Below are 109423 nucleotides of genomic sequence, written 5' to 3' on the forward strand. Positions count from 1 at the left end.
TAGATACATTACATGCAGGTTTAACCAAGTGCAACCAGAAATATAATCAATTAATAAAAGCAACCACAGTCTCCTTGGAACCATATACCTGCAGAAGCCAAGGGTCTCCTATATATAGTACATCATTGTTGTCCATATTCACCCTAGTGCACAGTAGCATGCCAGAGTTTCTTTTTTTTTTTTTTTTGGTATTCTTATTTTAACTTTATTATGCTTCAGATATTTCCCCAATCATTTCAAATTTATTTCAATTAACATCGCCCTATATCCTGTAAACTGTATTTTAAAAATCAGAAGTAATTTTACAGATTTCCATATATAATGGTGCCAAACAAAAAACAAAATATTCAAGCTTTATTATAATCCTAAGTAGAAAAGAACACAATTAAGGGCTGGCACAGCTAACATATGCATAAGAAAGGTAAATATCTCTTGAATAAAAAAATAAATATTTTAATGAAAAAAAAATCAAAAATTGAAGGAAGAAAAATTTCTACACAGCAGCCAGTACTTTGATCACAATTTGTATTATTTCTGCAAAGACATCATTGAAAGCTTATCAATTAAGTCACCAATAGTGTAAAGGAGAAGTTGAATGTCTGCTTTTTCCTTCATTCTATGATCACTGTTTTTCCGGAGGATGACATCCACATCTGTGCTAAGTACTTGATTGGCAAGTTGCATGGATGTATGCCAAGGCACTATGTCATCCTTCATGCCATGGAGCGATCTTATAGGACAGCTCACAGGAATAGGGCTATGTAACAAGCAGTGGTCTCTGCTTCCTTAATGAAACTGTACTGAATGTGGTAAAACCCTTCTTCGTGGTATTTTGATTGCATGGTCCACACACCTTTCATCTCTACTTCCTTTTTTACCTCAACAGGAAGCTGATGAAACTGTGACACAAGGCCATCTGTAGCTGTAGCTATACCGATAAGAGCCACGACCTTTTCTGGCCTGCAATTGCAGCATGAAGCATGAGCCATCCACCAAGGCTAGATCCAACTAGTGTCTGTGGTCCTACAGCTATGTCGTCAGTTATAGAAAGCACATCTTTTCTCCATTTCCCCACTGTACATTCTTTTAAGTTACCATATGAATTTCCAACTCCTGAGTAGTCAAATCTCATATAGGCATGACCTAGAGATTTGCAAAACTCCTCAATCGCCAATGCTTTTGTACCAGTCATAGTAGAAAGATAGCCAGGGACGAAGATAATTCCTAGACTTTTGCCTTTTAGACTCTTATAAGCCAGGTTTGGAAGGTCAGGTCGACTAAGGAAAGAGAGTGATGTCTTTTGTCTGCAAGCTGGGAGCCAAAAGGGCGCCCGCGGGGACTTCGGTGCAAGCAACGAGAGGAGGCTACGCTGCGGGCGAAAGGAGACGGCTGCCCAGCCCCAGCTCCGACAGGGTACCCAAGACGCCACAGTGACAACCCCTTGCCCGCCTTCTTCAGCGCCGCCCTTGCGTCCGCGCTCCAGAGTTTCTTATGTATCGTACACCCACTGATCCACTGCTTCCCCTCCCTCCCTCCCCCTACTCTTCCCAACACCATTCCACGCTCACCTTCTATGAGATCACCTTTTTACACCCACACACGAGTGAGATCATGCAGTATTTGTTTTTTTGAACATGGCTTATTTCACATATCGTAATCTCTAGCTCTACCCATGTTTTCACAAATGATAGGTCTTCATAAAAGTAGGTTTCTTTTAGACTTCTTGTAGATAGCATAGAATTTAAACAGTTTATATATAATGACATATACGTGCATATTAATAAATTCAATTTCTCTAACTTTTTACAATATATAAATGTCAAATTATGAAAGACCCTGTGCCTTTGGTTCCTCGTATTTGAGAAATTTTGCAAAGAACTTGTTTTCCTTATTTCATTCTTCGCTCTTTGAATCATTCTAAAAGGGATTATCATAACCAAGGTTCATTTTTAAAATAAATTTATGATCTAGGTTATCTTTACAAACCTTGAAAGAATTTCCCAGGAAGAGCTTGGTGAAGACTAGATAGTAGCAATATAATCATTAAATATTAAAAACTAATTAAGCACCACTAAATATTATTAAGCACTATTGAGGACCATGCCCTTTCAAATTTGCGTTTCCTGAAATATGATTGAGTATATAGACTGCTCTTGATAAGATCGAATTGGAGACAGGAAAATCTAACAAAAGGAGACACTGACACTGGATTTTGTTGATCTCTCTTCAGAAAGACCCTGGTTATCTTGACTTCTGACCCCAGAAGACTCTTACCGCTCTGCTCTAGTTCTAAAATCTTACCTTACCGTACATGCATTCCAGTCCCTTAGCCTTTAAATCTTGTCCGGAGTACTGTATGGAAGTGGGTCATAAGGAAGCCCGCTGTTTTGTATAATCAATATACACTAATAAAAAACTGCCCAAAAAAATAGATCCATGCTCCTAAGCCCTGAGCCATAGTGTGTTCCTAGGAGAGTTAATCAATGGAGTCCTTCTAAAACCCGGAACCCCTCTGCTTTTGTCTCCCTCACAGCCAGTGCTCTGTCAGTGTGCTGCATGGTCTCCGTGAGTTGCCCATATCCATCCCCTGCCCCCACACCTGCATAGGGCCTTCACCTTCCATCTGTAAGCCAGCTGGAGCCAAGGTGAGAAAGTACAGTCCTTTCCCAAAGTCATGAAAAATGGTCTTTGTTGTGTGACACTGCCTCCGACAGCAGTGCCTAGTTGAAAAGCATCCCTCTTCTGGAAGCTTCCTTTCACACTGTGCCACATGTCACCCATGCCCCCCCTTCACGTGGTGTTCTCACTCCTGCTCACATACGGGTCATCCTGCCAAGGCACACTACTACAGAAGGTCGCTGACTGCCTTTCCTGTTAGGGATAAGTCTTAATTCCTCTCTGACCATGTGGGAATTTCCCAAAAGCAAGCACCACCTTTTTTGCTTTAATCTTTTCAAATATTATCATGCTACATGTCTTCCAAAGGTCCATGAGTCAAAGGCTTGGTCCCCAGGTAGCCCTTCTGGGAGACGATGGGATCTGTAGGAGGAGGGGCTTAGTGGGAGGTGTTTAGGTCGTTGGCGCGTGCTCTCAAATGGAATTATAGCACCCATCCCCTTCCTCTTTTGTTTCCTGGCCATGAAGAAAGCAGTCAGCAGTGTTCCTTACCATTGTTACCTGGCAGTCCCACCAGGGTTCCAAACTGATGGGTCCACCTGATCTTGGACTGGAAACACCAAATCTCTGAGACAAAATAAACCATTTTTCTTTATAAGTGAATTATTTCAGGCATTTTGTTATAGTGACAGAAATCTAACGTGCTAGTATTAAAAACCGGTATAGAGTAGGGACATGGACAGCTTTTAGTTTTTGAATTTATTTATACTTTAACATACAAAGTTTTGTGTCAACACAGTGTTGTTGTCTTTTAAGCTTCTTTCTGTATCCTGGGGCTCTCCTCCTTTCCCCTGCAACATGTCTACCCACCTAGAATAAACAAGTGGAGTCCCTTGCTTACATGCTCTCAGGAGTCCACTGTTCCTGTGCAATCCCTGCATACACAAAAGCAAGCACATGAGGAGAGACATCACTCCATACAGACTTTTCTACCACATCAACGCTACCTGTGAAACCGCTTTAAAGAAAACAGATAGAGTTTTAAATTATACTTTGTGTGCGGCAGTGGGGATAGAAGCATGCTGGGTGAGTGCTCTACCAGTGAGCCACACCCCAGTCCCCAAATTGCTGTTGAATGGCTGTTTTATTCTTGTTGTACACCAGGATGTCTGCTGGGGGACCGTCCCATACACTGAGGATGTTTACCCACCTTGAGCCCACAGCTGCCAGATGACCCACCACTCTCAACTGAAAATGTCACCAGACCTTGCCACTGTACCCTCGAAGACAAAGTCACCAGTAGGAAAGAAGGATGTGGATGTGCTATAATCCATAATGGATTCACTCACTCCTTGCTAAAGGCAATCAACATTTTTGCTACCCTACAATTCAATGAAGCAATAAATAAGACTTGTACACATTTTGTGATAGATTCTTTTAACAAATATTTTAAATATACTTTTTGTGAACACCTTATATCTACAAATAAGCTCTCTAAACTGACAGAAAATTTTCATCATATTAACTAGTTACTAAAATTGATCCTCCTTGTCAAACCAGTTAGACAAATATGTCTTCCTTTAAAAAAAAAAAAAAGAAAGCCTCACAATTCAGGTAAACATGTTAATGTGCATTAGAGGAATATCTTAACGGAATAAGTGCAGGGTACCTACTGTAAGGTGACCTACTAAAACCAGTAAAGAGTAAAATCACTTTACTTCAACTTAATCTATACATTTTAAACATTTTTAATTTCTTTAAAATCAATTCTATAAAATCTTAGAATTAATTCTAAAATTAAATCTAAAGATTTTTTAATGAAAGTATAAATCAATAAGTTGTCTCAAGGACATAATTCTAATACAAAGTAATGTGTAATTAAGATAATAAATTACTTACAAAGGAAGCACTATGATTAAAAACTCATTTCAGCAAATGTAAATGTACACGGGTATGAACACAGGTGATTGGCCTTGGGAAAAATAAATAATAATGAATACAAATAAGGAAAAATTGATCCAATGCTTTAGATGTCTGATAAATCTGAGAGAGAGAGAAATACGCTGCAAACATTTAAGGGTCCAGCTGTCTGAACATTCCACATGACATATTCCAAAAATCAAAGAATGCAAAGAAAACACAGAGAGAACAGTCTTACACATGGCTTGGGAGGCAAGAAGGGCCAGATGGTGAATGACCTCTGACCCTTCAGCTGGGGTGAGGCCTCCACCATAGCCAAAAGGGAAGATATTAAAACCTTTAAGTTAAGGGATGAGATTATTTGCATATTTTAAAAGTTTCCTCTGACAGGGGGTGGAGAACTCATCAGAGGGTGGCATCAGTAAATATCAGAGACTAGGTCTGAGGTTACTTTAAAGAAGTGATGAAAACTTGGGCTAAGGTAGCAAAAGTGGGCCTGACAGGAATGAGCACTTGAATGTGTAGTGAGAGGAACATTCAGAATCTAACAGTGAGTGCAATCACACGTCAAGAGTTAAAGTCAGGGACAAAGTGAAGCCATTCAGAGTGTGTCTCAGGCAGCAGCCAATGACCAGCTTTGGGCACCACCAGTATTCAGAGGCTGTAGAGAACGAGCCAGGGAGAAGGCATGGAGGAGACCAAGGTGGGAAGCCAAGGGAGCATTTAACTTCTCCAGCTAAATAGTGAAAACACTCAAAGCTGCACATTTTCACTGGAGTTCTGTTTTTACTGGTTTCCTAAAAATTTTTGTATGCAATGTTATCACTTAATCTTCTAAATTACACATAACTCTAGTTATTCAAACATTATGTTAAGAATGGTATTTTAATTTTCAGATGACTATTCTTGCTTAAATTGTTGTACAGAGAGAGGAGTTTTAGAATTCCCTTCAAGTCCCTGATGAAGAGGTTAAGTTTTGTCTTTCTCATGAGGTTGGGAATTCAGTTGACTTTTCTTCCCCAGTGATCCCACTCAGGCCTTTGACGAAATCAACAAAATTCTAATGTGCACTGATCCTCTCCCTACTTTCCAGCAAAAACGAGAGTTTCCCCCTTATATTCAGGATTTTTCGTCATCTTGATGAGTCTGGAAATAATCATAGGCACACTCGGATCATCACTGTGCCCCGAGCAGTGGTCTGATGCTATAGCCCTCTTCTTCTCCAGTGTAAAATTTTCCTCTTCATTCTTTCCAGCACAATACATTTCCTGTAACCATGACAGTGTCTGGGGCATTTCAAATTCCTCTTGAAGGAAAAGTCACTATTTGCCTAGCATTGAACCTGAAAACCAACAGCAAGTCTCTTCTATTGGCCAGCCATGACTTTTCTCCTTATGCAATCACAGGGACCTCCAGCAGCAGTAACTCAGGAGGAACTTAAAGCTGTATCTGTTCATTACCTCACACCCAGAATCAACTAGACAATAACATCAATCAAGGGACCGGGAGGTCATTCAATGAGTACCAACCTCTTGGTATGGAGAAGAGGAAAATGAGTCACAGCTAAGAGTTTTCACACAGTTATGTAGTATGAAATTTATATTCATAATCACAGAAAGAACAATGCCTAACATGATTAAAAAAAAACCCTATGGATTCAATATAACTTATAGGAGCATGGTTTGTGAAAGAGCTACCCATAACCTCTAGTCTTTTAGAAACTATGAAGAATGGAAATGACCCTGCCCTTAAAAATAGCTCTTAATTTGCTGTTCTAAATATCATCATGTAAGCCGTTCCTCAGCATAAAGTATGAAAATCTCCCAAAGACAGGGTGAAGTTTCATACTTGAGTTTCTGTTGTTCAAACTATTGATTATAAAGATAAGTGGTACTTGTACAGCATCTCTTTGTAATTGCTCTATTTAAAATCATCTACTTGTATTTGAAAGACAAGTATATCCCGCCTCCTTGTGTCTGTTATTTATAAATTGAGAATCTCTAATCCAAAACTCCAAACTCCATAATGCTCCAAAATCTGAAACTCTTTGAGCAAAGACATGACACCACATGTAGAAAATCTCACACCTGATCACAGGTGATGGGCACATTCACAACACAAGCCATCTGAAAGATATTGTATAAAATTACCCTCAGACTATGTGCACAAAGGAATTTTGTCTTTAGAATTGGCTCTCATGCTCAATTACCTCACTGGGTATATACAAAGTTACATGTATTTTCAAAATCTAAAAACATCTAAAGCACCTATCTTTGTAGGCAGTAAGACTAAGGAAGCCTCAGCCATACTGTCTACATGAAGAATTGTCATCTTCTGTGCCCACCCAGCCCTATTGTCATTTCCATTCTCTCTATCCTTGCCTTCCTTCCCACACTGAGACAAGGGATTCACCAGTAAGCACTAAAGTCAGCCCAGTAATAGGCTAATACCAAACCTATGCTATTTTCATTCTAATTCTGATTTTAATTCTGATAACTATCAGTAGCTAATTTTTATTGGGTGCTTACTTCACATCAAGCTCTTTTCTCAAAGCTTTGTGCAGATTATCTTGTAACACAGATAACAACCCACTACTCTCAGTTCCATTTTACAGATTAAGACACTAAGGGGCAGAGGGGCAAGTAACACACCAAGACTGCCTGGTAGGAGGTGGCAGAAAGGCTGTCCACCCAAGCACCTGGGCCCAGAGCTTGGAGTATGGCTTGACTCACCATACCCTACTCCCCACCCCATAGGTCTTATGGGGATTCATGTCATGCCCATGTAAAAGGGAGACCCAGAGCCTCTCCAACACAAACCATAGGGCTGTACATGGTATCTATCTGAAAAGGGCAGGTTACTTGACAAACTTGACCACACTCACTGTGGAAACCCTGTGACCCACACACATGATTTCCATGAGCAAAGAAGGAGAGTGCATTAATTTTACCCTCCACTTGTTCATTTTGAGAAGGAAAAAATGCAGAGAAAAACAGACCTTATTCAGATGTTTTATAGACACTTGACCAGAACTCACAGCTCAGAGCTAAAGAAGGAAGGAGGTCCCACAGGCCACTCCTCGTTTCTCCAGATGGTTGTTTCTCATAGAAACACTTTCTTCTTGATATCATAACTTTTTGTCCATGGTATTTTGAATGGCTAGTCCATCAGTGTCAGATGAAGACTAAAAATGTCCAGTGAACTTAACAATCAGCAGGTGGTATGGGGAGAGCATCAGTGGATTAGTGGCTGGGACTGGAGAGTAGTGTAAGGAAAGAAGCGGTCTTTTTGACTCATTTAGGAAGAGATGGATCAAAATCCCTTTGAGCTATGTATACCTAATAGATGGGAGGCGAGGGGACAGATGTTCCAAGACTGTGGACAATAATTAAATACTACGATGTGAAAGCTACAAAGGCAAAGTTATCCACAGTGTTGCCCCTGTATGCTGACCAGAGTCCTGTCCCAGATTAGGGTTGGGGGAGAAACGGGCAGCAGACTGAGGTTTCTACTCACAGCTGTTATGTTCCCCATCAAGTTCACATAGTCATTGATTTTAATGGCATCCACTAGCAATTTGGATGTTATTTTTATTTGAAATGAAGTATTCTGAAATAAACACCAGGTTAGGTAGAACAAAATTTAGTTAAGATTTTACCCAGTGCAGGGAAGGAGAGAAAAGGTAGAAATGAGGTAGTCATACATGGTGCACTAAGGCCTTGAACTTTTTATATTTTAGGTTTCATTTAAAAAAACAACTTGACATTCTCAGGGCAAATTAGTAATTAGTCTCTGTCTAACTTCTGTGTGTATATTCTTTTTACTTTGATTAACTTGGATGTAAAAACATTTTTTCCATTTCAATGTCTACAGTCTGGTGATTCGCACCCAAAGTCATTCCTTAGGTAAGAGTGTGTAAAAATCTCCATAAAAATTAGACATTTTAAAGCAGTTCCTGATAGGATTAAGCACAGAAGATATCAATACTTTATGAGATGCTTCACTGTGGCTATTTAGACATCTTCTTGATAAATGAAACATAACATTCTTAATTTGCGGAGTGTATTATTTTCAGACATCAGAAGCAGGTTAGTTTAGTGGGGAAGCAGGAATTGATTGAGGGTTCACTTTCTACTTTCACACTCAGTCCACACCCAAAGCAGGGACAGCTGCTTTGACAAGAATATTTCCAAGAAGGTTGTGCCCGGAAATCGTAACCACAACTCTGGTACGTCCACTTCATGCTAGTGGCAATAAAACCCTTCTCAGTGAAAAGAAATATACAAGTCTTTGCTCCATGAATGATTATTCATAAGACACACTGTTTTGTTACTGAGTAACTTTCCAGATTGCAAGTTTGTTCTCACATATACAGAATCAACAAAACCTAACACATACCCTTAGTGGCCTGAAATGGATATTGATTTTTTTTACATCTCAATTAGTAGGTGTCAACTAACAGTAGATAAATACTAAGTATCTCTGCCAGTGTTTTTTGCAATTTATTTCTATTTTTAATTCTTACACTATTCCCAGAGTCTCTGAAATTGCAATGGTACCTATCAACTAGGTACACTTCAGTAAATCTGATTCCCTGTACATTTAATTTGCCTGGGCCATAAACACCAGTGCTCATGCCCATTCCTCAGTCCAGCCTGTGCTGAAGTGTGAATCACAAAGTTTCCTCCTCAGTGATGGTGAAGGTGAAGGTCATCTATCCACAAGACAGAAAAAACCACACAGCACTTATTGTATGCTTTCTGTGCTAGAAACTGAGCCAGTCATCACAATAACCATCAGCAGCATCACCATTTTATAGACTAGGAAAATGAGGCCCACATAAGTTACCTGCTTCCTAAAAGCTACTCATAAGCAGGTGTGTCCCCTCTTATATGTGAAAATCTCACCCCTCCTTCAATGAGAAAATGAAACCACCAACCAGAAATCCTTCCTTGTAGCACCCTATCAAAACCCAATCTCTCTCTCCCTTCTCCCTTTCTCAAAAAATACATGCAAGCTGGCTACCAGTGGTTCACATCTGTTATCCTAGCTACTTGGGAGGCTGAGATCAGGAGGATTGAGGTTTGAGGCCAGCTCAGGGAAATAGTTCGTGGGACCCTATCACCAAAGTAGCCAGAGCCACACTAGAAGTGATTCAAGTGCACCTGCTTTGTGAGTGCTAAGCCCTGAGTTCAAGCCCCAGTCCTGCAAGGAAGGAAGGAAGGAAAACTTAAGCAGTTGACTTCTCTCCTGCATCCATTTTTACTGGACCATTAATGGCAATCTAAACACCTTCCTCTTACCTCCCAGTTTTGAAGAAGACTTTTTAAATCTCTTGCTTTCCTCTAGCTACCACCCATCTTTCACTATTTCTTGTACTAAAGTCTCAAAACAGCTGTCTACAAATTCCCACCACTCATTCACTGTCTAACCCACTCTAAACTGGTTTCCACCTCTTGTGAAGGCCAAAATTTGGTGGATGTCTTTGTCTCATTTCACTTAACCTCCAGACCTGAATTAGAACTTAACCAACCCTAGGGTCATGGAGGGCCCTATGTCCCCATCAGAGGCCTCCTTAACATGTGTAGTTGCTCCGACATAAAACTGAAACCCTCCATGTAAGCATTTTAGTGTGAGGAGTGCTCCTGCAGGAGCACCTTGTATCATAAGGACTGAGATGAAGGTGTCTAAAAAGCTACCTTATATGCTGGTTGGGGGGACACTGAATCCTGATGTGAACATGGAGTTTAGCTGTAAAGGTTATAATACCACAGGAAAAGGATTTTTATAATAGGAAAAGTATCTAGAAACATAGAAAATATAAAAATAGAGTCACCCTGCTGGGGAAGCTAAACTAACTTACAGAACTCCAAATGGTGAATGCTCCTGTCCATACAAAGACATCGAAGTCATGACCTCGGTGTACAGCTCATGACCATCACCACCAGGGAAATGGATTCATCCTTGAGCAGCAAAAAACCTGAGACACTGCGAATGTCAACTGACAACTCATGATGTCTACAAACTATAGTCTACGAGAAGCATACACAAGAATACTTCGCGATTGCCTTGTAGAACCGATCTTTCTGCTGGAAAGTAACCTTTCATACATCCTGCAAAAGGGACGTGAAAAAGCTGTCTTTCTCTTAGTGTGGCAATGTAGAGTGACATGGGTAGTATCCTTCTAGAAGATACCTTTCCTAACACACGACACCAACGCAGGAAACTAAAGGAACAGGTGGAGACATAGGGAAAGTCCTGCCTGAAAGAGCTTCTAGAGAAGCTTCCCATGAGCCATAAAAATGAGGAAAGGTGAATCCGTAAGGTCTTGAGTGGTATGAGAAATAAAGAAGACATACAAAGCAGGCTGCAGGATAAGAGGAGATGGGTGGATGAGGCTGAAATACGCCAGCAGGACTCAGAAATCTTCACCCTGTGGAGGTGACATTGGAGGAAAGACGTTAGTTAGGTGAGAGGGGCAATATGTGGATATTAGGGAGACAGTTTTACAGGTACAAAGACCACAGCAGCCACAAAGGTCCTGAGGAGGGAGGAGGATGGTAGTGGCCCGTGAATGAGGTGTGATTACAACAGAGCAAATGTGAGGAAACAATGTAGGGTGAGAGGTGACACTGTACAGGCTCACACGGGGTCTTGGAGTTCTGTCAAAAGTGTGAAATTCTGTCATTTGCAGAAACATGGATGAACCTGGAGACCACCATGCTAAGCAAAATAAGGCAGACCCAGAAAGACAAATGCCACATGCCTTCCCCTATGTGCAGAATCTAGAGCTAAAGAAAAAAAGGCTATGAACAGAAAAAAGGTACATAAACATAAAAGAGGTCCAGCAGGTGGTAGGAGGGGGACAGAAAAGAGCAAGGGGAAGAATATGATTGATGCACATTTATTCACCACATTTATGTGAAAAGGTCATTATGAAACCCATTTTTAAAAATCTTCAAGAAAGTTTTAAAAGGGAGGGTGGGGAGGGGAGATAAGAAGGAGTACTAGATGGAGTAGACATGATCAAGGTACATTACAATGTGTGGGAAGTAGTACAAGGAGATCCCTCACTTTGTACAATTAGCATACCCTAATAAAACATTTTTTAATGTCACCTTTCTCTCTGAGTGTCATGGGAAGCACTGGCATGCTTTGAACACAGGAACAGATAGGTCTGAATGAAGATTTTAAAAGGTCACATGGTCTGTCATGTTGTGAACAGAACAGAGGGAGCAAGAGCAGAACAGAGTAGGGAGAAAGCAATTTGAATCCCAGTGAAGGGGGTCAAGGAGCTTGCTGATAGCAGGAGAGACCAAGAGAAGGGATAGAAGCTGGGGTGCACAGAGAAGGGAACAACAATAAGATTTGCTGAAAGAAAATCTTATTTTCTCACATGCCAAGACTGGGCATGACATGTGACAAAGTGTGATTCCAGGATTGTGTTGGTGGCACATGCATGTCTTTGTTTGTTTGTTTTAGTAGCTAGAAAAATTGAGTTGTCATTTATTGAGATGGTGACATTTTCAGAAAGAAAAATAAATTGCTAACTGTAGTCTTATACCAAACCATCTCAAGAACTCAATGGATAAAAACTTACTGATTGTCAATTTCACATTATCTCTGTGCTAGACATCAGAGGTACAGAAAGGAATGTGACACTCCCCTAACCCTCCAGGGATGCACGCGATCCCGTAGGCATCTTACTGTGAGATTAGATGTCAATCCTTAGAGGTGAGCAGAACACCAGAGTAAAGACTGACTGTCTGATCTGTAAAACTGGGGGATGCATTATTAATTCATGAGGCACATTGGCTGGGGTGGACCTGGGTAAGGAGACACTTCAAGTTGAGCTCACAGATTAATGCAGCTCAAGCCTCTCACTGAGTTGAAATGACACTCACAATTCCCTCATCTTCCTCTATCAAATCATTATCACAACCCACATCCCAAGGTTTCTTTGCCAAGAGGAAGGAGAAATGGGCTTTCTTTGTCTTGCTGAGGGGTCTCCTGTCCTGAACCAGAGGGCCCCCACATGGGCCATGGCACTTTAATCCATGAGAGTAGGATTACTTATCAGATTCTCACAGTACCTAAAATTGTGTGGAAGGTAGTGAGCCCCATTCCAGGTCTTTCTAGATTGCTTCTATTCTGAATGGAGACCAAATTGTCCTGACTCCAGAAAACTACTTGGCTAGGAATCTCAGATGCTATCAGACACCTCACCCCCAGCATTTCTGGGAGTCATCCAGATGGTGTCACCTCTCTTAGAACTGAGTACACAGAGAGCATCTTCTGGATCCACCCTAGGCATGGTGGCTGTGGTCACCATGACTGTGGTTGAAACCTGTTCCCCACAAGAGGTATCTTCCACAGTGGACACTACAGGCCACCATAGCTCTGTGACTCTGGATGCATATGGGACTAAAAGATGACCGGAAAGGCCTGCCCATCTCCAGCCCTCAGAATCCTGTGATTTTCCTCAGCTGAGATGCTGGTGAGACAGCAATACCCATGTTGAAAAAAATATCCATTGCTTAACATTAATTTGAACAGAGGGATGTCAACACAGAGATTGCCAAGTTTGGAGTCAGGCAGATCTGCTATTTATAGTGATATGATCTTGGAGACAAACAACTGCCTACCACAATCAGGTGTCAAACTCCAATTTTTTTTTTTTAAATTCCTTTAGGTGCTTGTAGCTTTTCTTTGATTCCAGGATCCTCTCTTTGTCTTTGATATGTTGATGGTTTGATGATAATATGCATTGTGGTAATGTTATTTGGATTTAATTTCACCTGTGTCCTTTGACCTTCTTGTGCCTGGATGTTTATAGCTATCTTGAGTTATGGTAATGTTTCTGGGATTATTTCTCTGAGTTTCACTCTCTTTAACCTTTATTCCTTCGTAAATGCCAAAGATGGAAATTTTTATCTTTTGATGCTATCTCATAAATCATGTAATTTTTCTTCATTCCCTATATTTTTATTTTATTATTCATATGTGCATACAAGGCTTGGGTCATTTCTCCCCCCTGCCCCCACCCCCTCCCTTACCACCAACTCCACCCCCTCCCTCTCCACCCCACCCCCTCAATACCCAGCAGAAACTATTTTGCCCTTATTTCTAATTTTGTTGTAGAGAGAGTATAAGCAATAACAGGAAGGGACAAGTGTTTTTGCTGGTTGAGATAAGGATAGCTATACAGGGAGTTGACTCGCATTAATTTCCTGTGCATGTGTGTTACCTTCTAGGTTAATTCTTTTTGATCTAACCTTTTCTCTAGTACCTGGTCCACTTCTCCTATTGGCCTCAGTTGCTTTAAGGTATCTGCTTTAGTTTCTCTGTGTTAAGGGCAACAAATGCTAGCTAGTTTTTTAGGTGTCTTACCTATCCTCACCCCTCCCTTGTGTGCTCGTTTTTATCATGTGCTCAAAGTCCAATCCCATTGTTGTGTTTGCCCTTGCTCTAATGTCCACATATGAGGGAGAACATACGATTTTTGGTCTTTTGGGCCAGGCTAACCTCACTCAGAATGATGTTCTCCAATTCCATCCATTTACCAGCACATGATAACATTTCGTTCTTCTTCATGGCTGCATAGAATTCCATTGTGTATAGATACCACATTTTCTTAATCCATTCGTCACTGGTGGGGCATCTTGGCTGTTTCCATAACTTGGCGATTGTGAATAGTGCTGCAATAAACATTGTTGTGCAGGTGCCTCTGGAGTAACCTGTGTCACAGTCTTTTGGGTATATCCCCAAGAGTGGTATTGCTGGATCAAATGGTAGATCAATGTTTAGCTTTTTGAGTAGCCTCCAAATTTTTTTCCAGAGTGGTTGTACTAGTCTACATTCCCACCAACAGTGTAAGAGGGTTCCTTTTTCCCCGCATCCTCGCCAACACCTGTTGTTGGTGGTGTTGCTAATGATGGCTATTCTAACAGGGGTGAGGTGGAATCTTAGTGTGGTTTTAATTTGCATTTCCTTTATTGCTAGAGATGGTGAACATTTTTTCATGTGTTTTTTGGCCATTTGAATTTCTTCTTTTGAGAAAGTTCTGTTTAGTTCACTTGCCCATTTCTTTATTGGTTCATTAGTTTTGGGAGAATTTAGTTTTTTAAGTTCCCTATATATTCTGGTTATCAGTCCTTTGTCTGATGTATAGCTGGCAAATATTTTCTCCCACTTTGTGGGTGTTCTCTTCAGTTTAGAGACCATTTCTTTTGATGAACAGAAGCTTTTTAGTTTTATGAGGTCCCATTTATCTATGCTATCTCTTAGTTGCTGTGCTGCTGGGGTTCCATTTTTCTTACCTATACCTACTAACTCCAGAGTATTTCCTACTCTTTCCTGTATCAACTTTAGAGTTTGTGGTCAGATATTTAGATCCTTGATCTATTTTGAGTTAATATTGGTATAGGGTGATATACATGGATCTAGTTTCACTTTTTTGCAGACTGCTAACCAGTTTTCCCAGCAGTTTTTGTTGAAGAGGCTGCTATTTCTCCATCGTACATTTTTAGCTCCTTTGTCAAAGACAAGTTGGTTATAGTTGTGTGGCTTCATATCTGGGTCCTCTCTTCTGTTCCACTGGTCTTCATGTCTGTTTTTGTGCCAGTACCATGCTGTTTTTATTGTTATTGCTTTGTAATATAGTTTGAAGTCAGGTATTGTGATACCTCCAGCATTGTTCTTTTGCTGAGTATTGCCTTGACTATTCGTGGCCTCTTGTGTTTCCATATAAATTTAACAGTAGATTTTTCAATCTCTTTAATGAATGTCATTGGAATTTTGATGGGAATTGCATTAAACATGTAGATTAATTTTGGGAGTATAGACATTTTTACTAAGTTGATTCTACCAATCCATGAGCATGGGAGATCTCTCCACTTTCTATAGTCTTCCTCAATCTCTTTCTGCAGAAGTTTATAGTTTTCTTTGTAGAGGTCATTCACATCTTTTGTTAGGTTTACACCTAGGTATTTGATTTTTTTTGAGGCTATTGTAAATGGAATTGTTTTCATACATTCTTTTTCAGTTTGCTCATTGTTAGTGTATAGAAATGCTAATGATTTTTCTATGTTGATTTCATATCCTGCTACCTTGCTATAGCTATTGATGATGTCCAGAAGCTTCTGAGTAGAGTTTTTTGGGTCTTTAAGGTATAGGATCATGTCGTCTGCAAATAGGGATATTTTGACAGTTTCTTTACCTATTTGTATTCCTTTTATTCCTTCTTCTTGCCTAATTGTTCTGGCTAGGAATTCCAGTACTATGTTGAATAGGAGTGGAGATGGTGGGCATCCTTGTCTGGTTCCTGATTTTAGAGGGAATGGTTTTAATTTTTCTCCGTTAAGTATAATGCTGGCTGTAGGTTTGTCATATATAGCTTTTATAATGTTGAGGAACTTTCCTTCTATTCCTAGTTTTCTTAGAGCTTTTATCATGAAATGGTGTTGGATCTTATCAAAGGCTTTTTCTGCATCTATTGAGATGACCAAGTGGTTTTTGTCTTTGCTTCTGTTAATGTGGTTTATTATGTTTATTGATTTTCATATGTTGAACCACCCCTGCATCCTTGGGATGAAACCTACTTGGTCGTGGTGAATAATCTTTTTGATGTGTTGTTGAATTCGGTTTGCCATTATTTTGTTGAGGATTTTTGCATCAATGTTCATTAAGGAGATTGGCCTATAGTTCTCCTTTTTGAAGGTGTCTTTGCCTGGTTTTGGGATAAGTGTAATACTGGCTTCGTAAAATGTGTTTGGCAGTTTTCCTTCCCTTTCTATTTTGTGGAACAGTTTAAGGAGGGTTGGTATCAGTTCTCCTTTAAAGGTCTGATAGAATTCAGCAGAGAATCCATCAGGTCCTGGACTTTTCTTTTTGGGGAGACTCTTGATTGCTGCTTCAATTTCATTTTGTGTTATAGGTCTATTCAGGTGATTAATTTCCTCTTGGTTCAGTTTTGGATGATCATATGTATCTAGAAATCTGTCTATTTCTTTAAAGTTTTCAAATTTATTTGAATATAGGTTCTCGAAGTAGTCTCTGATGATTTCCTGGATTTCCATGGTGTTTGTTGTTATCTCCCCTTTTACATTCCTGATTCTACTAATTTGGGTTTTTTCTCTCCTCATTTTAGTCAGGTTTGCCAGGGGTCTCTCGATCTTGTTTATTTTTTCAAAGAACCAACTTTTTGTTTCATTAATTCTTTGTATGGTTTTCTTGGTTTCTATTTCGTTGATTTCAGCTCTTATTTTTATTATTTCTCTCCTTCTCTTTGTTTTGGGATTTGCTTGTTCTTGTTTTTCTAGGAGTTTGAGATGTATCATTAGGTCATTGATTTGGGATCTTTCAGTCTTTTTAATATATGCACTCATGGCTATAAACTTTCCTCTCAGGACTGCCTTTGCTGTGTCCCATAGGTTCCGGTAGGTTGTGTTTTCATTTTCATTGACTTCCAGGAACTTTTTAATTTCTTCTTTTATTTCATCGATGATCCATTCTTCATCAAGTAATGAGTTATTTACTTTCCAGCTGTTTGCATGTTTTTTGTCTTTACTTTTGTTGTTGAGTTCTACTTTTACTGCATTGTGATCAGATAGTATGCACGGTATAATTTCTATTTTCTTATATTTGCTGAGGCTTGCTTTGTGTCCTAGGATATGATCTATTTTGGAGAAGGTTCCATGGACTGCTGAAAAGAATGTATATTGTGTAGAAGTTGGATGAAATGTTCTGTAGACATCAACTAGGTCCATTTGATCTATTGCATATTTTAGATCTTGGATTTCTTTATTGATTTTTTGTTTGGATGACCTATCTACTGATTATAATGGGGTGTTAAAGTCTCCCACAACCACTGTGTTGTGTTAATATATGCTTTTAGGTCTTTCAGGATATGTTTGATGAAATTGGGTTTGTTGACATTGGGTGCATACAGGTTGATGATTATTATTTCCTTTTGGTCTATTTCCCCTTTTATTAGTATGGAATGTCCTTCTTTATCTCGTTTGATCAATGTAGGTTTGAAGTCTACTTTGTCAGAGATAAGTATTGCTACTCCTGCCTGTTTTTGGGTGCCATTGGCTTGGTAAATCTTCTTCCAGCCTTTCATCCTAAGCCTATGCTTATTTCTGTCGGTGAGATGGGTCTCCTGTAAGCAACAAATTGTTGGATCTTCCCTTTTAATCCATTTCGTCAAACGGTGCCTTTTGATGGGTGAATTAAGTCCGTTAACATTAAATGTTAGTACTTATAGGTATATGGTGATTCCTGCCACTTAATTGTCTTAGTTGTTTGAAGGTTTGATTGTGTGTACCTAAGTTGAGGTTACTCTCTCCTTTCTTGCTTTTTCTTTTCCTGTGGTTTGGCATTGCCTGTCTTTTTATGGTTAAGTTGGGTTTCACTTTCTGTGTGCAGAATCCCTTGCAGAATCTTTTGTAGTGGTGGCTTTGTGGTCACATATTGTTTTAGTTTCTGCTTATCATGGAAGACTTTTATTGCTCCATCTATTTTGAATGATAGTTTTGCTGGGTAGAGTATCCTGGGGTTGAAGTTACTTTCATTCAGTGCCTGGAAGATCTCACCCCAAGCTCTTCTTGCTTTTAACGTTTCTGTTGAGAAGTCTGCTGTGATTTTGATGGGTTTACCTTTGTATGTTACTTGTTTTTTCTCTCTTACAGCCTTCAATATTCTTTCCCTAGTTTCTGAACTTGTTTTGATGATGATATGTCATGGGGTAGTTCTATTTTGATCTGGTCTGTTTGTTGTCCTGGAGGCCTCTTGCATCTGTATGGGAATATCTTTATCTAGATTTTGGAAATTTTCCGTTATTATTTTGTTGAATATATTACACATTCCATCGCTTGCACCTCTTCTCCTTCTTCGATGCCCATGATTCTCAAGTTTGTTCTTTTGATGGAGTTGGTGAGTTCTTGCATTTTCTTTTCACAGGTCTTGAGTTGTTTAATTAATAGTTCTTTGGTTTTTCCTTTAATTACCATTTCATCTTCAAGTTCTGAGATTCTGTCTTCTGTTTGTTCTATTCTGCTGGATTGGCCTTCTGTTTTGTTTTGCAGTTCTGTTTAGTTCTTTTTTCTGAGGTTTTCCATATGCTGAGTGGTTTCCTCTTTAATGTTGTCTGTTTTTGTCCTGAGTTCATTTATCCATTTATTCATCGTGTTCTCTCTTTCACTTTGGTGTTTATACAGTGCTTCTATGGTTTCCTTTATTTCTTCTTTTGCTTTTTCAAATTCTCTATTTTTGTTGTCTTGGAATTTCTTGAGTATCCCTGTACATTTTGGTTGACCCTATCCAGTTTCATCTCTATAAAATTCTCATTGAGTACTTGTAGTATGTCTTCTTTTAAATTATTCTTGTGGGCTTCATTGGGTCCTTTGGCATAATTTATCTTCATTTTGTTGGAGTCTGGATCTGAGTATCTGTTTTTTCATTCCCCTCTGGTTCCTGTACTAATTTTTTGCTGTGGGGAAACTGGTTTCCCTGTTTTTTCTATCTTCCCATCATTGTCTTTGGTGTTGTTACTGTCCCTGTACTGTGTGCAATTAAGTATTTTCTAGCTTGTAATAATAACAATGGTAATATTTAGAATGGAAGGGTGAGTGGAGATGGAAAGCAAGAAGTTAAAGGAAGGGGAAAAGCAAATAAACAGATAAGAAGGAGAAAACAGAACAAGGAATCAGACAAGGAAGTTTCAAAGGTATAAACAGGGAGCGTTAGTGTACTAATTGACAGTAATCTGAACAGGCATTAGAGAGACAGAGAGAGGATTGAAAATAAAAAATAAAAAAAAGATAAGAATAAAAATAAAAAATAGGTAAATGAAAGAAATATCTCTATAAAAATAAAATTAAAAAAATTGAAAAATAGAAATTTTTTTTTAAAAAACCAAAAAACCTCCAAGTTCAAATGCAATGAAGTTTCAGTCTTAATAATTTGGGTGACCATCTCCATCTCCAATCCTGGAGATGGTGCCTCAGATGTTGTTCTGTAGTTGTCTCATCAAAGGGGACACATAAAGTAGAACACAACTACACACACATTCAAAAATAAACCCCACCAAGCGTCCCAAGTTCAAATGCAATACAGTTTCAGTAAGTTTTTCAGCACGCAGGTGTAATTCGGTTGTTCTATCATCAAAGATGGAGATAAAAAGAGAAAAAAAGAAAAAAAAACCAAAAAAAAGAGTCTGGAGAGAGTTCTGAGAATGGTATCTGCAGCTGTGGCTTGCCTGCCTGCTGCTGTCAGCCTTCTGTGGCTTGCCTGCCTGCTGCTGTCAGCCTGCTGTTGCTGGAGAAGTTATTTATACAGATCTCTGGGGTGAGCTTAGCACTCACCTAGTCCTGCAGGTGTTGTTTACTCAGAGTTTTCCTGTGAGCCTCTGCTACAAGCTTTCCCCTTTCCAAGCACTGGGAAAGGTGACACTGCACCCACATTCTCAGGCCTGCGTGTTTATTTACAGTTCATGTGGGAAGCGCATCTTCCCCCCTCTCCTGTGCAGTTTTCCTCCCACTGCCACTTTTACAAGCTTTCCTGCTCCTGATTACTGGGTGGTGCTGCTGCTCCTGCCAGCCGCCATGTTTGTGTACAGCTCACGTGGGAAGTGGGTCTTCCCTCTTCTCCTATGGAGTTTTCCTCTCTCCACCACTCTCACAAGCTTTCCCGCTCCTGGTTGCTGGGCATGCACCCCCACTCCTGTAAAAGCCTCTCCAGCCTGCCCAGCTTATTTATTTACAGTCCCTGGAAGGATTCCCTTCCCCCAATCTTCAGCGCTTAGTGCTCCCCACCCTCTTTCCATGTGTCTTTATTGTTCTTATTGCTTATTACTCAGCTTCTCTTTTTTCCCCAGGTGGGGGTTGGTCTGTCCAAGGGCTATGCTGCTCTGGCCCAGGCTCGTCTGTGGGAGTACCACCATACCGTGAAGCTCACCTTGTCCGCGTCTTCCCAAGCCGTCTGGGCGCAGGCGACTGGTGGTCCGGGGGCCCTCCTTGTTTTTCCATTTAACATGAAGTGGAGATTCTCTGCGCTGGCTGGAGGTGTGGAGGGGTCAAAGTTTTGCCTTTTCTCGGTGATTATGCCTGCAAAGTTTGTCTCCAGCATCTCTCCAAGATTTCACTATAGGAGGCTCGCTTTCTGCTTCCTCCCTCTAGCCGCCATCTTGGAATCCCTAGGACCACCTTTTTTGAAAGCCAAGGAAGTTGCCCATGTTAGTCATCTCTCCATTACTGTAATGAAACACCTCAGACAAGCAACTTTAAGGAGGAAAGATGCAAAAGGCAAAAGATTTATATCATCTGAAGAGACAGCAGAGTACAGGAGGAAAGGTTTCATCCCACAGTCAGGTTGCTCATTGTTTTTGGGCCTATTTCAAGGCAGTATGTCAAGGTAGGGTGATGTAGCACAGGAAGCCCTCACCTTACAAAGAGAGAGGGGGAGGAGGGCGGCAGGGAGAGAGAGAGAGAGAGGGAGAGAGAGAGCAAAAAAATGGGTCAGGGTCTCAAAATCCCCTACAAGAGCATGCACACAGTGACCTAACTTCCTCCCACTAGGCCCCACCTCTTAAAGGTTCCAAAACCACCCAATAGTGCAGCAGGCTGACAACCAAGCCTTTAACACATGTGTCTTTGGGGACATTCTAGATCCAAACTATAGTGTGGACCAAGGACCAAATCAAATCTCCTCAAGATGATTTCTCTGCACATTTTCTAAGGCACGAAGGGGAAATGGAAACCCAAAAGTTACTGTTGTCTCTATGACTCCAATTGTTTTAATATTAAAACCACTTGCAACAGGCATAAGATAAAAGAATCATATTGTGTCTGGATTTTTACCTTTGGTAATGTTTTTAACATTTTACAAAAGTACATTGGTCATTCAGGTAGGTGGAATGCCAAATGAAAAACTTTGGGAAAGATCTTTATAAAAGACAGAGAAACAGCAATGCAAACTTACATTAAAATGTCCCTGGTGTTGGGATTATGACTTGTGTTAACTTTTCTTTATATTTTATTTTTCAAATTTCCTGCAGTGTAGAATGAGTGTCATAATCATAAACATTAAATAATGAGAAAGATAAAAAGAAAAGACATTACTACATTACAGGGTGAATGAAGACTGCCTTCAAAAAGTTACCAAATGTTAAGATGTAGAATTCTACACATAAAAGGGAGTATGAATTTATTGGCCAACGTATTTTAGCCATTTTCAAGGAAAGACATCACAAATTAATGAAGATGAATTGCTAGAGATAGACTTCAATGAAAGTGAACATACAGCAGCATTTTCATTACCGAGAATTGATGATTTAATATAGGCACATTTGCTAGCAGACTGCATATTGTTTAAACTACCTGAGCGCATCTGGTCTCATTAAACAAGTAATATAAATTGTAAAATTGGGGACCTTTTCATAGCCACTGGGATTATGACAGAAAACTATCCAAACAGCAAAACATAGGCAAGGGGACACGGGAACACCTACAGAAAATCACTATTAGTGTTCAAGTTAAATTACGTATTTTTTAGGCCCTGGATAAATCTGGAAAATGCTGAGCATAAAAGTACACTTTGCTTCAGAAATATTGAAAGTTTGACAACAAAGGAGAAAGCAAAAAACTTATAACTGCATAAACAAAGGTCCTACAGAATCATACCTTGATTCATACATGTCTCCATCCATCAACCAAATTTAGTAACACAGCTTGTGTGTGCCAGCGTCTGACTTGGCATTGGCAATGAAGTGGTGAGGGTGACCATCAAACAGTTTAGAATCAAAGGAAGAAAGATGCTCTGCTTTGAATATGGAGTGTCCCCAAATGCCCAGCATGATACCAATACAAAGTGGTGGAACCACTCTAGGGTACACAGTCGGTGTCCAAAATATCAGGACTGGCTGGTGTGTGTGTGTGTGTGTCTCACATATTTGGTGTCAGAAGAGCTAAGCATAAAAAACAGCTCAGAATAGTGCTATACAGTGAAAGTATCACAATATTTTAGAGAAGCCCCAAAACAGATTTAGAGAGAGGTTAAGGAATGAACAATGTCTAATTCCAGAATGTGCTTACAGCTGAACAGCTAATAATCTATAATACAACTGCCAGCAGTAGTGTGAACCTTTCACTACACTATTAATTAAGCAGAGTTGTTTATTAAATAACTTAGTGACATTGGGGACTTAACCTTATCCATTTTGTTCATCACTACATCTGGCCCCGATTAGCACTTAATAAATAATTGTTGAAGAATGAATGGAGAATTAAGTAAGAAAGTAAGGAATTGCCTATTTAGGATGTTAATGTTATTTTCATTGCATCTCTTGAAGTAACTCACAACAAAATTTTCATGTCTGGAAAACAGGTATAGAAAGAAATAGGGAAGCTATAGAAAATATCCACAACTTTTCTTAAAAATGGCCTTAAGATTTTAAGGCAGTTTAAGAATCATCAAACTTTAATTAAATGGTTTAAATTATTGAAATTGCCACTGTTGTAAAAGTCACAGCATACTGGCCCCAATATCTTGCTACCACACAGTAGTCTACGCTTTACATCATGTTTTGAATCTCTGTGCTATTTTTCAAAATACAATGGTACTATAATCACTAGGAATATTTTGTTGATACTTGGTCAGAAAAGAACTTCTCCCTTCTGACGTGTGATTTTAATTCATAAAGCAACAAGAAAAATATTCTATCAGTAAAACATATCTCTAATTTAATGTTAATATGAAGATGATCTTTTAAAAAACCTTAAATAAAATATGGAAGCAAATTATTCCATAAAATAATGAAGTATCTGTACAATTTATTTTAGCGATTGTCATACAATTGACTATTTCACATAGGCTAATTATCCAACCAAAATTTTAACTGTTCATTGTCTCAATACTCTTATAAATACAAAATAAAGACATGATCACTATGGGCAGAACATGGTGGTACATACCTGTAATGCCAGCTACTGTGGGAGGCACAAGTAGGGGAATTGCAGTCCGATGTTGGCCCAGGCAAAAATCATGACACTATCCAAAACACACATAAAGCAAAAAAAGTGATAGGGGTTTGGATCAAGTGGCAGAGTACCTGCCTAGAAAGCACAAGGTTCTGAGTTCAAACCCAATACCACCAGAGACAGAGAGAGAGAGAGAGAGAGGGAGAGAGAGAAATGACGTGATCATTGTTTTCAATGAATATACAACTTAGCTAGGTGAACACATCAGAAGAAACAATATACTAAATGTTAAATAATTCGTGAAAAATAGTATAGTATGTAAATAACGACACAAATCATACTATGCAAATAATTTAAAACTAGCTTACAGAGAAGACCATCCGTAAGACCTAAAACATCCAAAGTGGCCCCCAAGAGGGTGTGGACTGGGAAGACCTGGCTGTGCAGAAGTGGAAGAGCCTGGAGCAGGAGACTCTGAAAGACAGTAATACAGTGTAGCAGGTGGACATCTCCAGAACTCTCGCTGTTGGCCGCCTCTAGGGCCATCTGATCAGAGTAGAAGATAAAAGCCCGCACAAAATTGGAATTCTAGGGAGACCTCTAATAAACATCACAGTCAGTCAGCCCTTCTCAGCCATGGTTCCCCCTGCACAGTCAACCCCAGATCAAAAGTATTCAAAAGCAATAATTGTGTGTGTACTGAACACGTTCAGACGTTTTCTTGCTGTCACTCCCTTCACTGCACAGCATGCATGTGTTTACATGACACGACTTACACCTACACTACGTTAGGTCTGCAGGAAGATGTGGCAGGTTGCACGCAAACACAGTGGCGTTATTATTCCAGCACAAGTCAAAGGGTCTGCATCTGTCAAGGGCCTTCTTGCTGAGCCATCCTTGGTGGAGGGAGCAAGGGCAGCATAGCATGTGTGGGAGTGCTGGAGAGAAGGAGGGAAACTGCCAAACTTACCCTTTGTCAGGAGACCACTCCCATGATAATGAACCCCATCCACAAGAAAGGCATTATTCCATCCAGGTGAACCCAGTCACCTCTTAGTGGTTTCACCTCTCCACACTGTTGCATTGGGATGAAGTTTCCATCACATGAATTGTGGGGACACACTCAAACCATAGCATGTCCTGCCCTCATGATCCCAATCAACTTAGTGACACCTTCTAACGCTCCATTGCTAAGTACCGTCACATTTGGGTTATGGCTCAACACACAGCTCCGTCCACACAGCAAAACTCAGTAATTTTTCATCTCAGAAACCAGCCAATGTCTTTTTGGTGCCAGCAAAATGGCATGTGATCTAGACTTCTCTACTCTCTCCCTGCTACATGCTCAAGCAAACTGACTCCCTTGCTATTTCTAGAACTACAGGAATTCCCCCACTATATTACTCTCTCGTTTCAGAATTGTTTTCCTCTTACTCTTACACATTCCTCAAGTCTGTACCCAAAGTCCACTTTTCCATAGGGCCCCCTATCTTTTGATGCCACAGAAGTGTTCTGTGTTAATGTAGTCAAATTTTATTACCATTGTCTTCTATGAATTGTGACTTTGTGGCTCATTTAAGGAAATCTTTGCTATCTCGAAGTCATGAAGCTTATCCGTACTGTGGTATGCACATTTGAATTGTGAACCATTTGGAATTTATCTTAAAGAATCTATTTTAACTTGTTTTCATGTAGCAAGCCAAATGCCCTAACACAATCTGATGAAGAATTTAGATTTCTTCCCTGATTTGTAATGTCCTCCTATCATATATGAAGTTTCCATACATTTATGGATTTATCTGTAATCTGTCCAGCTATAATACAAGTGTTTTAACAACCTTAATATTTGATTGGGTGGGGCTTCATTTTTTTCTTCATCAATTTTTCTTGGCTTTTTATAGTTTTTTACCTTTTTTAAGAAATTCATTTATTCACATGTGCATACATTGTTTGGATCATTTCCCCCCTCTCCCCCCAACCCTTGCCCTCTCCCCCATTGCTTCCAGGCAGAACCTGTTCTGCCCATATCTCTAATTTTGTTGAACAGAAAACATAAGCAAAAATAAGAAAGACAAAGGTGTTTGCTAGTTGAGATAAGGATAGCTATACAGAGAGATTCCTAGCGTTGCTTTCATGTACAAATGTGTTACAACCCAAGTTGATTTATCTCAAATTCACCTTTTCACTAGTTCCTAAACACCTTCCCATATTGACCTTTGTTGCTTTAAGATTTCTGTATTAGTTCCTCTGCAGTGGGGACATCAAATACTTTCATGTTTTGGGTTTCTAACCTATCCCCATACCTCCTGTATGTGCTCTCCCCTTAGCATGTGACCCAAGTCCAACCACATTGCTGTATTTGCCCTAGATCTAAAGTCTACATATGAAGGAGAACATATGAATTTTGGTCTTCTGAGTCAGCCTCACTCAGAATGATGTCCTCCAGTTCCATCCATTTACTTGCGAATGATAAGATTTAATTCTTCTTCATGGCTGAGTAAAATCCCATTATGTATGAATACCACATTTCTTAATCCATTTGTCAGAGATGGGGCATCTTGGCTGTTTCCATAACTTGGCTGTTGTGAATAGCACTGCAATAAACATGGGTGTGCAGGTGCTTTTGGAGTAACCTGTGTCTCATTCCTTTGGGTGTATCCCCAGGAGTGGGATTGCTGGATCATATGGCAGATATATGTCTAGATTTTTAAGAAGCCTCCAAATTTTTTTCAGAGTGGTTGCACTAGCTTGAATTCCCAAAGCAGTGTATGAGAGTTCCTTTTTATCCACATCCTCAACAACACCTGTTATTCGTGGTGTTTTTGATGATGGCTATTCTAACAGGGGTGAGGTGAAATCTTAGTGTGGTTTTGATTTGCATTTCCTTTATGGCTAGAGATGGTGAGCATTTTTTCATGTGCTTTTTGGCCATTTGAATTTCTTCTTTTGAGAAAGTTCTGTTTAGTACAGTTGCCCATTTCTTTATTGGTTCATTGATTTTGGGAGAGTTTAGTTTTTTAAGTTCCCTGAATATTTTGATTATCAGTCCTTTTTCCGATGTATAGCTGGCAAATATTTTCTCCCACTCTGTAGGTGGTCTCTTCAGTTTAGAGACCATTTCTTTTGGTCTCTAAAACTTTTTAGTTTTATGAAGTCCCATTTGTCTATACTTTCTCTTAGTTGTTGAGCTGCTGTGGTTCTATTGAGGAAGTCCTTGCCTATACCTATTACTTGCAGAATGTTTCTTGTTTTTTCTTGTACTAACTTCAGAGTTTTGGGTCTGATATTTAGGTTCCTGATCCATTTTGAGTTGATACTAGTACAGGGTAATAAACATGGATCTAGTTTCAGTTTTTTTGCAGACAGATAACCACTTTTCCCAACATTTGTTGAAGAGGCTGTCTTTTCTCCATCGTATACTTTTGGTGCCTTTGTCAAAGATCAGTTGGTTATAGTTGTGTGGATTCATACCCGGGTCCTCTATTCTGTTTCACTGGTCTTCATGTCTGTTTTTGTGCCAGTACCATGCTGTTTTTATTGCTATTGCTTTGTAATATAGTTTGAAATCGGGTATTGTGATACCTCCAGCATTGCTCTTTTTGCTGAGTATTGCCTTGGCTATTTGCGGTCTCTTGTGGTTCCAAATTAATCTTAGGGTAGATTTTTCAATCTCTGTGATGAAAGTCATTGGGATTTTGGTGAGAATTGCATTAAAAATGTAGACTGCTTTGGGTAGTATAGCCATTTTTTCTGTGTTGATTCTATCAATCCATGAGCATGGGAGATCTCTCCACTGTCTATAGTCTTCCTCAATCTCTTTCTTCAGAAGTTTATAGTTTTCCTTGTAGAGGTCATTCACATCCTTTGTTAAATTTACTCCTAGGTATTTGATTTTTTTGAGGCTATTATAAATGGTATTGTTTCTATATATTCTTTCTCAGTTTGTTTGTTATTGGTGTATAGAAAAGCTAATGATTTTTGTAAGTTGATTCTGTATCCTGCCACCTTGCTGTAGCTGTTTATGGTGTCTAGGAGTTTTTGAGTAGAGTTTTTTGAGTCTTTAAGGTATAGGACCATATCACCTACAAATAGGAATATTTTGACAGTTTCTTCACCTATGTGTATTCTTTTTATGTCTTCTTCTTACCTAATTGCTCTGGCTAGGAATTCCAGGACTATGTTGAATAGGAGTAGTAGTAGGGGATAGTGGGCACCCTTGTCTTGTTCCTGATTTTAGGGGAAATGGTTTCAGTTTGTCACCATTAAGTATGATGTTGGCTGTAGGTTTTTCATATATAGCCTTTATGATGTTGAGGTATTTTCCTTCTTTTCCTAGTTTTCTTAGAACTTTTATCATGAAGTGGTATTGGATCTTATCAAAGGCTTTTTCTGCATCTATTGAGATGATAAAGTGATTTTTGTCTTTACTTCTATTGATGTGCCATATTACATTTATTGATTTTTGTATGTTGAACTACCCCTGCATTGCTGGGATGAAGCCTGCTTGGTCATGGTAAATGATCTTTTTGATGTGTTGTTGGATTCAGTTTGCCATTATTTTATTGAGGATTTTTGCATCAATGTTCATTAAGGAGATTGGCCTATAGTTCTCCTTTTTGGAGGTGTCTTTGTCTGGTTTTGGAATAAGGGTAATACTGGCTTCATAAAATGAATTAGGCAGTGTTCCTTCCCTTTCTATTTTGTGGAACAGTTTAAGGAGGGTTGGTATCAGTTCTTCTTTAAAGGTCTGATAGAATTCAGCAGAGAATCCATCAGGTCTTGGACTTTTCTGTTTTGGGAGACTATTGCTGCATCAATTTCATTTTGTGTTATAGATCTATTCAGGTGATTAATGTCCTCTTGGTTCAATTTTGGATGATCATATGTATCTAGAAATCTGTCCATTTCTTCAAGATTTTCAGATTTATTAGAATATAAGTTCTCAAAGTAGTCTCTGATGATTTCCTAGATTTCCATGGTATTTGTTGTTATCTCCCTTTTTGCACTTCTGATGTTACTGATTTGGGTTTTTTCTCTCCTCATTTTAGTAAGGTTTGCCAGGGGTCTTTCAATCTTATTGATTTTTCCAAAGAACCAACTTTTTGTTTCATTGATTCTTTGCTTTTTGTTTGTTTGTTTTGTTTCTATTTCATTGATTTCAGCCCTTATTTTTATTATTTCTCTCCTTCTGCTTGTTTTAGAATTTGCTTGTTCTTGTTTTTCTAGGAGTTTGAGATGAAGCATTTGGTCATTGATTTGAGATCTTTCTGTCCTTTTAATATATGCAATCATGGCTATAAACTTTCCTCTTGGAGCTGCCTTTGCTGTGTCCCTTAGGTTCTGGTAGGTCATGTTTTCATTTTCATTGACTTCCAGGAACCTTTTAATTTCCTCTTTTATTTCACCAATGATTCACTGATCATTGAACAAGGTGTTATTCAGCTTCCAATTGTTTACATGGTTTCTACTGTTATTTTTGTTGTTGAGTTTTAATGCATTGTGATCAGATAGAATGCATGGGATTATTTCTATGTCATTATATTTGCTGAGGCTTGCTTTGTGCCCTAAGATGTGATCAATTTTGGAGAAAGTTCCATGGGCTGCTGAGAATAATGTATATTGTGGAGAAGTTGGATGAAATATTCTGTAGACCATCAGCTAGGTCCATTTGATCTATGGTGTGATTTAGATCTAGGATTTCTTTATTGATTTTTATTGGATGGCCTATCTATTGCTGATAGGGGGGTATTAAAGTCTCCCACTACCACCGTGTTGGAGTATATATATGTTTTTAGGTCCTTCAGAGTATGTTTGATGAAATTGGGTGCATATATGTTGATATTCGTTATTTCCTTTTGGTGTATTTCCTCTTTTATTAGTATGGAATGTCCTTCTTTATCTCATTTGATCAATGCAGGTTTGAAGTCTACTTTACCTGAGATAAATATTGCTACTCCTGCCTGTTTTGGGGGGGGCATTGGCTTGGTAAATCTTCTTCCAACCTTTCACCCTAAGTCAGTGCTTGTTTCTGTCGATGAGATAGGTCTCTTGTAAGCAACAAATTGTTGGAAATTCCTTTTTAACCCAGTTTACCAAACAGTGTCTTTTGATGGTGAAATTAAGTCCATTAACATTCAGTGTTAGTACTGATAGGTATGTGGTGATTCCTGTCATTTAGTTGTCTTAGTTGGTTGAAGGTTTGATTTTGTGTACCTAAGTTGAGGTACACTACTGTCTTGCTTTTTCTTTTCCTGTGGTTTGGTGCTGCCTGTCCTTTCATAGTTACGTTGGATTTCACTTTCTGTGTGCAGAATCCCTTGAAGAATCTTTTGTAGTGGTGGCTTTGTGGTCACATATTGTTTTAGTTTCTGCTTATCATGGAAGACTTTTATTGCTCCATCTATTTTGAATGATAGTTTTGCTGGGTAGAGTATCCCAAGGTTGTAGTTATTTTTGTTCAGTTCCCGGAAGATCTCACCCCACGCTCTTCTTGCTTTTAATGTTTCTGTTGAGAAGTCTGCTGTGATTTTGATGGGTTTACCTTTGTATGTTATTTGTTTTTTCTCTCTTACAGTCTTCAATATTCTTTTTCCATTTTCTGTGTTTGTTGTTTTAATGATAATATGTTCTGGGGTAGTTCTATTTTGGTCAAGTCTGTTTGGTGTCCTGAAGGCTTCCTGTACCTGAATGGGCATAGTTTTCTCTAGATTTGGGAAATTTTCTGTTATTATTTTGTTGAATGTATTATGCATTCCCTTTGCTTGCACCTCTTCACCTTCTTCAATGCCCATGATTCTCAGGTTTGGTCTTTTAATGGAGTTGGTGAGTTCTTGCATATTCCTTTCACAGGTCTTGAGTTGTTTAAGTAATAGTTCTTCAGTTTTTCCTTTAATTTCCATTTCATCTTCAAGTTGTGAGATTCTGTCTTCTGCTTTTTCTAGTCTGCTGAAATGGACTTCCATTGTGTTTTGTATTACTGTTTCATTTTTTTCCTGAGGTTTTCCATATCATGGGTCACTTCCTCTTTAATACTGTCAATTTTTGTCCTTAATTCATTTATCTCTGTATTTATGGTGGTCTCTGTTTCACTTTGGTATTTACTTAGGGCTCCTATGAGTTCACTTATTTGTTTTTGTGTCTTCTCATAATCTTTATTTTTGTTGCCTTGGAATTTCTTGAGTGCCTCCTGTACGTTTTGGTTGACTTTGTCCAGTAACATCTCCATGAAATTCTCATTGATTACTTGCAGAATTTTTCTTTCAGAATGTTTTTATCGGCTTTGTTGGGTTCCTTGGCATGGTTTGTCTTTGTTTTGTTGGAGTCTTGAACAGGGTATCTGTTTTCTTCATTTTCCTCTGAATCCTAATTTATTTTTTTGGGGGAGAATGGTTTCCATCCCTTTTTCATCTTCCCATCCTTCCACTTGGTGCTGTTTCTGTCCCTAATCTGTGTGTAATTTAGTATTACCTAACTTAAAATAGTAAATCTAATGAACAAGAAACAAAAAAAATAGAGAACCAAAGAAATCAACAGAGAGAGATGGTGAACAAATAAACAGTGAAGAAAACAAACAAACACTTAGAGAGAAAGAAAAAAAATTCCAGGTTCAGGAACAGTAGAATTTCAGTGTTAGTAGTTCTGTTGTTACTCCTTCAGCATCTAGTCCTGGTGTTTGTATTTAAGCAGAAGCTCTGTCTTAGTCTTGCCAGCTGGTTGGGGAGACTCACCAGTTTTTTTCCCTGTCTTTCAGTGGCAGGTGTTTAGTCAGCTCCTCCATCAGTGAGGTGTGGCTTGTCCTTAGGTTCCGGAGATCAGCTCTGTGGTCCACTAGCCATTCTGCTTTGGAGTTGGGATCTTGCTGTGTTGGTTTATTGGGGGCTTGTTACTTTGCCTCATGCCCTTTCTCTGGGACAAGGTCAGAGATCCATCAGCCGGCTCTCTGCTGTCAGCGTGTTATGCTGGTTTTTTGGCTGTTTTTTATTTGACTTTTGATGTAGCTTACTGGTTCAGGAGATGAGCTTTGTGGACCATTATCTGCCCTATTTCAGGCAGTGGCTCTTCACTCACCTACTGTCAGCCTGTCTGCCTTTCCAGGCTTTGTTTACTGAAAGTTCATGCAGAGATCAGCTCCTCGCCCCTCCCCCCTTCTCCAGTGCAGTGGCTTGTCAGCTGTCTACCTTTCCAGGCTTTGTTTACTGAAAGTTCCCATGGAGATCAGCTCCTTACTCCTCCCCTCTTCTCCGGTACACTCAGTGCACTCTGCACCCTCTGCTTTTCCTTTTCAGCTCCTTGTTTATTATTCAGTTTTGTGGTTTTTTGGTTTTTTTTGCAGAGTGGGGGTCAGTCTGTCCAGGGAGCTATGCTGGTTTACCCCAGGGGTACTGCTTATTTGCTCACCTGTTGGTCTGTGTCTCCCAAGTGGGTTTGGAGCTGGTGTCTGGTGGTATGGGAGCCCTCCTGTTTTCTCAGTGTAATGTGGTGTGGAGAAGCTGTGTACAGGCTGGGGGTTCAGGGTATCAGAGTTTTGATTCTTCTTGGTAGTTTTTTTCTGCCAAGTGTGTCTCCAGCATCTCAGCAAAATTTTTGATTTATGGAGCTCACACTGTCAGCTTTTTCCCTCTAGTTTCCATCTTGGATTCTCCAGTTTTTTACCATTTAAAGCACAGCCAGTTTGTCAAAATCCACTTAGGGCATTAAATTACAAAAATTAATTGCATTGTATACAAAACCATTAAAAATCCCACCAGGCATTTTTCTTCTTCTTTTTCTTCTCTTTTTTTTAGAAATCGACGAGCTGATTTTAAAATGAATATGAGAACATCTAGTACATAGAAATCTCGTACAAAGGAATCATTAAAAAGAAGCAGAAAGTTGTTAGACTTACACTATGTGATTTTCAATCATGATAAAGCTGCAGCCATGATGTTGCCATGAGCCAATCAACAGCACAGAAATAAGTCCACATCAATATTGAGTTCATTTCCAGCAAAGTTGCCAAAGTGATGTACATGCTGAGTGAGAGCCTGGGAATAATGACAAGAAAAAGTCTATACGTTCAGATGAATTTTTTTCAAGCATTTTTAACCCAAGGTTCTCTGCATAGCAGACACAGAATTGCAGATTCGAAAGACCAATTGCATATGAATGGGTGATAAGTGTAGGAGAAGTTTCAGAGCATTATTACTCTTCAGAGAAATGTAAATTAAGCTACAATGAGTTCAGCTGCCTGGCCATTTACATGTAAAAATACTGCACTAAATGTTGGAGAGGGTGAAAAAAATCAAACTCCCTTGTGTGGTAAGCAGGAATGTAGAATAGTAAGCCTCCCTGGTTTGAAAAAGATAGTGTGGAGTGGTGGAGTGGCTCAAGTGATCCAGTGCCTGCCTAACAAGCATCAGGCCCTGAGTTCAAACCTCAGTGCTGCCAAAAAAAATAGGGACATTTCTTATAAAACTCACACACTTCCACCTTCTGACTCAGAAACTCTTCCTGAGCATGTGTGTGTATACAAAAGAATTCATAAAAAATATTCATAATTCGTTCATAAGAGTCCCAAGCAGGCAACAGCCCTGTGTCTATCAATAGAAATGAAGAAATGGATTGTGGTATATTCATTTAATTATTCAATAATAAAAAAGAGCAAACTACTGGTTATATATAACACCATGAAGAAATCTCAAATGCATTGTGCTGAGTGAAAGAAGTCTTATTCAAAACAACAAATGCTGTGTGATTCCATTTGCATGAAGTTCTAAAACAGGCAAAACTCATCTGTAATAGAAAACTCATAAGAGTTGTTGTCTGTGAGGGACAGGAATACAGGGGAGCTTTCTGGAGGTCATGGTAAAGTTCCACATCTGAACAGTGGTTTGAATTACCCAAGAGCATGTACTGTCAAAACACCTGGAATGATGCTCTTAGACCAAGCTGTCCCCTCCCCACCCATTCTCTATGTCAAAGTAATTGATGAACAAAGAGAGTCATGGAAGTGGATACTGGAAGCTCATGCCTGTAATCCTAGTTGCTTGAGAGGCTGAGATTGGGAGTATTATGGTTGGAAGTTAGCCAGGACAAAAGTTCACAAAACCCCATCTCAACCAATAGATGTGCACACACCAGTGTCCACTGGTCACTCCTAGCTACTCAGGAAGCTGAAATCAGAAGGGTCATGGTTCTAGGCCAGCCCTGGCCAAAAAAAAAAAAAATTGTGAACCCCCCCCCCCCACATCTTGATGGAAAAAAGTTGGGCAGGGTGGTGAATCCCTGTCATCTCAGAGATGGTGGGAAGCTTAAAGTAAGAGGATCACAGTCCAGACTGTCGCAGGCAAAAAGCAAGACCCTATCTCAGAAATAACCAGAGCAAAAATGGCTAAGGGCATGAATCAAGTGGCATAGCACCTTCCTGGCATGAAGCCCTGGGTTCAAACTCCCATATTGCTGAGAAAAAGAAAAAAAAAGAAAAAGAGAGAGAGAAACAGATGACTTCCACTTTCCCTAGGAAAATCTCCTCCTGAGACTGGTGTCTCCCTTGCTAGGGAAATTTTCCCTAGAGTTTTGGAACTATATAACAACCACAGAAGGAGAGGACCGACACAAACCTGTGCCCTGTCATGTCCCAATGGTTGACACAAGGCAAGGGCACTAGCCTTGTTGAGACTTGTCTTTCTCATCGAGACTCATGATAAGGGTGCTGCACAGGAGAATCTCCTATGAGTTAGTGCAGACCTGTGCCATGTTTTAAACCCCTTCACAACTGCAGCAACCCTTTGAGATGGCTAGTTTTGTGCAAGGGGGTAAGGGGCTCAGATCTGGCTCCCAGTTGGGAGCGGTACAACTTCAATGACACAGAAACTGAACCCCTGTCCCTCTTCCTGTGGTCCATTCCCAGGACTAAGAACACAACTCCTATTCCAAACTCTGGCTCAGCATTCTTGCTTCTTTTTGACTCTTGGGTATTTCTTATTCTTTATTTAGGGCTTTTTGGTTTGGAGGGAGAGGTTGTTTCATTTTGTTTTGTTTCTTCCCTCGGGCATGTGTTTTGAAAATTCTTGTATGTGCATGGTAGGTATCATGCATATGCAATTGCAGTGGGAGAGTATTACTTCTGTTTTAACCTTCCTCCTCTGTAAAACTGGTGCCCCACACACCAGATATCTCATAGTCATCAGTAAGATGGAGGACAAGACTCAAAAGCCAGCTCACACAGAGCCTCGTGTGTGCCATCTCCTTCCTGGCATCTCCAACCAAGTCTTGAAGGAGAGCAAAGTGAGAAGAATTGTGTGGGATCTCCCCAAAGCAGCAGGCACAGAAAAGTCACAGAAGCTGGAAAGAAGGAAGTGACACCATCATTGTTCACACAAGAGAAGATTGTGTGCATAGATTATCCAGGAAATTCAAGATAATACATAAGACATTATAAGTGAATTTAGAAAGGCCACTGGACAAAAACAAGATCAGTATACAAAAATCAGCTTTATATATTCATCCCAGCAGCAAGGAGGAATGGCCTGAGTTTTCTTTTTTTCTCTTTAAAAAAATTTAAGTGTACTTTGCAGAACAGAACTTTTAATTTTAATAATATCCAATGTATTTTTTTTCCTGTGTCATGGTTTTTTTTAATCATATTATTGTTGTGCTGGGGGAACATTGTGACATTTACAAATGTTATTACAGTATATTATAGTTGAATTCACCCCCTCCATCATTTTTCTTCATTTCCTCTCCCCCCATTCCTGGAATAGTTTCAACAGGTCTCAATTTTCCATTTTCAGACACAATACTTCCACCACATTCAACCCTCCTATGCCCTTTCTTTATGTCCTCCCTCTGGTACCAACCCTCAGACAGGACTTGTGTTACCTTCCTGTTCTGTTTTTGAGAAAACAGAGTTTCATTGTGACATTTCCATGTATACAGCTATTACAACCTAAATTAGTTCATCTCTATTTTTCTCCTTCATTAGTCCCCTTCTCATGGTGATTTCAACAGGTTTAAAAATTCTATATTCATTCTGTATAGAAAGAACATCAATCATATTCAACTTCTTAACTTCTTTCTTTTACCTTCTCCTGTTAGTGACTTCCTCTTAGTGTGACCTGTTTTCCATAATATTGCTTCTATTTGTATTGGGCCTATATTCCACATGTAAGAGAAAACATGAGGCCCTTGGCTTTCTGGACCTGGCTAACTTCACTGAAGATGATGTTCTCCAGTTCTGCTTACCTGCAACCAACAAAATTACATTCTTCATTATGGGTAAATAAAATTCCATGCATATAAATATCACATTTTCTTAATCCATTTGTCAGTTTGGGGCTTCTTGGCTGTTTCCATAGCGTAGCTATTGTGAATAGTGCTGCAATAAACATGGGTGCAGGTGTCTTTATTGTAACCCGACATACATCCCTTCAGGTATTGCTGGATGATGTGGCAGGTATATTCTTAGTTTTCCACAGTGGTTGCACTAATTTACATTTCCACCAACAACATATGAAGGCTCCTTTCTCCCCCCATCCTCACCAATATTTGTTTTTGGAGATATTCTTGATGATGGCTATTCTAACAGGAGTGAGGTGGAATCTACTGTGGATTTGGTTTGCATTGCCTTTATGGTCAGGGATGGTGAGCATTTCTTCATATGTTTTTTGGCCATTTACACTTCTTCCTTTGAAAAAGCTCTGTTTAGCTCATTTGCCCAAGAAATGGCCTGAGTTTTCAAACACTATCACTTAGTAATTCTACAGTGTGCAGTATTTATGACAAATGCCTGGTAATAAATCCACCAAAATAACCAAGACCTCTACACAGAAGACTATTAGACACACTGAGAATAGGTTAAGATTAAATAATGGAGAACTACTCCACCTCATGAACTGAAAGAGCTAATATTTAAGAAATCAATTTTTCCCAAAATGAACTATAATATAATTCAGTACCAATCAAAATTTCTTCAGGGGTGTGTGTGTGTGCACATGTGTGAGTGTGTGTGCATGTGTCTATAGAAACAGAAATGCAAAAGTCAAAAGTACAAGTCCATCTCAAAAAACAAGAAAGTTGGAGGATGGATAGTTCCAGATACTAAGATTGGAATCAGTCTGCCATAGTTAAGATGGACGAGGCAGCCCAGACGTGGACTGCTACTTTTATAGTTATTTGATATGTGACAAAGATGCCAGTCCCTTGTAGCAGAGGGAAGCGCTTTCTTTGTGAAGAGAAAATGTACATCAATTAGATACCCGCATAGAGAAAATGGGCCCTATGATGCACTTGTACTATACATAAAAATCAATCATAAATAGAACATAGCCACACACTGCTGGCTCACACTTGTAATCCTAGCTACTTAGGAGGCTGAGTTTGGGAGGATTGTGATTTGAGGCCAACAGGGGTAAATATTTTGAGACTCCCATCTCCAAAATAACTACAGCAAAATGGACTGGAGGTGTGGTTCAGGCAGTAGAGCTCCTGCTTTGCAAGCATGAAGCCCTAAGTTCAAACCCAAGCTCCACCAAAAAAATAAAGTTGAGTATATTTAAGCTCTACATTCTCTAAAGTTCTCTAAAGCATCATAAAACAGTTCTTTATGGTTCTAGGACAGGCAAAGATTTCTTAAACACAAATATGTTGACCACAATGGAAATTATTTCCTTAAGGCAAAAACTTTGTCCTTCAGAACTCACTTTTAAAACAGTGAAAAGTAAAAATGATACTCACAGAAAACCATCTGTGAAACACGTTTGTCAGAGATGGCTATCCTGAGTGTGGCACACAGAGAACACCACAACATCAAAGGCATTAAGATAATGGCCACTTTGTTCATGGGAAAAGGCCTTGACCAGTTGTTAAACAGATTAAAATCAAAATGAGCCAAGCATGGTCATGCATATCTGTAATCCCAGCACATGGAGGCTGAGGAAGGAGGATCATGAGTTCCAGGCCAGCCTGGGCTATACAGCTGGACCCTGTCTCAAAACAATCAAACAAAAACCAAAATAGCATATCATTTTTATATACTCGTCAGAATGGCTAAAAATTAGCAAAAATGTGGAACAATACAGACTTCTAATACATAGTGTCTACATTAGAAATCGATTTAAAATGCTTTCAGAAATATGCACCTAACATATGATCCAGCAATTCCATTGCTAGGTACACAGTTAATCAAAATACATATGTATGTATACCAAAACACATATACAAGAATATCTGTAGTGGTTCTACAGATAATTTAATGATAATTTAAAATTGTTAAGTATTAAGTGTCTATCAGTAGCAAAATGGATAAATTAGTTTTTTATATGCATAGGGTAGAATACTATACAGCCATGGAAACAGATGAATGACTGCTTCAGCAGAACAACGCTGAGTGACAAGGGACTTTCCTGCATGGATCAGACCCTCTGTGATGGCTGAAGCATGCCCATCAATCTATCTGAGGCTGCCTGCCCTGTGTCTACCATGGGCCTGAAGTCAAGGCTGCAGGTGGGAGGGAATACAGACACAAAAAGCTGAAACCCGCGTCACTCTCCTGGGGTCCTGCACCTGCCTCTCCCACCTGTGTGCCTCACCTGAGCTTGAGAGATGCACAGGGCTGGCACTGCCTGGAACCCTTGGCCTCAGATAAGCACACACTTCTGGAGTGGGGTGCACACAGGGCTATGTGGCCAGCTGCTTCCCTAAGCAGAAGTCATAGAGCCGGAATTCCCCAGAAATAACATTCTAAGGCAAGAAGTGAATGCAATCAAAAGAAATACTGAGAGAAATGATTGACTGGCCACCTTCTGACTCTAAATAACCACTGGCTACCCAAGCATGCCTTGGGGATAGGAGGGCAGAGACTTGATTAAGTTTTTACCCTAGTCATTGAAATTCAAACTGCTAAGATGATAGGAACAGCCCTGTCACACATGAAGGAAACTCATCATTCCAACACAAAGCAAGAAAAATCAACGGACACTGAAAGCACAAAGTAACACAGTGAAAATAATCCAAGGATGTTAACGAATCACAGTGCCTAGAAATAAATTAATCAGTAAAAGTAAATATTACTTTTTAAAATCTAGTTGACAGTTATTAAAGACAGTAAGGGAGAAAGCAGAGGGTAGATAAAAGTTGAAATATTTAATAAGTAAATAACAAAAACATTGTATCAATTTAATTTCAAATAACATTTAATTTAAGGCAAAAAAAAGTGTTATTGGCTATTGGGAGACTGATAATGATCACAGGAAAACTACAGCAAAGAGATACAGAAATCTCCATCCTACCAAAAGCTACCAATAAAGGAAAAGGTATAAAAATTTGAAGGAATATAGCTCAGTAAACTTTATTGGAACTGGATTTCACAAATAAAAACAGATATATGCTTGAATAATTTAATTATAATATTTTGGCAGAGCTGAGATTTGAACTCATGGCCTCATGCTTTCTAGGCAAATACTCTACCACTTGAGCCATGCTCCCATCCCTTTTTTGGTTCAGTTATTTTTTGGATAGCGTCTTGCATTTTTGCCCAGGGTTGGACTCAGACCATGATTCTCCTACCTGTGCCTCCTGCATAGCTGGGATTACAGACATGGACTATCACACACAATTTATTTGTTGAGTGGGAATATTGTTAAATTTGTGCCCCAGGTTAGCTTCAAACCACAATCCTCCTAATCTCCACCTCCCACATAGCTGTTATAATATAACAGGCTAGACTCATAGCGAGCCCTGAAACCAAGTATTTTAAGCAAACAAAGTACACTTACAAAAATTTACCAAAAACTAGCCAAGTATCAGAGAATTCATTATTCAGTACTGTGCACTTAACCCAAATGTGATAAAATTAAAGTACATATACCCCAAAACTCACAAAAATATGTCAAATATAGGAAATTTCAGTGCTTTTCAAATAAGTAATATAGTCCCAAATATGACTGAAATGGAAAAGTATTGTTATTTGAATGACCAAGATCAAAAGAAATAGTAAACCCTACATATCAAATCCCAGGCAATTCTAGTAAAGTATGATTAACTTAAATAAACATACTTTCAAAGAAATAAAAACTAAAACAAATAAGTTAACAATTCAACACAAAAAGATAGAAAAAGAAGAGTCAATTCAAAGTGACAAGAGTTCAATGACAATGATGACCTTCTCTAGTGTGTGACATGAGCAGGGCCTCGTGGGAACACACCTCCCTGAGCTCCTGTGGCTAATCTCACAGCAAAACTAAGATTAACAGTGTGTCAGAGGAATATGGTTTGTAAACAAAGGATGAAGGCATTTCACAAAGTCCTAATTCATCCTGCCCTGATTCTCCTCTCTTTCTCCTTTCCTGGTCAACTCCAACTCATTCTCCAAAATCCATTTCAAAAGTCAAGTCTCTGGTGAAATATAATTCCTTAGCATTCCTTCCTACCTTCTCCCGTGATCCTTAATCTCATCACAATGTGCTGTATTTACTTGTTTAAACACTAGTTCCCCTCATCTGTGGGGGCCACCTTCTTATACCCCAGTGGACCCCTGAGGCCCAGACAGTGCCAGACTCTACGGATAGTGTTCCTGTACATACACATCTATGATAAAGTTTTAGGTTTTTTTTATGGTACTGAGATTTGAACTCAGGGCCTGCACTTTGAGCCACTCCACCAGCCCTTTTTTGTGAAGTATTATTTCGAGATAGGGTTTGTGGAACTATTTGCTCAGATTGGCTTTTAACCATGATCCTCCTGATCCATGACTCCTGAGTAGCTAGGATTACAGGCATGAGTTTAATTTTTAAACTAGGCCACAGTAAGATAAAACAATAATGATAAAATAAGACACTCCTAACAATACACTGTAACATGTTCTCTCTCTCTCTCTCTCTCTCTCTCTCCCTCCCTCCCTCTCTCTCTCTTCCTCCCAATGTCCTCCTGCTTATTGGCATGTGAAAGTGAAGTCATGGGCAAGTGGGGCTATTGTCATGGGACAAATCATGTGGACAAATTGCTTTAGCTTATGTAATAAGACCAAGTTGAGGAATACCAAAATCATTTCTTGGCCCTGTCCCAAAGAACACATTCCAAACCTAACGTATTCCATAAGCAAATCTAGTTAAAGTCAGCGTGCTTCTTACTTTTTCTCAGTGCATGAAATCTTAACCATGGTCTCTTAAAACCTCCTCCTAGGAAATCTGACCCTGTGCCCCTCCCGTTTTTACCTACTCCAAAGTCAGCTGTTGAACCTTGTTTTAAGGACTGTCCCACAAACTTGCCATTACTCTCCTGGCTGGCATACTTTTTGACATGTACTAGTAGGTACCACTCAACTATCTGCTTAATTTTGTATTACCTAAGATGTAAAATCAAGGCCAAAGTGTTTACAAAAGTATACCAAGGAGGTTTATTATTTTGGCAGTACTAGGCTTTGAATGTCGGATGTCGGGGATGTTTTTAATCACTAAAATTGAGAGCAATGAAGACGAAAGGTAAAACTATATTGCACCTATTTTTCCATCTCAAGCTACCTAATTATTCAGCTATGGGTAATTCCAAATCATTTTAAATGATTTTGTTATTTCAAAATGGACAAAAGAGCACAGGGAAAAGCTTCAAAAATATAAATTAGGAATTTCAGCAAATTCATACTTCATTTCATCAGTCAAAGTTAATGAACCTTTAAACTATAACCTTTAAAGTTATAATATGAAATTGTGATGTTTTTTGAAACTGTTCGTTATTATTTACAATGAAAATCTTTTAAGTCTACTAGATTTTCAAGTTGTTTACTGTATAAAGTCATAGCTTAAAACCTCAGAGCCAAGAAACTTTGAGATTTCTAATTCAAGTGAACTTATTAAATGAATTTAATAGATGTGTAAATCTGTGATACAATTTTATGTACACAAAAAAATGTGTGACAATTACTTGCTTCTATTGTGTTTGGTGCCATTTATGAGAGAGAATATTTAACATTTTTACATATTCAGAAAGTATTTTGTGGGCATCTCTGTGTTTGTTCCAATGTGCTAAGCCATGTCAGCTTCTAAATTTCTAGACAGTTAAAGAGGCTCCAGCTGCTGTAACACATTTTTCAGAAGTGACTGGGAGAGATATCCGACACAGCACGCACAAAGTCACTCTAAAATAAAAGGGCATTTTCAAAGTCCCTGTCCAGAAATCGTACACTTCCACAAAGTCTTGATCGTGATTTGAGGAATTTAAAAGCACGCTGAAGTCTAACACCTGGGGACCTGGAGCTCCTCTTCTTACTGTGCTTTTTTTCAGTGCATGAAATCCTATGCAAATTCTTTTAAGACCTCCTCAAAAAGGGAGGGGAGGGGAGATAAAAGAAAATGATGGGGGAGGTAAACCTAAGATATATTGCAAGCACTTTTGTATATGTCACAATGTAGCCCCAGTACAATAATAATATGATAACAAAAATAAAATACAGCATTAAAAAAACCTCCTCCTGGGAAATCTAACACAATGCCTCTCTAGATTCCATGTTCCAAAGTCAGCTGTTCAACCTCATACGATGTCTTTAAGGAAATTTCCACGTACAATGTCTGCTTTTCTTTCCTGGTTGGTACACTTTTTGCCATGTACTATTAGGCAACATTCAACTATTTGATTGTGTTTAATTGAATACCTAAAATCAAGACTAAAATGCATCTAAAAGTACATAAAGGAGAGTCTTTAATTTTAGTGACAGAGGTACACTGCAAGCTAGCCTTTGCTTGTCTGAGTTCACTCACTTTCCCTGCACTGCACTTGAAGTTCTTAGTAGATATGAAACAAAGTCTTTGTTTGTTTGAATAGGGTCTCACCATTTAGCCCAAACTGGCCTTGATCTCCTGCTCATCCTCTTGCCTCAGCCTCTGAGAGCTGGGATTACAGATGTGTGTACCCTATGCCCAGCTGAAATGAACTCTAAATGGGATAAAAATTACAGAGTAACTATTGCATAATATTTATGCAAAAAGTATATTTGAAAATAACCAAAACAAGTAAAGGGAAGTGAAAAGTCTATGCACAAGTGGCAGGTGATATCCCATAAACTGTGCGAGATCATCAGAATAAGGTGAGTGTTGAAAGGGAAGAAGGATAAAAGTAGGTTAAGAAAAAGGGGGAAAGAAGAAGGGAAGAGGAGGGAAGGCAAGAGAAAAATGTGTTCTTTAGCATGAAGTAATTTTAAAAAGAACAAGTATTATCATAACTTTTTAAACTAAGATTAACTCCTTTGGTCAGATGAGCAGTCAGGTGTGCTTCTTGAGGCAAGTTCCAGGGTTGCAGCCATGTTTCCTTGCTCAGAGCCTGATGCTTCAGAAGAAAGAAATACCCATTTTGTACAAGAGACAAAAAAGTATTTGACACTCAGTGAGGGATAGTTAGAAGAGGAGAGGACAGACAGGTTTAGGAGAGGGGAGTAAAAGGAATGAGAACATGAGGTACCAGGAGGAGAGGCTGTGATGGTGAAGTCATCTTCTCAGGTCCCAAACCTTGAGATAGTTCTAGAACTCACAGAGTGTTTGATGAGAATGGTTGCTCCTTGGAAACCATTTGATGGGCTAAATGTTTACTTCAGGATGATGCAACCGAAAAAAAATTCTCACAATAGCACATATTATAGAACCTTCCCTGAAAATGTTAAGACTAAGTTATTTACCCATAAAATAAAAGAATTAGGTTTAGAATGAACTGAATCCACTCAAGCCTATTCAATATCATTGCTGGTTTCTTTTAATCTCTGGCTTTTATGAGTCTTTGATTTACTTTCTTAAATAGCCTTCATGCTCTAAAATATTAGAAAGAAGAATTTCAGGTACCAAATTTAAATATATCTGTGAAATTCACTCATGCATATGAATTCCATTAAGTTCAGTGAAGCAAATAAAATCTGTTGTTATGAAAAAGACCTTTGACAGCTCATAATTACATAAAAATAAATGCATCAGTGGAACAAAATTAAGATGTCAGTGTTGACAGATCTCATAACTAAAATGTTTTAGAAGTACTTTAAAACTCAGTTACTTTTGCCATTTGAGTAGTTATATTAAAGTGGTCATGATTAATTTTTAGCAACTTGCCATAATTATTTAATTCTTGACACATTGGAAAAGTTAACTTTTAGAAATGATAGGCTAAAATATATTACATTAAAATCTGCTTAGTTAATTAAGGCATGAAAGATTAAGATGGCAATTGAAGTGGGAATTCAATTAGATTTCAAAGCTGGACTAAGTTTACAGATTATAAGTGAAGGTCTGGCTCTATCTTCACAACTAAGGGCTACAATATTAAAATTAAAAGTGTCATTATATAAATTTAAAGTTTGTTAAAAGCTGGGAATTTGGGAATGATCTTGGAGAAGTATTTGTCAAATCTTTTGCCTGGCTAGGAGAGCAGAAGACTCTGCATTTTTATATTTCCAAACCCCAAAGACCTCCCCAACACCTTTACTGGACAAGAACCACCCCACCAAGAATCACTGAGGACTCAGGAAACTGGTAATGATTTGATCTCAGATTCACCAACACAACCTACTTGCATGGGAAATGTGACCTTTGATCTGTGCTGAAGAGTAGAACTGAGGACAGAAGCAACAAGGGCAGAAACACAATGCAGGTGCAGGTTGAACTCTGAGCCTTGGCAAGAGGAGAGGGACCAGCTGTCAGTGAATATGAGCCAGGGATGATGAGTTAAAGAGTGGTGAAGCCAGGCACACAGGTCAATCAGAAATCTGTTCCTTGTCCAGCAGGGCAGGAAGCTTGGATTTTACTGCTTTGTACACCTCCAGAGGGCAGCAACCATTGCTCAAGAGTTCCCCAGGCTAAACCAGCACAGGCAGAGCACCTCTGCCAAGGAGGTATCCAACCCGGGTGTCCTCAGGCTCAGGTGATGAGAGGAGTTAGAGGGACCCTGAACTCCCTGCATCAGTAGGCCTGCATGGAGGAAAACACTGGCAGGAATCCAACACAGGAGGAAAGATGGGACAGAGTTCAGCCTGAAAACAGCCCTTTCTGGCCTAACCCCTTTGGAGTGCAGAGAGAGAGAGAGAAATAAACTTCTCCACCACACACACACACACACACACACACACACACACACACACACACACAGACAAACTAAACTGCAAAAGATAAGCTTAGGTTTGGTGGGAGAAACTCAAAATCTTTTCCTCAGCAAAGAAGAAATAGTGACTGGTGGGTGTTTTTTGTTTTGATTTTGTGCTTATCTTTTATTTTTATTTATTTACTTTTTTATTATTCATATGTGCGTACAAGGCTTGGGTCATTTCTCCCCTCTCCCCCCAGCCCCTCCCTTACCACCCACCCTGCCAACTCCCTCTCCTCCCCACACCCTCAATACCCAGCAGAAACTATTTTGCCCTTATTTCTAATTTTGTTGAAGAGAGAGTATAAGCAATAATAGGAAGGACCAAGGGTTTTTGCTAGTTAAGATAAGGATAGCTATACAGGGAGTTGACTCACATTAATTTCCTGTGCATGTGTGTTACCTTCTACGTTAATTCTTCTTGATCTAACCTTTTCTCTAGTTCCTGGTCCCCTTCTCCTATTGGCCTCAGTTGCTTTTAAGGTATCTGCTTTAGTTTCTCTGCATTGAGGGCAACAAATGCTAACTAATTTTTTAGGTGTCTTACTTATCCTCATATCTCCCTTGTGTGCTCTTGCTTTATCTTGTGATCAAAGTTCAATCACCTTGTTGTGTTTGCCCTTGATCTAATGTCCACATATGAGGGAGAACATACGATATTTGGTCTTTTGGGCCAGGCTAACCTCACTCAGAATGATGTTCTCCAATTCCATCCATTTACCAGCGAATGATAACATTTCGTTCTTCTTCATGGCTGCATAAAATTCCATTGTGTATAGATACCACATTTTCTTGATCCATTCGTCAGTAGTGGGGCATCTTGGCTGTTTCCATAACTTGGCGATTGTGAATAGTGCTGCAGTAAACATGGGTGTGCAGGTGCCTCTGGAGTAACCTGTGTCGCATTCCTTTGGGTATATCCCCAGGATTGGGATTGCTGGATCATAAGCAGATATATGTTTAGATTTCTAAGAAGTCTCCAAATTTTTTTCAGAGTGGTTGCACTAGCTTGAATTCCCAAAGCAGTGTATGAGGGTTCCTTTTTCCCCACATCCTCAACAACACCTGTTGTTAGTGGTGTTTTTGATAATGGCTATTCTAACAGGAGTGAGGTGAAATCTTAGTGTGGTTTTAATTTGCATTTCCTTTATTGCTAGGGATCGTGAGCATATTTTCATGTGTTTTTTGGTCATTTGAATTTCTTCTTTTGAGAAAGTTCTGTTTAGTTCACTTGCCCATTTCTTTATTGGTTCATTAGTTTTGGGAGAATTTAGTTTTTTAAGTTCCCTATATATTCTGGTTATCAGTCCTTTGTCTGATGTGTAGCTGGCAAACATTTTCTCCCACTCTGTGGGTGTTCTCTTCAGTTTAGAGACCATTTCTTTCATTGAGCAGAAGCTTTTTAGTTTTATGAAGTCCCATTTATCTATGCAATCTCTTAGTTGCTGTGCTGCTGGGGTTTCATTGAGAAAGTTCTTACTTATACGTACTAATTCTAGAGTATTTCCTACTCTTTCCTGTATCAACTTTAGTTTGTGGTCTGATATTAAGATCCTTAATCTATTTTGAGTTAATATTGGTATAGGGTGATATACATGGATCTAGTTTCACTTTTTTGCAGACTGCTAACCAGTTTTCCCAGTAGTTTTTGTTGAAGAGGCTTTCTTTTCTCCATTGTATATTTTTAGTGCCTTTGTCAAAGACAAGTTGGTTATAGTTGTGTGGCTTCATATCTGGGTCCTCTCTTCTGTTCCACTGGTCTTCATGTCTGTTTTTGTGCCAGTACCATGCTGTTTTTATTGTTATTGCTTTGTAATATAGTTTGAAGTCAGGTATCGTGATACCTCCAGCATTGTGCTTTTGACTGAGTATTGCCTTGGCTATTCATGGCCTCTTGTGTTTCCATATAAATTTAACGGTAGATTTTTCAATTTCTTTAATGAATGTCATTGGAATTTTGATGGGAGTTGCATTAAACATGTAGATTGCTTTTGGGAGTATAGACATTTTTACTATGTTGATTCTACCAATCCATGAGCATGGGAGATCTCTCCACTTTCTATAGTCTTCCTCAATCTCTTTCTTCAGAAGTTTATAGTTTTCCTTGTAGAGGTCTTTCACATCTTTTGTTAGGTTTACACCTAGGTATTTGATTTTTCTTGAGGCTATTGTAAATGGAATTGTTTTCATACATTCTTTTTCAGTTTGCTCATTGTTAGTGTATAGAAATGCTAATGATTTTTCTATGTTGATTTTATATTGTGCTACCTTGCTATAGCTATTGATGGTGTCTAGGAGCTTTTGAGTAGAGTTTTTTGGGTCTTTAAGGTATAGGATCATATCATCTGCAAATAGGGATATTTTGACAGTTCTTTACCTATTTGTATTCCTTTTATTCCTTCTTCTTGCCTAATTCCTCTGGCTAGGGATTCCAGTACTATGTTGAATAGGAGTAGAGATAGTGGGTATCTTTGTCTAGTTCCTGATTTTAGAAGGAATGGATTAAGTTTTTCTATTAAATATAATGCTGGCTTGTAGGTTTGTCATATATAGCTTTTATAATGTTCAAATACTTTTCTGCTATTCCTAGTTTTCTTAGAGCATTTGTCATGAAATGGTGTTTGATCTTATCAAAGGCTTTTTCTGCATCTATTGTGATGATCAAGTGGTTTTTGTCTTTGCTTCTGTTAATGTGGTTTATTACATTTATTGATTTTCGTATGTTGAACCACTCCTACATCCGTGGGACAAAGCCTACATGGTCATAGCGAATGATCTTTTTGATGTGTTGTTGAATTTGGTTTGCCATTATTTTATTGAGGATTTTTAATCAGTGTTCATTAAAGAGATTGGCCTATAGTTCTCCTTTTTGGAGGTGTCTTTGCCTGGTTTTGGGATAAGTGTAATATTGGCTTCATAAAATGTGTTAGGCAGTTTTCCTTCCCTTTCTATTTTGTGGAACAGTTTAAGGAGGGTTGGTATCAGTTCTCCTTTAAAGGTCTTATAGAATTGAGCAGAGAATCCATCAGGTCCTGGACTTTTCTTTTTGGGGAGACTCTTGATTGCTGCTTCAATTTCATTTTGTGTTATAGATCTACTCAGGTGATTAATTTCCTCTTGGTTCAGTTGTGGATGATCATATGTATCTAGAAATCTGTCCATTTCTTTAAGATTTTCAAATTTACTTGAATATAGGTTCTCGAAGTAGTCTCTGATGATTTCCTGGATTTCCATGGTGTTTGTTGTTATCTCCCCTTTTGTATTCCTGATTCTTCTAATTTGGGTTTTTTCTCTCCTCATTTTAGTCAGGTTTGCCAGGGGTCTGTTGATCTTGTTTATTTTTTCAAAGAACCAACTTTTTGTTTCATTAATTCTTTGTATGGTTTTCTTGGTATCTATTTCATTGATTTCAGCTCTTATTTTTATTATTTCTCTCCTTCTATTTGTTTTGGGATTTGCTTGTTCTTGTTTTTCTAGGAGTTTGAGATGTATCATTAGGTCATTGATTTGGGATCTTTCAGTCTTTTTAATATATGCACTCATGGCTATAAACTTTCCTCTCAGGACTGCCTTTGCTGTGTCCCATAGGTTCCGGTAGGTTGTGTTCTCATTTTCATTGACTTCCAGGAACTTTTTAATTTCCTCTTTTATTTCATCAATGACCCATTGTTCATTAAGTAATGAGTTATTCAGCTTCCAGCTGTTTGCATGTTTTTTGTCTTTACTTTTGTTGTTGAGTTCTAGTTTTATTGCATTGTGATCAGATAGTATGCATGGTATAATTTCTACTTTCTTATCTTTGCTGAGGCTCACTTTGTGCCCTAGGATATGATCTACTTTGGAGAAGGTTCCATGGGCCGCTGAGAAGAATGTATATTTGTAGAAGTTGGATGAAATGTTCTGTAGACATCAAGTAGGTCCATTTGGTCTATTCCATATTTTAGATCTTGGATTTCTTTATCGATTTTTTGCTTGGATGACCTATCTATTGATGATAATGGGGTGTTAAAGTCTCCCACAACCATTGTGTTGGAGTTAATAAATGCTTTTAGGTCCTTCAGGGTATGTTTGATGAAATTGGGTGTGTTGACATTGGGTGCATATAGGTTGATAATTGTTATTTCCTTTTGGTCTATTTCCCCTTTTATTAGTATGGAATGTCCTTCTTTTTCTCATTTGATCAATGTAGGTTTGAAGTCTACTTTGTCAGAGATAAGTATTGCTACTCCTTCCTGTTTTCAGGGGCCATTGGCTTGGTAAATCTTCTTCCAGCCTTTCATCCTAAGCCTATGCTTATTTCTGTCAGTGTTATGGGTCTCTTGTAAGCAACAAATTGTTGGATCTTCCTTTTTAATCCATTTCGTCAAACGGTACCTTTTGATGGGTGAAATAAGTCCATTAATATTAAGTGTTAGTACTGATAGGTATGTGGAGATTCCTGTCATTTAGTTGTCTTAGTTGTTTGAAGGTTTGATTGTGTGTACCTAAGATGAGGTTACTCTCTACTTTCTTGCTTTTTCTTTTCCTGTAGTTTGGTGCTGCCTGTCCTTTCATGGTTATGTCGGGTTTCACTTTCTGTGTGCAGAATCCCTTGCAGAACCTTTTGTAGTGGTGGCTTTGTGGTCACATATTGTTTTAGTTTCTGCTTATCATGGAAGACTTTTATTGCTCCATCTATTTTGAATGATAGTTTTGCTGGGTAGAGTTTCCTGGGGTTGAAGTTATTTTCATTCATTGCCTGGACGATCTCTCCCCAAGCTCTCTTGCTTTTAATGTTTCTGTTGAGAAGTCTGCTGTGCTTTTGGTGGGTTTAACCTTTGTATGTTATTTGTTTTTTCTCTCTTACAGGCTTCAATATTCTTTCCCTAGTTTCTGAACTTGTTGTTTTAATGATGATATGCCATGGGGCAGTTCTATTTTGACCTAGTCTGTTTGGTGTTCTGGAGGCCTCTTGCATCTGTATGGGAATATCTTTATCTAGATTTAGGAAATTTTCTGTTATTATTTTGTTGAATATATTACACATTCCCTTTGCTTGTACCTCTTCTCCTTCTTCGATGCCCATGATTCTCAGGTTTGGTCTTTTGTTGGAGTCAGTGAGTTCTTGCATTTTCTTTTCACAAGTCTTGAGTTGTTTAACTAATAATTCTTCAGTTTTTCCTTTAATTACCATTTCATCTTCGAGTTCTGAGATTCTGTCTTCTTTTTGTTCTATTCTGTCAGATTGGGCTTCTGTTTTGTTTTGTAACTCTGTTTCATTCTTTTTTCTGAGGTTTTACATATCCTGGGTCCTTTCCTCTTTAATGTTGAGTATTTTTGTCCTGAGTTCATTTATCTCTTTATTAATTGTGTTCTTTGTTTCACTTTGGTGTTTATACAGTGCTTCTATGGTTTCCTTTATTTCTTCTTTTGCTTTTTCAAATTCTCTATTTTTGTTGTCTTGGAATTTCTTGAGTGTCTCCTGTACATTTTGGTTGACCCTATCCAGTATCATCTCTATAAAATTCTCATTGAGTACCTGTAGTATGTCTTCTTTTAGATTATTCTTGTGGGCTTCATTGGGTTCTTTGGCATAGTTTATCTTCATTTTGTTGGAGTCTGGATCTGAGTATCTGTTTTCTTCATTCCCCTCTGGTTCCTGTACTAATTTTTTGCTGTGTGGAAACTGGTTTCCCTGTTTTTTCTGTCTTCCCAGACACTGTGGGAATTGCACTGTGTGCAATTAAGTATTTTCTGGCTTGTAATAATAGCAGTGGTGATATTTACAATGGAAGGGTGAGAGGAGATGGAAAGCAAAGAAGTTAAAGGAAAAGGGAAAAACTAATAAACAAGTAGAAAAAATCAAAACAAAGAAACAAAGAAAAAAATTTCAAAGATATAAACAGGGAGAGACAGTGTACTAATCAACCATAAGCTGAAAAGGAATTAGAGAGACAGAGAGAGGATTGAAAATAAAAAATAAAAAAATAAAAATAAAAAAAATGAATGAAACAAAAAAATATATATATTTAAAAAATCTCCAAGTTCAAATGCAATAAAGTCTCAGTCGTAATAATTTTGGTGTTTGTTCCTCAGCCTCCAATCCTGGAGATGGTGCCTCAGATGTTGTTTTGTTGTTGTCTCATCAAAGGGGAAAAATAAAAAACAAAACTGCACAAAGCAAATAAAACCCCACAAAGTGTCCCAAGTTCAAATGCAATACAGTTTCAGTAAGTTTTTCAGCATGCAGGTGTAGTTTGGTTGCTGTCTCATCAAAGGTCGGGATAGAGAAAAGAAAAAAAAAGAGTCTGGAGTCAGTTTTGTGAATGGCTATCTGTTGCTGTGGCTTGCCTGCCTGCTGCCGTTAGCCTGCTGTAGCTGGAGGCTTTATTTATGCAGATCTCTGGAGTGAGCTTAGCACTCACCTGGCCCCAAAGGCTTTGTTTACTCAGAGTTCTCCTGTGCGCCAGCCGCTGCTACAAGCTTTCCCCTTTCCAAGCACACTGGGGGAGGTGACACTGCACCCACTTTCTCAGGCCTGCGTGTTTTTTTACAGCTCATGTGGGAAGTGGGTCTTCCCCCCTGTCCTGTGGCGTTTTCCTCCCTCCACCACTTTTACAAACTTTCCCACTCCTGGTTGCTGGGTGTGTGCTCCCACTCCTGCCCTCTCCAGCCAGGCCCGGCTTGTTTATTTACAGTTCTGTGATGGATTCCCCTCCCCCCTCTTCAGAGTTCAGTGCACCCCACCCTCTTTGCTACATGTATTTATTGTTCTTATTGCTTATTGCTCAGTTTCTCTTTTTTCCCCTGGGTGGGGGTCAGTCTGTCCAGGAGGCTATGCTGATCTGGCCCAGGGTTGTCTGTGGAAGTACAATGTACCACTTAGCTCACGTTGTGGTCCACATCTTCCCAAGCCGTCTGGGTGTGGGCATCTTGTGGCACGGGGGCCCTCCTGGTTTCTCCGTTTAACGTGAAGTGGAGATGCTCTGCCAGGCTGGAGGTGTGGAGGGGTCAAAGTTTTGCCTCTTCTCAGTGGTTTTGCCTGTAAGGTGTGTATCCAGTGTCTCTCCAAGATTTCACTTTAAGAGACATGCTTTCTGCTTCCTCCCTCTAGCCGCCATCTTGGAATCTTGACGTGGTTATCTTTTAATTTGAAGGATTTTGCAATTGTTATTTTGTTTGGTGTACATGTTTGTGTTCACCATTTTGACTTTCTCTGTATTTATTTTATTGTGTTCTTTCTCATGATTATTCTACCATTTCCTGTAATTTCATCCCATATACATTCCCTTTCTACCTATGTTGAGTTTTCTTTTTTCATTTTCCCATCCCTCCTTTTTAATTGTTAAATTTCTCCTATATCTTATATGTATTCTATCTTCTTTCTTTTTTAAACCTATTGGAAATGTAGCAACATCTCCATTTATTTTGTACTACATGAAAAGACCCAATATATTTTTAATTGTTATTTTTATCACTGCTGGCTGTTTTCTCTCTTTTGTGGTAGTGGGGCTCATGGAACCCTCCCCAAAAAAAGGCTCTTCACTAGGAAGACTCACCAAAAAAAGCAATGAGAAAGATAGATGTCCATCCCAACTGCAGCACAAGTTACAGCACAGAAACACAAGAAATATGAAAAAGTAAGGCATATGACTTTTCCAATGCTCATGACTCCTCAATAACTGAATTCAAAGATATGAAACCACTGAATTGTGAGACAAAGAATTCAAAATCCAGTTTTAAAAATGTTAAGTGAATTCAAACACAAAGATGAATGAAGTAAGGAAGTTAAATCAAGACCTGAATGAGAAAGTCAGCAACATGGATCAGAAAATAAGTATGGAAATTCTAAAAAAAAAATGTTGAAAATGAAAAATTCAATAAATCAAACAGAAAAACACAGTGAAAAGCATGAACAACAAACCAGATGAAGCAAAACAATCATGAGAATCAGAGATTGAAGACAAAGTTGAGAAAATACTACATTCAGAAAACAGTAAACAAAAAAAATCATGAACACAACTGTCAAGAACTCTGAGAAATGAATGAGAGAACAAAACTAAAAATCCATGGAATTTTTAAAGAAGCTGAGGTACAAACAAAAGCCATAGAAAACCTAGTCAGTGAAATTATAGCAGAAAATTTCCCCACAGTAGGGAAAGAAATAGACATCAAAGTATAGGAAACATTCAGAACCCCAAATGGAAATGACCAAAAAAGAACCACTTCACGTGACTGTATAGGTAGGTTGTCAAGACTACAGAACAAGAAGGAATACTGAAAGTGGCAAGAAAAAAATGTCATCTTACTTACAAAGGTTAAATAATCAGAATTATATCTCACCTCTCAGCAGAAATTCTAAAATACCAAAAAAGCAGGAAGTGGTAGAGTTCAAGCCCTGAGAGTAAATAACTGCCAACCAAGATTAGTATATTCAGCAGTTATACTTTAAAATCAATGGAGAAATAAAGATTGGCCAAGGTAAGCACAATTGAAAAGTATTCAAAAATCTCTATGCTGGCATTGCAGAAGATACTTAAAAGAATGTAAAAAGAAGAAAGACAGTCATAAACACAAAATCATAGAAAAGAATAAATTTTATGACAGAAATAAAGGAACACATGAAAATTAAGAAAGAAGCACATTCAACTCAGTAAATCAGCAATCTCCTAAGATAAGGAAGGAAGGAAGAAAAGAACAACCAGTACTATAATCAGCAAAGGGGAGAAAAACAAAGAAAATTACATACAACAATAAAGAACACTCAATTATAACTCTAAAGATAAATATAAATGGTCTTAACTCTCCAATTAAAAAATACAGACAAGCTGATTGGATTTTAAAAACAAAGCAAGATCTGACTGTTGTCAGCCAGAGATAAACCTTACTGGAAAATAATATACCAAGCAAGTAGAAATCAAAAGGAAGCAGGAGTAGCTGTCCTTATATCTGACAGAGCAGACTTCTTTAGTCAAAATTAGTGAAAAGAGATAAACAAGGCCACTACATATTAATAAAGGTAACAAGTCATCAAGAAGATATAACAAAGCCAGATTCTAGTGTCTCATGTCTATAATCTTAGCTACTTGGGAGCTAAAATCAGGAGGATCACTGTTGGAGGCAAGCCCAGTCAAAAAGTTAGTGAGACCCCCATCTCTACCAATAGCAGAACCTGGTAACATGTATTTATAATCCCAAGCTATGTGGGAGGCTGAGATCGGGAGGATCACAGTTCCAGACCAACCCAGGCTGAAAGAGAAATCAGAAAAATAATCTCATCCATGAATGTCTCAAAAGCAAAATAAAATATCTATTAATAAACCAAACCAAGGAGGTGGAAGATCTCTACAATAAAACTGTAAGACACTGAAGAAAGAAATTGAAGAAAACACTAGAGAATGGAAAGACCTCCCATGTCCATGGAGCAGAATATATAATGTGTAATGAGCTATCTCTCACCTTGTACAAAAAAATCAATTCAAACTGGATCAAAGACCTTAATGCAAGACCAGAATCTTTGAAAGTACTATAGGAAATCACTTCACAATATTGTCATAAGCAAGGACTTTCTGAATAGGACTCTAGTAGCTCAGGAACTAATAGCTATAATTGACAAATGGGAATATGTAAATTCAAAAACTTCTGCAAATAAAGGAAACAATTACCAGAGTAAAGAGACAGCCAATGAAATGGCAAAAAAATCTTTACCAGCTGTTCATCTCATAGGGGATTAATAATTCAGAATATAAAGAGTCCAAAAACAAAAACCACATGATCCTCTCAATTGATGCAGAAGAAGCCCTTTTATGATAAAAGCTCTGAAGAAACTAGGAATAAAAGGAATGTTCCTCAACATAATAAAGGCAAACCTCCACACTAAATGGAGAACAACTGAAACCATTCCCATTAAAGTCAGGAATGAGACAGGGATGCCTGCTTTCCCCACTACAATTCAATGTAGTTTTGGAATTCCTAGCCAGAGCAATAAGACAAGAGCAAGAAACAAAAGGGATTCAAATAGGGAAGGAAGAAGTCAAACTATCCCTATTTGCAGATGACATGATCCTATACCTAAGACCCTAAAAACTGTACCAAAAATTATTAGAAATTATAAACTCTTCCAGCAAATAGCAGGATACAAAATTAACATCCAGAAATCAGTAGCCTTCATAGATACCAACAGTGAACATACTGAGAAAGAAATCAGGGAAACAATCCCATTTTCAATAGCCTCTAACACAATAAAGTACATTGGGATAAATTTAATGAAAGAAACTAAAGAACTTTTTAATGAAAATTATAAACCACTGAAGAGAGAAATTGAAGAAGACATCAGAAGTTTGAAAGATCTGCCATGCTCCTGGATTGGTAGAATCAACATTGTGAAAATGGCCACACTACCAAAAGCAATCTACATGTTCAACACAATCCCTATCAAAATTCCAATGACATTCTTCACAGAAATAGAAAAATTAATCCTGAAATACGTATGGAAATGCACAAGCTCTCAAATAGCCACATTGATTCTGAGCAAAAAGTCCAACAATGGAGGTATCACAATACTCGACTTCAAACAGTACTACAGAATCATAATAAAAAGAACATGGTATTGGTACAAAAACAGACAGGAAGACCAAAGGATTAGAATGGAAGACCTAGACATAAACCCATGCATCAACAGCCAACTGATCTTTGACAAAGGAATCCAAAACTCATGATAGAGAAAAAACAGCCTCTTGAATAAATGTTGCTGAAAAACTGGGTATCTATATGCAGAAGACTGAAACTACACCCTGTTTTTCACCCTGTACCAAAAACCAACTCAAAGTGGATCAAAGACCTTAACATAAGACCTGAAACTTTGAAAGCTACGGGAAGTAGTAGGAAATACACTGGAACAGATAGACATAGGGAACGACTTCCTAAGAAGAACTCAAAAGGCTCAACATCTAAGGGAAAGAATGAAAAAATGGGACTGCATTAAACTAAAGAGCTTCTGCACAGCAAAAGAAACAGTAAGTAGACTCAAGAGACACCCACAGAATGGGAGAAAATATTTGCCAGCTATTCATCCAATAAGGGACTAATATCCAGAATCTATAGGAACTTAAAAAAGTCAGCCCCCAAAGAATCAACATCCCAATGAAGAAATGGACACATGAATTAAACAGGGGATTCTCAAAGGAAGAGGTACAAATGGCCAGTAAATACATGAAGAAGTGTTCAACTTTCCTGCTTATAAAAGAAAGCAAATCAAAACTACACCAAGATTTCATCTTACCCCAGTTAGAATGGCCATATTTAAGGGCAATAACAACAAAAGTTGGTGAGGATGCAGTGAAACAGGAACCCTTATACACTGTTGTTGGGAATGCAAATTTGTACAACCACTATGGAAAGCAGTATGGAGATTCCTCAAAAAGCTAAAGATAGATCTGCCATATGATCCAGGGATACCATTCTTGGGTATCTACCCAAAGGAACATAAGTCAGGATACAAAAGAAAACCTGTACACTAATGTCCATCACAGCACCATTCACAATAATCAAGCTATGGAAACAATCCAGATGCCCTATAACTGATGAATGGAGCAAGAAAATGTGGTATATATACAGTGGAGTTTTACTCCACCATAAGGAATAATGACATGTGGTTTGAAAGTAAATGGATGCAACCGGAGGACATCATGTTAAGTGAAGTAAGCCAGGCTTAGAAAGACAAAGATCACATGTTTTCTCTCTATGTGGAAGATAAATCCAAAAGATAAACATATACACAAAAAAGTATGAACATATAAAAACTCATATGTAGAACATGTTTGTAACAGTGGAACTACTCTATGGAACTCAGGGAAAGAGGGAAAGGAAACGAGAATGATAGAAGCATCAACAATATCATAAAACATAACATCTGTGAAGGTAGAGGATATAAGGATGTTTGTTGAAAATGGGGGGTGGGGAGTAAAGAGGTAAATGAAGGGGCTGAATAGACCAAAGTAAATGTGTTCCCACAGCAGGGGATACATTAAGAAACCCCTTTGAATATCACCTTAAATATTAATAATGAACAACAGGACTGTAAAATAGGTACAGTGTGGGGGGTTTACTCTTGGGAGGGAGGACAGTGAATGGAGATTAAAGTGAGGGTGTATGGTTGATTGACTTCATATACTTATATGACAGAACAAAGAAACTTCTTGCAGTTACTTTAAGTGGGGTGAGGAGGGGGTTGATGGGGAGAGATGATGAGGGTAATCTAATCAATGTACAATAAAAGCATAATTTGAATTGTCACTATGAATCCTCCCAATAATGAATATATCCTAATAAAAATTTATTAAAATTTTTTAAAGAGTCCAAAAATCACCAAAAGAACAAATAACCCAATCACTAGTAGGCAAATGAATTGGGCAGTTCCAAAAAGAAGTACAATGGCCAATAAATACATGAAGAAATGTTCAACATTCTTAGCCTTAAAGAAAATGCAAATTAGCATGACAAAGAGATTCATCTCAGCCTTGTTAGAAGGCTGTCATCAAGAAAAACAACAAAAGCTAGAGAGAATTCAGGGGAAAAGGGACACTGTACACTGTTTGTGGGAATGTAAATAAGTCCAGCCACTATAGAAATCAGTATGGATGTTCTTTAAAAATCTAAAAATGAAAAAATCATTTGATCATGCTATTCAACTCATAGGCATACACCCGAAATATCTGTGTGTAATAGAGCTGCCTGCACACCGGTGTTTATCATAGAACTATTCACAGTAGCCAAGTTATGGAATCAATCTCAGTGTCCATCAACAGACAAATTGATAATGAAATTCTAGTATATGTACACAATGGAATATTATTCATCCATAAGGAAAAATGAAATCCTGTCATTTTCAGGAAAATGGATGGCATTGGAGATCATAATGTTAAGTACAATAACCTGAACTCAGACAAATATTAGATATTTTTTCTTATATGAAGAATATAAGATCTTATATTTTTCTTAGACAAATATTAGATATTTTTCTCAGACAAATATTAGATATTTTTTCTTATATGAAGAATATAAGATCTTATATTTTTCTTATATGAAGAATCTAGATCTAATTAAAACAAAAAAATGAATGAAAGCATGAACTTAACAGGGAGACTATCTGGTGGAGGGTGACTAGTGGAAACGGTGTGATAAGAGGGGAGTAAATGTGATTGAAGTATATCACATACATATATGAAAATGTCATCATGAAGTTCACTATTTTGTACAATGAAATAGGTAGAAATTGATACCTTCTCTGTAGCTTTCCAAATGGGACAATAAAGTTTGGTGTGGAAAACTTTATAGAAACAGAGCTTAAGATATGAAGTTTTGAAAAGTTCAAATCTTACCACTTAAGAATAATACAGGAAAGTAGAGGCAATGCCTGAGGCTGATTTAAATGATCATCAAACTTCAGACTCAGTTTGTTTATACCATGCTCTGATTATGAATCCCAAACCCACAAACTTTGAAACTAAAATCCCCATTTAGAATTAACAGTCTGTGGTAAGCTTCTGCCTCTGGGCCCAGGCCGCCCTTCTTCCCCAGCCCTACAGGCCTCTATTTGGAACACCAAATATGATGAAACCAAATTGTTTCATCAATGGTATTATCATTGTTACCTTCATTAAAAATTATTAATTAGGGTTCTTTTTTTTCTTCGTTATACTGCATTTATTGAGTGTCTTCAAGGGGAAATGGGATTTTCACAGATCAAGGAGACTGTAGGGGCATTCCAGGCAGTGAGGCAGCAAGCCTCCTTTTGGTAAACTCTGGGAGCCAACATGGGTCAAGGAAATGTTCCAGGCTTCACTTAAATGTTGGTCTCAGATCAAAATGTGGCTCATAGGCTCACTCAAAATAGGTGCAAAATAGTCCCAAATAGGGCCAAGACAATCTCTTATTCTAGCTATTTTTTAATTAGGGGTTAAAAATGGTAGATGAAATTTGAGTAAATTCAACCCTTCCTGTACCCATGCTCTGTATCCTCAGACACAACCAACATGGATCAAATTATTCTGGAAAATAAAACTGCATCTTCACTGAACAGATGGAATGCCTTCTCCTTGTCATTATTCCTAAACTCTATGGTGTAGCACCTGTTTTCATACTGTTACACTCTGTTATGCATTATAAGTAGCCTAGAGATAACTCTGAGTATACAGAAAGGTGTGCATACTTGTATGCAAATGGGTGCCATTTTATGTAAGGGACTTGAGCAACCTCAGATGTTGGCATCCTGGGGGTCCTGGATAATTCCCCCTGGGTACCAAGGGACAATTGTATTTTCAGAAGTAAAGCTAGGAAACTCTTTATGTTGTCTTATATTTTCAAATTTTAAAAAAATGCCAATGTGGTAATATGAATGTAGGTATTCTGAATAAAGACATAAATATAATTAAGAGTGAACTTCAAAGTTTAAGAGAAAGTCACAGGAAAACTTAAATATTCATTACTGATGCTTACAACTGAAAACCAGAAGGCATAAAATGAACTTTTTAAAAGAAACAACTAATTGTTCAAGTTTGATCCCAAAATTTTACTTTGAAAGAAGGCTCTTCAGATAAAAAAAAATTGCTAGAAATCATTTGCAAACTTGAAAATCATCAATATTATGACCCCATAGTTTCACTGGATGCAGCTCTAAGAACTTTATGAATGAAATAAAAAATATTTCATCATTAAAGAAGCAGGAAAGCATGATCATGTAATCATTGCCATAGCCTCAGAGGGAAGCTTGTTACAATTCTTGTCCTAGATAGATATTTTATTTAATAACCCAGTAATAATGCAAAAGTACAAAGTTTTCTACATCTCCTAAGTCGCAGAGGAATAGAAAAGTGAAAAGGACACTTCAAAATAAAATAATAAACTCTGGTTAAATTTATTGACTAAAAAGTAATGTGTGAGATTCAGATTCAGTTAAAATAAGATTTTACTCTGGACCTCTACATCATAGACATATCTTGGTAATTTTAGCTATTGTTTCTATGAAAATAAGTGAATAGATATTGAGATCTTAAGAGAAAGCTGTGGTGAGTGGGACTGAGTTAGTCTGGTTTCTAATGCTATAACATAATACCTGAGCCTGTGTACTTTACAAAGGAAACAGACTTGTTTAGCTTTTGGTTCTACAGGCAGCAAAGTCTAAGATCATGTCCCAGGCATCTGTTGGGCTTTGGCAAAGGCCTTGTGATGCATAAGAACAAGTCAGAAAGTGGAAGGGCAAGCAGGTGTGTGTGGAACACGCAGACCTCATCTCACTCTATGACGACCGCCTCTTGTGTGTGAGTTTCTCTCACCCCTGCGGGACAGGTATTGGTCTGCCTTAGCAACAGGGCCTCCTCATAAGGCCCCCACCTCTCTACTGTTATTGTGAACTAATCTCTTGGCTAACTACCATGGACATCTTTTCCTTAATGTCCACACAAAAGTTATCTTGATTTTATTGACTGATTGATTTCCATTGCACAACCAGGCAAAAATTCATTTAACCAATGTACATTGGTTGGACATTTCTATTGTTTACTAATTTTCACTACAATGAACAGTGCTGTAACTGTCTCAAAGTTCATTTTTGTGACATCACCTAAATATGATTTTCAGAAAGTTTCCTGGTAGTAGAAACACTTCTCAAAAGTGAGCATGTGTGTATTTTTAAAAGACTTTTGACGGATAGAACTAATTTTTCTTTCAGAAACATTGTGCCAGTGAAAAACCCCACAAGCAGTCCATGATGCTGCTCTTCATCCAAAACCTTTATATCACTGGATGTTGTCATTTTCCAGTATTTGCTAATATAAATTATAAATAATAATTTATGAGCAATTCTTTAGTTATTAGGACAATGGAATATTTATTTCAACATGCGTTGATGGTTTATGTCTTTTACTCTCATATAATTGCTTATAATTATGGATTTAATTACATTTATTAGGGTAGCTCTTTAAAATTCCAGTGGGCACCACTGGCCCTCAGGAAGATCAGGCTTCACTGAGGTGGGTTAGCCCAGGTATGCCAGGATAGGAATCACACCTTGATTCTGCCCACCAAACACCAAGAGCACACCAGATTTTCTGGCGACCAAAATGCTCCACTCACTTCTAAATACTCTCCAAAAGTCATATATGGTGCAGTAGCAGAAGTCAAACTGCACTGAAACACAAACCTTCACATTTGTTTATAAACTTCCAATCTTTATTCTGAAAAAATCAATTCTGAAATGAATCTGATTACATTTCCTACTAAGCAGTCACTTTTCTATTTGGATTCTGTTAAGAATTTCTTTTTACTTCTGATATTCAAAATTTTTTAAATTGCAACCTCTCTTCTTTAATTCTTCTGACAATGGGTAAAATTTTACATCTATGTCTTTCTTCGTTTGAAGAGAAATGACCTTGCTTGTTTCTACTCCTCTTAGTTCATCTTTTCTCTCTAATTGCTCTGGCATTCTTTCATCTTCATAGTATGAGTTAAATAAGTCTCTTCAATTTTGCATGGATCTTTTTTCTTAAATTGCTAGAGATATGTGGTCTCATTATTTACTTGAAGACTTTAAGGTTGTTCTTCTGGTCTGGTAAATTTTATTTCCATCAAATAGGCATAATCAATGGGTAGAACTAATTTGTTCCTCACACTAAATGGCACATCAGAGATGTTCATGACTTGTTTTGTGTTTTATGGTATCAAAATCAAGTAATTAAAGGGATTGGGAGGGGGCAGAAATGAGGCTTGAACTCATGGCTTCATGCTTTCCCAGAAGGTGCTCTACTGGTTTATCCACACCTCCAGTCTGTTTTGCTCTGGTTATTTTGAAGATGGGGTCTCCCAAACTATTTTCCCAGGCTGTCCTCAAACTGCTACCTTCCCTGTCTCAGCCTCTCAAGTAACTAGGCTTACAGGTGTGAGCCACAGGCCCTGACTAATTAAAGGATTTAAAAAAAAAGAGGAAGCTAGGTGCAGCATACAACTGGGGCAATTGAGGCAGGAGGGTCTGAATTACTTTTGCCAGGAGCTCCAGGGGCAGAACCTGTCTCAAAACACAACAATCAAAAAAACTCAGGAAAGAATAAAAAGAAAGGGGAATAATTTTTAAAGTGAAACCATCAAATAAAGGCATTCAAGAACAAGATTAGATGGATAAACACAGATTTAAAATGAATTATTGAAGTCCGGGCACCAGTGGCTCATGCCTGTAATCCTAGCTTCTCAGGAGGCAGAGATCAGGAGAATTGCAGTTCAAAGCCAGCCCAGACAAGTAGTTCTCAAGACCCTGTCTTGAGAAAAACCCTTCACAGAAAAAAGGGCTAGTGGAATTGCTCAAGGTTTAGGCCCTGAGTTCCAGACCCATTATCACAAAAAATGGACAAAAGTAAAGGAAGAAAGGTTAGTAGAAAGAAAGAGAAGGTAAAAGAAAAATTGGCACAAAACAGAATATATAAGCAAGGAAAAAAGAAAAGTGAAATTAAAAATGTCTATTAATATGGGAGGGAGAAAGAGAAAATGGAAGAGAGTTGAGAAAGTAATACCAATGACAGAATATATGGCACTAATTCCATTAAACATATTTAATTATATGAAAACCAATAACTAAACATTTATTAAACTTGAGCAAGTGGCAAGAGACCGTGACAATAATGTTTACTCTTTTAAATTAAGGCTATGAAATCTGAGCAATGGATAGAAGTTTCACCAATGAAAACACTCAGTGAAGTAACAAATGTAAAATATAAATAAGACAATTATTAAAGACTTATTCTCTTTTTGGATAAATAAGTGCCTAGAAATGCAGTTTGCTAAGTAGCAAAAGTCACCTTTGGACTCTGAGATACACTTTATATTCTGAAAGAGAAATACACAGTGGTACTGGGACATGAAGAGTCTCTCTGTTTCAGAGTATGTCTGGCTTCTGATATTTATGCCCTGGAAGAATCTCACCTGTCAACTTTTACTATCAAATAGATTAAATAAATAAAATGAAGGAAAATAGAAGATATCTATAGAAAGGTAAAATTTGGTTGCAATGAAAGTCCAAAATCTATTGCTCCATAATAAGTCTGTTAACGAGGCCACTTACTAAAGAGATTTGGTGACTACAGTGAAAAATAGATGTGAAATATTTGAAGATGAAAATATTATATGAAACCAAAAGTTAATGTGATTAAGGAATAAATTTCAAAAGGAAGTGGCAAAATTTCATGACACAAAACAACTGAACTGAAATAAAGAAAAAAGAAAGTGGTCACATATTCACTCTGAGCAAGTAGGCTAGGCAGTTAGCCAAAATTAGACAGTGTAGCTAAGACAGAAGGACCTTTGGAAACCTCCTTGTGACATTAAAGGGTGGAAAGAAGGAAAAGCAAGATGGACCATAATGAGGATACTAGGAGGACTAGAGCACAGCAACCGGAATGTTGCTTTCTGCATACCTAATTAGCGTAGAGATTGAGCAACACTATGGAGAAAATGGATAAAAACCTTAGATCACACCACTTCTGTGGCACCCTCTCTTGGGGCCCCTCCCAACTCAGGGGGGCTTTATTCTTTGCCATTTTTCTATCTCAATAAACTCTCCCACTTTACTCAGTCTCATTGTCCATGATTGTCATTCTTCAAAATTATGAGACAAAGACCCTTGGCCCACACTGAGCAAGTCTGGTAACAATTGCATGAAAACACTGGACCTCAAATAAATTTCCATGGCATTTTTTATTAATTTAATTAATGATAGAAAGAAATTATGATATTATTATAGTGTAATAATTATTAATTAATAGCAGAAAAAAATTTTTTGAAATCATTCACATTTAGCTACAAAATTTAAGGATGTGTAAAGACCAATGGGAACATCTACTCATGCATTAATATATTTGTTTCACTATAACATACCACAGAAATAGTATTTAACTAGAAACACGGTTCTATGAATTATAATACATATGTGTGAATTAACAAGAAAATCAAGCAGCATACACCTACATGGCCATACATCAATCTAGAAACTGCATTTCTGAGTCATTTCCCAGTGACCCTTAAACTAGGAGAGGCATGTACAGCTTTGAAACCAGAATTCTAGCAAAAGAAAGAATGGTTAGAAATAGAAGTGTCAGGATCTGTGAAGTCAGTTAATTAAATGGCAAAACATGAGCATTTTTGTCTGGAATTTATGCAGAACTGACTGATTTTTCTGGACAGTAAATGAAAAGCCAAAAGCACAATCTGACATGGTGACTTAGGGTTGATTTTACTATTATTCAGATCTATTGATTCCCTTTACTTTCAGTTTCTAAATTATCTTGGAGGATGGTGCACCCCCATTGGTAGCCAAGTGACTTGTAGGATCAACACACGCATCAGACTATGCTGCTATGTGACTTGGGCAGGTGACTGACTTTGGGTTGACATTGGCCATGTCCATGGAAGCCTTAAAATACCTGTACTTCCAGAAGTCCTCTTAACTTTTCTATAAGAATAGAACATCCCAAATAAGAAGTTCTACTTTAACCTATGTTCTGGAATGATAAAAGCTATAAAGCAGAAAAGTCACACTGCCAAGGTTGACATATAGCATGAGATAAATATTTTTGAAGTCACTGTCCTGCAAAAAAAAATAAAGCATGCTATTAAAACCCACTAGTGGAGATTCCAAGATGGTGGCTAGAGGGAGGAAGCAGAAAGCATGCTTCCTAAAGTAAAATCTTGGAAAGACACTGGAGATACACATTACAGGAAAAACCACCAAGAAGAGGCAAAACTATGACTCCTCCACACCCCTAGCCCATGCATAGCATCTCCACTTGATGTTAAACAGAGAAACCAGGAGGGCTCACTCACTACCGCTAGATGCCAGCACCCAGACCACTAGGAAAGACGCAGACCACAAGGTGAGCTAAGTGGCACATGATACTCCCACAGACAACCCTGGGACAGATCAGCATAGCCCCCTGGACAGACATACCCCCACCCAGGGAAAAAAGAAAAAAAACTGAATAATAAGCAATAACAACAAAAAAGACATGTAGCAAGGAGGGCGGAGCACCCTGAGCACTGAAGGGGGGAGAAGGGCAATCCCTTATGGAACTGTAAATAAACAAGCCAGCCAGAGAAGGCATGAGAGGCAGCACACGCCCAGCAACCAGGAGCGGGAAAGCTTGTAAAAGTAGTGGTGGGAGGAAAACTCCTCAGGAGACAGGGGAAGGCCTGCTTCCCACATGAACTGTAAATAAACACGCCGGCCTGAGAAAGCAGGTGCAGTGTCACCTACCCCGTGAGCTTAGGGAGGGGAAAGCTTGTAGCAGTGGCGGTCTCACCCAGGAGAACTCTAAGTAAACAAAGCCTGCAGGGCTAGGTGAGTTTTAAGCTCATGCGTGAGATCTGCATAAAAACGCCTCCAGCAGCAGTACGTTGACAGCAGCAGGCAGGTGAGCCACAGCCTCAGATAGCCATTCACAGAACTGTCTCCAGACTCTTTTTTTTTTTTCTCCCTACCTTTGATGAGACAACAACCAAACTACACCTGCATGCTGAAAAACTTACTGAAACTATATTGCATTTGAACTTGGGACACTTTGTGGTGTTTTGTTTTGTTTGGTTTGGTTTGGTTTTTTTCCCTTTGATAAGACAATGACAGAACTACTTCTGAGACACCATCTCCAGAATTGGAGGCTGAGGGACTAACACCAAAATTATTACGACTGAAACTTTATTGCATTTGAACTTGGAGATTTTTAAATTATTTTTATTTTTATTTTTTTCTCAATCCTCTCTCTGTCTCTCTAATGCCTGTTCAGCTTACTGTTGATTAGTACACTGTCTCTCCTTGTTTATATCTTTGAAATTTTTTTGTTTGTTTTGTTTTCTTTTATTTGTTTGTTTGTTTTTGCCTCTTTCTTTCACTTCTTTGCTTTCCTTCTTATCTCACCCTTCCATTCTAAAAATCACCATTGTTATTATTACAAGCTAGAAAATACTTAATTGCACACAGTACAGGGACAATAACAATACCAAGGGCAATGACGGGAACACAGAAAAAACAGGGAAACCAGTTTCCACACAGCAAAAAATTAGTACAGGAACCAGAGGGAAATGAAGAACACAGATACTCAGATCCAGACTCCAACAAAATAAAGAAAAAATATGCCAAAGAACCCAATGAAGCCCACAGGAATAATCTAAAAGAAGAAATACTACAGGTAATCAATGAGAATTTTATAGAGATGATACTGGATATGGTCAACCAAAATGTACAGGAGACACTCAAGAAATTCCAAGACAACAAAAATAGAGAATTTGAAAAAGCAAAAGAAGAAATAAAAGAAACCATAGAAGCACTGTATAAACACCAAAGTGAAACAAGGAACATGATTAATAAAGAGATAAATGAACTCAGGACAAAAATAGACAACATTAAAGAGGAAATGACCCAGGATATGGAAAACCTCACAAAAAGAATGAAACAGAATTGCAAAAGAAAATGGAAGGCCAATCCAGCAGAATAGAACAAACAGAAGACAGAATATCAGAACTCAAAGAAGAAATGGTAATTAAAGGAAAAACCAAAGAACTATTAGTTAAACAACTCAAGACCTGTGAAAAGAAAATGCAAGAGCTCACTGACTCCATCAAAAGACCAAACCTGAGAATCATAGACATTGAAGAAGGAGAAGAGGTGCAAACAAAAGGAATGCATAATATATTCAACAAAATAATAACAGAAACTTTCTCAAATCTAGAGGAATCTATTCCCATACAGATGCAAGAGGCCTCCAGAACCCCCAACAGACTAGACCAAAACAGACCTACCCCATGACATATTTTCATTAAAACAACAAATACAGAGACCCGAGAAAGAATATTGAAGGCTGTAAGAGAGAAAAAACAAATAACATACAAAGGTAAATCCACCAAAATCACAGCAGACTTCTCAACAGACACATTAAAAGCAAGAAGAGCTTGGGGTGAGATCTTCTGGGAACTGAACAAAAATAACTACAATCCTAGGATACTCTACCCAGCAAAACTATCATTCAAAATAGATGGAGCAATAAAAGTCTTCCATGATAAGCAGAAACTAAAACAATATGTGACCACAAAGCCACCACTACAAAAGATTCTTCAAGGGATTCTGCACACAGAAAGTGAAACCCAACTTAACCAAGAAAGACAGGCAGCATCAAACCACAGGAAAAGAAAAAGCAAGAAAGTAGAGAGTAACCTCAACTTAGGTACACACAATCAAAACTTCAAACAAATAAAACAACTAAATGACAGGAATCACCACATACCTATCAGTACTAACACTTAATGTTAATGGACTTAATTCATCCATCAAAAGGCACCATTTGACGAACTGGGTTAAAAAGGAAGATCCAACAATTTGTTGCTTACAGGAGACCCATCTCACCGACAGAATAAGTATAGGCTTAGGATGAAAGGCTGGAAGAAGATTTACCAAACCAATGGCCCCCCAAAACAGGCAGGAGTAGCAATACTTATCTCTGATAAAGTAGACTTCAAACCTACATTGATCAGATGAGATAAAGAAGGACATTGCATACTAATAAATGGGGAAATAGAACAAAAGGAAATAACAATTATCTACCTATATGCACCCACTGACAATGCACAAAATAACTCATTATTTAATGAACAATGGGTCATTGATGAAATAAAAGAGGAAATTAAAAAGTTCCTGGAAGTCAATGAAAATGAAAACACAACCTACCGGAACTATGGGACACAGCAAAGGCAGTCCTGAGAGGAAAGTTTACAGCCATGAGTCTTTTTATATTAAAAAGACTGCAAGATCCCAAATCAATGACCTAATGATACATCTCAAACTCCTAGAAAAACAAGAACAAGCAAATCCCAAAACAAATAGAAGGAGAGAAATAATAAAAATAGGAGCTGAAATCAATGAAATAGAAACCAAGACAACCATACAAAGAATTAATGAAACAAAAAGTTGGTTCTTTGAAAAAATAAACAAGATCAACAGACCCCTGGCAAACCTCACTAAAATGAGGAGAGAAAAAACCCAAATTAGTAGAATCAAGAATGCAAAAGGGGAGATAACAACAAACACCATGGAAATCCAGGAAATCATCAGAGACTACTTCGAGAACCTATATTCAAATAAATTTGAAAATCTTAAAGAAATGGACAGATTTTTGGTACATATGATCATCCAAAACTGAACCAAGAGGAAGTTAATCACCTGAATAGATCTATAACACAAAATGAAATTGAAGCAGCAATCAAGAGTCTCTCCAAAAAGAAAAGTCCAGGACCTGATGGATTCTCTGCTGAATTCTATCAGACCTTTAAAGAAGAACTGACACCAACCCTCCTTAAACTGCTCAACTAAATAGAAAGGGAAGGAAAACTGCCTAACACATTTTATGAAGCCAGTATTACACTTATCCTAAAACCAGGCAAAGACACCTCCAAAAAGGAGAACTATAGGCCAATATCCTTAATGAACATTGATGCAAAAATCCTCAATAAAATAATGGCAAATAAAATTAAACAATACACCAAAAAGATCATTCACCACGACCAAGTAGGCGTCATCCCAGAAATGCAGGGTGTTCAACATATGAAAATCAATAAACGTAATAAACCACATTAACAGAAGCAAAGACAAAAACCACTTGATCATCACAATAGATGCAGAAAAAGCCTTTGATAAGATCCAACACCATTTCATGATAAAAGCTCTAAGAAAACTAGGAATAGAAGGAAAGTACCTCAACATTATAAAAGCTATATATGACAAACATACAGCCAGCATTATACTTAACGGAGAAAAGCTGAAACCATTCCCTCTAAAATCAGGAACCAGACAAGGATACCACTATCTCCACTCCTACTCAACATAGTACTGGAATTCCTAGCCAGAGCAATTAGGCAAGAAGAAGGAATAAAAGGAATACAAATAGGTAAAGAAACTGTCAAAATATCCCTATTTGCAGATGACATGATCCTATACCTTAAAGACCCAAAAAACTCTACTCAAAAGCTTCTAGACATCATCAATAGCTATAGCAAGGTAGCAGGACATAAAATCAACATAGAAAAGTCATTAGCATTTCTTTTTTTTTTTTTTTTTTTCTCATTCCCACAATTATTCTTTTTTTTTTTCATTTTTCTTTTATTATTCATATGTGCATACAAGGCTTGGTTCATTTCTCCCCCCTGCCCCCACCCCCTCCCTTACCACCCACACCGCCCCCTCCCGCTCCCCCCCTCAATACCCAGCAGAAACTATTTTGCCCTTATCTCTAATTTTGTTGTAGAGAGAGTATAAGCAATAATAGGAAGGAACAAGGGGTTTTGCTGGTTGAGATAAGGATAGCTATACAGGGCATTGACTCACATTGATTTCCTGTGTGTGGGTGTTACCTTCTAGGTTAATTCTTTTTGATCTAACCTTTTCTCTAGTTCCTGGTCCCCTTTTCCTATTGGCCTCAGTTGCTTTAAGGTATCTGCTTTAGTTTCTCTGCGTTAAGGGCAACAAATGCTAGCTAGTTTTTTAGGTGTCTTACCTATCCTCACCCCTCCCTTGTGTGCTCTCGCTTTTATCATGTGCTCATAGTCCAATCCCCTTGTTGTGTTTGCCCTTGATCTAATGTCCACATATGAGGGAGAACATACGATTTTTGGTCTTTTGAGCCAGGCTAACCTCACTCAGAATGATGTTCTCCAATTCCATCCATTTACCAGCGAATGATAACATTTCGTTCTTCTTCATGGCTGCATAAAATTCCATTGTGTATAGATACCACATTTTCTTAATCCATTCGTCAGTGCTGGGACATCTTGGCTGTTTCCATAACTTGGCTATTGTGAATAGTGCCGCAATAAACATGGATGTGCAGGTGCCTCTGGAGTAACAGTCTTTTGGGCATTTCTATATACTAATAATGAGCAAACTGAAAAAGAATGTATGAAAACAATTCCATTTACAATAGCCTCAAACAAAATCAAATACCTAGATGTAAACTTAACAAAGGATGTGAAAGACCTCTACAAGAAAAACTATAAACTTCTGAAGAAAGTGATTGAGAAAGACTATAGAAAGTGGAGAGATCTCCCATGCTTATGGATTGGTAGAATCAACATAGTAAAAATGTCTATACTCCCAAAAGTAATCTATATGTTTAATGCAATTCCTGTCAAAATTCCAATGACATTCATTAAAGAGATTGAAAAATCTACTGTTTAATTCATATGGAAACACAAGAGGCCAGGAATAGCCAAGGCAATACTCAGTCAAAAGAACAATGCTGGAGGTGTCACAATACCTGACTTCAAACTATATTACAAAACAATAGCAATAAAAACAGCATGGTACTGGCACAAAAACAGACATGAAGACCAGTGGAACAGAAGACAGGACCCAGATATGAAGCCACACAACTATAACCAACTTGTCTTTGACAATGGCACTAAAAATATATGATATTGAAAAGACAGGTTCTTCAACAAAAACTGCTGGGGAAACTGGTTAGCAGTCTGCAAAAAACTGAAACTAGGTCCATGTTTATTACCCTATACCAATATTAACACAAAATGGATCAAGGATCTTAATTCAGACCCCAAACTTTAAAGTTGGTACAGGAAAGAGTAGGAAATACTCTGGAATTAATAGGTATAGGCAAGAACTTTCTCCATGGAACTCCAGCAGCACAGCAACTAAGAGATAGCATATATAAGTGGGACTTCATAAAACTAAAATGCTTCTGCTCAACAAAAGAAATGGTCTGTATACTGAAGAGAACACCCACAGAGTGGGAGAAAATATTTACCAGCTACACACCAGACAAGGACTGATAACCAGAATATATAGGAGAAGGGGACCAGGAACTAGAGAAAAGGTTAGTTTGAGAAGAATTAATTTAGAAGGTAACACACATGTACAAGAAAGCAATATGATTCAACTCCCTGTAGAGCTATCCTTATCTCAACTATTATTGCTCATACTCTCTCTTCAACAAAATTAGACATAAAGGCAAAATAGTTTCTGCCTGGAAGCAAGGGGGGGGGAAGGGAGGGGCTGGGGTGGCTAAAGGAGGGGGTGGTGTGGTTAAGAGAAGGGGCCAGGGAAAGGGGGGAGAAATGACCCAAACATTGTATGTACATATGAATAAAATAAAAAAATTAAAAATAAAAGTGAAATTCAAGGGAAAAAATCCTATATATTATTTTTTGCAATCATTTCCATCACTGATGAAAAGTCTTTGGCCTGTAGAGACAGCTTGTGGCATAGAAAAGATTGTGGACCTAGGAAGACTATTTGGATTGACTAAAATGAGTAACACACAATTCCTGGTCTTATGTGTCATGGAGTATTCAAGTGAGTTTTAAAAATCACTTGAAATTTAAGTTGATAGCTCAATATATTGGTTGTACCAACTTATATACAAACAGCCTCAAATCAGCCTTAACTTATACACAGTCTTGTCCTGTCACCTGTCCCACTCGTTAACAGAGCAAGGGGATTTCATGTGAAAATTCTACGGGATGCACATGGTGTATTTTGTGCAAGTTTACAACCTCCATTATATTCCCTTAACTGCTCCCTCTTCCTCCACTTTTTAAAACAATATTTGGTGAGTTTCATTATACTATCTCTGTACATAAATGTATGATATACTTTGATAGTTTTCATTCCCCATTACCTTTGCCTTTCCCCCTCCCCTCCTAGCACTTTCCCTCCTGACAGTGCCTTTTATACTTGTCTTATTATTACTGCTAAATTTATGAGTTTAGACCTAGCTTACTCATAGGAGCAAAAACATGTGATATTTGACTTTCTGAGATTAGCCTATTTTGCTCAATATAATGACATCTAATTCCATTCATTTTCCTAAAAATGACACAATGCAATTCTTCATTATGGCTGAGTCTATTGTGTACATATACCACATTTTCTTTATCTGTTTATTGGTTGTTTCCACCATTTGACTATTATGAATAGTGCTGAATTAACATGGGTGTGCAGGTATACCTCTTGTGTGTTTATTTACACTCCTTTGGATATATATCCAAGAGTGGTACACCAGAGTCACAAGGTGATCTAGTTTAGCTTTTAGCCACATAGTGGTTACCCTACCTTACAATCCCACCAACAATGTATGAAGGTTTCTTTCCCCCATATCCTTGCCAGTGTTTGTTGTCATTTGTTTTCTTGATGATTGCCATTCTGACTGGGGTGAGATGGAATCTCAGTGTAGTTTTGATTTGTATTTCCTTTATGGATAAGGATGTTGAACATTTCTTCATGTGTTTATTAGATATTTGTGCTTCTTTTCTGAGTACTGCCTGGTTAATTCATTTGCCCATTTGTCAATTGGATTATTTGGAAGTTTGGGGGTTTAATTTTTTGAACTCTTCTATATTCTAGACATTAATCCTTTATCCAATGAGTAGCTAGCAAAGATTTTATCTCATTCTGTGTTTTCACTCTGGCAATTCTTTCCTTTGATGTGCAGAAACTTTCTAATTTGATGCAGTCCCATTTGTTAATTCTTGTTTTTAATTTCCTGGGCAGTTGGAATCTTATTTGGAAAATACTTGCCTATCTCTAGATCTTCAAGAGTTTTCCCATAGCAGTTTCCAAGTTTTAGGTCTTATGTTAAGATCTTTGATCCATTTTGAAATGATTTTTGTACAGGGTGAGAGATTGGGGCTTACTTTCAATGTTTTTCATGTAAATAGACAGCTTCCCCCACACCATTTGTTAAAAATGCTGTCTTTTCTCTAATGTGTACTTTTGTTTCCTTTACCAAAGTTCAGATGGCTATAGCTGTGTGGTTGTATCTATGGGTCTTCTATTTTTTCCACTGATTTTCATGTCTGTTTTTGTACCAGTACCATGCTGTTTTTGTTACTATGGATCTATAGTAAAATTTGAAGTCAAGTACTGAGATAACTCCAACATTGTTCTTTTTGCTCAAGATTGCTTTTGCTAATAGTGTCTTTTGTGCTTCTGCATGAATTTTCGGGTTTATTTTCCTGTTTCTGTGAAGAATGATACTAGAATTTTGGCAGGGATTGCATTGAATCTGTAGGTTGCTTACGGTACTATAGACATTTTCACAATATTAATTCTGCCAATTAATGGGCATGGGAGATCTATCCATCTCCTAGTGTCTTCTGCAGCTTCCTTCTTTTTGGTTTTACACTTTTTGCTATAAAGGTCTTTTACTTCTTAAAGTTTATTCCTAGGTATTTTTTGAGGCTTTTGAGAATGAAATTGTTTTCTTGATTTCTTTCTCAGCCATTCATTGTCATTATATAAAAAAGCTACTGATTCATGTATATCAGTTTTATATCCTGTCACTTTGCTAAAGGTACTAATCAGTTCCAGGATAATTTTTGGTGGAGTCTTTAGGGCATTTTAAGTATAAGAACATAACATTTGCAAATAGGGATAATTTGACTTCTTCCTTCCCATGTATTTCTTTCTCTTGCCTTATTGCTCCGGCTAGGAATTCCAGTACTGTACTGAATAAGAGTGCCGGGAGTGAACATCCTTCCATCATTCCTGACTTTGAGGAAACAATTCAGTTTTTTCTCATTTAGTGTGATGTTGGCTATCGTTTTTCATATATATCCTTTACTATGCTGATGTATGTTCACTCTATTCCTAGTTTCTTCAAGGATTTTAGCATGGAGAGTTCTTGAATTTTGTCAAAGTCTTATTATAGATCTTTTGTAGTGGTTCATAGTCTCAATTCAGTTTTGGAAAATAAATATATCTAGAAATTTATCCATTTCTTTTAAATTTTCCAATTTATTGGAATATAACTTTTCAAAGTATTCCCTAACAATCCTCTGGATTTCATTGGTATTTGTTGTGCTAGCCCTTATTTACCACTAATTTTATTGCTTTATCTCTTCTCCTTACTTTTCTTTCTTTCTTTTTTTTTTTTTTTTTTTTTGGTTAGCTTGGCCAAGGGTTTATCAACCTTATCTTTTCAAAGAACATTTCATTGACTCTGAATTTTTTGTCCTCATTTTATAAATATCTGTCCTAATCTATATTACTTCTTTCTATCTATGGATTTGGGATTTGGTTTATTCTTGTTTTTCTAAGAGTTTGTGATGCATCTTTTGGTTATTTATTTGAGAGCTCTCTGTTTGGTTGGTTGGTTGGTTGGAAGTTTTTTGGTAGGTTTTTATAGCTATGAAATTTCCTATTGTCACTGCCTTTGATGTATCCAAAAGGTTCTGGTAGATTGTATTTTCATTTTCATCAGATTCGAGGAACTTTTTGACTCCTCTCCTTTACTTCTTCAATAACTAACTGGTCATTCAACAATGTACTATTAAGTCTCCATGTGTTTGAATATTAATTGTAGTTTTTTGGTGGTTTTTTTTTTTCTTTTGATTTCTAGTCTTATTCCATTGTGGTCTAATAGAATAAGGGAGTTATTTCAATTTTCTTCTATTTGTTAAGACTTAAGACTTAACTTATGTCCTAGAATATGATCTCCATGGGTTGCTGAAAAGAATGTGTACTGTGCAGCTGCTGGTTGAAATATTCTGTATATATCTATTAAGGTCATTTGGCCTTTAGTGTCAATTAATTCTGAGGTTTCTTTAATAATCTTTTTTTGTCTCAATGGTCTATTTACTGGTGAAAATGGGGTACTGAAGTCCCCCTCTATTAATTGTGTTGTGGTCTATCCGTGCTTGTAAGTCCAGTAGTATTTGTTTAATGAAGCTGAATGTGGTAACATTTAGTGCATGTACATTAATGTTAGCTCCTCTTGATGATTTGTTCCCTTTGTTAAAATGAAGTGATCTTCAGTGTCTCTTCTAATTTTGGTCTGAAGTCTGCTTTATCAGATCCAAGGACAGCTACTCCTGCCTGCTTTGGGAATCCACTTTCTTAGAATATTTTCTCCATTCTTTTTCCTTCAACCAATGCTTGTCTTTGTCAGTGAGATCAATGTCTTGCAGGCAACAAATTATTGAGTTTTGCTTTTTAATCCAACTTACCTTTTTTGTTGGAGATTTGAGACCATTAACATTCACTATTAATATTCAAAGGTTTGAAGTACTTCCTGTTGCTTTGTTGTTTTCATTATGCTTACTTCTTTCCTGTTCCTTCTTTGCTAATCTACTCATCTAGTGAGGTTTATTCTTTCCTGTATTTTCCTGTTTGCATTTATCTTTCTCCTCTGTAGGTAAGATAACTTTAAGTATTTTCTGCAATGCTGATTTGGTGGTAACAAATTCATTTAATTTTTGTTTATTGTAGAGGATTTTAATTTCTCCTTTAATTATGAAAGAATTCATTGCTGGTTATACTAATGTAGCTGTCAATTATTTTCTCTTAGGGCTTGGAATATATCATTCTATGCCTTCCTTGCATTTAGTGTTTGTGTTGAGAATCTGCTGTTATTCTGATGGGTGTGTCTTTATATGTGAATTGTTGCTTCTCCCTTGCAGCTTTTAATATTGTTTTTTAGTTCTAGGGTGGTTTCTTTTCTGATCTTACCTGTTTGGTGTTCTGAAAGCCTCCTGTTCCTGAGTGACTCTCTTTCTCAAGATAGGGGAACTTTTCTTCTATTCTTTTATTGAATGTTTTATATATACCATTAACTAGTATCTCTTCTCCTTCTATATGCATAATTTGTAGGTTTTGTCTTTTAATGGTACCTGGAGGTCTTGTGTGTTCCATTCCTACCACCATAGTAGGAATAGTCTTTGGTAGACCTAACTCCTTAACTTTGTCTTCAGTCCCTGATACTCTTTTCAATTTGTTCCATTATATTAGCAAGATTTTCAATTGAAATTTTTATTTGGGATATTGAGCTTTTCATTTCTAAGATTTCAATTTGATTTTTTTCAGGATTTATATCTTTGTTGAATTTCTCTTTCATATCCTGTAATGTCTTCCTTATTTCATTCAGCTATTTATTGAAATTCTATTTGAATTCAGATATCTGTTTATTTGTATCTTCTTTGATTTCATTCAGGTGATTATACATCTCCTCTATAATTCATTTTTGCCATTGTTCTTTTGAGTTTGTTGTTTAAATTTTATTCTGCTTCACATTCATTCATCCCCTTTATTACATATCTGCTGGGTTTTGGAGGGAACATGTTACCCTGGTTTTTCATATTGCTCATATTTTTAGGTTGCAATTTGTACATCTTAAGGCAAGTTTTTGGTTGGAGGTTTTATTTTTTTCTCTTTTTCTTTATTCATATGTGCATACAATGTTTGGGTCATTTCTTCCCCCTTCCCCCACACTCTCCCTTCCTAACCCCCCTGCCCCCTCCCTCTCCTCCCCATCCCCTCGCTACCTGGCAGAAACTATTTTGCCCTTATCTCTAATTTTGTTGAAGAGAGAGTATAAGCAATAATAGGAAGGACCAAGGGTTTTTGCTAGTTGAGATAAGGACAGCTATACAGGGAGGTGACTTACATTGATTTCCTGTGCATGTGTGTTACCTTCTAGGTTAATTCTTCTTGAACTAACCTTTTCTCTAGTTCCTGGTCCCCTTCTCCTATTGGCCTCAGTTGCTTTAAAGTATCTACTTTAGTTTCTCTGCATTGAGGGCAACAAATGCTATCTAGTTTTTGAGGTGTCTTACCTATCCTTATACCTCCCTTGTGTGCTCTCGCTTTATCATGTGATCAAAGTCCAATCCCCTTGTTGTGTTTGCCCTTGATCTAATGTCCACATATGAGGGAGAACACACAATTTTTGGTCTTTTGGGCCAGGCTAACCTCGCTCAGAATGATGTTCTCCAGTTCCATCCATTTACATGTGAATGATAAGATTTCATTCTTCTTCATGGCTACATAAAATTCCATTGTGCATAAATACCACATTTTCTTAATCCATTCGTCAGTAGTGAGGCATCTTGGCTGTTTCCATAACTTGCCTATTGTGAATAGTGCTGGAATAAACATGGGTGTGCAGGTGCCTCTGGAATAACCTGTGTCACATTCTTTTGGGTATATCCCCAAGAGTGGTATTGCTGGATCATATGGTAGATAAATGTTTAGCTTTTTAAGTAGCCTGGTTGGAGGTTTTAATATCCTGTCTCCTTTTAGTTGGAGATTTTGCAATGTTTAGGTAAGAGAGGGCTTGCGGGAATTTTCCTATCACTAGACTGGGGAGGAGGGTGATTCAGTGGTCAAATATTTGACCACAGTGCTTTAAACTCTGAGTTCAGCCCCTATTCCACTCAGGGAGAGGAAGCTTTGCTGCATTGGCCATCACAGATGTTATACACCCACGATGAGATTGTATCAAACCCTAATAATGATGAATCACCACCTATTAAGAGGAATAAAGGCGCAAAAATGGTACTTTAAGATCTAGGAGGATCTTAATTAATAAGGGTGGTAACAAGATGGGAATAAGGGGGATAATGCTAATGAATATTACTTGGTATATGTTGTTAAAAGCTAGAGGGGATCACCCCTGAGGTTAATAGAAAGGTGTAATGGGAAAGTGGAGTTAGTTAGGTAGAAAAGGTCTAGTTAATGTTGTATTGAGGAAGAAAAACAAAAGAGAAAGGAAGAAGAATAAACAGACAAATAACAAACAATCTAAGAACTAATTACCTGCTAAAAGTATAGCTAGCAAAGAGGAATTGTGGGTGAGGAATTAGAGATGGAAGAAAAATGGGAGAGAGCTATTCTATTTGTAGACAGGAGAGTGGTAACGGGGGAAGGTGATGGGAGAGAGAAGGAGAAGATGTGGTTTAAGGCTGAGTAATGAAAGGTTTTGTCATGCCTCAACATAGAGTGACAGCAAAGAAAAGGAAGGCAAAAAAGGCAGAACTAAAAAGAAACTGGAAAAAAAGGGAACAAAAATACTCAAATCAAATGTACACACACAAAATAATTAATTAAAAATAAAAATTGATGAAGAAATTTAAATGGCAAGAAAAACAAACAAACAAAGAAAAAATCAGTCAGAGTTCTCATTTGCTCTCCAGAGCAGCTGTTATGTTTCCTCCTCAAGGTCTGTACGGTTCAGTCCAGCAGGAGGAGAGCAGGTGGAGGTTTACCTCATTACAGTGGCCAGAGCCTTGGTGGGGACTTGCAGATCTGATTGCAACCTCCAGGGACTCTTTCTGTGGCATGGGCTCTTAATGCCAGCCTCTCTCACTTCCCTCTGAATGTGATGACTTTCTTCTCCCTGGTCCTCACTGACACACAGTCTGGTGTGCTTTATCCAGTGTTATTCATTTCTAGGGCAGAGGTTTCATTGTCTAACACTCTCCCAGCCTGCCACCTATATCCACGCTGCAGCTGATTTCCTAGATGGAGCTGAGACTGGTGGCAGGATTCAGCCACACCCCAGGTCTCTGTCTGTTTCTGGGTGGAGGGATTGCTGTGGTATAGTTAGTGTGTGGACTGCCTGTGATTCTCTCCTGGGTCTTTCTATGCTGCTTTCAGGGATGGCACCACATTCACCCATAGCAACCAGTAAGCCTATGGAACACTGATGGAACCCAAACCACTGCCTCCAGCTGTAATGTCCTTAGCAGTTCTGCAGTAGGTTGGTTGTGAAAACAGCTGTTTAGTAAGGTGTGAGGGTTGATGCCTGGGGAGGTGACAAGGCTGCCATCTTGCTGCATTCCTAAGTCTTAAGGAAGTAAACAAAAAAGAATAGAAAAAAAAAAAGAACACTAGACAACCACACAGAAAAAAAAAATGCCAGAAAGTGGATGGATGGATATTTTGATGTGATTTACTTTTTTACTTTTTTTCTGTGTGTGTACATCTGTGGGGTGCTGGGATCAAACCCAGAGCCTCACTCATGCCAGGCAAGTGCTCTACCATGGAGTACTTTAGTGCTCCTCCTTTAGTCTTAATTATTGATTAAAAAAAGGACTCATGTAAAAACAGAATTATCAGATGGAAAGCTAGTATTTTTATTTATATGCATTTTAACAGTTTAATTTATCCATACAAAAGACATTTAGGGGTTAATAAAATTGTTCTAAATTGGAATTGTGATGATGGCTATGTAACTCCATGAGTATATTAAAAATAATTTAATTGTAAACTTTGAAAGGGAGAATTTGTATAATGAGTTTTATCTCAACAAAATTGTCTTGTATTCTCTTACTATGGTGCATTACAATGAATTATTTCAGATATTAAACTAACTTTGCATTCTTGAGATAAGTAATCTGTGGTCATAGAGTAGAATGCTTTTTATATGTTGATAGATTCTATTTGCTAGCATTTTAAAGGTTTTTTTGTGCCAATATTCCTAAGAGGTGCTGTCCTATTGCTTTTCTTTTCTTCTTGTGAGTTGGCATCTGGTGATGCTGGTCTCACACAATGAGTTAGAACTGTCCCTCTTCTCCTACATTTTGAGAGTGTATGAAATTTCCTATTGATTCTTTTTTAAATGTTTGGGAGAGTTCACTGGTGATGTTTTATAAATATGACCCTTTCTTTTGGAAGGCTTCCAATTAGCAATTGCTGTGGTTTGGATACTGTTGAGTGTGCCCCCAAGTATTCATGTGTTGAAATTTTATTACCTTTATAAGGTATGGGACAGTGTAAGCTTAGTCAAACTGCGGTGCTTGGAGGTGGTGGGTGGCAAGGAATAGATAAGTTCACCAGGATGGAGCCCCATGGTTGAATTCTCTCTCTCTCTCTGAGAGAAGAAGACACACACACTCCCTGTGCCTCTCCACATGATACTGAAGGACAGACCAGGGGAGGTCAAGGAGCTCCTTCCCTTCCCTAGGGAACACCTGTCTGCATCTGAAAGGAATCTCCACTCTCAGGCAATACACAAAGAAAAAAAGCTATAAAACCCACTCCCCACCCTGACTCACTGGATCACCGGTTTCCGGGTCCCCCTGCATTCTCCTGTATGCAGTCTTTCTCTTGTCTTCTCTACAAATAAAATCTTTGTGACCTCTGCTGTTGGAGTCCACCTGTGCTTTCATTCTCAGAGCAGGCTCAAGAACCCTGAGCACCTGAAGTTCCTGCGTGTGTCATCCATGCATCAATACCCTGCACTACCTGAAGACACTGCCAGCAAGAAGACCATCAGTGGAAGTGGCCCCTTGGCCTTGCACCTCCAGATCCATCAGCTAAACAAACTTCTTTTCTTTATGAAGCGCTTGAGCCTCAGGCATTTTGTTGTATTATAATGGAAATTCAGTATTTTTTACTTATTGGAAGTTTTTCCATTTCATCTAAGATGTTTTATTTGTAGGAATACAGTCATTCATTATATCCCTTTATAATTCTTATAATTCTTTTCTTTCTTTTTAATATTTCTTTCTTTTTTTTTTTTTTTTTGACAGCACTGAGGTTTGAACTCAGGGCATCAGGCTTGAGCCAGGTCCCTAGATCCTCCATCCCACCTTTCTGTGTGTGTGTGCTTTCAGTTGTTTTTTCAGATAGGATCTTGTGCTTTTGGTTTAGGCTGGCCTCTGACCACAATCCTCCTACATATGCCTCCTGCATAGTTGGGATTGCAGACACACCTAATCATATCTGGTATATTTGTTGAGATGGGGATTGCTAACTTATTACCTGGACCAGACTTGAACTGAGATCCTCCCAATCTCTGTTAACTGGGATTACAATCTCTTGACTGACTGGGATTACTGGTGTGAACCACCATGCCTGGCCTATAATTCTTTTATTTCTTATAAGGTTGCTCATGATTTCTCTTTCATTCCTGGCTTTAGTAATTTGACTACTTTCTCTTATTTATATTTTTTGTTGTGTGCTTGTTTGTATAGGGAGGAGCTTTGTTTTGTGAGTCTGCATAAAATTTTGTCAACTTTATCCTTTCACTGAGCCAGTTTTTGCTTTGATTGTTTCTGTTTTCTACTTCACCTACTTCTAACATTATCTTTTCCTTCCTTCCACTTACTTCATGTTTTCTTCTTCAAATTTCTTTTCTTTCCTTCTTCTTTTTTTTTTTTTTTTGGAGTGGGGAGAACAGGATCTATCGATGAGCTCAGACTAACCTTGAATTCAGCCTCAGTAGTCCAAGGATTATATCTTCTTCAAATTTCTTAAAGTAAAAGTTTAGGTTACAGATTTGAAATGTTTTCTTTTTTCCACTGTTGGCTTTTACAGCTGAAGATTTCCTCTGAAGCACTTCTTCAGCTCATTCCACAGGGTTTTAGATATTCTGTTTCTATTTCCATCTGCATCCAAGTGTGTATTCACACCCAGCTCTTCTGTGCTGCATTATCAAATAAATTCCACTTCTATATGCTCTGGGCCCAGCAATAGCATTGCACACATACTGTTTCATGAAACAACTGTAAATCATTGACGTGAAGAAAGAACAAATGTGCCTTTTATAATTACCCACAGAATAATTTACTGGTGATTGTGTGGGCATTTGAGTTCCCCTTTTAACCCAGAAGATCTACCATTAGTACTTCTTGAAATGCACGTCTTCTAGTTTTTGTTTATCTTGGAAAATCTTTACCTTCATTTTTAAAAATTAATTTTGCTGGATCTAAGATTCTTGGTTAGCAAGGCTTTTTTTTTTTTTTCTCCTTTCTGCCCCTTAATGAGCACCCATTGTCATTGGGACTCACCTATGCTCAGGAGATACTAATCTGACTGGAATTCCCTCCTGCAGGATAAGCCACTTTTCTCTTGCTGCTTTCAAGATTCTGTGTGTATGGCTTTCAACATTTTGACTTTGATGTGTCTGGATTGGGTCTCTTTATATTTATCCTATTTGCAATATATTCACCTTCTTGGCTGGGTAGATAAATGTTTTTCATCAAACATGGGGAGTTTTTGGTCATTTTCTGCTCCTCTTACCCCCCCCCCCGTGTGTGTGTGTGTGTGTGTGTGTGTGTGTGTGTGTATTTTGCAGTGCTGGGGATCACACTTGGGGCCTCACCCATGCTATGCAAATGCTCTACCACTGAGCTACACCCCAGCCCCTTCTCACTGTTTCTTGATTGCACAATCTATATCAATCTGTCTTCAAGTTCAGTTATTCTTTCTTCTATCCATCCAAATATATTATTGAGCCTATCTGGTAAATTTTCCATTTTGATTATAGTTTCAGTTCCAGAATTTCTATTTGGTTCTTTTTTTTTATTTTCCATTGATATTCTCTATTTGAAGTGACATTGTTATGATACTTTCCTATAATTCTTAATCATGGATTCTTTTAGTTCTTCAAATATATTTAAAATAGCTGCTCTGAAGTCTTTGTGTGTTCAGTCCCATCTTAAAAGCGTTATTATTGCACATTTTGTCTCAATATGGGACACACTTTATGGTGTTTTCATTTTGTTTTCACACTTTCTAGCTTTGTTGCAAACTGGACATTTTAAACAATGTATCACAGCAACCCTAGATTTCAGTCCCACTCACACACTCCACCCTGCCAGTCTGCTATCCTTGCTTTGTTGCCTTTGTCACAAATGTGTTGTGACCTGGCTAGACTTGCTCAGGGAAATGTATCTCCACTCCCATGTCTCCTGTGGTGTGCTCTCCTCGTGTGCAACCTTGGGTATGCTTACAATTTTCCTGACCACCTCCTCCTCAGGTTTTCCCCATCTCCCTGCTAAGCTTTGGTCTGGTCTGCCATAGTAATTGCTGGCTGATTGCCCTATTATCTTTGACAGCTGAGGCATAAACACTTCCATGGTTGGATCCAAACATAGTCCATTCTCTCTGTGTGGATAGTTTGAGCTTTCTCCAATCCCAGAAGGATTGTTTCTCACATCTTTCCCCTGGTTTTCTCAGTTAAATTTCAAGATGGAATAGCATTTAGGTTTTTGCTATCATGGGACTAGCAGCCTCCTGTTAATTGCTATCACACTCCATCATTTCATCCCTCAGGCATGAACTTCCCCATGCCTTGCCCCAAATAAAATCAATTTCCTTAAGGAGAGCCATGACGTTCTCTGTTCTTACAGCCTACCTCCCCAACCTGGGCAGATCCTTTGTCTCACTGCTTCAGAGCTGGAGAATGGACAACAGCTGCTTCTCCCAGAATGACACTCCTGCTGTACAAGTGGGACAACTGCTTTTCAGCTTTCTTCTTCCAACATGGAACCTCCAACTTGTGAGTCAGCCAAGGCAGTGGAAGTAGTGGTCCAGTAGTCTTAGCCTGCCACAGTGGAGAGGGAAGGGAGCATGGAACTTATACCCTGGTGGCTAGGTACAGCCCTGGATCTCTCAGCCTCACTTGTCTGAGATAGAGGTTATGCACACAGCTTGGTGGACTGGGAATGGAACTGCTGAAGGTCTGCACCCCTGGGAGAAATCAAAATTCTAGACTGGCAGATGAGGGAGAGATGGGTGTCTTCTTGGACACAGCCATTCAGAGTGCAGCTTCCAACAAGCTGGGGAGTGGGGGAGGAGATAGGAGAGCAGGTCCTGGCTTAAATGCCAGAGACCCAGTGTTCCTACCAAGATTTTAGTAGATCTTCATGAATAAATCCCACCCCCATGATTCACAGATATGCTAAATGGTTGTTTTTAATAGTTCTCACATCAGGGAGAAGTCTGCAAAAAACTTCATGTTTCCTGTTTATATGCACTTGACTCTTTACTTTTGTTTTACAATATAAACAACAGCTTAATATTCTGTATATAATGTCCCATGTAGTTGTCAGTGCATTCAATTTACAAAATCTATGTGCCAGGTTGCTCAGAATCCCTTTCACTGGCCAGGTGCTCAATCAAAACCATCTGGAGGAATTACACCTGTGTGTGCACCTGTTTTTTCCACCCATCACCTTGATTATATTTAGCTTTTTCTCAAGGGACTCACAGCCTGTTCACTGAAGCACAGCACAAAACTGTTGACAGTTATTTCTTTCTAACCAATAAAAGAAAAAACTCTGGCTCTGAGATCATGTTAGTTTTGGCACACATTAATAACTTAAATTCTTTGACAGAATACATAAACTACAACCTTGATGTGTTAGTGTGAACATTTTTAGAACAATTTACAGGTGTTGTCATTACACTGTCTGTGAAATATGTAGAAAATCATTAATATATCTTTAATAAAAATTCACTACATCCATCTTGCTTATCCTTTGTCAGAGCCTTGGTTTTGAAGGATGGCCATCACTATTGTTGGAATTAAAGACCCATCCAAAGCATTCAGGTAGATTACACTGAGATCCCCAAAACAGATCATTTTAAATACCTACTGGTTATTGTAGACCATCTCACTCACTGAGATGGTCTACAGTGAGGCCATCCCTCTCCTGGGGGCTACTGTTATGAATGTAATTAGGGCATTACTAGAACACATCATCCCAAGATTTGGAGTTGTAGAAAATTTAGACTCAGATATTGGGAGACACTTCACTGCAAACATCCTTAAAGGACTTATGAAGGCTCTAGAGGTCAAATGGGAATATCATGCTCCCTGGCATCCATCTTCCTTGAGAAGGGTTGAAAGAATGAATCAGACTCTTAAACATGAGCTCACTAAATTAGTCTTAGAGAACAGAGCACCTTGGATTAAATGCCTTCCCCTACCACTACTCAAGATAAGGACGGCCCTTCAGAAGGCCATTGGCCTCTCCCCTTAAGAAATGCTTTATGGGCTTCCTTACCTTAGCTCTGATACTGATGTGCCTACCTTTGAAACCAGAGACTATTTCCTCAAAAATTATATATTGGATTTTCCTCTACATTACTTTCTCTTAGGAAAAAGGGGTTGTTAGCACAGGCTCCTCCACTTGACTTTCCCGTCCTCCCACACCAGCCTGGTGATTATGTGCTAATCAAGACCTGGAAAGAAAATAAGTTTGAGACCTTGGGACAGACCCTTCCTGGTTTTGCTGGCCATGAAAGCAGCCATCCAGACCGTGGAGAGGGCATGGATGCATCACACAGGGTAAAGAAGGTGCCCCATCTGACCAGAAGGAACAATGGACCATGCTCTCGCATCCAAGTGACACCAAAGTACCCTTAAAAAGTGTAGAGTGAAATTATTCTTTCTCTTTCATTTGGGGAATGATATGTTTATTATTAATGCAACTCAGAGTACTTTTTCCTTAGCTGTTGAATTTGATGCATGCCAGATCCTTCCTTGTGGAGAACTTACATCCCAACTCCAGCTCCAAGGATACACTTCTCCCTTTTATGACAATCATAAGGGCTGGATCCAGACCCAAAGGCACTGGTAAGACTCCAATTTCCACCATCCAGAACAATCAACAGTCTTTTAACAGACTACAGTCAAAATTACAGCTGTTTCAGACACACCCTCTCCTTTTTGCAAAGATAAACAGTGTGGCCGACTTAGATTGGTCATAGAAAGCTTTGGAGCATGACAAAAGAACCATCCATATTTCATAAATATGAGTTGGAGGCAGATGTCTCAGGAACAGACCCTTTAGGTGCCTTTGAGCTCCATCTAGCTCCCAAACCCTCTCAGGGGACACCCAGTTCTACCTCCACTCCATTTATACAACGATAGAACTCAGGGAACCATAGTAGAAGTCAAGGACCTAAAACAAAATGTGGCTATTGAAATTGTGTACGGGGATACAGATGCTTGGATGGAATGGATAGAATATTCTATCTGCACATTATATAAGAGTGATTGTTATGTTTACACTACTGGGAGACTAGAGTCTCAGGTGGTCCTGTTTCCATGAGGATGATCCTCAGATCCCAATGGAATGTATTGCATGTTGGTTGTGTTTCGGGATTCCACAGCCTGGGATAACAAATCCTACTGGACATTGTCACTACTGTTCCCAGAGGTCAGAAGTCCTGCAGGTCAGCCCCTGAGGACTGACCCACCCCAGACGTCAATTATACCTCATGTCTCACCAGGCAGGGGGGATGATTGACAAATGTGGAAAACTTGATGGGATACAGTGAAAACCAGTCCTTCAACAGTCTCACAAACCAGCCCACATGGCAGAGCTGATGTCTGGTGGAGGACCATTACGTGAGACTCTCCCAGGTAACTGGGCAGGCACCTGTGCTTTGATGCAGTTGGCCTATCATTTAGATCCCCAGCCCATGCCACAACATCTAGAAAAACATCAGCAAAGATGTTGCAGCCAGCCACAGAGGCTCCTTGGATCTTCATGTTTATATTGATGCCATTGGGGTTCCTAGAGGGTGCCAAACAAATTTAAAGCCAAAAATCAAATTGCAACAGGATTTGAATCAATACTCTTTTGGTGGTCCACCATAAATAAACATATCAATTAGATTAATTGTATTTATTTTAACCAACAAAGGTTTGTTAACTCTACCAGGGATACTATCAAAGGAATAGCAGAGCAATTGGGACCAACTAGTCAGATGGCTTGGGAGAACAGGCTAGCATTAGACATGATGTTGACCGAAAAGAGAGGGGTTTTCATAATGATTGGAGTTTCGTGTTGCACATATCTACCAAATAATACAGCCCCTGATGGAACTATTACTAAGGCCCTTCAGGGATTAACTACACTATCCAATGAGCTGCCTGAAAATTCAGGTATAAATGATCCCTTCATTGACTTAATGAAGAAATGGTTTGGGAGGTGGAAAGACTGAATGATCTCAATCTTAACCTCCTTGGTTGTAGTGGCCAGAGTTTTAATTTTAATAGGCTGTTACATAATTCCTTGTGTCCAAGGATTAATACAATGGTTAATTGAGACAGCCCTCACCAAGCAATCACCCTCACCCTACCCAAATAATTTGTTCCCATTAGAAACCCAGAAACATGAGAGCCAACGGCTCCTGAGTTTAAAGAAAAGAATTTAAATTAAAAGAGGGGAGAAATTGTAAAAAACAAAATGATCTTTTCTACTAAAATATGTCACCCTCTTACATTACTTAAAATTCCTCAGGTTGCTGTCTTAGGTGACTTGCATTCTTTAAAGAGTTCCTGTTTCTTCTTCAGGATGCTTGTACAGCCCCGTTGCCTATCAAATTATGTGCCTAACCATCCCCCAAGCCTTTTAGCCAATCTAGAAAGATTGTGAACCTTTGACCTGGACAAATCCCAGGTAAGGGACAGATACAACTGCATCAGGAGAAGCCACTGTCTACCATTTTGTACTCACATCTCTGCTCAGGTGGCACACTTTTGATTAAAAGAAATTGCCTTGTCAAGATTTTGTCTTTCATGTGTCTGTTTTTGGCATGAGAAGGTCTTTAATTCCAACAATTTGGGGGCTTGGTCTGCTATTTTACATTCCATCCAGTAAGGGGGATCTCCCCCAGGGAGCCCCAGGGGCCCTTCCCTGGGGGGACATCCTACTACCTGGTTGCAGAGGCCCCAAGGTTTGGCTGATGGTGACAACTTTCCAGATCTGTGAATGAACTCAGACTTCAGAATTTCTTGACAATGCTTGGTGACCACATGAGTTTTGTGCACAAACCAAAACAAGAAACGCTATGGGGGTGACCAAGTAATGTCTTGGTGATAGGGATATTGGAGGCTGTGTGATGTACAAATGAGATGTGTCGGGTGACACCAAGGGAAAGTGGAGCCTTGACCCACAGTCTGAGGTGACCTTATACTGTTTAAGGTGGAATTAGATTCTTAAATCTAATCCAGGTCAGGAGCTTATACTGACCCACTGGCTACCAAGAGTTACCTCAAGCTCACACAAGGGATATGGCTGGAGACAAAGCAAAAGAGAATCAGAGTGTAAGAAACCTCCAAGGCAAAGGGGGACTGAGCTCCTGATAGAGCACAGTTGACCAGAAGTGAGAAATGGGAAATAAAGGCAGCAAAGAGGGAGGCCAACAAATAAAGGTACAGGATAAAATCCCTCTGAGAGCCCCCTAGGGAAGATGTTAATATATTGGGATGATAGCCCCTGTACTAAAGGGAAAAAGAAATAAAGAATGCTCAAATACTGTTGTTTTATCAGGACCTAAGAACCAATCTTAAAGCCTTTTGGTTTTTGGCCAAAAATTTGGGTTTGATGAGGACTAAGTTTGACAACTATTAATTCAACATGTAAATGACAAGAGCCCAGTCACTCAAGAGGAGATGGAATATGCCCTCTGTTGGAGACAGATTCCCATAGTCCTGTTTCCACTTAGAAAAAAAAAAAAAAACAAAACCTGAAATTCCTTCTAACTGGAATTTACTCTCCTTCCTTCCCCCCACCCCATAACCCTACTGCTCCTTGGCTCAGGTGCCAGAGCCAGCCCCCCAGGCTCCTGCTTCTTCCCCACCCCCTGCTTCCAGTTAGAAAAGTTCAAGTTAGAGCTCCACATGTGCCTCCTCCAATATGTGGACGATGTACTTCTGTCAGGGGATAATCAAGGGGAGGTGATTAACACAACCATTAGCTTTATAAATTTTCTGGAAAGCTGGGCACTTTGTATTTCAAAGAATAAGTTACAGTTTGCTGAGGCTGAAGTGAAATATCTGGGACATTTGATCAGTAAGGGCCAATGAAGGATTGGTCCAGAAAGACTAGAAGGAATTACTGGTCTCCCTCTTCCAGGAACAAAATAAGAATTGAGAAAGTTCCTTGGCTTAGTGGGATCCTGTCAGTTGTGGATAGACTCATATGCCCCTAAAACAAAATCTTTATATCTCAAATTGACCCAAGAGGGTCCAGACCCCCTTCTCTGGACCCCTGGGGAGCTAAAACAAGTAGATGAGCTAAAACAAGACCCTATCACAGCCCCGGTGCTAGCCTTGCAGCTCTGGAACATCCTTTTCATCTGTTTGTAAATGTAAACAAAGGAGTTGCCCTTGGGGTGCTAACCCAGAAACATGGGGGGGGTGGTCAACGTCAACCTGTGGCCTTCTTATCTAAATTCCTAGGTCCTGTCACCCAAGGTTGGCCTGAGTGTATTCAGGCATTAGTGGCTACAGCCCTTTTAACCGAAGCAAGTAGAAAAATCACCTTTGGGGAAGTCTAGTTATTAGCACGCCCCATCAAGTTAGAAAAATCTTAAACCAGAAGGTGGGTAGATGGCTGACAGATTCCAGGATCCTAAAGTATGAGATCATCTTGCTAGAAAAGGATGACCTGACTTTAACTACTGATGAGGCCCTAATTCCAGCCACTTTCTTGGAAGGGGGAGCAGGAAGGAGGAGCCCCGCACATAAATATTTAGCTATTACTGAATACCGAACAAAAGTAAGGCCATACTGCAGGGAAACTCCTTTTCAGACCGGGTTCCTTTTCTTTGTGGATGGATCCTCTCAGGTAATTGAGGGAAAAAGACATAATGGGTATTCTATCATAGATGGGAGGCCATGACTATAATAGAATCAGGCCGACTCCCTAACGACTGGTCAGCCCAGACTTGCAAATTGTTTTCTCTAAATAAGGTCCTAAAACACTTAAAGGACCAAGAAGGGAATATACACACTGATTCAAAATATGCATTTGGTGTGGTCTACATCTTCGGAAAAATCTGGATGGAATGGGGTTTAATCAACAGCAAGCCCAAGACTTGGTGCATGGAAAATTAATTCAACAAACACTAGCGAGCCTAAAAATACTCAAAGAAATAGCCATAGTCCACGTGCCAGGCCACCAAAAGGGGGTAAACTTTGAGGCTCAGGGAAATTCTTTCACAGATGAGACAGCAAAACAGGCTGCTCTCACCCTTGAGGTCCCAGTCTTCTGTCTTACCCTGCACCTTCCTGCTCCTCACATCACCCCTATCTTTACCCCCTCTGAGAAAGTACAACTAAAAAAACTGTTTGCATTCAGGACCAAACAGGGAAAATGGGTTCTCACTGATGGGAGGGAAATAATCTCAAAGCACCTAATGAGAGAACTCCTTACCTATCTCCATCAGGGGAGCCACTGGGGACCCCAGGCCATGTGTGACGCAGGTTTGTGAACCTGGGTGAATAGAGACCTATACACTAACCAAACATGTATCAGAAGGATGTCTCACTTGTCGAAAAACAAATAAGCAAACCCTCAGACAGAAATCAGCTGGAGGTAGAAGCCCTGGGTTGCTTCAGATGGTGACCTGAGGAATTTTAAGGAATCTAAGAGGATGACATTTACTTTGATAGAAAAGATTGTCTTTCTTATAACTGTCATCTAGCAGGTAGAGATTTAATTAGTCAAGTAGTTGCTGCATTTTTCTGGAAAATTTACTTTCTCACGTTTGATTTCTACCTTTGAAAAAGTTTACTTTAGAAAGTGAAACCAGAGTTTTGAACCTAAGGCCCAAACTCCCCGGTTTCCGCATGCCAGATCTGGCCAGAGGCATGGTGAAGACTGAGAAAGATTTATTACACTGCCTGGGAAGAGGCAAAGTAAGGTGGAGGTGTGGCTCAATTGGTAGAGCACCTGCCTAGCAAGTGTGAGGCCCTGAGTTCAAACCCCAGTGCCACACACACAAAAAACAACAGACAAGGTAAGCACTCAGCCCATCTTTAGTCATCTTCAAGCTATGGGTTTAGACAACTATGGGCAGGGGACAAAGGGTATGCATCATTAAACAGTCCTAGTCACAGGTGTGGCCAGTTTCGTCATTATCTCAGTTCTTGTTCCTAGAGAGGTTCCCAGGGAGTTGTTATCTGGAGTCATTGTCACCTGGCAGGTGGTCCGCCCCAAGGAAGCTGTACTGTTATGGGTACTTTTGATCTGAAGATGTTATCAGATCTGTGTTTCCTGGAATTCAAGGTGATTGCAAAGGACTGCAGAGAGACTGGCTCAGAGAAAAGACAGTTACAAAATGAAGGCAAGATGCCAAGCTTTTCTTCAGCTTTTAGTTAATTTGTGGGCCCAAGAAAGGAGTCTGTTTTTCAGCAAAGCAATTTAAGCATCTCTTAGAATAGGATAATATAAAAAAAATTGTAAACATTTCTTCCTTGTAATTTTCCTTTGTATTACATTAGAAGCATTTTTTTTAATGCTTGGACAAGTTAATGTTTCCAGTTAGTTCATATATAACAGCATTTTTTTCCATTTTAAAAATCATGGAACTCACTAACCTTCACACATGCATCAAACATCTGCAAAAACCCATACCGCTCACCAAAGCTGCTGAAACCAAGTGGCTGTCCTCAGATGCGCTTGTTCCCACACCAGTAGGTAAATAAATGACTGAAACATACAGCACGAATTAGGAAACTGTGTCTTGTAAACGCACTCCAGGGACTCTCCCCACACGGTTTGAGAAAACCACAGTAAAGGCGCTTCTATCCACTATTTTGGAGCGGCTCAGAGCAGCGTATTGGGCCAGGCGCCCAGGGCGCCCCCTGGCGGCGGGACAGCGAAAGGAGCGCCGACCACGCAGCGTGCGCCGGGTTGTCGAGGACAGGCTGGGGGTTCCCTACACACGGGGTTGGAAGGCGGCGGTCCTCCGACTGGCCAGGGCCAGGTGGGAAGCTCGGTGGCTCGGCATCGCTCCAAGCCGAAGGAGAGCTAGGCAGAGTCTGGGGCAGCGGGGCAGGAGGCAGGAAAGGAAGCCCAGGGCAAGAGCCGGCCAGGAGGGCGCGCGGGAGGGCGAGAGAGGACCATGGAGGGCGCAGAGGGTGGGGAAGGGAGCCCTAGAAGGCGCGGAGGTGGAGTGAGGAGCGGAGTCGGGAGGGCGCGGGAGGGCGCGGGGAAGGGGACCCTGGATGGAGGGGGCGGGTAGGGGACCCCGGAGGGCGGGGAGGTGGGGCAGGAACCTGGAAGGCGCAGGAAGGGCATCAGGGGGAGCGCGCAAAGGCAGTAGTGGCGCAGAAGTGCTGGGGTGGGGGAGTAGGGTACAGCGACCGACAGTAAGGGGCACTTATAGTGTGGCGAGGCGAGGTGGCCGCTGGAGGGATCTGGGGCATCTGCAGAGGCCATCGGCAGGGGCGCGTGATGATGGCCGCGGAGGGACTCGGTGTGTCATAGAGTAGGGGACGGTGGCGGGACGCACTGGGGTGCGGACGGCTTTGGGGAGCGTTGAGGGACGTCTGGAGGTACGCGGTGTTAGAACTCGGCTGGGCGCGCGGCCTGGCGCAGTGGGCTCCCCGCGGTGGCGCCATGGCCGGAGCGAGGTCCTGGGGACAGAGAAGGGAGTCCCTGTCCCCCAGCGCCCCGGCCATCCGCGCCCGCGGCGGGGACGTGGGCGCCCGCGGTTCAGGGGAGCTGTGTCTCCGCCCCGGAGCAGAGCAGAGCTGGTGCCGCGGTCCTTAGGGAGGAGGACGGGTCCCAGCCGCGCTGCCCGGGAAGAAGACTGCGCGGGTCGCAGCCCGTCCGGAATAAGGGGACCCGCGGTGGCCGTCTGCGCTCCGGTCCCCCGAGAGACACAGCAGCAGGTGAGGACCGTGGCCACCGTGCACGCCGCCTTCCGCTCCCCAAACTCTCGACGCTTCCTTCCTTCCTTCTCCCCATCCCCGCTCCAGCCTCTCCCCAGCACTTCCCATCACTGCCACTTCCCCAACCCGTTCCCAAGGAGGGTCCCTGGCCGGCTTCTTCTCCCTCCTCATCTCTTCCCCGCACAGCCCTCCCTTTCCTCTGTCCAGTCCCAGGGCTCGGGACAATTGCGGGATGTAGTTGGGACAGCCGGCCTTTCTCTGCCTGACAGAATGTTACGTAGTCCGCACTCTGAAATGAGATTTGAGTAACTTATGTAACTGATTTCGCCAAAACCCCCACCCTCCATGCTGAGGACCCCGTACCCACCTCTGAGCAAGCGGTATCTGCACCAAGTGCAAAGTTCTCCATGTTTCCCTTGGACTTGTTGGAAAGGAACTAAAGAGCCCTCACAGACCGGCGACCCTTGTCATCTGCCATGGGATTCTAACTTGCACCCACCCTGCTGGTGGGTAGCACTGCTTGGCACAGTAAGTAGCACCTCTTGGTAATTGTGCCTTTGCATGCTGTGCTAATTCTAAATCGCTACTGAATATTCTGTGCTTAGAAATATTAATGCAATCACAATTTGCTTGAAACTACCACTCAAGTGATAGTGCTGTGAAGTAGATTTTATACTGATGACTGTGTACACACACCTTCTCCTAGTGCCCCTCCTGTTCCTCAAAGTAGTCCAGTGGTATTGTAGAACTGCAGAGTGCAAACGTTGTTGCGTGGCTCTCCCTGTGCCTTTCTTTCTTTCATGTGACAAGGCTGTGAAGAAACTATGAAAAACAGTGCACCGTATCATTCAGAAAACGTACTCCTGCTAACATCTTGATTTCTGGTGATGGAACATTTTACCAACAGTTTGGTATCTGGCACTGAAATTTCCTCTTGTGACAGGGTGCTTCCAAACAAACCGACTAACAAGGAAACAACCACTCCATGGGGCTAAAATACCTTATGGTCGACTTTAAAAATTACACAATAGTCATATTTCAAGTGTTTTGATTTCCCTAAGTCCTGCATTTGCATCTTTAATGTTTGTTTTGCTGAAGCAGACATTACATACCATATTTAGTGACTGTTTATACCTAAACCATACTCCCATGTTATACTGACACCAAGGTGTAAATGCAGAGAAAGTGCCCCGCTTCACAGTTGTAATCTAGGAGATAAACTTTCTCAAACCTCAGGAAAAAAAAAAAGGTAGTGATAAACAATCCATGTAATAAAATTATCAGAACTCTGTTGCAGACTATAAAAGGAATAAGCAAACTTTCCTGTTTAACAAATAATTGGTTTGTTTTTTTAAAGCTATTAAAACACCTCTTAAAGAAAATGAGAGTAATAATACTCTGTTTTTAAAGAAGCATTTTATTAGCTATTATAAAATCTTAAAATTACTGATTTAAGTATGTATATACACTACACACACTATTACATTGTAATCATCATCGTTCTGTTACATTGGGATTTTCTTTTGATTTCTGAGCCCGTCATTTAGATGTTTCCTATCAGAGATCCTGTACCTAACTCTGTGGACATGCTTACAATTAAGCAAGAGCAGGTAAACAGCTTCATTTCCTTTTTTGCAGGTGTATTGCAAGGTAGTGTTTCTTGGACATGATCGGGGGGTGGAGGGCTGATAACATGAATGACCCGCAGATTTTGATGGGGATGATGCTTTGTCATTTTAAACCACTCTTTTCCTTAGGTCTGTCTGTAGTTAAATTTGCAGAAGGAAACATCACAGGTGATGTGTTCATGGTGGTACAAATAGTGTTTCCTTTTCCGGTATCCCTAGTTTTAAGTATATTTGAGCACGACGTCTTCTAAATTAAGAAAAAATAACTTGTGGGTGTTTTGCTGTTTATGAGGGAAACGTTTGTGTTGCAATAGGAACGGCAGGAAAAATCAGGAGAGAGTAAATTTGTGCTTCCTGAGTATCTTAAAGTCATGAGCCACTTTGAAAATCTTCTGATGGTTATAGACCTGTTATCCAGAAAATTGTCTGGGCTAATACCTAATTAGGATCAGATTTTAATTAGGGTAATACCTAATTTGGACTCAATTCCCAGAGGCCCCGTTCGTGGCTGAGATCATCTGAATCAAAACTCTTGCGTGTGGATGGGCACGGTTGCTGCACATACAAAACCTTGAGTCATTCTATGACATTGAGGTTCAACTGCATCAGAAGTGCAGGAATAATAAAACAGTGAAACCTGACTGGAAAAGCAACATGAACTAGATATTAATTTATTAAGATACCCTTGTTACTTTTGGTCTAGTTGATTTTCTTCAATATTTATTGCTAAATGTTTTTTTCTAAAATTAAGATATATAGTAACAGTGACCTGAAAAATAACAGAAAATAAAAAATTGGGAAAAATTTAATTAAAGTCATATAAAACTGGAGGCAAAAACCTAACTATCAACCAGATATAAAAAGACTAAAACTATATAAAAGTTAGTTTTATAAAGAATACTTGTTGGAATCACTGAGTGAGTTCCATGACATTCTGTGGGTTAGGACAATTGAGTCTCTCAAACATTGCTGTCACAAAGGCCCTTATATCCAAACGACTGAAGATCCTTGACTTAGTTTCTTTATCACCCTCTTTAATTCAAAATGATTTCAGGTAAACACTCAGTAAATTATTTCCAGATAATTTCCTTCTCACACGTGCAGCTAATAGCTTCATACCTTTCTGTCCGTGTTGTAGCTTGTCCTCTGGAAAGAAGTGGCACATACATTGCATTGCTCTCAATCCTCCTGAAGCCAAGTCCGGCAGGTTCTGCATTTCACCCCCACTGTCCTGGGTGTAGGAACCATTGAACAGGAAGCTAAACCTTCCTACCATGGCACACAGGCCCAAGAAAAATGTCACTCTTCCTGTGAGTGCAGGTTATCGTAGGTGACAAAGCCACATGACTAGTACTAAGGAGGTGTCTGAAGGGAAGAGAAGAGCCTCACACTTATGTCACCATGAGGTCACAGGAGGAATGGATACCATGAACCTCAGTGCCCCTGCAACCTCACTGATTACAGAGGCTTGTAGAAGCCACCTTCTGTGTCTTCATCCTTTAATTAAATATGTTCCTTTTTCATGAAGGTTTTAATTTTAATTCCCTCATCCTATGGAGGTGGCAATTCTATCACCCTTCACATATCATCATATTTTGCTGCCTCATTTTCACCCTTTTTTTTTTTCTTTCTTTCCCAATTTCCAAATATTGAGGTGTATATAAGTGGAGAAGAAAGTTCTGGCATGATTGACACAACTGAAATAGTAAAATAAAGATCCCAATACGTTCATTTGACCATTCAACCTCTCTCAAGCCCAGAAATGGCATATTTTGCATAGAGCTGTATGTTAGTCAGCTTGCTGTTGCTATTACAAAGTACCTGAGATAATCAACTTATAAGTAGGAGAGATTTATTTTGGCTCACAATTTCAGAGGCTCCCATCACTTTGGGGTCTGGGGTGAGGCAGTGCATCATGGTGGAAGCACATAGTAGAGTGCACTGCTCAGGAAGTGAACAGAACAAGAGACCTGGGTCCTACAGTCCCCTTCAAGGACCACCCCCAGAGACCTAAGACTACCCACTGGGCCCCACCTCTTAAAGGTTCCACCACCTTCCGTTAACACCACAGATGGGAGACCGGGTCTTTCATACCTGGGCCTTTGGAGAACATTCCAGATTCAGGCTATGGCAGTCCTCCTGTGCTTCTCCCAGCTGAAAATCGTAACTACTAGTTTGCAAAAGGAGACGCACTATCCTTTTAAACATTGCTTCTCCCCACTCCTACCCCCCACCCCCATCAATTTCTCTAATTTTCACTGGGCCTGTGTTGGACCTTCCCATTTCTGTCTCGCAGTTACTCTTGGCTACTGATTCCATTATTCTGCATCAGGATAGTTTATTTCTCAAGCCATTTGTAATGTGTTTCTGTGACCTCATCTGCATGGAGAAGTATTCTTACACAGGGAGCACCCCAAGCATGAGGATGTTCTCTTCCGCTGGGGTCCCAGACATTTTATGGCCTGCAGACCAGTTTTTTTTTTTAAAAAAAAAACAAAGCCCTCAGAGTTGGGGTTATAGCATGCATATTTGTTCTAAGTTTGGAGAAACCCATTCCCACAGTGGCAAGCTTATAACTTCACTTTCCTCACAGCTAGTCATCTTTCCATCATAGGGATGGAGTCATGTGATCTCTTTTCTCAACCATATTAAGGATCAGAACCAACACACTTATCACAAAAGGCAGATTAACAAGAGAGAACCATACACATTTATTTAGTCAGTTTTTTGTGATATGGCAGCCTTCAGAAAGGAAGATCCAAAGACCAAGGGAGATTTTCTTCTTATACTTAGACTGGATGAAGGATGGACAGCCCTGTGGAAATGTGACTGGATGAAGGAGGTGACTAACAGTAGTAGACTGAGCAGGGAAACCCAGCAAGGCCTGCCTGCTCAGATTCTTCTCCACTCTCTTTGTAGTGCCCCTCCTTCCTGAATATGGGACAGGACCCTCTGGAATGAGGGTGTCCAGGAGAGAAGGAAGATAGGTTTCATGGCTTGCTTCGGGGGAGAAGGGTTTCTATGACTCCCTTTGGACAAAAGGAATTCAGGTTTCTGGGACTCAAGAGAGTGGGTGACAGGCAAACTGGAGGTCAGAGAGCTCCTGCTTTTATAGTCTTTCCAACATCCTTTAAAGTACTGGGTATGCTAAGGTGTCACACTTAGAGCCCACCACTGTCCACAGCCTTAGAGATGGAGGGGCCTCTTCTGCTTTCCTTCTGTGATGGAGCTCTGGTCCTGCTCCTGGCAGAGGCCAGATGCCCCATCCTTATTGGGCACTAAGGTTCGCCACCAGCCTCTTGACCCACAAGGGGCATAATAACCTGTGTGCCGCTATCACCTTGTTTCTAGTGCCTGGGAATTTCCCATTCTTTCCTATTATTTTGAACATACATTTTTAAAGTACTACATTTGTGGAGAAATTCTGCCTCTTTGTGGGGAGAATGGTGTTCTTTCTTATTTCCCCAATCTATTATATATTGGAAGGACATTTCATTATTTGGAGGAGAACAGAATTCATATAATTATTCTTTGGTAAATTATGAAATGAAGAAAATCTAAATTGTATTTCACAGTCTAAGGCACACTTACAAAGAAATTCATGGCATTCATTGTCCACATCTTAAATATACCAAGTTGTGACCCAGTTTCTGGGTTTTTGAAATTGGTGATAACAATGGTAAATGATATATTAAATATTGAATAATTATAATATAGGTCTTGGTAATTCATGTTGATTATGTAAACTGTAAACTATTTAGTTTGGCCACCTAACCTGTTGATTGATTGTTCTAGGCCTGCCTACACCTTCACAATTAAAATTTTTTATTTATTGATATTTCTGCCAAATACTAGTTGGAAAGTAAGAATGATCAGGACAGTTTTGCTCTTACTCAGTAACCTTGAATTAGGGTTCGAGAAGTTGATTGCTTAAAACTAAAGTTGGTTATTCATTATTGCTTATGATATAAACTCAGAGCACCCCCTGAGCTTGTGATTTTAGTTTGGGGAGGAAGCAGAAGAGATATTAATATGGTTGTCAGATTCACCGTTCCATTCACAACAATAGACACACTACATTTCCTTTTAAAATAGTAAAACCTGACTTAAGCCCGATTTGTATACCTTCCGGTATAGTTTATTTCCAGTGAGCTCCCTCGGGCCATTTCTGTAAAGGGCCATGTAGTAAATACTTGAGACTCTGCCACAGCTGCTCCAGGCTGGTATAGCAGCAGCCCCAGACGATTGCAGGACTGTGTCCGATACCACACCACTTACCAAAACAGGCAGCTGACCTCATTTGAGCCAAAGGCCACAGTTTGTTGAAACCTGATCTCTACTAATGGAGGCGATCAACTGTAAAGAAATAGAAAGTCCTCACATACTTCACCATAGCTCTGAATATGCATAAACATGTTTTTAGAGTTCACTTGTACAAAAGAGGCACACGGTGGTACTCTGACCATTAGGGAAAGACAAAATTAGCCCTGTTTATCTTCTCCTTGCCTCTCTTCTCATTTCCTGCTGCTGGGCTCCAGAAAATGATACTCGCAAACCCACCACTTGAGTCACACTCCAGCCCTGAGAAAATATTTCAGTAGGGTCATCACTGTGAATATGCCTTACCCATTACCTTGCATTATAAGAATTAAGCTTCAATTTTTTTTATTGTGGTGCTGGGTGGGGGTATATTTTAGCATTTTACAAAGGTTCTTACAATGTATCAAATATATCATTCTTGAATTCACCCCTTCCACTGCTCTCTTTCATCCCCCCTTCCATGATTCCTGGAACAGTTTCAACAGACTTCGGTTTTTTCACTGCACAAAACTTGCAACAGCTCAAAATGTAGAAAAGTAGAGAAATGTATATATGCAACCTATATTTTAAATTGTACCATCAGTAAGCCTCTGTAATTTGCACAGTTATCATTTATAATTTTATTACTGCTCTTGTTAACCAAATGAGGTAAGCCACACGATTCTTTTTAAAGAATAAATAGGATTTTCATGAAATTCTACTTGGAAATGAGCAAAATATAAAAAATATTTTATAAAGTGTGTCTTTTTTGACATTTGGAAGATTTTATAATTTCACTAGACTAAGCAATCTTTCAAACTGAAAAGGACTAAAGATTTTCCTGTATTGTCTAACTTTAAACACATGAATTCAATATTAAAAGAGTTTTCCTTTATTTACTACCCATGAAACAGTTTAGATCTTTTCCAACTCATAGATTTTGGTTACTTGACTTTTTCTTTTAAATAAGTGGCCCAGGATAAGGAAGGATTTTTGTGTGTGTACGTTTAAAAATATTTCCCTAGGAGTAAACATTTTTTGTAGTATGTAAGTTCTGTTTTGTTGTTTTCGTTTCTGTTTTTGGGGGACAGGGTGTCATTAACCTAGGCTGATATTGAACTCTTGATCTTTCTGCTTGCACATCGTGTTACAGGCCTGTACCACTAGCCTGCTAGACAAGTCGTTAGATGTAGGTGAACTCAAGGCGTAGACATGTGCTGTTCACTAGAAATAGAGAAGGCAAATAAGACGGAGCTTATGAAGCACCGGGACCTCTTTGTTCCAAGGTCAGATGAATTCTGACCTGGTGTGTGATGAGAGCTGCAGTCTCCCACATGCTAGCTATTTCTGTGCTCTGAAAGGGAAGCAATAATGTACCATAAACACTGAGCAGAGGAAACTGCTACTTACCATACATTTCTGACATAATTTCTGTGTCGTATCCAAACTGTGGCTGACATCATTTATCAACCCCAGCCTCTGTAAACAGAAACCCTTAACCCCCTGCATTCAGAAAAGATAGGCCAGACATTTCATCAGCAACCATCTGCATTGTACCTTACTGTTCTTCTCAGTCACTGGCCCTAATCTCCTAGTATGAACTCCATGTCTCCACCAGGAGTTCTGCATGTATCACATCCTGGTCTGTCCAAAATGTCTTTGTTCATTCAAAACTGTTCCTGCTCTGGCTGGCTAATGTCACTGTTCATTCTACTGTGTTCTCTCACTCCTAGGGGTTAAAACCTTACCTTGCTCCTCCAATCATGCTATAGTTTGGATCCTACATGTTTCCCAAAGGCCCACACATTGAATGCCCACAGCATTACTGAGAGGTAGTGAAACCTGTAGGAGGTGGGGCCTGGAGAGAGGAAGTTAGGTCATTGGACGTGTGCTCTTGAAGGCAATGTTGAGACGTAGGACCGTCCTTTTTACTTCATGCCTGCCATGGTCCAGCCATGATGAGCTGACCCACCACAGGCCAAAAAGGAATGGGGCCAAGTGACTCATGCACTGAAACCCGCAAAACTGTGAGCCAAAATATACCTTTCCTCCTTATAAGTTGTTTATTGCTGGTATTTTGTCACAATGATGGAAATCTGACTGATACAGCATGCTTCAGGGTTATTCCATTCAGCCTAGCCTCCCAGTTTGAGATCCAGTGGCCTCTGTATCTGTGATGCTTTACACAGAAACTTGGAGCTTGCCACCATCTCAGGCTGCTCAGCATTGTTCACTCTTCCTCTTGAGCTCTGAGCATCAAAAGCTGTCTTGGAATGTCCATGAGCCCAGTCTCTTTGCACCGCTGGAACATGAGAGGGGACTCCAATCCTTCATCTCTGTTCTACTTGCTGAAGTCAGTTCACCTGCGTCCTGTTCTGTACTCTTCTTTGCTGGACCCATGTTAACACTTTGAGTTTCCTTGACACCATCTGCTTCGACTTCCATCAACACATGTGTTTGAGTTCATCAACCCACCATGAAAAGTCCAGCCATGGATTAGCCAGCCCTTCAGTGTGCATTTCTGTTCTTACCCCCATACCCCCAAAAAAGTTTCTTTTCTTAAATCCCATCAGTCATCAACTTGACTGAACTGCATGTTCACCTCAGCTGAAAGGAACCTTAGTTTAGTGTCCCTGGTTATCCTGTCGTTTAAGCTGAGCTTGTTCCTGTTAGAAGTTATTCTAGATCTCCACTCTGCTCTCTGGCCTCCTGCCTTGCTCCATCTTCTCCCACTCATCAAGGATGACACCCCTTCTCCTCTGCTGAGAGATACTCAGGTGGGAACTGCCTCAAGTCCTGCTCTCCCCAGCTACACTCTTAACCTGTGCACCCTGTCATCTTCCCTATCTGAGGCAGCCTTCTCTGATCTTTCCCTCCTCCCATCTTCTTCACTTTGCTCAACTTTCACCACTTCCGTCACCCTGTTCCTCCACCTTGCTGCCTCTATGGATTTGCTCAAGATGATATATGTATATATTTGAGGATCACACAAAACACTTGTTGAGGCAAATGGTCACTAAACACATGAGTATTTTTGGGGGGGCCATCCTGGGGTTTGAACTCAGGACCTCATGTTTGCTAGGTAAGTGTTTTACCACTTGAACCATGCCCTCAACCCTTTTTGCCTTATCTTTCAGCTAGGGTCTCATATTTTTTTTTTGTGGGCAGGCTTGGACTAAGATTCTCTTTCCAGTGTAGCTGGGCTGACAGGCATGCACCACCATGCCCAGCTTTTTGTTGTTGCTGACATAAGATCTTGCTAACTTTTTTTTTTTTTTGGCCTCAAACTGCCATCTTCCCAATCTCTGGGATTGCACCTGTAATCCCAGATTCCGAGGGAAGTGAGCCACCATGGCAAGCATGAGTAGTTTATTGAAGACAGAAATTTGAAAAGTTATTTTCAGTTGAATATCCCTTATCTGAAATGATTAGAACCAAGAGTGTTTCCTATAGCAGATTTTTTTGGATTTGGAGATATTTACATATACACAATGAGACCCAATTCTAAACATGAAATTAATTTGTTTCATGTAAACCTTACACGTGTGACCTGAAGGTAATTTCATGCAATATTTTAATAATTAAAACAAAGTTTGCATACTTTATTAGTCAGCTATCACTGTAATAAAACACTTCCCATAAACAGCTTCTGAGGAGGAGAGCTTATTTTGATTCTTGGTGTCAGAGTTTCAGTCCTTGGTTGGTTAACCCCACTGCTTTGGGGCATGTAGTGAGGCAGCATATCATGGTGGGAGTACATGGAGAGGAAGCTGCTCACCTCATGGCAGCTGGGAAGCAAAGAGAGAAGAGGCTGTGGTCCCAAGTTCCCTTCAAGGGCACTCCTCAATGACCTAATTCCACAGGCTTCAAAAGTTTCATCACCTCCCCACAGTGCTGTACTCAGGACCAGGCTTTTAAGACATGGCCTCTAGGGGGCATTCAAGGTCCAAAATTGTCACATGCACATTGAACCCACAGACTAGTGGCGTCACATGAGTGCTCACAAAGTTTTGGATTTTAGAGCATTACAGTTGTTAGATTTTCCAATGAAGGATGCTCAACCTTCATCAGTCCAGCAGAGAATTATCTAAGTCAGTCTTGTTGGGGCCTATGGTGATGCTTTTTTGCTTTAAAATACTGATGAGTATATTATAATGTTAAAATAGTTGAGCAAAGAGTATTTTAAAACATTGGTTTTGAAAAATGAAAGAGCATAAAGAAAAAACATTGTACCATTATCTTCATGACAGTGTATCTGTTGGATGTAATGTTCAGCAGATAAGAAAGAAATGCCTGGCATGATGCTTGTGATAAGGTTCAAAGTACAAATACTAGGATGAAAAAGGACAGGTCTGGAGGTGTGGCTCAAGCAGTAAAGCTCTTGTCTAGCAAGCACAAGGTCTTGAGTTCAAACCCCAAACCCCAGTACTGCTAAAAAACTGAAATTAAAAGAAAATTTATGGAATGAATAGCAAATTTTTTAAATGCATCAATTGACTTCCTTTTCTAACAATATTCCTTTCAACAGCAGCTGAACTTGATTTTTACTTATGAACAGAAAACAAAATCTTCCTCCCAGTGTACATTTGCATCCCAATAATTGGCTGTGTTCTAGAAGCTTGTTTGCAAAGCTGAATAGATTTTCTAAGAAATGTATCATAGTCTGTTATATTCTAAGGTTATTTTGACCCTAATGTGGCTAAACAAGAACAAGGAGTCTGAATATTTCTGTTCTACTTGGGTTTTTTTGTTTTGTTTTTTTGTTTGCTTGTGGTTTTGTTTTGTTTTGTTTTTTGGCAGATCTGGGATTTGAACTCAGGGCCTCACACTTGCTAGGCAGGTGCTCTTCTACTTGAGCCATTCTGCCAGGTTGTGTTTCAGTTCTTAATACCAAGAATATATCAGAGTATGTCATGCTTGGAATTGGCCCAGACAATAAGGGTTTTGTCCTCAGAAAAACAAGTGAGGGGAGGTCACAGTGGCAGCCTTGGTGGAAAGGAATCTGGCATGGTCCTGGAGAGAGAAGGAGATGCTTCCCACCTTCAGATATGGCAAAACAGATCAAGACCATGGCCCCCTGGAGAGATGTTGACTTGCCTCCACTGTGTCATTTAAAACTGGCACAGCATAGACTAGATGTAAAAAAAATCAACTATTTCTTTGAACACCAAAATGTCACATTTGGAACCTAAAGCATTACATTCTATTGGGTTGAAACCAACTGTCTAAAATGGCAAAGCCATCACTCATGCTCCTGAAAAGAACCACATGGTTCCAAAAGAGAGCAAAGGAATCAGGAATCCCAAATATCAGCCTTGGACCAATGCCACCAACTGTGACCGTTATTTTCACTTTCCAGTGGGCTCTGTTTAAGCCTCCCCCAAGACTGAATTCACTGTTTCCCTCTGCAATGGGCTGAATGCTTTCATTCCCTCCCCAAATACATAGGTTGAAATCCTACCCCACTCACAATGTGATTGCATTGGAAGGTGGCACCAGTGGACAATAATGAGGTCACGAGGATCGAGCCCTTGTAAGATCAGTGCCCTTAGAAAAAGAACCACAGAAAACCCTCCTGCCTCCTTTGCCATATCTGAATATACAATGAGAAACCAGCTTTCTGCAGCCCAGAATCCAACCATGCTGATACCCGATCTCAGACAGCATCCAGAACTGTGAAGATAAGTCTCTTGTTTACAGACTACCCATCTAAGACACCCTCTCTCTCGGTTACCTAAATGTTTATAAAGACCCAAATGCTTTCTGGAGGAGGGATCCAGAGAGGGGTCCGTATGTGGTCACCAGCAGCATTCACAAACACTCAATGATCCCATCACCCATGGAGGCCACAGACTCCACTGTGAAGTTGCCAGGCCAAGCCAGTATTTGCACACTGACATCTGGAAAACATTGAAAAACAGCATGGTCAATGAGAAACCAATTCTAATCTATCTTTGGAAAACTAGGAGACAATTTAAACACTAAACTACAAAGTCAAAGGAAAGTTGTCAGAGGAGTGGGATGGAGAAGGTGTGTCTGAGAGGAAGAGCCAAAGGACAGCTGAGCAGAACACTGAGAAAACCCCGTGCTTTTCAAAGGTAAAGAGCACAACCTGCCCCACATGAAGTCTGAGCATCTCACTGTTGGTGCTATACAGAACAGGATGCATGAGCTGACGGCAGGGTACAGAGGAGGTAGCAGATGGGCAACCACACAGAGAAGCCAGGTGTTCAAGAGGCAACCTGTCTGTGACAATGAAGCCTAGATAGAGTTTGCAAAAGAAAGAAAACAGCAGATAAGAAATGAAAGCCAGGCAAGTTTAGAACCTCTAGGTCTTGAGAAAATTCCAGTCAGACCATAACATACACCTCCCTGGCACAAACCTAAAATAGCTGGTCAGAGGGAAAGAGAAAGTAATGGAGTCACTAGTATTTGAAAGAAAGCTCTGTCTTTTTATGAGACCACTGTCTTTCTTAGGAGCGGTTGTCATCCCTGGCTGGCCATCAGAACTACCTGGAGGACTTTAAACATTATTGCTGTCTGGGACCACAGCATATTAAATAGCAGACTTCATGGAGGAGACAGGCAGTGTGGCACATGTCCCACGGTGATCGCCGTGCATGTCCACCAGTGAGGTCCCTGTTACAGCATGCAGCCTTTTCAGATTGGCTTCTTTCACTTGGTTATGGCATTTAAAGTTTCTCCATGTCTTTTCATGGTTTGATGACTATTTCTGTTTAGTGTTAAGTAATACTCCATTATTTGGATATACCACAGTTTGTCCGTCCACCTGTAGAAGGACATCTTAATTGTTTCCAAAGTTGGTAGTTATAAATAAAGCTACTGTAAGCATTCATGTGCAAGTTTTTGGGTGGCTGTAAGTTTTCCATTCCTTTGAGTAGATACTAAGGCACATGATTGCTGGTTCATATGGCACAAGAGAATGTTTAGTTATGTAAGAAAATGCCAAACTGTCTCCACACATTTGCATCCTACAGCAGCTGAGAAGAGTTCCGGTTGCTCTGCATCCTCACCAGCATTCAGTTACATCAGTGTTTTGGATTTGGGCGAGAGCGGAACTTCAATGTTGTCATAGTTTGGATTTCTGTAAAAATTAGGATGTGGCACATCTAATGTGCTTATTTATTTTCTGTCTAAGTTTTTGAAGTGTCTGTTAAGTCTTTGGCCAATTTTAATGTGGGTTGTTTGTTTTCTTATTGTTGAATTTTAAGTATTATTTCTTTGTATATTTTGGATGATAGCCATATCAGTATTGTACAAATATTTTCTCCAAATATTTTTTCATTCTCTTTACAGTCTCTTTTTCAACCTTATGACATTTTTATCTTCCTGTTTTTAAACATTTTTAAATAGGGTTTTTATCTCATGATAGTAATCTTTTTGATTTTACTGAAAAGTTGAGAAGATTTACTTTAGGAAGTTACCACTTATCTCAGACCAGTTTCCTATAGTGTTATGATCTTGCATTATTGTAGTGCATCTATCATAAGTAATGAATCAATATTAATGCCTTATTATCAACCAAAGCCCATACTTCAAACTTTCTGTTTTCCTTAACATTCTTTCTCTGTTCAAAAATTTTATCGAGAATACTGTATTACATTTAATATTTACTTTTCCTTAGCCTCCTGGCTCTGACAGTTTCTAAGACTGTCCTTTCCTTAGCAAGTCCAATCTACAAACAAGCCATTAGAGCCATTCTTCATTTCTGTTATAATTTTGTTTTATCTCTAGTATTTCTTTTCAGTTCTTTCTTGGATTTTTGTCTTCTTATATTGTCCATCTGTTCTTGCATGCTATCTGTCTTATTTGTTATTTACAGTTGTTTTAAATTCTTGGTCATAATTCCAACATCCCTGCCATATCTGCTTCTGATGCTTGCTCTGTCTCTTCAAGCTATTTCTTATCTTTTAGTCTGCCTTGTAACTTTTCTTAGTGAGCTGCGTGGTGAATGATGTACAAAGAGCTGCCCTGCATGGGCTTGTGTAGTGCGATGGTAAGGTTCTAAGCCCTATGATTGGGTCTCAGTCTATTGGTGAGCTTTATGTTGCTGGCATGTGAACTTCACAAGTATTTCTCAGTACCTCCTTACCATTAGATGGGACAGGAGGACTGGATTAGGCTGGATTTGGGTCTTCTCTCTTCTCCTAGATCAGTTAGACTCTGATCATACCCCAGCAGGTTGGGCTCTGATTAAGCAGAAGGCCATCCCTTGTGAACAGAGTGCTCTGGTGTATTTCCAATGGCTACTTTTCCTCCCCCTGTTGCCAGGAGCAGCAGGGGATTTTTCTCCAATGTTCACTGTGAATATGTATAATTTATTAAACGTAGAACTATCATCTTAACTTTTCTCACTGGTTTTCCCTTGACAGATCAAGTGATCTTTCTCAATCCTCATCTCTGAGCAGCCCCAGAGAACATGAGAGCTCTGAACACAGTCCCTCGGTCCTGTGTGCCTCACAGAGGGAACAGCTCTGAAGTCAGGAATGATGGTGGGGAGCCATGTGTTCATGCTCTCTTCATTTCTCAGTACTCCTTCCTACTCTTGATGGCTTTACTCCTCATTTTCCCATTTACTAGAAACTAAGGGTATTCTAGCACCAGCTCCACCAATCTAGGAAAGAAAAGTAAAATAAAAGGCATGTTCTTTAGATGGGTTTGGTTAAAACTTATATTAGATTCTTTGGGTTACAAACACCAGCTCTACAGATTTGAACCAAAATGGCGATTCCCTGAGAGGTGTAAGTGTAAAGTCCACAATAGGTGCTGGCTTAGGCATGCCTAGATCCATAGCCTCAAACATGACCATCTGCGTTTCTCCATCTTTCAGCTCTGTCGCTGCTGCACTGGCTTATTCTTGTGGCTGGTAACAAACCCAGGCATAAAACACTACCAAGTTCAAATCAAGGACAAAAGGAGGTGCATCTTCCCAGGCACTGACACAAAAGGAGTTGGATGGACCTGACTAAGTCTCGTGGGCATGAATTGGGTCCTTGTAAGATAATTCCTGTGGTCAAGATAATGCCATGTTCTCATTGACCAGGCCTAAGTAACATGGCCTGCTCACCTGGGAATGGTCCTGTTCTGACTGAACAAAACATATATACTGAAAGTCATGCAGAGGAAATTCACTAAAAAAGAAAAATCCCAATTTCCTTTTTTTTCTCCAAACCAGAACTGGAGTTGATGAATATTGGGGAACAAATAGTGAACAAGCATGTACTTATAATGGTTTTGAACCAACATGTTCATTTTAAAGGCGTTTTGAAGCTCTCATTTTTAATGAAAATACTTCTTTTTTAAATGCTTATGAGCATGTGGAATTTTTGTGCTATGTGGAAAAATCTTGGGAGTTATGTATGCTAGGTAGGCACAAGGCCCTGGATTCCATCCCCAGCACCACATAAATAAGAGAAGAAAAGAAATAACTGTAGGTATAGCTAGTCATTTAAAGGATGTTTTACTATGTCTCAACCACCTTTCATACATTATATATTGCTGAAATCACACAATACAAAACCAATGCTTGCTATCACACAGCTTCATTTTCTTTCATGGTAAGGACATGGAATGGGTCATGTATATGATATTCTTAGGCAATAGTCTTAACTTTTTCCCTTTAAATGCAATTCTCCTTTTTTGTGTGTGGGTGAGTAGGGACAGAACTGGAGTTTGAATTCAGGGCCTTATGCTTGCTAAGCAGGTGCTCTTCCAGTTGAGCCATTACCCCGTCCCTTTTTGCTCTAGTTATTTTTCATATAGGTCTCACATTTTCACCCAAGCCATCCTGGGCTATGATTCTCCCATTTACACCTGCTGCATAGCTGTGATGACAGGCATGCCCAGCTCTATTGGTAAAGATGAGGTCTCGGTAACTTTTTGCCCAGGCTAGTCTTGAACTGCTGTCCTCCCAATCTCTTCCTTCCAAGTAACTGAGACTTCAAGCATGCAAATTCTCCCTTGCTAATAATAAAAAGGTACTTTGTGAACATTTGCTTATTGTGAGAAGAGTACACGCATTATTTGAAATGATTTAACTCTGTAAGATATTTGGTGTGGCCAAGTAGCAAACGGTAATGCCATCAGCTAAGACAGAAAACAGAAGAGGAAAAACATGGAGATGAGAAGGATGGTGGAATGTATTGAGTTTACATGATTACTGGAAATGTCCTCACTTGTAAGCCATTGGAAAAGAGGGATTGAAAGCCAGTTTGTTGTTTCTTCTTTTCCTCTGTCATCCACTTCGTCTTTGTCTTCTTCCCTATAACCAGTACAGTTGTCTTGCCTTCACCCTGGTGATGGCATGACATGGTGTTCCTACTATCAAAATACCTCCAGTACCCACTTGCATGTAGTCAGCTGTAAAACGTCTTTTGAGAGAACAGAACTCTGAAGACTTCACAGTAAGTGGGGATAAGAGGTCAGGATGAAGGGGCTCTCAGAGGTGACATAATAGGACAATGTTCAGAAGCAAGTCAGGTTCAGTTGCACAGGAAGACCAGCATCTTCAATTTTGTGTGCTCATCAGATCTGCAAATGTCAGACCAAAGGATGTTGTTGACAAATGATGTTGATCCAAAGATAAACTATAAGAGGAAAAAAAGAAAGATAACTTGGTTTGGTTGTGTAAAAATGTTATCCTGTAGTCTGCCTTTGAGAGTTAATCACAGAATGAACACATGTAACATGATCAAGTGTAACATTAAGTCAGAACATCACGTTCATATTAGGTGTACCATTGAGTCAAAATACCTTTATTATAAGGCTGTGTGCATTGTAACCTGTGATTCACGTACATTATTTCTTCTGAAATATTCTAAGCAATGAGAAAGAATTGTAATAAACTGGGAATATAGCTTAGCAGCAGAGCATTTGGCTAAATAAGGCCCTGTGTTCCATCCCTAGCACTGCAATACATAAATAACTGTAGTAATAGCTTATTATTCTATGTATTTTTTACTGTGGCAAGCACCTTTTATACATTATCTCATTTAATAATTATACTAACCTTAAATGGGAGATGGTATGATCCCCCACAATAATAGGAGATAAAGAACGATTAAAGAAAAACAGTTTACCTAACGTGACACAGCAGTTGAATGAGAAAGCTGTTTAAAACCCACAGACGTCATAGGCTGGGATTCCAACCCTTTGTTTTCATTATCTCCAAGGTGAGAGGACTTAAAGAAGGTTCTTAAAATAGCCATCTTGTAGTGCTGATCAGTCACAATAGAGGCTGTAGCCAGGCTGTCCAGCCAAAGAAATGATCAGGACCTGAGTCTAACTGGGGGAGCCAGGAGGTTAAGCAGAAGTCACTGATGTGAAAGATTAAAGAGTCAGAAGGTCAGGGTTCAGGCTCAGACCCTGACATTGAAGGGAATCGGATTTCCCATGGAGGGAAGATTGTTTTGGACTTGAATATCGACCTCAGGTCACCTCTTCCAACTCTTGCTGGTAGACTCATCCCCATCTCTATCTCCATTTTCTGGCATGAGTGCAGTGCTGTCATCATGTCACACCTGGGCACCAGAGCGCTTCCAGAAGCTTTGAGTGTGGTACATCCTCTGCCTCTTGTCAGGTCTTTTCTTTTTGAGGAGCAATGTAGGCACTTGTTCCAAGGTTTGGATTAGTTATCTGCAAACTTATGAGTTAGTAAGAG

General features: G+C 39.3%; 1 pseudogene; it reads right to left on the bottom strand.

The window, feature by feature from the left end:
• Positions 1–206: 206 nt before the first annotated feature.
• LOC141411373 (palmitoyl-protein thioesterase ABHD10, mitochondrial-like) lies at positions 207–90930 on the bottom strand (annotated as a pseudogene).
• Between the last annotated feature and the right edge of the window lie 18493 nt (positions 90931–109423).

Source organism: Castor canadensis, chromosome 10 (assembly GCF_047511655.1).
Source record: "Castor canadensis chromosome 10, mCasCan1.hap1v2, whole genome shotgun sequence".
NCBI lineage: Eukaryota > Metazoa > Chordata > Mammalia > Rodentia > Castoridae > Castor > Castor canadensis.